The following is a 142,708-nucleotide window of genomic DNA, read 5'->3' on the forward strand; positions in this document are numbered from 1 at the left end:
TTCCTACACACCCCTTCCCTCTGCCTTCTCACCCACAGGGCACTGTGGGGTTGCATCGGGTCAGCCAAAAAACCTGGAAGATTCAGCGTCCTCCCTCCCCTTTTGCTGACAAGTTCTCCGTGACAGCTCTTGGTGGGGACAGGCCTAGAGCATCTGACCCTCCCATCCGAGGCCCATATGTGGCCAGGACCCCATCAGCCCCCACCTCTTCCCACTTGTCCCTCCAGCTGCTCTGGGGGCTCCTTGAGGTCAGAAGGTGCTTCCTGATTGCAGAAAGCCTGGCTGAGCTGGAAGGTCAGCTGGGGTGGAGGAGGGGAGAGGGTCAGGCGTGTGGTTGGGGTGGGGCTCTGGGTGGAGGGATTTCCTCTCTGCCCCAGACAGCCCAGCCAGGAGGCCACGCAGGAAGTACATGGGGGAGTGCCGTGTGCCAGCCTTGGCTGAGGGAAGTGTGTAGAACTGCAGGTGTGGATCAGACTAGAAGGCAGATTCTCCACAAGCCCTGTGAACTTGGGCAAGTTACTGGTAAAAAGCCTTGAAGCTTAAGAAATGCGTGTGTTTGCTGAGCTTGTGCCTGGCACCTAGGAATGCTCTGTCATCAGGAGAATGGATGTAGCCGTGGCAGAGGAAGTGCACTGGTGATGTACCCCGGGGTTAGTCCTCTGGCTGTTCAGCTCAGCCTGGCCCCCCCGACAGCTGCCTCCTGGAGCCACGTGATGGGGCTTTGTTGGGCTTCCGGGGGACATTTCCTTGCTGGGTAAAGCCTTCTGCATCCTGGATGGGAGTGGGGGTGGGGGAAGTGGTTAAGGAGCCCCAGACCCCGAGTCCCATGTTTTCAGCCTGGTTTACTGAGCGGCCCTGCCTTGTGCGGGTGTAGTCTAGAGATGGGCTCAGCTGGGGGACCCATGCAGGCAGGTGCTGCCCATGCTCCAGCTGCAGCTGGCTCCTCCCCCCTGGCCATGTGGTCATTCTGAGTTTGCTTAGTCCACTCAGTTTTAAGCTCCTAAAGGACAGGGTTTATTTTATGTATTTAGTTTTTAAATCTTTCTATCCTGGCTGCCTAATAGTGTGACTGGCACTGAATAAATGAATGAGATGAATGAATAAATAGCCTCTAGGTGGCACATGGTCAGAATAAGGTAAATGGACAGTGAATACTGCGTCTTGCTTGGGCACTGAGGGAGCCTAGGTGGGCATCCCCATCGGTGTTTTAGAGTCCTGCACACTGTTGCCTTGTGCCCTCCTCCTACACCAAGATAGGAGGTTGGCAGGCCCGGCCCTGGGCAGACATCTGGGCTGAGGTCAGGATTTCCTGTGCCCTGCTCCTTGGGCCCAGCACCCACTTTCTCTTCAGGGATGGGTGCCGTCCTCAGAAAGAGAGCACCTTAAAGGCAGGGACCTCATGGCACCTGGCATAGAATAGGTGCTTAATAAATGCTTGTCCATTGAGGTATCCACTTGCTGGATGGGCCTGGCAGCTCTGCCCTGGGATGCTGGCTGGGGACAATGCTCCTGACGGCCTGCCCAACAGGCTGGCCCCAGGGCTGAGGCACCTCCCAACCTCATGACCCAGTTGAGAGGGAGGGTTTGAACCCCAAGAATGCCCTGGCCTGTGGTTGGCCAGGAGCTGGGATTTCCCCTGAGGAGGTGGCCTCTTCAGCCTTGCTCTGGCCTTGCCCGGAGCAGGGTGGCTGGGAGGCCACTTTGCTCAGACCTGTTGAGAAGAGGCCAGGCCATAATTGGGGGAGCCCTCCTCCCCAGATGGGTCCCCCTGGGGAGCAGGCTTGCACAGCCACATTTCCACAGTGTGGACTCGGGCTGGGATCAACTGCCCTGCCAGGGACTGGCTGTGACCTTTGGATGCTGCTTATTTGCCCTAGTCTGTTTCCTCAGCTGTAAAATGGAGGTGCTTACATAACATGGAATGTTATTCAGCCATAGAAGGAAATGGAGTATTGGCGCATGCTATCATGTGGATGAACCTTAAAAGCATGCTGGGTTAGAGAAGCCAGACACAGAAGGTCTGGCTATATGATGTGAACAGAATAGGCAAATCCATAGAGACAGAAAGTAGACTGGTGGTTTCCAGGGGCTGGCAGGAGAAGGAAATGGGGAGCACCTGCTTAATGGATGCAGTTGCCTTTTGGGGTGGTGAAAGTGATTTGCAACTAGATAGAGGTGGGTCTTTACAACGTGTGCATGTGGCAAATGCCACTGAATTGGTCACTTTAAAATACTTTATTTTCTGTTATGTGAATCTCACCTCAATAAAAATTAGGGGGTTGCTACTGATCTCATCAGGTGGTTAGGAGGAATGAGAGACAAGGTGAACATGAGGCTGAGTGCTGGATGCTAGTCATTGAAGATGGAGCTGCTTTACCCTAGTGACTGTGTCCATACCCTCCCTCCAGCCCTAGTCCCACCCCAGACTGCTGGGGTCCAGGCAGAGGCCAAGGCAGAGAGGGGGGCTGGCAGCTTAAGCTGGCATAATCCCTTTGCCAGAGGTAAAGGGGACTTTAGTGGCCGCTTCACCAGCTGCGGGTCAAGGTTCCTGGGCTGCAGACCAGGCTCCAGCCTCTAATTTGCTGGGGAACTTTGGGATGGCCCTTCAACTCTGCCTGTTCCTTAATCTGCCCATACCTGCCTCTACGTGCCTTGAAAAGTGCATGTGACCACGGCATCTGACATGTCACCCCTGTCATATCCCTGTGCCCAACTCATCTTCACAGTGCAAGTCACTGCCACGCAATGTGTTAGGAATCTCCTGGTTCTTGTGTTTATTATCTGTCTTCCACACAGAATGCAAGTTCCACATGGGGAAATAGTTGATCTGTTTGGTATTTCCACCATCCACTGCCTGGCAAAGAGTAGGTTCTCCATGAATGTCTGTTGAACACGACTGCATGAATCCTCATTTACATGGTGGATGCCAGGTCCTGTCTGTACTGTGCTGTCACTTAACAGCTGTGACGTCAGGGTTATCATTATCCCCATTTTGCAGATGAGGAAGCTGTGGCTCTGGGACGTGGAATGGCCACCGTGGAGCTGGGATCTCAATGCAGCAGCCTGGCATCAGAGCCCTTGCTCTGACCCACCCTGTCCTAGGTTATCGCCTGGTTCTGGGAGGCAGCTCCTGGTCTGGGAGGCAGCCTGGGGCCTGGAGCAGTCTGCCCCCTTCAGCCACCGGGCTCCTCCCACTCCCAGGACCTGGGCGGCTCCACACCCACCACCCTCGAGCCTTTTTCTCAGGCTTGCAACCACTCCAGACCAGCTCCCTTCCCTGAGAACCTCTGTCATAAAGAAGGCGAGGCCCTGATCTGGCCTGTCTCTCCACCCCTGGGGCCTTCCTCACCCAAGGGAACCTTGGTTATAAATATGAGGGTCACGCCTTGCATTTTGTATTAAGCACCTTTCATCTGGGGAGCTCCTGGCTGAGAGGAGGCTAATTAGCTGCTCTCTGGGAAGAGTGAGTAAGAGCTGATGTTCCAGCTCAGGCACTGGCTGACTAGATTTTGGGCTGGCCCTCCTGGGAAGTGAGTGTGCCATCATCTCAGGCCACCCACCCCTCCACATTCCTTTTTGCTGCAGGACCTCTTCACAAGGGCCCTTTCTCTTTGACTGAAAATGAAGGCCACCATTTATTGAGTGCTTACTATGTGTCATCAAGGGATGGTTCTGACCCTTCTTGTGTGCACAGCACTAGGAGCTGTTGTGAAATGATAACCATGATGGCTCACATTATTGGACCTTACTCTTTTCTGGCTGGGGGCCAGGGCTTTGTGCATGGCCCCATTTAAGGGATGAGAAGCCCTTAGCGTAGTGCCCAGTGGAATAAGTACTTGATACTTGGTAGCTATTACTATCAATCTTCAGAATGACCCTCTGAGGTAGGTACTATGTTGTTCTCATTTCTCAGGTGAGGAAGCTGAGGCTTAGAGAGGTTAATCCACTTGCTGGAAATCACACAGCAAGTCAGGAGCAGAACCAGTATTTGAACCCAATTGGTTTTAAGTAGCAAATGGTTTTCAGGTGCTCTTCTCTCCCTCCCCACAATCTGGAGGCTATGAACCCCAAGGCTTTACTTTACATAGTTGTAGGGTCACTGAGCAGTGGGTTCTTCGCATTCATCCCTCCAATGGTATATGCTAGTGGGCTCTGCTCGGGGACCAGTTCATCCAACCCATCCCTCCCCTCCCCTTCTCCAATGAGAGAACTGGGGAGGGCAGTGACTATGCAACGTGACAGGCTGAATGGGAAGATGCCTCCTCATCAAAGCATAAGGAACAAAGAGGCAGGGGAGTGGGGCTGGAGCCCATCCCTCCTGCTCCCATCAAACATGCTGATACCAAATAGCAGGCATCCTCACGCTAGAATACCTGGCTTTCATTTGCCAGGCTGGCCCTACAATCTGGCTACTTGGTGGTGGTCACTTCTGGTCCTCAGTGTCCGGCAGGGTGCGTGATATACCTCGTGAGTGAGTGCTGAATCCCCAGGACATGATGAAGAACTGAGCCAGTGGTCAGGTTCATGCCCCAGGACCAGTGACCAGCAGCCGCCTAGGAACTTCTTAGAAATGCAAATTCTCTGTCCAGCAGTCTGGGTTGGAGCCATGGGATTCTGGTGCACACTAAAGTTTGAGAACCACCGTTCTGCCAGTGTACACATTGGCAAAGGGCAACTTGGGCCGCATAAGAGGAACCAAGGGATGCGCAAAGCCACGTCTCCAAACGCAGCAAACAGCAGCCCTTCTCTAAGGAGGGGCCCTGTCTCCCCTGACCCCGACCCCGGCCCACGCATGCTGTTTGGCGGGCTGGCCACTGGAGGGCAGTGCGACCACGTCCCCCGCGCCCCTGCAAAGGCCTCAGGCGGGAGCAGCTCTCGGAGGCCCGCCCGGGAAGCCCGCTGCGGCGGCTTCAGCCGGGAGCGGAGGAACGGAAAGGGGGCTCGTCCCGGGCAGTGGCCTCGGCCTTCGGGTCCCAGACGTTCCTAGAAGCTACAGCGGCTCGGCCGGCGGCACGACGGTCCCGGCTTCGCCGAGGAGGCCTCCCTTCCTCGCGCGGCCAGGGCCGGCCCGGCGGGGAGGGTGGCTGCCCTGGGTCTGGAAGGTTCGCGGGGCTCCACGGCCGGCCGCGCAGGGGAGGAGATCCGCCTGGGGCAGAGCTCCAAGGGGGCGGCGGGACCTTGACTGCGTCCCCGGAGACCGAAGGCGACCTCCCGCGTGACCCCGCCGAGGCGCAAACAGGGCGGCCATCTTGGCGGCGGCTTAACCCCCTGTTGGCCGGCAGCCGCCCGGGGTTGGAAGCCCAAGTGCCCTGGGATTGGGAGGAATTTCTCAGAACTTCAGGAAAACCTAGTCCCTGGCAACTTCCCCAGGGGTGCTTGGAAATCCCACCCCACCAGCAGTTACAAAAGCCCGGGTTTTTGTAAGTGAATTGGATTTGTTCCAAGTCACCTTCTTCTCGCCCCATTCAAAGAGCAGAAAGCCGGCGGCGGTGGGAGTGGCCGTCAGGTGTGCGTCAGGCGGCCGTGTCGGGACCCGAGACGCGCTAGATCCAAGGGCAGGAGCTCCGCCACAGGTCGCACCAGGCTCCCAGCCAAGGAAGGCGCAAGGGCTGGAGGTCGAGAGCTGAATCTAAGCGCCAAGTCCTTTGGTCTCTCTCCACCGTGAGGGCTTTACATGCCATTCCGAAGGCCGCTGGAGGGGCCACAGGACCTCAGCTTCTAGAATATTCTTAATATTGTCATTCTTTCAAGGTCCAGTTTAAATACCCACTCCGGCGGGAAGCCTTCCTCAGTGTCCAGCAGAAGCTGCCTCCCCACCCCCTGCCCGTCTGCAGTACCCTTAGCCTCTGCTGTAGGGCTCTCCGCCTTTCCTCCCTGCGTCCGCCCCCGCCCCCGCTGAACTGTGGGCACCCCAAGGGGAGGGGGCATGTGGTGGTGGTCTTTGTGCCTCCCGAGGGGCCTCACATATGTAGGTCGTTCAGGAAAGGGTTGTTGCAAGAGAATCATGAAACTACTGAATGAGTTTTTGGTATTGGAAACAAAGTTCCCAAACATTTTGAACCTTGGACAAAGGAACATATAATGGTGTTTTCTTAAGCCCTGTAATGGAATCCTTTTGTATGTTTAACTGTTTTGAGTTATTTTTAGTAGAAATGTCAGGGTGCCCTAGGAACAGGAACCATGGGTCCCACTTTGACCAAGAAGAGTGGCCACTGAGTCCCAGGTTCGCTGCTTCCTCTGTGTGGCTTCAGGGTCCCAGCGTGTGACCAGGGATGGCAGTCAGCAGGTTGGGCCAAGGACCAGCCAAGGAAGTTCTAAGCTGGGCTTGAGGTCGTGATTCCAGGCTGAGATCTCAAGAGGCGGCAGGAGAGAGAGTGCCTTGAGCGTCTTGGAGAGGAAGGCTGAAGCTAAAGGAAGAACCCTTTCTTTCTCCTTTGAAGAGAGTAAGCCAAAAGTGCCCCATGAAAGACTCCAGAAAACCTCTTTCATGCCTCACCCGCAGATGATTTGCTGAACGCTCATTAAGGAGAAAACAAAGAGGTGGTTTTGTTTATTTATTTAAGAGGAAAAATGAATGAGCTGTGACAAAACAATTTGAAACCAGGCCCCTCTGAGACCTGGGTTTTCACTTCCTTGATGGGAAGTAAAACAGAATCGAATCCCCCTCCAAATAAAAGTGAAGTTAATAATCAGACAGCTCGAGCCCTGGCCACATCCTGTGTCAGCTTGCTCCCTCCCTGGGCTCTCTGTTTATAGCTGCAAAGCCGCCCTCCACAGCCAGACTCTTAACTCTTTCTTCCCCATCCTAGGGAGGCCCAAACCTGCTCTGAGGAACGTGGGCTCCTCTCAGCCTCTGGTGCACGCCTGGCCTCTTCAAGGCTGGCTCTCCCCAGGCTTTCCCATGTGGGCCTATCCCCCCACAGCATGGTTCTTCAGCCTGTGGCTGAGAAATTTAAGAAGCCCGGCTTTAATCTGAGCAGTGTCTTCTGTTTGTCCTGCACAAAACTGTGCCAAAGTGGGCACAGAAGAGCTGCACACAGTATCCCCCTCTCTTTGCACACCTTCTGGGAGGCACCACATCTTTCCACTCCTACTCCAGACTCAGGGCCTCTGCTCCACGCAGCCTCTGCAGCCTGGTGGCCTTCATGAGCTGCATTCTGATGGAAGGAAGCATAAATCTTTGGGACCTCTGGTCTGTTTTGAGAGCAGTCCTCTGCATGTCTCTGAGCTGCTTTCTGTGAAAACTTCAGTATTTCTTCAAATGCCTTCCTGTGTTGCAATACAACAATATTTCTTACAGGACATGTAGGGTTATTATTGCATTGCCATTGGGCTGAGGAAAAACCTTTGCTAATATTTATTGAGGGCTCCCTATGTGCCAGCCACTGTTGTAAGCAACAGTACTGCCCTACAGAGCCATTTGTTATCCTCATTTTACAGAGGGGAAACTGAGGTACAGAGGGTCATGTACGGTGCCCATTGTTATAGGGCTGGTAAACAGCAGAGCTTGGATTTGAACCCAGACATAGTGGCTCCAGAGCCAGTGCTCTCAGCCCCTGCACTCAGGTCTCACAACAGAGAGTGCTTTCTTCTCTGGAGCCAGGGGGCTTCAGAGAGCTTAGAATAATCCTCTGAATGCATTTCAAAGGTCCCCAAACCAAAGAACCTTTTGAGAACTGTCTACACTCTTTCTTGGGCTCTCCTTTCTTACTTGGTTTTCCTTAGGGACGAAGGCACAGAGAACGTGTGGCTGGGTTCCGTGGACAGGGGGGTTACGGAGAGGCTGGGGTGTGCAGGGGATTGGGATGGGACACACCCCTTTATCTACTTGACAGTAGGCATAGAGCAAAAGCCCAATGACCTAGGGTGGCCATTCTCTCAGCATGTGGACTACCTTTTGCTTATGTCCCCTCATCCCTTCCTGTTCTGTAGCCTGTGAGTTCCTCATCTTATTTCACAAACACACTCTTCTGGCTGAAGTTTGTCTCACAGGAAGCCACTCACCAGTTGCCTGGGGGAAGTGGCAAAGACTTATGAACTGGCTGTGTCGGCCACCTGCCTCTCCTGGGATTCCTTCCTCTGCATGTCATGGCTACTTAGATTTGTTCCTGGAAGGCTGTCTGTTGTCCAAGCACCTTCTTGAGCCATTTGGCAGGTCCCTCTGGCTTCGGAGGGTGTGTTGTGCTGCCCTCTGGTGTCTGGAGGCCTTCATGACCGCTTGTCCACAGCTCGGCAGGGGAGGGCTTCGGAAGCTCTGTGTGTGGGGGTGGTTTGCATGCATGCACTGCTGGGCAGAGGGCCTGCTGTCCATCTGTGCACCCTGACCACCACCACCCCATCTTTGGGAGTGAATCAATCTGCTGAAGGTTTGCTTTCTTAGGATGCATTTTGCCATTCAAACCATGGTCCAGAGTGGGCAGTGCCCTCTTCTTTATTTTAGAACTCATTCTTCAACTGGAGAGAAGCCATAGGGTCTCCATCCAAGTGGCCAGCTCTCCCCGGAGCACGGGTAGCTCCTCTGGGGAGAGAGGAGGATAGCAGTGGCTTTGACACTGGAAGGGGCTGACACTGAGCAGGATGCCTGACCCAAGGGGTCTCAGCTTGTGTGTGCCTTGACTTTAATTTAGATGTGTAAGTGAAACCTCTACAGAGCCATGCAAGATGAGGTGGCTCCACTGTGGTCCTAGGAGGCTAAAGGTCAACATTTGCCAAAAACCTGTTAAATCAGACCTACCCTTTATCAATGCCTACTAGTGCTAGGGCACCTTCCATACATTAACCTCACTTATCTTGCACTCTAGGAATCAGAGTATGTGTGAATCTCCCCATTTTCCAGTTAAGGAAAGTGAGGTTGGAAAGGTAGCCCCCTCTTCTGTAATGGCTCTCTGCTGGCAAAGAAAACTTCACTGTGGTTTAAAATACATTGAAACCAATTTAAAAATAATTTTCACTGAATTTTTTGAAGGAGCACAAAGTGGACACCAGTCCCTCTGACTGTTTACCTGGCCTGGGAGGCTCCGAGGGGCAGGACACCACCCCTTGGTCTTCATCCTTGTGTAGGGAGGAGGGTCTGAGGCGCTTTCCTGACCTGGGGTGGTGGTCTCCCTGCCTGTTCTCCAGCCCACCCTGGCTCCTGGCATGTTTCCTACAGCCTCATCTCTTGTCCAAGAGCACATGTCCTTAGGAAGTAAACAACAGGTTGCAAGAACCAATAAGACAAGAAATTCCTCAGTAAAAATTTTTTTCAGCTTTTAGGAATTTAAAACATTTATGATGGAAAATTTCAGACATATACAGAAGGAGACAGAGGAGTATGATGAACCCCCCATGTGCCCCATCACCAACCTCACCACCACCGGGCCATACTTGTCTATTTTTACCACCATCTGCCTCCCCATCTCCCATATAATACTGAGGTAAACCCTATACATCAGCTCATATCATCTGGCAGTGTTTCGGTATGCATCTCTAAAAAAATGGACTCATTCAACTTAACCACCTTGTCCTTATTTCACCTAAAAATGAAATAATGCCCCCTAAATAGTACCAAGATTCAGTTGATGTTGACATTTCCAGAACATTTTTTTAACTCTTTGCCTTTCTACTTAAAGAAGAAAAAACCGATCCTGAAATAAGATTTTTTTCAGTATTTGGTCATATCCTTACAATCTATCTAGCTCCTGAAAAGATAGGTTTCTGAATCTGGGCAGAAATGCCTGGTTTGTTAAGTCTCTGATGCCAATGTGATCACTTCTTACGTTCACTCCTGCTACAGCACGCCACCCGCCAGAGCCATGCACATCGTGGGTGTGAGGTCAGTATGTGCTGAGTTTCACGTAAGGATGAACACATGTGAGGGTGGGGATGCAGCCGCGTTGCGCTAATGCGGGAGGACTGGAGCAGAGCCCCCTGCGTCCTCCCACCCCCGCTGTGAGTGGCTGTCCTTGGCTCTCCCTGCAGTGCTCCACCCGCCAGCTGCCTCCTCTGGGATCCTCTTCTCTCTCTTGCTCGGGATACTTGACTGTGTTCCAGTGACTCCGTGGAACCCCACTTTGTGGGGCCTCCAGCCTTCTTCTTGGTCTTGCCAATTTGCTGCTTACCATACAGCAAGTTGACTGGGGGTGCTTTTAGGGAGGGGGCGTTGCTCACATGTGCCAAGCACTTTGCTCATCTGTCCTCACAGTGGCCCCAGGAGATGGGTATTGCTGTCACTGCCATTTCACAGTGGAGGAGACTTAGGGAGGGCAGGTAAGTCCCTTGCTTGCCTAAGCAGCGACAGTGCCAGGATATGAATGTGGTCAGCCTAAACATCGGGTGCTCTCCATTGCAACATATTGGTTCCCAAATGTTAAGGCTAATTTAGCAAACTGCTAGGCAACTTGGCTTACAACCAGGCACTTACCCTTTTGAGGACAAATCTCAACAAGTTGGGATCTGTAGTCACCATGCGTTTTTCCCTTCAATGTTCACATCTTCCAGAACAGATATAGTATGATTTATTATACACACCCTTTTGAGGAGATTAGCTCAGTTGAATGGAATAAAGTTTAGGTCATTCAGCCTCTAATTTCCTGGTTTGTCTTTTTTCATGGTTAAATAATAGTTTGAGTCATAGATTATGTGACTGTGACAGGTTTGAAGGTTAAGAGGGATGGGAAGAAACTGGGTAGAATATCCAAGGCCACAACCTAGACATTATCCTTTCTGTACCTTTTGTCACGTTTCTCAGTTTTTGATAAAAGAAAAATGACTTTAGGAACATACAGAATCAGGGTCAAATACTTGAGATTTTTGGAGGGAGAATGGTGTGGGCATTGTTTTCTCTGTCTCAGTCTATTGGAGTGCAGCCTGTGTGGCTGCAGGGCTGAACTTTGGAGGAGCTGCTTTAGGTGGCCTGGTGAGGCTCAGGGCCTGGTCTACTGGGAGCCTGGCTCATCCACTAGAGACAGCCTGGGCATGCCAAAGTTGAGCTCTAAATCAAACGCATTCACATTTTAACCTCCTTTGCTGCTTGATTTTGCCTTGGTTTGCTTCAGCTTTCTCCCAACTCCTGCTGCTCTAGAGAAATGGAAGAGTGGGCAGAGGTAGGTTTGATTAGGTAAGGGAAATAGAAAAACCAAAGCAGACACAGAGAAGGGAGGCACTGGCCAGCTCACAGAAGAAAGAGGCAACAGAAGGCTGGAAAAGGCCAAGCAAAAGGAGAGGAACCAGCATCTTCTGCAAGTGGTCATGGGATTTATGGACACAAGGCTTATGAAAACAGTGAACTTCAAGAGGCTGTTTGCCAACCATGGCAATGGGAAAGCTGTGGCTATCTTTAGATCTCCTTGGGAATGCCTGGAAATTAATTTACATCACCTAAGTTGTTTCCAAAGGTTGCATCTGCTGAGACTGCCCTGGCTTTATGGAGAGTTTCCAATGCCAGTCTTCCATGAACCCCTGCTGTTCCAGGAGTGGGGTGTTTGGGGATTGGGTTAGCCCCTCCCTGGAAGATGCAAAACTAGTAACAGCTCCATCACACCTAAAGCTCCTCCTGCTCAGATTCTCCTGGAGCCTCCCAGAGGGCACCATGACGGAAGTCACCAGCCTCTGGGGTGAACTGGAATGGTTTCCGCCTTGCCCCAGGAAGAGCAGCCCTCACTCTGCAAAAGACAAGGGTGGTGGTGAATTAGGAGAATTGTGGGAAAAACAAAGGCCAAAGGAAAGCTTGCTTTTCTAGAACTGTCCTTGCTCAGTATCGGGAAAAGTCTGAAATCCACAAAAAGCAATGACTCAGTGTTACTGAGTGTGGTTGGTTGAGGGTCAAAGCAGTTGTTTTAAATACATTGCTGCCTCTGTTTCTCTCCTGGGTCTCTCTCTCTTTTTTCTTTTTTTCTGATGGTGTTTGCTTTCACATTCTTCTCACTTCTCAGAATATTTATATCTGCCCCTCTTCTTTTTCATTCTCAATTGCCCTCCCCACCGCACTCTGCCTCCTTAGCATAACTTTTCTTTTCTTGTGGCCTTCCTGGATTCCTGGATGGTTTATTTTGTCTGTTTCCTGAATTTCCCTCCTCTCCCATTTCTTACAGTTGTTGTCCCTCCCCCCTATCCTTTCCTTTAGTTTCAGTTCTTTTCCCTAACGCTTTCCTGGGGCCACACAGGCTTTTATTCTTGTTCATCTGGTTAAGCAGTGCTGGCAAAGATGAGACCACAGCCGGCAGGCAGGGCCTCGGTGGCAGAAGAGGACCTAGACATCTGAAGATTCTCTCCCAGCCTGGTGTCCCTGGAAGAGGAGCCTCCTTCTGGAGAGGGGCTGGGGACAGCACTGCTCTCCCCCTGTGAGGGTGGATGTCAGCTGCCAGGCCCGGGCTGAAGGTTGTGGGCAGATGGTGTTTCCTCCACGGTGTGTGGGCCCGGGACCCCTTGCTCAGGGAGGCAGTGGAAGCCATCCTTCTCTGGGTGGACAGGTTGGGGATCCACTAGGTTCCCTCCAGACTCAGCTCAGAGGAGGTGCACCCCCTGGGCATGGATCATTTGGAAAGCTCTGTGCGTGGATGGGAGGATTTGTAGCCTAAGGGTCTGTGTCTTGGGGCAATCTGGGTATCCTTTGATCCTTGCTCTCTGGCTGAAGCCAGCCTGGGCATCTGGAGCTGTCTGCTGGGAGACAGAGGCAGTTTTCCAGCAAAAGGTCCTTTCTTCCCAGTGCCCCCATCCCTGGCCCACGAGTGTTTTGAGGGCACAGGGAGAATGCAAGAAGTGGCTGAGCATTGGGAGGCATCTTAAAGGCTCTTGGCCACTGGGGAGCAACACAAACTCCACCTGTGGGGGGCCCTGAGGGTCAGCCCTGCTACTGATAGAAGCAGGTGGTACTTCTCAATGGGTGCGGTGACAGAGAAACCCTAGAAGTTGTAGCCGCATCCCTCCTTGCCTGGAGTGCTGGGGAGGGGGGGCGAGGAGTGTCCTGGCTCTGCTCCCCAGCTGTCTTGAGGCAAATCGACTGGAGTCCATCTGGCTGTCCCCCCCAAGCCCAGGCTTTCTTCCCACCCTGGGACATCAGTGCCAGTGAGCCCTGACTGGGTCCTTAGAAGGCCTCTGGGTCAGTGTGCACTTGGGTTGCATTGCATCCTGAGGAGGAGGAACCCAAGAGTGCCAGGTGGATGCCCATCAGGCTTCACTGTCTTTTCCTAGTCCTGTGGTGGTGGCCACATGCTTCTCTGAAAGTGCCACCAAGGGCTCCCTCACCTTCTCCACATCATGCTCTCTTGCCAGCTCCCATCCATTCCTTCTCCTCCTCGATGCACAATGTATTCTGCCATTTTAGAAAAGTGCTCCTGATTATAAAGAAGCTTGAGAGAAATCTTGGCTTATTTTATATTTTTCTTATAACTTACCCTTGTTTCCTAAATCTTCAGCCCTAGAGTCCAACTCGTGGGGTCCAGCCTCATTCAAGACCCTAGAACCAGGAGCCCCAGGAGTCTTCAGGTCCTTACTCCTGGGCCCTGTGGACTTGCTTTGTCTCTGGCTCAAGGCAGAGCCACCTTCCTGACACAGAGGCCTATCCTAGATGGGACAGGGGACGACGGATGATGAATTTTCTTCCAAGTTCTCCCCTCATCTCTGGCAGGAGGGCTGGGGGCAAAAATAGAGCCTCTCTGATGTAGGAATTCGAATGGGGATTGGGATGTGGCAGCCTTGGGCCCCTCTCACCTGAGCCCAAGGCGCAGGCTCCTTCCCTCCGCAGTCTGGGGGCTGCCTCAGTCCTGCCACCTCCCTCTGCCCTCCTCTTCCCACGCACCACGTTGTATAAATATTTACACCCCCGGGGCTGGCAGGACTCTTTCCCCAGCTGCTTCCCTCCGCTCTGGGACGGCTTGTTCGCGCACTGAACAGCTGAAGCAGATCTGGTTGCCTTTGGTCAGACAAGGGCAGGCCTTGGTTTTGGGGCCCATGGTCCCCCTGGGGTGGAAGGTGCCGTTGGTGGGGGAAACTCAGCTCTAAAGAAGTCATAGAGCTGTGGGAAAGGTCTGTCCTCTCCTCCACCAGCTGCCTCCACAGTGACCCTCCCAGAGCTGTATGAGCCCTCCTCTGGCTGGGGAAGTGGGTCCTGCCTCACTGGGGGTGCGTTTCGCTAGAGAGCGCTGGAGGATAATTCCAAAGCAAACTGGCTGGTGCTGGGACAAAAGGGGAACTTGGTTTGCTTGCAAGCACTTTACAGTTTACAAGTATGTGCTGCTGCCTTGATCCTCCCTGAAGCAGACCCCCCAGTTCGGAGGGTGAACCCCTTGGAGAATCTTCATATTGGGCCTCTCCCAACCTTCGGCCCCAGGCCATCCGCCCTCCCAGCATCAGTCTTTCTGCTTTGGGGCTGGGGAGTGGAGAGGACCAGGACTCTTTCTCCCATCTTCTTTGGTGATCCAGGAAGCAGGAGTTTATCAAGGATCAAATTGGCATTTGTTGGGTTCCCTTGGGCTGGACACTGTGCGAGGTAGTTCCCCACAGTCTCATGTAATTGTTCAAGCCTTAAGCCCAGCTGATTTTTTAGCTTCTTTGAGCACATCTCCTCATTCTGCCCTCAGACAGCAGCGTACCAGCAAGCCCCCAGCTGGGAGCCCCGTCTTTCTCTAATCCTTTTGGGTTCAGTAGGAATTGCTGAGAGCCAGCAGGTGGACATGATCTCACTTACCATCAGTGGGTGAATGTCACCTGCTGCCACCTTCCGCCTCCATGGCTTAGTTTCCTCCACACCTGTGAGAGGTAATGAACCTGTGTTCCGTGGAGCATTTCAAATTCAGCACCAGAACAGGTTTTTAAAAAGCACCATGGTTTCATTTAACACCTTTTTCTACAAATGTGCGTGTGTGTGTGTGTGTGACAGAAGAGACTGTTCAGGCACTAAGAAGATTGTGTGTTCAGTGCTCTGGGGAGGCTGATGAGAAGGAAGTCAGGGTTGAAAATGCCTGGGTTTCATATTCAACAACCCCCAGAATTCAAATAGTAGAGCCACTGGGGATGGGGGATATGGGATTGGGTAGGGGGTTCTGATGGGGTCCAGGGACAAAGGCCCCAGGTCACCCTGCACTCACCCTTGTGCCAGAAAGAAAGCAGGTTCAAAATCTCTCTCTCCCCATGCTCAGACCCCTTCTGAGGAGAGGAGAGAAGGTGATGTCAAAGGTGCCTAGGTGACTGCAGAGAAAAGCCTGGTATTCTGGAGGGAGATAGCCATCCCAAGGGGAGGAGGGGAGGAGTGGGCTGGGGTTGACCTGCCAGGGAATGTACAGGGAGAAAGCTGGGACACCACAGCTCAGAAGATGTGCAGCTGCGAGATACTCCTGATGCCTGCCTGCTTCCCCCTCACCGAAGGGTAAAACAAAACCCAAATAAAAGCTTGACCCAGCAGATATTAATACTCCAGAGCCAGGGCTGGTGTGCAAGCAGCCGCCCCTTCTTCCCCCTCTGTTTCTATAAGCAGCTGAAATAAATTTAGCAAAACCACCCCATCCATCTGAGGGCCTAAGATTTCAGAGCAGTGGGACCCTACCCTGAAAGCCCCTGTTTTTCAGAGCTGAGAGCTTTTTGTTTAAACTCCCTTTGGGATGGAATGCTCTCAATCTAAAATAATTATTTTACTGCAGCCATCCATTTCTCATAGATAAATGCTTTGACACAATATGGCTTTCTAGAAAGCTGATCTACAGATGCTTTGTGGCTTGAAATAGCCAACTCTACGGGGCTAATGCCTGGCTGGGTCCATTGGGGTATTTATTGTAATATTATTCTTTATGATGTCTGTGGATGTTCAGCCAAGTCCCTCTGTTTTCTGTCATACAGGAGATGGTTATAGCTGCTAAGTTACCAAAGTAGAGAAGTACTTATTGAGGGCCTACTGCTGTGTATTAGGTACTGTGCCAAGCACTGGCATTGCTTTGAGAGCAGAGACTGCTGCCATGGAGCATTCATCCTGGTGGGAAAGGAGATGTCAAAAAATTAAATTACTGGAAAAATGTCAACCAGTATCACACTTTATAGTGAAAGACCGAATGCTTTCCACTGAGACTGGGATTAAGGCAAGGGTGTCTACTCTCAGTACACCTATTTAACATCATACTGGAACCAGGCAGGGCAAAAAGGCAACAAAAAGAAATAGAATGTGTAAGATTTGAAAGGAAGAAACTAAACTATTCCTATTTGCAGATAACATGATTGCCTATGTTAAAAAAATACAAAAAAACTAAAGGAATCTACCAAAAAAACCCTTTTTACAACTAAAGTGACTTTTGTAAGATCACAGGGTACAAGGACATTACACAAAAATCAACTGTATTTTTATAAACTAGTAATGGAAAATTGGAAACTGAAATTAGGAAAAAAAATTACTATAGTTACCCCATAAGGGGGAAATATTAGGTATAAATCTAACAAAATATATATAGGATCTGTATGCTAAAGCTATACAAAACACTAATTAAAGAAATCAAAGAACCCTCCCCCCAAAAAAGAAATCAAAGACCCAATTGAATAAAATAGCAGTAGACTTGTAGACACTGAGAAGTGACTGGTGGTTACCATCGGGGAGGGGTTGAAAGGGGGTGTGGGAAGGGTGAGGGGAATAAAAAGGGCACAGAAATTCTCAATTATAAGTTGGTCACACACATGTAGTACAGCATGGAGAATATATAGCCAATGATTCTAGAAGATCTTCCTATGTTGACATAGTAACTACACTAGTGGCAGTGAGGATTTAATAATTTGGGTAACTATTGAACAACTCTGTTGTATACTTGAAACCAATATAAGACTGTGTATCGATACTTTAATTTAAAAAAATGTAGTGAGCAATGAAAAAAAAGACCTAATAGACATACGGTGTTCATGGATTAGAAGATTATACATAGTAAATAGGTCATTTCTTCCTGAACTGTCTGCAATTCCAATAAAAATCTCAGTAGGATATTTTTATAGATATAAATAAGCTGAGTCTGAAATTTATATAAAAATGCAAAGGAACTAGAATAGCTAAAATAATTTTGAAAAATAAGAATAAAACTGAAGGAATTACAACACCTACCATGAAGCTACAATAATCAAGACAGTGTGGTATTAGCAAAAAAATGGACACACAGATCAGTGGAAAATATAGAGACCCATACAAATATGGTGAACTGATTTTTGAATAGGCACAAAAGCAATTCAATGGAGAAATGATATTTTCTTTAATAAACAATGTTGAATTCAACATGCATAGGCAAAAAATGAACTTTAACCTAAATCTCACATCTCCTATAAAAACTAACTCCAAATGGATCATAGATCTAACTGTAAGATGTAAACTATTAAGCTTTTAGAAGAAAACAGAAAATTTTTGATGACCTAGGGTTAGGCAAAAAGTCTTTAGGTAACACCAAAAGTATGACCCACAAAAGATAAAACTGAAAAATTAGACTTCATCAAAATTAAAAACTTGTACTCTATGAAATTTATTTTTCAGAGAATGAAAAGATAAGGTACAAACTGAAGAAAATATCTGAAAATTATATATCCAACAAAGGGATTATATCTAGAAAATAAGAACAACTCTCAACAGTAAAAAAAACAAATAAGCCAATTAAATGGGCAAGACGAACAGATACTTCACGAAAGACAGAGATGGCAAATGAGCACTTAGAAAGATGTTCAAATCAGTAGCAAATTAAAACCACTGTGAGATATGAGATACCACTACACACCTAAAATAAAAAAATACTGACAATTTAATTAAAGTGCTGGTGAGGATGTGGAGTAATTGGAAACCTCATATATTCCTGTTGGAGATGCGAAATGGTACATCCACTCTGGAAAAATAGTTGGGTAGTTTTTTTTATAAGCATACACTTATCATATGACTCAGCAATCCCACTCCTAGTTTCCCTAGAGAAATAGCAACTTCTGTTCACACAAAATTCTGTACATGTTTATTGCAGCTTTATTCATGAGGGCCCCAAACTGGAAATAATCCAAATAATTCATCTTCAACAAGTGAACAGATAAACAAATGGTGGTACATCCATACAGTGAAATACCACTCTTTGATTAAAAGGAATGAACTCTATTAATACATGCAACAACATGGATAATTCTCAAAGGCATTATGTGAAATCATACATACCATATGATTCCATGTATATGGCATTCTGGATAAGATGAAATTACAGTATAGAGAACAGATCAGTGGTTGCCAGAGTAAGGGGATGGGGGTGGGTGTGACCAAAAGGGGATAGGATGAGGGAGTTTTTTAGGGGTGATGGAATTGTTCTGTTTCCTGATAATGGTGATGGTAATGAATCTATTCATATGTTAAAATTCTGTACACCAAAGATCAACTTAATTGTACATTAAATTAAAAAGTAAAAATAAAAAGTTACAGGAATGAATGTATACTCACAGATGGAACTAAGTATTTTGAAGGAAATAAGCATTTCATGAGGACACAGGAGGGAAGACAGATACCTTGCCTTGTGGGGGGAGAAGACACCAAGAATGGTTGGGGAAGTGATGCTTGAGATGGATTCTAAAGATTGATTTGGAGTTTACTTGGGCCAAAGGAAGGTCAATTCAGATGGAAGAAGTAACAGGTGTCAAGGCCCTGGGGCAGGAGGAAGAAGGATTCATTTTCACCTGAAGCTGACTAGAGCAAGGAGTGCCCTGAGGGGTGGGAGAGGTGGTGATGAGGAGAAGAGGGGATATGAAAGTCCAGGCTGGAGCAATAAGAGAGGATCAGATTATGCTGGACTAAGGGTCTGCTTTTCATTCTTAGAGGGATGGGTAGTCAAGAGTTTTAGGCCACCCATCCCTCTTAGAATGAAAAGCAGACCCTTAGTCCAGATCAAGTCTAGGTTTTGAAAAAGACCACTTGGGCTACCATTGGAGAAAGGTTCAGGGAGGGTGTGCCTGGGCCCTAGCTAAGTATACAGTAATCTTGGAGTTGGAAAGAACCTCTAGATTAGGTCTTCTCAGTCTTGGTACTACTAACATTTTGGGCCAGTTAATTCTTTTTGGAGGGCTGTCCTGTGTACTGCAGGATACTGGGCAATGTCCCTGGCTTCTGCCTTTTAGATGCCAGTAACACTGACTGATCTTTCCCCGCTAGTTGTGACAACCAAAAATGTATCTCAACATGTTGCCAAATGTTCACTGGGGGACAAAATTGTCCCTGGTTGAGAACCACTGCTCTACAATAATTGAATTCAGTTTTTCTGGCTTCATAATAGAATCATCTGGGGATCTTAGAAAATACAAATGCTGGGCCACATTCTAAACCAAATGAGGCACAATCTTTGATTTTTAATAAAATCTATTTTTAAAAGCTCTTCAGGTGATTCTGTACCAAATGATGTTTGAGCACCTCTGCTCTAGTTCAACCCTGTCTCCATCTACAGATCAGAACACCAAAACCCAGAGTTGAGAATGACCTGTTGAATTAGAGAGAGACAGAGTAACTCTAGAATCTGAGATTCCTGACTTCTAGACCAGTGCTCCATCTAGGAGAGGTCTCTTAGACTGGCCTCTTAACAGTGGAATAGAACATGCCCCTGGGCAAGCTGTGGAAGCCCAGACTCCTTGAGTTACCAGCTCTGGCCTTCTGCACCTCCAGGTGTTAAGGCTGGCGTCTCCCCTTTCTGCAGAGCCCAAGTCCTCGCTTCCTGCCACCCCTAGAACCTCTGCTATCCTTCTATTCCCACTGCTAGATTTAAGGTGACAAAGTATCCTCAAGGTTTCAATGGCAAGGGTTCAGTAAAAACTGAAAAAACTTTACTGTGCTTCTATGTAGGAACTACTCCTGACACCCAGGTATAGAGAAGCCCTTATCCTCAAGGAGTTTATAGTCCAGTGGGGAAGTAAACAGGTAATTACCACAGAATGTAGTTAGACTGGTGGAGTGCTGCCCGCTGCAGTGGTACCCCTGCAAGAAAGGCAGTTTGCCTGATGGGAGCTGCCTGAGCAGAAGGAACCTCTTCGCTAAAGCCCCAGGGAGGAGTGTGCAGCAACTACCACCAACTGCTAATAGTTTGGAGTGGCTGGAGGGCAACAGGCTGACGTGAGCTAAGTACTGGCTGAAAAGAGTGTAACCTTCTTCACCATCCCAGAGGCTAAGTAACCTGATTGAAGTTGTGCAACTGGTGACCAGCCACCAGAATTGGGCTTTTCATCAGTCTAAGTAACTCAAAACTCATGGGCTATCCTGTGTCAGGCAGGCCTAGACAAGGAAGGGGAAGGTGCAGCTGTGGGCTAGCCTGGGAACTTAGCAGAAATTTGGAACTGTGGAACATCCCTGAGGGGAAAGTATTGAAACAATTAACTTAAGAATGAGGGTTAGCTGTCCCACTGCAAGGCAATGAGATCCCACCCGCCTTTCCCAGAGCCTTGCTAGCCCTGGGGTTGGATTTTCCCCACCCTAGCAGTAGTTCTAGGAGGTGTCTGCCTCCCTGAGCTACACCCCCGAGGTTCCAGACACAGTTTAGAGGTGTATTTACAGTAGACACTCACTACTCTCTCCTGAGGGTTCTGGCTGGTTTGGGGGGCAGATATTGGCAGTTGAGAAAAGCCCATTAATCACTGTGAAGGGCTTGAGGATTTTGAGTGATAGAAGAGACTGGCGTTTACTGACTATCAACAGGGAACCAGTGGTCTTGTTTTCAGAAATGCTTGTGACAACAATTAGGTATTGTTCGGTTAGAGCAGGGTCCCATCCCCTCATTCTGACCAACCTTGTTCTTCCCCAGGCCCTGGGCCAGTGCCCTCTTCCTGTCTCCAGCTCCTCTCTCCCTAGTCCAGGGCAGGGAGTGGAGGCCAGAGAGTGATCTAGATCAAAGCTGTCAGCTGTCTGTTTACCATTTCATGGATGGCTATACTGAAGAATCCGCTTGAAAACTGAATACCCCCCAGACTTTGTTTCGTGGTGTAATAAGGCCCCAGGAACGGTTTAGTTTAGCTAGGCATATAAAAGGATTCAGCTAGGCCTGAAACTAGGCACTTTAAGGAGGAGGAAACTGAAGCTTTGGTTAGTGTCTCGAAAAGTCACACAGCTAAAAAACGGCAGAGCCAAGATTTGGATACAGAATGCCCCATCTTCAAAGTCCTGGACCACTGATTTCAAAAGTTAGTGTTTGAATTACTAGGAGGCAACTTACTAAAAATACAGATTCCTGGCCCCACCCCAGAGCTTCTGATTCACTGGGCCAGGGTCCAGGCTGAGGAATCTATATTCCACAAGCACTCCAGGTGAATCTAAAACAGGTAACTCTGGGGTCGCATTGGGCCCTACCTCCCTCGCTCTCGAATCCAAGGACCTTGCCGCTGTCCCAGGATCTCCAGTAGCGAAGGTTGGTGTAAGAGCGGGGGCCCAATCCGAAGAATTCGGGGGATTTTGCAAATGACCTTAAGCTGGGAAGGAAATGCAACATCGCAAGGCTCTGCGACGTTAGGTCGAGGGGACACTGGCGAGGGGGGGTGCCTTGCAGGGCGCTGGTGACAAGACCCGGGCGTCCAGGCTCCCCACACTCACCTGCTGCAAGTTGCGCTCAGGGTCCAGACTGGCCGACGAGTATATCCGTCGCACTTAACTAATTCCGAGGACTTTCACTTTACCCCTTTAACAAAAACTAACACCCCCAAGCCAAAAATACCTGGGTAGCCCCTCCTCGCGAAGGGACCGTCTCCCGGCATGCCAGGAGGGCCCGGAAGTCGGGCCTGGGTGGGAGGACCTGGCCCATCGCCTCCCGGTCGGAAGCTGCAGCGCAGGTGGAGGGGCGGCCTCTCCCGGCACGGCGCGGGTGAGGAACCGGAGGGCGGACTGCGGAGCGGAGGAGGCGGGCAAGGGCCGCGCATGCCTCCCGTCGGGCTTCCTGCCCGGGTGGTGGCTTGCTGCAGTCCCGCCACCATCGGGCACCTACAGAACTCCTCTGGGCTCCGGGCCTCAGACCCCCCACCCCGCCGCGGCCGGGCTGGACGCTGCTCCTCCGCCTCGTGGACGCCGGGTCAGCGAAGGGTTAAGGACACTTGCTCCCTCCCCTTGGCTCCCTCACCCTTGGAAAGTCCCCGAAATGACGTTTCAACCCGACAATTAAAAAAGAGTTTAATTATAGAGACAGACCCTGGGAGCTGGAACAAACTTGGTCGGTCGATGGGGCCCGTAAACAACTCCGGAGCAAGCGGGCCAGGCTGGCCGCCGCCCCGCGGAGCCCGCGCCCCCGGGCGCGGGGGAGGGAAGCTCCGCCGGGAGTTGGAAAAGAGGAGAAAATTCGAGGAATCGGCGTTCTCTTTGAAAAAAAAAAAAAGACGAAAACAAAAAAAAAAACAAACCTAAAACTTTTTTGCCAGCACAGAGCGCCGAGACCGCCTGCAGTGCTTCTGGCCAGCGGCCGCGGTTGGACAGTGGGTGCCGGCGGGCACAGGCCCAGGGCCGGGAAGGCGGCCCTGCCCGCTCCCGGTCCCCTTCCCCCTCTCTTCTCCACCCCTCCTCCGTCCCCCGTCCCCCCGAGGAGCTTCGCGAACCCTTAAAGACCGACAAGGCCCGTGGGGGGGAGGGGGCGGGTGGTGGTGTAGGGGGAATGTAGGAGGGTGGGGGGTTGTTGAATAAAAACTGAAATAGCTTCACATCAGGAGACAGACTAAGCTTGTGGTTTTAACGCGCACACTGCTCTGTCCTGAAATCTGGAACTCATTACCTCATCACCAAGAAACTGCACGAACACCCCCTCTTTTTTTTTTTGGAGCTGAGGAACGAGCAAATATCCCTTTAAGAAAAAGCCCTACATTTGAATGATTTAAATTAAGGTGGATGGAAGTTATTTCCCTTTCTGGCGCTTGCCAGATTTCAAGAAAAGCTGAAAAATGGGAGCAGGAGGAGTGAAGCAACAGGAGGCTGGACAGCAGCAAAAGGAAAAGCAAGGGGCAGCGGCGGGTTAAAAATGGTGCCATCAATTTAAGTCAGAGGGGACAAAATAAAAGCCGACTGGGCTGGGATCACGTAGGTTGGTGGCTGCAACAAAAGTGCGTTTCGCCAAGATGAAAAACAACAATTTCCTAAAACGGTTGTGATTTGGAAAGTTTCCTTGGGTTTGCTTGGAGGTTGACGAATAAATAAGAACTGCAGTAAAACTGTGTGGGGGTGTACGAGGGGGGTGGGGGTGGCGACAGTGCGATTCGAGCGCTCAGCCTTGCCCGCACCGTCCTTTCCAAAGAAACGTGCTCATAATGGGGTGACCTAATTACATCGCAATGGAACCCGCTCTTAGCCACTCAGCGCACAGGGTTTCATAACAGACCCGGCGGCCTTGAGTGCTGGGAAGAAACGTGCGAGGGCCAAGGAGGCGGCGGGCCACGCGGGGAAATAGGAAAGAAACGTAGCCTGGCGATTTCCGCCGAGGTCTTCACTCCAGAACCCCGGCGAAGGCGCGGGGTATGGGTGGGTGGGACGTTAACAACTTTTTATTTGGGTGGGTGGAAAGGCATCGGAACCTAACAGCAAACAAATATGAATTTTACAGTTTCTGTTGGGGGCCTTTCGGTTTCAAGGATCCCACGCCCCTTTGCGCCCATCCCTCCAAAACAGCGCAGCGTGACAAACCATATGTTCCGTTCCCGTGGGGGCGGGGGAGAAGCAACAATTAAGTTAAAATGTCGCCTCCCCCCATCCCTTTACCTTCTTTCTTGCAAAGTAACTTTTTTCATGGTTAAAGCGTCTAGAGGTGGTGTGTGTGTGTGCGAGTGTGGTGCGTGTTCGGTGTGTGGGTGCACGTGTGCGCGCGCGCTCGTGAGGGGGGAGTTTCGGCGTGGCCCATAGTTCAGAGCGCGGGTGAAGAGTTGTGCGTTGCGGGGTGGGTTTTGGGGGCGTCAGGGAGGTGAAAGACATTCACCAGGATTTAGGTTTCGTTAAAAGGCATGTTGTGTGCGTGAAATAAATACCACCCCCAGGCCTGTTATAACACACAGTCGGCCCGGGCGGCGGTCTTTTTCGCGACCCTTCCTCCCGCCCACGGTCGGGTGCCGGCTACGCAGCGAGCGCGAGCGTACACGCGTGCGGCGGGGTAGATCGCGCTGCGCCCTTGCCCAGCCGGCTGGGTCCTCCCTGGGGAGAAGTCTCCCTAGTTTCCCCCCACCCGACGTTCCCCACGTCTTAATAAGACCCATAAAACCCTAGAACAGCTTTGTGCGTCCCAAATTTATAGTCTCCTCGCCCTGCCCGGTTTGCGGACGGGAGCCGGGAGCCGAGTAGAGAACTTGGGAAAAGAGTCCGTTGTGGGGGGCACTCCGAGAAGTTTCCAGGGAGATCTGCACAAGATGGAAACCGCAGCGCGGGCGCTACGGACGGGCTTCTGCTCCTGCTTGCAAAAAGAGAAAGTCGAACGCGCCTTCCTGCCCGACAAAAAAACAACACAAGAAGCACCCCGAAGAGGGTGGAAGGAGTGATGTCACAGCCAGCGCGCTGGCCGACAAAGGGGGAGGGGGCGCACCCCTCCCCTTCTGCGCCAAGCGCGGCCCCCCGGGGGCTCCTCGAGCGCGGAGAAGCGAAGGGAGCGGACTCGAAACTTTTCCTCTTTAAGAAAAAAAAGTTGTGCGCGGCTCGCAGAGGGTTTTTTCTTTCTTTTTTTCTTCGCCTTCTTTCCTTGTCTCCCCTCCCCCTTCTTCCTTTTGAAAGTTTCTTTTTTTTTTTCCTGAGTTTGACCGCATGGCTGATTCAACTTCAGTGTCAATCAACTTTTTTTTCCTCCTCTTCCTCATTTAAATAAGTTTAAAGCTCCTCCTCCCCCGGCCCACCAAATCTGAAACTATAAATTGGGCTTCTCGCGCCTCAGCCCGAGAGTCAGAAACGCGAGGGGCGCCTGGAGCTGGCGTGTGGGACTCCAGACCGGAGAGCCGGAGGCTGAGCCTTCCCTGCACCGGGACCTTCACGACGCCAGATTCTTGTCCCTGCCCCGTGCGAGCGCCCACGATGACCACCACCCTCGTGTCTGCTACCATCTTCGACTTGAGCGAAGTTTTATGCAAGGTAAAATGGGGTGGAGCGTTTGCTTTTCAAAGTCTTTTTCTTTTTTCTCCTGTCTTCAGAAGGAGCGCCCAAAAGTTTAGGTCTTGGAAAGCAAAGTAAAGAGGACGGAGAGGGAGGATGGATCCTTTTAGCGCTCCATTCCACCACCACCACCCCCCGTTTGAAGGAATTTCGCGTTCTCTTCCCAACCCTTTTCACCAGTTCCTGGAGAGGATTACATGGGAAGTTAGAGATCGGGGCTTTGGGGGGCGAAGTTTGCGTCGTGGGGCTGCTGCGGGGACGCAGGGCATTGGCTGGAGTTGGGGTGATTTTCTGGTGATTCTTTAGTTCGGTTCTGCTTGAGCCCGGTGTCGCTCGTCGGCTCTGTTTACCTGTGCGGGCTCTGAGTCTCTCCAGCCACATTGCGGGCCTGTGGGGTTGGCAGGGGGTCCCTTGGGGAAGTGAGTATCGGGACCACCTGTTGCTCGGAGGTTCCCCTTCTGTTCTTGGAGGGGCAGAGAATTTGCGAGAAAAAGGCCCATAGTTGTGATTCAAAGGCATGTTGCAAAACGAGTTTGCAGTGGGGCTTCAGTTCGCCCCAGGTCTGCCAGGCTTCCTCCTGTGCTGTGTTTGCAGCATCCCAGCATGCTGCAAACTTTGGGGTGAAAGTGGGACTCGGGTTGACCTGCTTACCTGTTTTCTCAGGGACCGCGGCTCGCAGATATGCAGGGCTGGGGGCGGGGGGCACATGACAACATGCTGACCTGGGCTCGGGTCTCTGCAAAGAAGGATTTAATGTGGGCCTTCTTAAGCCGTGTAGCTTCCCTGCCTGTGTGGAATAGAGCAACTTTTAAACCCTGAATGTTCAAGGTGTGGCGTTTAAATGTACATACCAAAAGCCTACGGATGTTAAATGTTTTTCACCCCACCTCTCCCCAGTTTGAAAGCGGGAAGCTGCTAGTCTGTTTTTAGTTGCTGAAGTGTTTTGCTTCATTTAAACTAGTCGGGTCACGTTGCTCTCCTTTCCCAGCTTGCTTCCCCAGTCGGCACAGCTGCCAGGGCCCTAGGGGTGCAGTGTTGGTGTACAGGTCGCTGTGGACCTGAAGAGCAACATCAAAAAAGTTTGAATTTCAGCTTCCTTCTCTCTCTCTGCTTTTTCAAAGTCCGGTTGCCCTGGCGCCTGCCCGAGCTCTCCAGCACTTCTTCCATCTCTTCCCGGGTCTCCAGCTCTTTGATCTGTTTCTCTTTCCCTTGCGCTCCCCGTCCCCCCCCCCCCCGCAGGACTTTTTAAATGAACCTCATTGTTGGGAACCGACGCTTAACTTGGTTTCTGTAATCCGCTCCGTGGGGTGGTTGCTGTTACAGATTCCCGATCCCCCGCAGCTGGTCCGGAGGGACCAACTTTAGAATTTGCACAATAACACCCACATGGGCTGGGAACCAGCTCCCCTAGGTCCCTGGCCCTCACCCTTTCAAAATCTTGGGTCCAGTTGGGACAGGTGACCAGGGTCCCATTGAAAACAAATCTCCCTGTGGTGGTTCTGCCTTTCTCTCCCCAAATCCTCTTTGACTAGGAGGTAGGTGGGGGGATTTGGTGTTACCCACCTGCAGCTTTGCGTTAAAGATTAAACACTGGCGCTCTTATCCAAGCCTACTCTTGCAGCCGGAAGACTAATTGCAAAGGCATCTTCCCAGTGGAGGGGGGTGGGGTGGGCAGGGAATGGTGGGGGAGATCATTGTGGGAGAGGCACTCCTTCCCCAAGCATGGGGCAGTGAGTTTTATTTTCTTGAACCGCATTCTCCCCCCAAACAGTGATTTTTCCTTCCGCTCCTCCCCCTTCCCTTCCCCCAGCAAGATAAAGCAAAGGCAGTCTGGAAACCTGTTGCCAAGGGAAGGGAACACTTGTGAAAGAGGAAGTGGAGAATGAAGTAGAAGGCTGGGTGTTGGAGGGTGGTCATGTAAGGGGATTGATTAAAGAGGATCTAGCTCATAAGTCTCCTGTGGTTTACCTGTTTGTGGGGGGGGGGGGCGCAGAGAAATTTGAGTTTAGTGAAATATCTTGAGCTGAGCAATCTATTTGGATGGTAAAAAATTTATATGGATAAACGTGGTGGCTTTGGGGACTGGATATAGGGATACATTCTAGGGGTCTGCATGGAATATGGTGCACGTATAAAGCAATTTCTCACACAGGCCAGGATTTTGTGGTTTCTTATGCAGGAGGCCTACATAAATCCAGGTGATGGGTCTGTGGGAGGCCGGGGGATGGAGGCTTGCCAAAGCAGAGGTGGAGATGGTTCTTTTGAGAGAGATGGGGCATTTCTGGTTGTGGAAGGGGCTGCCCTTAGTAGGTACCCTTTTTGAGCCTGGTGGGTGGCCTTCATCACTAATCATCTCTCTCTTCTTTTTCTTCCTTCCAGGGTAACAAGATGCTCAACTACAGTACTCCCAGTGCAGGGGGGTGCCTGCTGGACAGGAAGGCAGTGGGCACCCCTGCCGGTGGGGGCTTCCCCCGGAGGCACTCGGTCACCTTGCCCAGTTCCAAGTTCCACCAGAACCAGCTCCTCAGCAGCCTCAAGGGTGAGCCGGCCCCAGCTCTGAGTTCTCGGGATAGCCGCTTCCGAGACCGCTCTTTCTCAGAAGGGGGTGAGCGGCTGCTGCCCACTCAGAAGCAGCCTGGGAATGGCCAGGTCAACTCCAGCCGCTACAAGACGGAGCTGTGCCGCCCCTTTGAGGAGAACGGTGCCTGTAAGTACGGGGACAAGTGCCAGTTCGCCCATGGCATCCATGAGCTCCGAAGCCTAACCCGCCACCCCAAGTACAAGACCGAGCTGTGCCGCACCTTCCACACCATTGGCTTTTGCCCCTATGGGCCCCGCTGCCACTTCATCCACAACGCTGAGGAGCGCCGTGCCCTGGCCGGGGCCCGGGACCTCTCTGCTGACCGGCCCCGCCTGCAGCATAGCTTCAGCTTCGCTGGGTTTCCCAGTGCTGCTGCCACGGCCGCTGCCACGGGGCTGCTGGACAGCCCCACGTCCATCACCCCACCCCCCATCCTGAGCGCGGATGACCTCCTGGGCTCACCCACCCTGCCAGACGGCACCAATAACCCCTTTGCCTTCTCCAGCCAGGAGCTGGCGAGCCTCTTTGCCCCTAGCATGGGGCTGCCTGGGGGTGGCTCCCCCACCACCTTCCTATTCCGGCCCATGTCCGAGTCCCCTCACATGTTTGACTCTCCCCCCAGCCCTCAGGATTCTCTTTCGGACCAGGAGGGCTACCTGAGCAGCTCCAGCAGCAGCCACAGCGGCTCAGACTCCCCTACCTTGGACAACTCAAGACGCCTGCCCATTTTCAGCAGACTTTCCATCTCAGATGACTAAACTAGAGTAGGGAGGGACCCCCTACCTACTCCATTCCCCCACCCTGCAACCACATCCCCTACCCTCATCTCCCTACAACCCCACATTAAGGTTAAGCTCAGCCCCTTTCCCCCAGAACCTTGGAATGCCCCTCCCCCCTCTCCCTTTTAACCCCCACCCCCCCAACAAGGACAAGTCAATTTGTCAGTAGCTTCCTCTGGCTTGAAACCCCCTCCCCTCAATTTTGTAGCCCACTTACCATGTGTAACAGACAAGTCCCATATTTATCAGTAGATGCCTTTTTTCTGGCTTAAGCCTTAAGTGCCAAATCACAAAAGAAAAAGCAGTTAACAGTTTACAGAAGCAACTTAGTGCCTTGTAATCTAACTTTGTCACTGTGACTACATTACCTCTTCAGCGCCAGAGGGCACCCGTGGGCCTCCCAGAGCCTGTGCCCGTGGGGAGGGGAAGGGGACCCAGAACCAGCAGCTCCCTCCACTGGCGACAACTGCACCTCCCCTTATTTTCAGTCTCCCCCACACTTTCTGCCCCCCACCCCCACCCCCCAGTGCCTTCCATGCCCCTCTTAGGAGAGTGTTGCCAGACTTGGGTTTGAGGGGGGAGACCTGTCTTGACATTCAAAACTTTTTTTTTCCCCTACCTGAACCTCTTGACTAATCTTGCCTGGGTTCGTGTAGGTCTACAGGAAGGAAGACTGAACAAGCGGATGAAGATTGTGACTAAGTGGGACTTTGTGATTTAATTTTTTTTCTTTTTAAGTGGGGAGGATGGGGAAGCTAGATGGACTATGAGAGACTTGATTTTGGTGCTAAAGTTCCCCAATTCATATGTGACATCTTAAAATAACAACAAAAAAAAGAGAGAAAAGCTGAAAAAATCATGTAAGGGGTGAGCAGTTAATGGTATTCATTCCACATAAAATATCTGTGTAAAACGATTTCCTGTAGAAGTAGCTTTAATGGTTTTTGCTCTAGAATACCGTAGGTCTATCCTTAGAGCACTCACGCCATGCTTTTTCCCTGGGTTTTAAACTTCATATAACTTTCAGAAATTGGAGAGCAAAAATTTTGCTTGTCACTGCACATCAATATAAAAAAGCTTATTTAACTTATCAAAACGTATTTATTGCCAAAACTATGCTTTTTTTTTGTTAATTTTGTTCATATTTATCGGGATGACAAATCCATAGAATATATTCTTTTATGTTAAATTATGATCTTCATATTAATCTTAAAATTTTGTGACGTGTCTTTCCTTTTTTTCCACAGTTTTAATATATTATTCTTCAACGACATTTTTTTGTAACTTTACACTTTTTTTGGTTATTTTATTTTAAAAAAATGAAAAATTAATTTAAAAAAATGCAAACAACTGTTGGATTATTTATTTTAGAAATTTCCCCCTTTTGTGTTGGACTGCAAATTGAGTTTCTTTCTCTTTAGGCCTTTCACAACTAGGACTGAGAATGTATGTAAAAGTTCTGTGACAGTACAGAAGGAAAACAACTTTTATGTATAGTTTCTAAAAGGGAAAAAAAAAAAAGAAACCCTTTTGACTTCCATGTGCCCATCTCAAGACATTCCGATCACACATTTGAGGTTCTGGATTCCTGGTTTGGAGTTTTCCAATGTAAATGCAAACAGAACTGGCACACACACACACACACACACACACACACACACACACATACACACATTAAGATGAATGTAATTATTATTCCTCTTGCTGGTCACTACCGTCGCTTTCTATTTCTCTTTCTTTGTGTGAATTTATTTAAAAGAAAACTTTTTGTAACGACTATTTGCAGTTTAAAAATCAATAAACCCCATTTTTTCAAGAAACACTGATGGTGAAGCTGATTTTCCTGGGTTGTAGTGTGACTTTGCCTGCAGGTTCGTCCCTTGTACACAATGTAGGTATTGGGGAAGAGGAGGGCTGGTTGGTTGCTTCTCCTTACAGCGAGCTCCCTTTGTTGATGCTGGAAGCCTGCAGAACTTGGGATGGGATGGAGGTTTATTGCGAAGGCGCCTGTGCTCTGTATTCCCTGCCCATTGTGGTTGTCGGCAAGGGACCAGCCTTGCCCACCTGTGCAGCCTCAGCCACTGAAATTCTTCTGGAATGCCGAGGTGTGGGGGTTTCCAGTCTTCTCTGTACAGCCTGTGGTCTTAATTCCATGTTTGGGGTGCAGAAATGGAGGGAGAACAGAGCATGTGGAATTCCAGCAAGCCTGGGTTTGAGTGAGTTATTCTTACTTGGATGTTTCCAGAAAATTCATCTAAGGCCCTAGCCTCTCACCACTTACCTGGGGTGGGTATGGTGAAACACTGCAGGCTTGAGGAGCAGCACATCAGGGTGAGGGGCCCAAACCAGCCTTGGGAATGGGGATGGTTTCACCTGGGTCTGACAGGGGCTTCTGTATTTGGAAAGCTGTTAACGGGAGGTGGGTATTGAAATGGCAAACATAACAGGAAGTCAGCAGTTCCTACCCATAGTCTGTTACATATACTCTGATGCCCTGAAGAATAGGTAGGTTGTCCTCTAGGGAAGGGTGGGGTCCCCGGAGCTAGGAATACCCAAGATGACCACTTAGAAGGGGTGTTTTGCCTGCCAGAAAAGTTGGACCGTTCTGAAAACCCAGAGTCAGATTTGTTTTTGGGGAGGCAGCAAAGGGTAATTGCTGTTTTAGGCTTGACTGCCTTTGACTCCTTGCACTAAGTTTTGGGGGGTAAGCTGAATTTCCATCTTGGCTCTACCTGGTCTCTCCTGACCAGTCTGCAGCAGACACTGGCTGGCCAGGGCTGTCCTTGGGGCAGGGGAAGACCTACTTTGGTCCCTGAGACTCTGGCCAGCAGCTGATGGCCAGGGCCTGAGAGCAAAAAAGTGGGAAGGGGAAAAGCAGCCCTTTCTGGGATTGGAGTGAACCTGGGCGTTTTGTCCCGTAAGGATGGAGTGATAGAGTGTGTGCATGTGGGGTGGTGGGTGTGTTTATGGTGGGTGGTGATGGTTGTGGCTGTGGCATGTGATCTCCCTAGGACTAAAAGCAAAAAAGACATTTAATTGTTCACCTTGAGCTCACTGCCTGCAGGCATAGATGAGCATGTGACAGACATCCTTCTAATTCCCTGACTCATGATCACGTTGGTTGGTTCAGAGGGGACTAAGCATACCTACAAGCCTGCCCCAAATTTCCTCAACTGGAGTCAGTCCCTTGAGTGATATACCAAAGGTAGAGAGAGGCACTGACTTTGGGAGACCCTGGAGGCTGGGGGTTGGCTGTGAAGGCAAGGGGCTCCCTATGGCCTGGGGAAGGAAGCTCTCTGTCCCCAAGCCTTGACCCTTAATTTCACTTACGTGTCTCCGTGGGAGGCCCACACAGGCTGGGATTTAGGCCACCCAGACCCATGCAGGCCACAAGAGCCTGATTTTCTACCATCTAGATCTTAAAAGGTAGAGGAGGTAAGTCTGAAGTTACTTTGGAAAGGAAATAGCAGAACCCTTTCAAGCCCATTCTTCTAGCAGGATATCAGAAGATGAAGAGGCCTTGGCGGCAGCAGGTGTAAGCCCGAGCTGGTACAGTTCTCCGTCTCTGAGCCCCGCAGCAGGGAGGACAGGAGCCATGCAGAGAGAGCTGGAGGTAAGGCCAACACCAAGGGGGTGCAAGGTGGGCCAGGCCTGCCTCTGTCAGCCAATTTCCTGGACACAAGGCCTACCTTCCCACCTCCTGCCCTAGACTGTGGGGCATCTCTGATTTGGGGGCCTGTACAAGGTCTGCCTGAGGCCTCCATGCCCCTTGGCCCTGCAGCCCATAGTCTGGCTTTGGCTAAAGGTCTTGTCTTGGAGCAGCTCTAAGAAATGAGCTATTTTGGCCACTGAGTAATGACCTACCTTTTCCAGTCTGGAAGCCTCATTTTCAGGAGGAAGGTTGGGGGCCTGGTGTACATCAATGGCACTCTGGATGGAGGGCCTTTGAGAGAATAGGGGCACAGACATGAGATGAGTTTGCTGCCCTTCTGGTTAAAGGGGCAACAAGGGTCACGGCAGGAGGAGGTTTCCATGGCAAGGGGGAAGAAGAGTGTAGGAGCCCCTTCAACCTGGGTTCAAATCCCAGCTCCCCTATACCAATTTACACCTTGGGCAAATGACTCAATCTTGATTCTCCATTTCTCTCTCAAGGGGTGACTATGAGGATCAAGTGAACCATTAGCAATGACAGTTCTTCACAACTACCAGGTAGTCTGAGAACTTTGTATATGTTAACTGGTTAAATGCTCATAGTGACCCACAGAGGCAGTTCTATACCCTCCCCATTTTACCTGTGGATGCAGAGAAGTTTACTGATTTGTCCCATGTGGTCATGAGAAGTCCATGCTAGAAGTGTCAGGATTTGAACCCAGGCAGGCTAGCTCCATCATTGCATTTCACTACCATGTCATAGGCTGGCACACTGAATATATTTGATACAGTCCCTTGCACATAATAATTGCAAATTGACTGGTGTTAGTTCCCATCTCCCTTGGCCTTTGGTGAAGATTTTGCAGGGGTGTGAGAGGCAACCAGATGGATTAGATGACTCTGCATATATCCCCTCTACGAGTGTCATGAGCTCATGTCCTATGAGGCCCTGGACTGGTGTTTGGAGAGCACTGCCTGGGAGGAGGGGCAGACCACCCCCTTGGACTTTCCCCTTCTCCTCCTGCCATGGGGTGGCTTCTGTTAATGATTGACAGAACAAAGGGTGCCTCGGGGCTACCTGGGGAGCTGGCCCTGTGCCCTTCTTCCCCCTGGGGACTCACCCCCACTGCATGCCAACCGTTTAATCATGTCTAGCTGGACTGACTGGATCATTACCCAAGTTCAGAGGGGTGGGGAGGGCCAGGGGAGACCATCCAGACTCTTTACCCTTCCCTGCTGCCTTGTAGATGTCCCTTCCCTTCTCAGGCTGACCTCTGGTCTGCTGGGCAGTGAGCAGGGATTCAGAGAGTTGGGAAGCAGGGCGAAATCTTTTCTTGAAGTCAGATCAACACTGGGAGTTCCTGTGGTGACCCACCACTTGGAGGGTAAAGCTTGGATTACAGAGAAACCTTCTGGCCCAAGGGCCTACCGTGCTTTTTGTAGGCATCCCAAAGGGTTACATCTGAGTCACCATTGTGGGAAAAAAAGCTAGTCTGTGAGGAGCCAGGCAGGGGCTGCCCACATGGCAGGCCAGGTTTCCTCTTCCTGCCTGGGAGAGCCAGCAGCTGGCTGGGGGACAGGGGTGCCTCCACCATGTTTAGGCTATTTGCAATTGTTTTGACATGTTGGCAAAGGCAGAGTCTCAAGGCATAGGGCTGTAAATGACATTTACGTGTGCTATCAGCTGGGGGTATGGTGAAAATAAATATTGTCAATGGCCAAAATGGGGGCCATTTTCTCACCACCTGGAACCAGTCTGGTAGCTGCCTCCTGACTCCCAATTGTACCTCAGGAAGAAGAAGCTCATGACCACATGGGACAGAGTTTATTTCTTTCTACCCCAGTACTTCAGGGGGATGGGAAGCTCTGCTGCCCAGGGTGAGGAGCTGGTTTTGGAGTTGGGGAACCTGGGTTCAAGTCCCATGTCAACCCATTCTGTGACCTCAGGTTGAAAATTAGCAAGAAGCTCAGAGCTTCAGTTTCCTTGTTTGCAAAATGGAAGGTGGTCATGAAGATAATTACACCTAGTTCAGTGGATAAGCAAACTGTGGCATAGTCACATGATGGAATACTATATAGCTGTATGAAGAACAAATGACTGATACACACAACGTGGATGAATTACAAAAGCATTAAGTTGAGTGAAAGAAGCCAGCCACAAGAGAGCATGCATGTTGTATGAGTCCATTTACATCAAGTTCATAAGGAGGCAAAACTGATCTATGATGACAGAGATTAAATTATATGATAGAGTACAGGCGTACCTCATTTTATTGTGCTTCATTTTTTTGTACTTTGTAGATACTGCATGTTCTACAAATTGAAAGTTTATGGCAACTCTTCATAGAGCAAGTCTACCTGTACCATTTTTCCAACAGCATTTCTTCACTTCATGTCTCTGTGTCACATTTTGGTAACACTTGTGATATTTCACGTTTTTCCATTATTAGTGTATTTGTTATGGTGATCTGTGCTCAGTGATCTTTGATGTTATTATTGTAATTGTTCTGGGGCACCATGAACAGTGCCCATATAAGATAGCAAATTTAAGCTATAAATATTCTGTGGGTTCTGACTGATTCACTGACAAGCCATTCCCTGTCTCTCTTCCTCTCCTCAGGTGTCCCTGTTCCCTGAGACACAGTATTAAAATTAAGCCAATAAATAATCCTACAATGGCCTCTAAGAGTTCAAGTCAAAGGAAGAGTCTTACATCTCTCACTTTAAATAAAAAGCTAGAAATGATTCAGCTTAGTGAGGAAGGCATGGCAAAAAGCCAAGACAGGTCAAAAGCTAGGCCTCTTATGCCAAATAATTAGGAAGTTGTGAATGCAAAGGAAAAGTTCTTGAATGAAATAAAAAATGCTACTCCAGCGAACACATGAATGATAAGAAAGTGAAACAGCATTATTGCTGATAGGGAGAAAGTTTATTGGCCTGGAGAGAAAATTAAGCCAGCCATATTTCTCTTAAACCAAAATCTAATCCAGAACAAGGCTCTAACTTCTTCAATTCTGTAAACTCTGAGAGGTGAAAAAGCTGCAGAAGAAAAGTTTGAAGCCAGCAGGGGTTAGTTCATGAGGTTTAAGGAAAGAAGCTGTCTCCATAAAATGAAAGTGCAAGGTGCAGAAGCAAGTGCCGATATAGAATCTGTAGCAAGTTTATCTAGAAGATCTAGCTAAGATAATTTGTGAAGGTGGCTACAGTAAACAAATGATTTTCAGTGTAGATGAAACAGTGTTCTATTGGGAGAAAATGCCATCTAACACTTTCATAGCTAGAGAGGAGAAGTCAATGCCTGGCTTCCAAGCTTCCAAGGACAGGCTGGCTCTCTTGTTAGGGGCAAATAGAGCTGGTGACTTTAAGATGAAGCCAGTGCTCATTTGTCCTTCTGAAAACCCTAAGGCCCTTAAGAATTATGCTAAATCTACTCTGCCTGTGTTCTATAAATGGAACAATAAAGCCTGGATGACAGCACATCTATTTTCAACATGGTTTACTGAATATTTTAAGCCCACTTTATTGAGATCTACTGCTCAAAAAAAGAAAGATTCCTTTCAAAATATTACTGTTCATTGACAATGCTCCTAGTCACCTCCGAGCTCTGATGAAGTATACAGTGAGATGAATGTTGTTTTCATGCCTACTAACACAACATCCATTCTGCAGCCCTTGGATCGAGGGATAATTTCTACTTTCATGTCTTATTATTTAAGAAACACATTTCATAAGGCTAGAGCTGCCATAGATAGTGATTCCTCTGATGGATCTAGGCAGGGTAAATTGAAAACCTTCTGGAAAAGAGTCACCATTCTAGATGCCATTAGGAACATTCATGAGTTATGGGAAGAGGTCAAAATATCAACATTCACAGTAATTCGGAAGAAGTTGATTCCAACCCTCATGGATGACTTCAAGGAATTGAACACTTCAATAGAGAAAATAACTGCAGATGTGGTAGAAATAACAAGAGAACTAGAATTAGAAGTGGATCCTGAAGATGTGACTGAAATGCAGCAATCTCATGACAAAACTTTAATGGATGAGGAATTGCTGCTTAGGGATGAGGAAAGAAAGTGGTTTATTGAGATCAAACCTACTCCTGGTGAATATGCTGTGAAAATTGTTGAAATGAAAACAAAGGATTTAGATTATTACATAAACTTAGTTGATAAAGCTGAGGCAAGGTTTGAGAGGACCGATACCGATTTTGAAAGAAGTTCTGCTATAGCTAAAATGCTGTCAAACAGCATCATGTGCTACAGAGAAATTGTTTGTGAAAGGAATAATCAATCGATGTGGCAAACTTCACTGCTGTCTTATTTTAAGAAGTTGCCACAGCCGCCCTAGCCCTCAGCAGCCACCACCCTGGTCAGCAGCCATCAACATTGAGGCAGGACCCTCCACCAGCAAAAAGAGTGTGATTCGCTGAAAAGCTCAGATGACGGTTAGCATTTTTTAGCAATAAAGCATTTTAAAATTAAGATTTATATATTGTTTTTTTAGACATAATGCTATTGCACACTTAATAGACTATAATATATAATAAAAACACAACTTTTGTAAGTATTTGGAAACCAAAAAATTCATTGACTTGCTTTAGTGTGATATTTGCTTTATTGTGGTGGTCTGGAACTGAACCTGTAATCTCCAAGGTGTACCTGTATATGCACATAAAAGTTCATTTTGCTGTATGCTGAAGATTTATGCACTTTAATGTATGCAGATTACACCTCAAAAATCAAAACCTATAGAGTTGTTATGAATGTTAAACAATACATATAAGGAGAAAAAAAAGAATTCAGTCCTTGGTCCATTATAGACACTTAGTACATTGTGCCTGGTTTTGTAATAGCCACAACCTGAGGATGACAGTACGGTTCCCTCCCCTTTAGAGGAGGGAGTGAACTCAGAGCAGGTGAGTAACTCGCCCAGGTGGAGTGGGATTGGAGCCCCAGCACACTCCCTCTGACGCCTATGCAGCTGCCTGCTACCCTTCATGCCCCTTGGGGTGCAGGAGTTGCTTCTTTAGAAAAGCTAAATACCCAGTGATCCAGACTCCAGCAAGCTGGCTTAATTAGTAAATGTAATTATTTGCATTAGAAAAGAGTGTCTCTTTTTGCAGATTCTAAGTGAATCTTCTGTAGCTTCTTTGTGTCTCCTACACTTTCTGTGAAGTAGGGGGCGTCCAAGTAGGGGCTTAGCTACTCTGAGGGGTTGGAGAGAGGAGGGTTTAGCTAGACAGGCCAGCATCAAGGGACCGCTGTGCCCATGTGGTCTGCTAGTCCCAACCCATCCCTCCCCAAGGCTGATGGGGGCACTGAGGCTTCTGAGGGACCTGGCAGGCTTAGGTGGGTGTTGGGATTGGCCTGCCTGGCTCAGTCTGTCCTCCCTGGCCCTGAGGCTCAAGGGTGCAGGGAAGCCTCACATGGCCACCACTTGTACCCTCTGTTCCAGTCCATTCTTCTGGGAAGTGGTTCCAGCTGCAGGGCTCCAGGAGAATGTTCTTGGATCCTGTCAGAGGGAGATGGCCCTCTCAGCCAGTAGATCTGCCCACCCCAAGGCTCTGGGGACAGGTTCTTGCCAGGCTGACCGAAGAGGGCGGTGTGTGGAGGCAGCAGCCTCAGTGCTCTGGGAAGGGCCCGAGGCTTGGGGGCAGGCAGCAGGGCATAATTGAAGGACATGCTGACCTTGGGGTCCACAAGTAAGTGCCTTAAATTTTCACCCTCAGCCCCTCACTTTCCTTCCTCTCATTCCAGTCCTAGATTTGTGACCCTGCTCAGCCACTTACAAGCCATGTGACCACGGGCAAGTCACTTAACCTCTCTGACACAGGCTTTCCTCCCCTAAGCATGGGCAGAGGAAGCATACTCACTGTCTTGCCAATGGGTTTCAGCCCCGGGCAAGTTTGCTATGGATTCAATGTGACCAAAGAAATTGACAGCAAAACGTTGTTTGGGGTGAAAGGGTTTATTACCCAGCTTGTTCTCCAGCGGTAGGTGGAGGCCTAGCGTCTCTGCCTCCGCCCAGAGCACTGGGCCGAGCTCTCTATATAGCGCAGTAATAGCTTATTGCCTAAAAGTGTGGAGGCAGTGGCCTAGCAACAGGCCATCAGGTGTTTGAAGTTCAGTGAGGATCCTGGCCATAGGAACCCCAACTTCCTGACACTCACCTTGCCCACCTTACGGGGCTGTGCAAGGCTCAGGGGGGTGGAGATGCAGGACTTGGGGAATGAAGAGACTCCGGACAAAGGTAGTACCAAGAGTGTGGGAGGATCTTGCAGCCCTCAGGGTGACAGAGCCCCTCCTCCAGGGACATTTTAGTGTCAGAAAACCTTGTGTGCTTTGCAACCTTGGCCCATCCTCTGGATTTCCTGCCCCAAACTAAAGTGTGGTGTGTATGTTGTAGGTGATTCTTTTAAATTTACATAATAAAAACATGATTCAGCATTTGTGGCTTATCATACCTGCTAGGGGCTGGTTTCATTGGGTAGTACTCATGAATAAGTACTTCATTAGACCCATTTTACAGATGGGGAAAGTCAGGCTAAGGCAGGAGTCACTATTCCCAATCACATAGTCCTACGTGAATGAGCTGGGACCCTGATCTGTCTGACCCCAGCACCCAAGCTCTGTGTCTCCCACTGACTTGGGAGGCAGATGCCAGATGGCACTTGGCCTCACTCAGCAGGTCTGGGTTCTGATATTTGCTCTCCCTGGAGACCCACGGTCATGGAGCAGAACATGTCTCCTCCCAGCCCACTGTTGGGTGTTTCCATTCCATCTAGTCACCCTCTCTGCAGCCCAGGGGCTTGGGATGGTGAGCAGAGGGTAGGCTTGTGTTATGCCTCTTTTACAAATGGGGAAACTGAGGTACACTGTGGGGTTGGGGACTGCACTGGGCTCACCTTCCGGTGCAGCAGCTGCATTGAAAACCAAGTCCCTGCCTTGGCTGTGCTGCTGCATGGTGAGCAGAGGGAATAATCTCATATCCCTCCTGGGGTGTCGTCTACCTGTTAGTCATGGAGAAACACTGGGTAACACAGGAGCCTATTGAGGGCTAAGGCAATGGCTCTCTAATTAGCTACCAGCCTTATTGTCTATGGGAAATTTGGGACCTCAGGGGCTTGCTTTGGAAGGCACTGGATGGTTGCTGGAGCTGATGTGCCTCCTTCGATGCTTCCTTTTCTGAGAGATGCAGCACATACTTATTGGATTGCATTCCAGCATTTCCCCTACACCCAAGGAGGTTGTTCATTCCTGCCAATGCAGGAGTCAGAGGGAGAAAAGTGGTAGGTTTTCAGAGCTGCAGCCAGCCGCCCAGCTAGTGAGGGCTGAGGAAGGGGGCGCTGCCAAGCAGCCACAGACACACCCAAACCCTCCGTGTCACTGCTCTGAGCCAGAAATCTCAAGGAACTGAATGTGAACAGCACCTATTGGAGCTGTGTGGCCTGGTGACCCTGTGTCATGAAGAGCTCAGACTGCAGAGACCTAGAGATGAGCAAAGAACAGGAAGAGCTCATTCAAGGTCACTGGCCATGGGTTTGAGTCAGCCCCTGGAACATTAACCTGGACAGTGATCTACACAATATTTCTAAATACTTTGAACCAACATTCAAACATCAATAGATATAAAAAATATAATCCAATTTTCTGGCTGCTTTTGAAGCCCTTGGGGTATCTGGCCACAGAAGGCTCACACTCCCCTTTGGCACCAACTGTGGCATCCTCATGTGGATCTAAGTGGTGTCAGTTTCTTGGGCAGCCTGCCCCAGCCCCCCTACTCCCTGTAAGTTCCCAGGACCTCCTAAACCTTTTTTCTGTAATGGTAGAGAAATATTTCTCTGTACTCATATGTCTATTGAGAATAAGAAAAATAAAAGCCCAAGAGGGCTCTGTGCTAAAAACAAAAAAAGTAGCAAGAAAAAGCCTATTTCTTCATCGAAGTGAAGAACAGCACACAAAGGGCAGCTCTTTTCAGGGTATTTAGCCTCACTCATGTGCATTCCTGTTGAGCCCAGCACCAGGGGAATTTGTGGGAAACACGACAGGTTATTTAACAGAGAGGAACCACCTTAAGAAAGGTCCTACGAGCTAAGGTTTAGTAATGACTTACAGGTGTCAGGTGTTACTTCACTTAACCTTCCCAACAACCCCGCTGGTAGGTAGGGGTATTGCTATTATCCCTGCCTCACAGAGGAGGAAACAGAGGTTAGCCAGTAAATATCTTCAAATGTATGTACTGGGCAGAGGGAGATGCCCCTGGCCGGGGGTGATAGATATATGGTGTGTGTGTGTGTGTGTGTGTGTGTGTGTGTGTGTGTATGTACCCAGAGCAGTCTTGTGGGGGTGTGTGCATGCCCAGAGCAGTCTTGGTGCCTAACAGGCACTCAGTAAATATCTTCAAATGTATGTACTGGGCAGAGGGTTCCTGAGCCTTCAAGGGCTGGGGCTGCATTTGCTGAACCTGTTCCTCTGAGTACTGCATCCTGCTGGGGGCCCAGGCGGGGCCTGTTGCCCGTTTCAGCAAGGTAAGAGGGACAGGAAGGGCAGCCCAGCCTGCTGCACACCTTTCTATTCCAAGTATGGCTCTTCCTCTTCTCTAAGTCTTCCCTCTTCCACCCTCCTTCACCCTCCAACCACGAGAGGAGACAGTTGGTGGACTGGAGGCTGCAGGAAAAAGCAACAACTGCCGATGAAGCCAGGTGGTGGGGGAAGTAGTCTTCCAAGCAACTGGGGCCCTGGGAGATGCAGTCCTGTGGGATTTGTGCAGGGGCAGGGGGACTGGGTTAGTGGGCAGTGGCTCTGCATCTGGCCCCCTGAATGGGCGCAGGAAGCAGTGGAACCCCAAGTGAGAGGCCGATGACAGCAGAGGCTGTGTGTGGAAGCTCCGTCACAGCCCACTGATCTTAGGTGTTTTGCTGCAAATCTCAAGATAAGGATTTGGGTGCAAATGTTTGAGAGGTGATCCCAGGAAAGCCCCAATAGGGCAGTGGGTAGGTGAGCCAGAGAAGGGAAGGTAGCGAACAGAGGGTTTGTTATCAAGTCAGTTATCTCTGGGGGGAGCTGGACCTTGATCCTGCTGGGATTATCTGGGAGCCAATAGAGGATGCATGCCTCAGAGACAGCACACCCAAGGGGCAAGGGAGCTGGAGTATTCATACACCAGTCCTTCAGTCGTGGGCTGAGGGCTGCACAGCACTTCTGGCCTACTGTCAGAGCAGGGAAGTAGGCTCTTGTGGCCAGAGAGAGTCCCCAGGCAGAGATACAGGTGCTGGCAACTGGCAGTTGGACAGGCGTGCACTGACATGGTGAGGGTGAGGAGACATGGGTGGGACACCAGTTGCCTCTACAGTCCCCATCTCCTCTTTCTGAAGCTCAGAGTGCCTTGCAGGGGTACTGTGCCTGTCCCGTATCAACTAGCTTTTGCTGCATAATAGACCTCCTCAAAACTTAGTGGCTTAAAATAACAACCATTTATGTAGCTCACAGTTTGGTCGGTGGGCAGTTTGGGCTGGGCTTAGCTGTGTATCTCATTTGTGCATCTGAAGCCAGCTGGTAGGTGTGCTGGGGGCTGGTCAGTCTAAGATGGCCTTCGCGGGGACAGCTTGCTCTCGTCCTCCAGCAGGCTAGCTGAGGCTTGTTCTCACGGCCTCAGCTGTGCTCCAAGAGAATGAGTGTAGGCATGCAAGGGCTTTGGACGCTTAGGCTTGAAACTGGCACAGCATCACTTCCACCACATTTTGTTGGCCAAAATAAGTCACCGGGCCTGCTCGGATTCAAGGGGTGGGGAAATCAATTCTTGGGGGAAGCTGCAAAGTTATATTAGGGAGGATTGTTGCAGGCAGAGGAATATGAGCAGCCATTTTTACAAATAATCTACCACACGTCTTTTGCCTTTAGGCATCTTGTGATCTGGTGGACAATCAAAACCAGTGTTTGTTGAACCCCTTTGGACATAGTAGGAGTCAGAAGCTGTCTGGGTCAAGCGTGGAAAGGTCACCGTCCTACAATATCTCTTCCACTGATGCTTTCTGTTAAACATTGTCCTTTCTTAGGTCATTTTTAAGAAAGCAATTATTTCTGAAAGACAACACATTAAGTCTCTACTTACATAGACAGTGGTTCTGTGTGTGTGGGGAGAGTAGAAAAGAGCTGAGTGGGTCTGGAGAATGTAGTGCATGTTTCTTTTCTTTTTCACCAGTGTCTGGCCCTTTTCCCATGTTTAGGGAATTCCTATCTTCCTAGTCCTGATGGTAGCAGCAGAACCTGTCACTTTAGAATATGGAAGTTCCACGTATTTCTTTTCCCACTTCCCTTTACAGCCAGGGCACGGGTGTAGGACCTGGGCTTTGCCAATCAGACACACCTGCCCCGTTACTACCCCATTCAGGAGGTAGTAACACAAATAAGTAGGGTTGTAAACTCTCCCTGGGGGTGGTCTGAGTTCCTGGGGCAGTGGTGGCTGTGGGGTTAGAGGCTGGGTCCAGTGCCCAGGGTTAGTATGTTGGTGGCACAGGCCACAGTGTCCAGTGTCCGCACCAGGTGTGTTTTCACTAGACAAGTTCTGTGATGTGTTTTAGGGGAATTGCTTCTGGCTGCAGAGTCTAAACCTGGTTCTCTGAGCTCTCCCAGAGATTATGTGCAGTATGCAGTATCCTTTTAGTGTATATCTGGTTTGCTTGAATCAGCCAGACATGATTTCTGTTGCTTGCAGCTAGCGGTTCCACATTGTATGGTGGGGATGGAGAGAGAAATGAACAGAAAGAGAGGGAGAGGTTGACAGAAAGAAGAAACTGGTTCTATGTCATTGTTTTGTCTGGAAACACTGGGTAATATTTTGAAAGCATGTGATAGTTTATTAGTGTTTTTAAAGTAAAATTTTAGAAATAAAGGGTTTGTCCCTTTAAGAAGCCAGCTGAAAACCAGATAATTCTCTGAGAGAGAGGGGCTGATGTGGAGACATAGGGGTATTGTGTGCTTCCTGTCTGGAGCCCTGGAGCAGACATAAGGGTCTGGGATGCTTCAGTGGGAGGGGAGAGGTGGCATTAGGGGAAGACATGAAGCAGTCATTGATCCCAGAGGAAAAGAGCTGGGTGCAAAATTTATTATTTTTCCCTGAAGAACATCCAGGATTGGATGGGGACACTGTAACAGTGAAGTTGAGTCAAGAACATGTAATTTGTATTTAGTGGTTTACTTTTTTAAAGCCCTTGCTTAGCTAATAAGCAGATATTTTTCCTTAATAGAAGACATTTTTATAGAAAAACATAGGTAAGCAGATTACATGGGATATTATTGCTTCCCTCAGTTTATCAACCCTTAAAAAAAGTTTACTTTTGAGCTTAAAGAAAGTTGGCAGCTACTTTGAAGGTCAGTGGCATCACCAAGAGGTATTAGTTCACTTCCCTAAACACAGAAGAAATGCACTTACAAAGAGCCTAGTCAAAAAGCTTCCAAACAGTGTAAAATATGGCCTTGCTCTTTACCTTGGGAGGAGTGACAGTTCTTGTCAAGACACGGGGGATGAGGGGCAGGTGGCCAGCTCTAGTGTGTTTCTAGTGTGTTTGGACTGCCTGGGGGTCACCCACCTCCCACCATCATCCAGCTTATGTTCAAGGGCTTCCTGCAGGTCCCCAGCCTTTTTCCTTCGCCACCCTGCTCTTCCTGAGTGACCTGTGCATTCCTTCAGCACTGTCTGGCTTGGAAGAGAGCAAATTCAGATGTCTTCCCAAGGTCTCAGGCTAACAGAGCTAGAGTAGTCAGGGAGGGACAGACCTCCAGGCCAACGCACCTTCAGAGGGACGAGATGCTCCCAGACTTGGGAGCTTGACCTCTATGTGAAGAAAGGCTGGACCTCTGTGTGAAGAAAGCCTTCTGCCCCTCCTCATTGCCTAGGGATGTGGGCTTGCAGAAAGGATGTGGGAGGCCTTTGATACTAAGACATCAAGTCTACCGTGATTGTAGTGTAAGCCCCTCCTTCCAACCTAGGAACCAGAAACATTCTTGTAGTTTATCTACATGGAACCAGCTGGGTGTGGACTAAGCATGCAGAGTTCAAGTCTTCACAGGTCAGGACTGCTGTGTGTGAGTGGCCCTCACCTGCAGTGTTCACTGTGCATCTTGGAGGACAAAGGAACCTTATTCCTAGCTCTTGGTGCCATTGACTGGGGATCTTCAAGTGGTCAACCAGCCCATAACCGTTGTGAACATTTGTGTAGAAACTCTTCACCTTGAACGACTCTCATTTCATTTGTTCCTTGCCACAGTCCCTGTTTTACAGATGGAGAAACTGAGACTCATAGAGATCAAACGATTTGTCCAAGGTTATGGAAATAGTAAGAGGTGGAAACCAAGTCTTTTAATTCCAAATCCAATGCTCTTATAACAATGCCTCACTATTAATCTGGAATTTGTTCAAATATTGCATTGAAGAGGCATGACTTAGAGTAGAGGTTTGAGAGTTGTCTTCCTTCAAAATGTTATACACTTCAGGAATTTTCCAGCCACCTTTTTCAAGGCATCAACCCTGTGATGGTTAATTTTATGTGTCAGCTTGACTGGGCTAAGAGATGCCCAGATAGTGGGTAAAACTATTATCTTGGGATGTCTCTATGAACTATACCACTGGCTTTCCCGGGCCTCATGTTTACAGATGACAGACCCTGGACTTCCATAGTTGCGTAAGACCGTCCCTCATACTAACCCTCTTTCTATGTTATCTCTGTATATCCTGTTCGTTCTGTTTCTGTGGAGAACCCTAATACAAACTCCAATTTCTCAACGAGTGAAATATTCTCACTGCTGCCAGCTCACACAGCCTCCTCCTTCACCAGACAGGATATGACCAGTAGTCCTGCACCCTCCCCTTCTCTGTCATCACCTTTGGGTGTTTGGTGCACAGTAGGGTGTCAGGGAGCTTGAGAGACCACAGGTCAACAGGCCCATCTTCCCCTGGCATCAACTTTAGTGGAAAAGTTTTTGGGGAGAATAATACTACAACATAGGTCTACCTACCATATAGAAGAAAGTATACTTTGAAGACTAGCATTTATCTTTCAAATTAATGCAAATAAATTATTGCTTACAGCAATTATTCCAGAGACAGGCCTGGATGTTCTAGAGATGGCTCAGTCCCTCCATAGGCTGTGGGGGTTATTGGCTGAAATATAATGCTCATTATTTGAAAGGCTCAGTGGGTATCTGCCACATGCCCCAGGACAGTGTACTGAGCTGTTGTTTTTCTCATGTATTGTTAGATAGGTTTTCTTGTTAACCCTGTTAGGTTAACTATCGATGAAACTCTTGTAATAACAGCAAGTACCTACTATGTTCCAGGACTAGGAATTGGATGAGGGTGAGGCAAGTCAGGCACTGGGCATACAAAATTTAAGAAAGTACCCGGTGCCAGCTTTGCACAGCACTGAGAGAAAGTGCCTTATTGAATTGTGCACTGTAGGCTCCTTGCTTGCCTCCCTCTGGTCCTGCTCTAGCTGGATTCTTTCAATACATTTTCTCATATGATCTTCACAACAGCCTCATTTTCCAGACAGGGGAAGTCTGAAGTACATGGTAGTGAAGAAACAGGCCCAAGGTCTCACAGCTGGTTCTAGCACACATGGGTGATTGACACTGACACGATCTCCTTTTGTTTTAAAAATGGCCCAGAAAGTCATTTGCCCTGTATAATATTGGTTCAGGAGCGCAGATCGCTAAATTTCCAGGAACTTTGTGAGTCGGTTGTTAAACACAGTTGTTATTAAATAGTAAATTAGACAAACTTATAATTAAATAAATAAATTGTATTAAAAGCAAATGTAATAGAACCTCCCCTACTCCCCACCCCCCAACCCATTGCTTCCTAAATTTTATTCTACAGGATTGGGATGGAATCCAGGCTTTACCACTTACCGGCAGTGGGACTTTACCATGTGGTGAGTGCCAGAAAGGAGGGAGGAATCCTGGGAAGAGTGGAGGATTCGCCATGCTCCCTGGGTTCAGGGCCCAGGTTCACTCCCACTGTCTGTCAGTTTTCTCGTTTGTTAATCAGGAGCAACTACTATTAGGGTCAGTTTTCTCATCTGCAAATTGAGTATCTATTGTATCTCTCACGTGCTTTTGAACACATGGCTTTTGAATACTTGCTGAACATTCATTATGTGCCAAGCACTGTTCTAAGCCCCTTGCTTATATTTTTTTGTTAATATTCCAGCAACCCAATGAGATAAGCATTGTTTTTTCCCCATTTTCAGATGGGGAGATAGCTTCAGAACAATTCAATACCTTTCCCAAGGTCGCCCAGCTGGAAGGTGGCATGCCAGGAGTCCATGTCAGGCAGTCCCTTGTACCTAGGAGATGCTCAATAACTGTTAATATACCAGCCCCCACAGTTCACATCTAGGATATGTCTTGGGCCTCAGTTTCATTTTCCTTAGGAGCTTCTAGGTCAGGTGTTCAAAAACATGAAGGTCCTTCAACTCTTCAGATGGTGGGTCCCAAAGCTGACCAGGCCCTAAACAGGCGGGAAGAATTCAGACCTTGCACCCAAACCCCACTGTGCTCCTTGTCCCAGAGCAAGGCAGAGATGGCGGCTGCTTTGGGGCAAAATTCCCTTCTCTGCAGGGCGGGTAGAGGCCAGCTCCTCCCTGCGCCAGAGGAAACCACTTCTTCCGGACATTCTCCAGGGCGGATACATTGTAGGAATCAGTCACAGGCCGCAAGGAAGAAAAACACCCGCTTCCCATGCTCCCAACCCAGCTTATGGAAAGCTCCAGGCTGGAGCTCCCTGAGACCTCTCCTAGGTCCTAGAAGAAACAGGCTCCCCCCTGGGGTGATGGCCTTCATAGTCCGAGGCCTAGAGGGGTTTGAGCAGAAAGGCTATTGCTTTGAGGCTGAGGAAGCAGTGGGCCTGCACGAGGGAGCCTGGCGTTGCGAACCAGATGAGCCTGGGCTTGAATCCCACCTCTGCCTCTTTCCAGCAGGATGTTCCCAGTTAACTTCTCTGAACCTCTATTTTTTCATCATTCTCATCACATAAAATGGGAGCATTCCTACCTTATGGACTCTTCAGGAGTTTAAAAATTAAAGAGATGTGTATAAAACATGTAAGATAGATGGTGGAAGGAATGGAATCAATGTTAAGTGAATGAACACCCATAGCAGTTGTGCTCCAGGCACTGTGCTAGCCAAGAAAGATTCCAGTAGGGGAGGACAAGAGTCCAGGACCCCGTGCAGAGGCAATGAGCAGGTGATGTGGATGTGGTGCTGTGGTAACGATGTGGGGCAGGGGCAGAGAGTACGTGGCAAGTTCTAACTTGCCCTGTACAAGCTCTCACTGAACAAGCAACTGCTGAGACCTACTATGTGCTTGTGGGTATAATGGAGGATGCAGCTATGAATGCAATCCAGCCCTTCCCTCTCATATTAAAGGAGGTTGTAATAGACATGAAAAGTTAAATGACAATATAAGCAATAAAAGCCTTAGAGACAAAGGTACAATAAATCATAGAACGAGGAATACAGCACTGGACCACTTGAGAGGACCAGGTGTCAGCAAGGACACTTGTTCAGACTTGCAGGAGAGACCTGCCGGTGAGGGGCTTCTTGTGTACCTTGTTTTAGCAGGAAGGGACCTGGCCCAAGTTTCCAGCTGTGCTTGCTTTGATCCCAGGCAGCTGGGCTGCATCTCTGCCTCTGTTGCATGGGCCCAGGCCTGAAGCACCACCAGGCCTTTCTCCTCGGGACCTTGAAGCCGAGCTGGGCCCTGGCTTGCCAGAGTCCCCTCTCCTGTCCATGCAGGGAGAGAGAGAACAGAAGCTCAGGAAACGAAGCTGGTACTTAAATGCTTTGTGGGGTGGGGTTTGGATAGGAACTGGCCCTTCATCATGTATCTTTCTGCTCCTGTCTTGGCTCCTCTTACAAGACTCAGTCTCACTGGAACCAGGTTGACCTTCCTGGGTTGTGGAAACAGGAAGAGTGAGGCTGGCAGGTCAGAAAATGAGGTCCTTTGCAAACCCTCTTACTCTGTGGCTCCCCTGCCTTCCCTTTGTGTGAACTGGGGGTCTCCCATGGCACATTGACTGTTGTGACAGTGTATTGGTGTTTGGGGACATAGCCTCTTGGCATGTGTGCCTTTACGCTTTACCATGAGGTATGTTTGCTTCCTACGCAGTAACAATTCACCCACAATAAGCAGTAAAAAAAAAAAAAAAAGCATGATGATATCCCAACTCAAAGATGTTCTGTGCCCACTTGACATTAAACAGAGACCTGTTTTTAAAATTGGGGGATGCAGAGGAGCAGATGAAATGAGAAGTCCACCTACCTACTAGTTTGTGGACTACCCAGCATGGCTCTGTCTCTGTGTCTGCCACATTCCCCCCTGGTCCCAGGAGCCCCGTTCTGTGAACCTGTGCTCATCTAGGTGTGTTTCCCTATGCGCTTTTCCATGCTACCGATCATGTTATTCTCTGAGAAGACAGCTCTTTTTGGAAGAAATAGGCTGAATGCCCCTCTGCTCCTTGTGTGGGTGGGACTGTGAAGGGAGGCATCAGGGGGTGGTGATTACTAGTGTGGGCTCTGAAGTTGAGTAGCCTGGGGTTCAATCCTCACTTTATCCCTTGCTCCTTGCATAACCTTGGGGAAGTCACTTGACCCATTTGAACTTCAAGAGCCTCCCTTGTGATATGCAGGTAGTTAAAGTGAGAATCCTCATGGAGAGCCTGCCCGGATTTAGCGAGATCATGTGGTATGAGGGAACCTGGAGCAGGAGACCCACCTGGGGCTTCGGGGCTGCTTCTTGCTGTGTGGCACTGGGAAAATTACCAAACCTCCTGAAGTTTGCTCATGTCTGGGGTGGGGATTCATGCCCAACCCATTTCACAGACTTGCAAAGAGGGGTGGGTCAAAGGAGCTCTCGGCATGGTGAGGAGCACGCAGTCAGTGCACAGTAAGTGTTAGCAGTTATGGTGGCTGTGGCAGGCTCAAATGAGGGGATGGGAAGGGACAGGAAGATGACATCCTTCCCCTCCTGGCTCTTTCTGTGGTTCTCTCAGGAAGCCATCTGGATGATGCACAGCCCTGAGGCCAGGCAGGGCTGCTCCCTCCGTGGCCAGCCCTCCCTGAGGCACCCTCTCTGTGCCTCTGGGGAGTTAGCCAGGCCACCAGTCACACTGGCTGGGCCCATGCCCACCAGCCACAACAGAACCACATGCATTTTGCAGCCTCCTCGGTCTGGAAGCTTAGACTTCCGGCCTCTGGGACTGTGGGGCCACCTCCTCTCACGACCTGGCCATGTTTTCATTCCTAACCATCCTCACTAACCCAGAACCCGTGGGATTCTCTTGTCTCCAGCAGAACCGCAAACACCTCCCACCCCCTTGCTGGTATGATGGTTAATTAAATGTCCGTCAATCACAGAAACCAGAGGCTGCTATCAGATGACTAGCAAGAGCTGTTCACTCAGCCCTTTCGGGAGGGCTTCCTGGGGCTGGGTTTCCCAATTCTCAGCGACATCACTGCTGCTCATCCACTCAGGGTGATTGCACTGAGGCTGGTGACCAGCTGTTCTCTGTCTCCTGGGGACAAGCAGGGAGCTTGGGCTGCAGTGGACAGTGTGTTTGAGAGAGACCAAAGGGAAACCAGCCCGCCAGATTGTTGGGCTGCTGTGAGCCTCCAGCCCTGGAGGTCTTTCACTAACGGGATAGGGTTTCATCTCTCTGGAATGTGTTAGGACAGCAAGGCCTAACCCATCCTCTCTGTCCAGATGAAATTTGTCTTCCATGAAGGACTGGGCCCCACTTCTGAGCTCCATAGAACTACATGGAACTCCTAGAATATATATAACACAGAGCTCCACTCATGCCTCAACAGTCCTGAATGATTCTCTTTCTCCAGGTATGTATGTTTATGTAACTCCCTCGAAGGCAAGGACCAGGTCCCATTTGATAGCCACACATCACTCACCATGGTGCTGGATACTTAGTAAGTATTTAATGAGGCCTTATAGAAGTTAGGTGGCTGCCAGTAAGAGAAGAGCAGAGCTTGAGAGGATGGGTCACAGAACTGGTGGGTTTGAAGAAGCCATTAAAGGCCTGGAGTTTGGGGTGCTGCCTAAGGAAGGTGGGCTGCACAGTGGAGCTCCATGATGCGATCAGCCGGAGAACATATGCAGCCTGGGGAGAGAGGGCTGGGGTGGAAAAGGAGAGGTGATGGGACAAGGGAGACAACTCACTAACTTCAGAGCTTTGTTGAAAGCCATCCAGGGAATCCCGTACATGCCCCTCTCTGTGTCAGTGTGGGGTTCAGACTGGGTAGGCCTCTGCTGGCCCCAGCTGGATGAATGTGCAGTGCAGGGGAGTAGGAGTGGGCTCTGGTTTCAGGACAGGTGGCGACTTGGGTGTGTGGAACCAAAGAATGAGCCTTCTGGCCAGGAAGGGGACAGGGAGACATGGCACTCAAAGTGCAAGCCTGGCATGTGTCCGGGCCCTGTGCCATTAGGGAGACATAGAGCCCTGGGGTTGGCAGAACCTGGGCTGACCCCTGGAGCAAGAAAGAGTGAACAAGAGGTACCTGAGTGATGATTACATTTGTGTAGTGTTTCACAGTGTATGGAGGGCTGTCACATCTATTGGTTCATGAACGGAGAGACGACTGAGGAATTTCCATTGCTTCCACCCTGTCTGCTCTGGGAGGGAGTGAGCCCCACCCTTCCATCTCCCCCCCCTGTTTCTGGGCCTGAGAACTTGTACTAGGATGGGCAGCTGTGGGGCAGGGTGGAGGTGGGATGAGGCTCTGGAAGGGTGCTCCTTTGTCTCTCCCTTAATCTTGCCTTCTCTCCTTCCCACTCCTGGCTCGTCAGGATTCCCAGGAAGACAAGGATAGACCCCTTCTTTCGGTGTCTCCTGGAAGAGAGGCAGTCTGGGCTAGGAGGGGGACCAGAGCTTCTGGTACCTTGTTGACGTTATGATAATCTGTTTATTTCCTCACCTGCCCTACCTACTAGGTCCACCCGTGGCTTTCCATCTTGCTCTGCCAATGGCCCCATAAATATGTCTGCCATGTGATGCAAAGGTCACTAACCTGTCTCCCACACCAACTCAGGTTTCAGCCTCCTTCCTGCCAAACGGCACAGATGGCAGCCTCAGACCTGGCTTGGAGAAGTGCTCTGATATTTCTCCATAAGCACACACACTAATCTTTCCAGCCTGGGGATTCCAGCTTTGGGAACTCCAGCGAACCCCTGCAGCTTGTCCTTAGCTGGCCGGGGAAGTAACAGAGTCAGAGGAAAGGTGAGCAGAAGCCCAGGAGACAGATGTTTTGACAAGGAAAAAATGGGGTCATGTATTAAAGAACAAGAAAGGTTGGCCACAGAGGAAAACTGTGTTCCTTGTAGAGATGGGACAAAATGGGCCCACATGGAACATTGGACTTAAGAGTATAGGATGAGGAAGAGAAAAGTCACAGAGCTGGGCACAGATGCACAGATGTGGTCTGGCTCCGTAATAGGCACAAGTAAATTTGATGTATATGACTTTGAACTAGTAAGATCAACAGGTGAAGGCATGGCTATATATTTTTTTATAACCAGTGCACTCACCTAGAATTCTTAGGGTAGGATATGGAAGTGTGAATTAGATGGGTCCATCTTTAAAAAAAATGTGATATTACAACCCAAATCTACAAGACGCTGTCCCTTAAGGGTCACAAAGAGAAGGAATGGGATGTTGTGAGTGTGACAGTCAAGCATAATAAAAAGTCCTTGGGGAGCCCTGGGCTGTGCAGGAAGAGAGGTGCAGGGTACATGCAATCTATGGAGAATTCAATGTGATCTACTGGAATCAGGTGATTATTTTCCCAGTGAGAGTCAGTGGGGAAATAGAATAAAGACTTAAAGTCAGTTTTACTGGGACACCTCTAGTGTATAAAAATGAAGCCAGGGTATGTGTGGTTATCTTGTGGTAACTACCACAAAATCTTGTGGCTCACAATAACAAAGGTTGTTTTTCATTTGTACCACATGCCTGTTGGGTGTTGGCTGGAGGTCTGCTCAGTGATTTTCACTCCTGGGCTGATGGAGGGACACAGGGACTCTGATCTGGGACACTGATGGTTTCACAGCAGAGGGAAGAAACTGACATAATGAATTGCTCACTGAATCTTAAAACTTCTGTCTGGAAGACACACAAGTCACTGCTGCTCATATTTCATTGGCCAAAGCAAGTCATATGGCCAAGCCTCCAGTCCCCTGGGAGAGGGAAGCGTAATTCTCCTCCAATGAAGAAGAATAAAGTCTGCCACCCAAAGGTCCTTGAAGTCAGTTCTTCTTCAGGCTATATTGGGGTCCAGCCTCACTAATTCTTGTGACATGTAGAGGCCTCATAATCCAGATGCAGACAATCTGGGGTGGAGTGATTAACCAGTCACTAGAACATAAGTGCCATGAGGGATGAGTCTTGGTCAGTTTCATTCACAGGTGTATCCCAAGGGCCTAGAATGGCCTTTCAACATATATTTGCTGCTGAATGAATTATAAATGGGCTTAGGATGCAGTTTGACCCTTCTTGCCTCAGCCAAGGAGTATCTGTGTCCCACACTCTGGTATCTTCAGGTGTGGAGGTGGACATCCTTGGAGAACCTGTAGCTCTTGGGTGGAACAAGGTAGGAGAGACTTCACCTGCTGCTGTGGGATGTTATGTTTTCATATGTTTTCCCTTTTGGTCTAGCCTGGGAGTCAGCAAAACTTTCTGTAAAGGGCAGATGTTAAATATCTTGGGCTTTGTAGGCCATACTGTGCAGTCTCTGTTACAACTCTTCATGCCTGTTGTAGGATGAAAACAGCCATAGGCAGTATGTTAACCATCAATGTGGCTGTGTTGCAGTAAAACTTTATTTGCAAAGACAGGCAGAGGGTTGGAATTGGCTGGTGGGTCATAGCTCGCCTACCCTATTCTAGCCGCAGGGCTGACTTCTTAAGCTCTTGCTTTCCCCCACGTCCTTTTCAGAAGCATCTTAGAATCATGCATTTATCACTCTCATCGCCATGAAATGAAGTGACACAGTATCGTAGTTTCAAGACCTCTGGCTGTCTGCCTTTAGTTAGGGCTTTGGTTTATTTTCATCCAGGGATCATGTCCATCTCCAAACATTCCTCTCCCGGCAGGTTTTGGGTGTCACTTTACTGTTGTAAATCCCAGGTGCTCCACACCATTGGTACCTCATCTGTCTTGCTTTTGGGGCATGAATCCACTCGCCCTGTTTGACCTTCTCTAGGGGTCCTGGACTATGGTGGGGGGAGAGAAAGGTGTGTGGTTGCCTGAGGGGCAGGAGCGTGCCATTCCTGTCACAGCTGGTTGGTCTGAGAAGTATAGAAATCTGTTTTCTTAGGGATGTGGCACAGATATTTTCATTTCACGGAACCTGATGCCTCAGACTCGCCGATTTTTTGTCAAGCTGGAATGCCTCTGGTGTAATATGACAGTCTGGAGAGTATTAGCCGGCCACCCCCTCTTTCTGGGTCAGTACAAGACTTATGTAATTAGAAGTCCAAAGAGGAGACAGGCAGACAGTGAGACTCACTCCAGCCAACAACCTTCCCACGCAGCCAGGATTTTGGAGCAGGAAGAGACCTTGCACTTAATGAATCCTCCTCCATCTGGTTCCAACTGGATATTTGAACATCAGGGCCACAATGCAACCCTCTTGTCCCTGTCCCGGTGCAAAGCCAGAACTTAGGACCCCATGGGCACCCCACACACTTCAACAGATTTCCCGACTGCGGCCCACCACCCCTCCCCATCTCCTTTAACAAGAAAAACACATCTGTGCCACCATCCTGAGGGAACTGGGAGGGAAGGAAGGAGGGAGTGGGGAGCCTCCCCAGTGCAGACAATCAGAGACTCGGCCTTGACTCAGGTTGTTAAGATAGGGCTGCCTCCCATGTCCAGCTGGCTGTGAGCGGGGACCCCGGGGAGCTCAAGCCCTTGGGGAGGAGGGGCTCGCCCGCCAGAGAAGATAAAGGAGAAAAGGGGAGGAGTCTGGCCGGCTCCCACCTCCTGGCTGCTGTTCCAGCCTAGTTGCTGAGCTGGAGAAAGAACTGATAACAGATAAGATGCTTGCTTTCCTGAGGCCTTGTTTACACAAGCCTGGGTTCATGCCGCTGGTCTGTGGGGGTGGGGCTGGAGGGCTGTGTGCGCCGAGGGAAGCATGGGGTTTCTGCACTGAGACTTGCTTTCAGTGGGCCAAGGCCCGGGTGGCGTATAGATCTCCCCCTTACTGTCTGCCTCTGCCCCTGCAAGAAGCCAGCTGGGCGATGGCCCGAGCTGAAATACAGGACTTTCCACCCTTGGAGCGGGGCCTTCCGTAGCAAAAGCAGTGGGCATGGTGGTTCTGACTCTCACCTGGTCTCCTGGGACCTGGGCACCTGGGAAAGGGTTTCCAGCCCCAGGAGAGCCTTGTGGGGACATGTTTAAGCTAATTCAAGAACTCCCTGCCCTGCTTTTTCTGCATTGTCTTCCTCAGCCTCCCTGAAGGAACTTGAGTCTGAATTGCACTATATCTGAGAGTTTAAAAATATTAAAGGACAATTGCTATATTGCCAGGTGCTGTGCTAGAGAATAGGGAGAGAGGAATGAACAAAACAGATACAGTCTGTGCCCTTGTGGACAGTCAAAATAAATAAATGAATCATGGTCCAAGGTACGATATGCTATGGAAGCATATGGCAAGGACCTAGCCTTCCTGATGGTTGGGAAAGACTTTCTGAAGTGTGAGCAGGATTGACTAGACAACTGAGAGACGTACAAGGAAAGAGCACCCTGGGCAGAGGAGATAATACGGATGAAAGCAGTGAGGAAGCAAAAGAGAGTTGGGTATTTTGGGGAAAAATAAAGTAGTGGTGTTTTGTGAGACCCAGATGGGGAAGGATGCAGTAATGAGAGATGGGGCTGCGGAGACTGGCAGGGGCTGGATTGTGGGGGCAGAGGGAAGGAAGAGGGGGGACCTGGAAGGAGGAAAAGAATGGGGTGATGGTGGGCTGGTTGGGATAACAGGTTGGAGGGGTCCAGGGGACTTTCCTCTACAGAGAAGTGGGAACCACAGTCATCTCCGAGATACTCTGAGGTGGTAACACCCAGAGCAGAAGCCTCACCAGCCTCACCTGGTTGCCTTCCAGTGTCAGTGTGCAGCAGATGCTTGTGGGTGTTCCTCTTGGCCTCAGCCTCACTGTGGCAGATGTCTGTCTGGTCCTTCAGCCCATCCTTGGTCGTTGGAGGTGACATCAGACTGTCATTGTCATTCCTGGATGGCTAGCAACTCTGAAGCAGGACGGGCGGGATCCAGGTTGAGGACTGAGCTGCAGCTCATTCAGGTAGAGCCTGATCCTTTGAAGCTGTCTGCATCTGCCGGCCACCCCCATCTTGCCCTCATAAAGTGGCAGTTAGAAGGATCTAGAACACCTTGCTTATGGCCAACTCAACCTGAGTCACCCCCAAGACCCTCCAGCAAGTCATCCATCTGCCTCCTACTCATCACTTCCTTCACTCCATTCCATTCAGTGGCTCCTGAGTGCTTACTGACACTCAAGCGCAAGCACAGTGGGTACCTGCATTGACTCAAGCTCCATCCTTGGTCCAGGAAGTCTCAGAGCTGGTAGTATTAAATTTAATGGTCAAGGTGCAGCCTCCAATATGAGACTGTTGGGATTCAAGTTTTCTAACTACCTCAGTGACCTGAAGGAAACCACTTTTGCACCTCAGTTTCCTCATCTGTGAAACAGGGAACAGTAGTACCTGTTGCATGGGCTGTTGGGAGATTAAACAAGAATGTTCCTGTAGCAGGGTATGTGCATGGTCAGTGGTCAGTGCATTAGTTGGTAGTGTTTATATACATCAGCTGCTCACTTTGGGAACAGGAAATTGTTAGGAAGGAGTCCTTTTGGTGTGTTTTACTGAGAACACAATATCACAGATATCTACCTTAACAGCAACTATTTTTACTTTTTCTATTCACTTCCAGTATTTATCATGAGATCGTAATAAAAAAATCCAGAAGTCCATGGAAATTTTTGCTTACTTTTCTTTTCATCTACTCCAGCAAACCTGCTATATATAGACTCAGGAAATGACCGTGCTGCATTTGATCCACCCCCACACCCAAGCAAAGGGGCAAGGATCCTGGATTTATATTCCTATTCGGTCCCTTCTGTCTTATGTGATTGTGACTATGTTTCCTAGCATCTTGGAACCTGTTTCTACTCATCTGTTAAGCGGAGATAATACTACCTTCCTTGGTTATGAGAAGTAGCCACTAGCATGGACGAGGACAGGTAAATGCTGGTGTCCTGCCTCCCTCTGATTTAGTGCGGGGCTCTGAAAATGCGAGGTGCCAACGGGTGGTTGCCACCAGGCTGGCCCAAGCCCACCTCCAGCCTCCCCACAAAAAGCCCCTAACCAACCGGAGAGGACTGGGGTTCTCCTCTTCCTTAAAGACCAGGGTCAGTCAGCCTCTGGTTCATTCTCTGACACCTCTGCAGGGAAAGGGGGGGCCATGCCAGCTTCCCCAAGGTTGCCCTATGAACTGGCCCATCAGAGGAGAGCTGGGCTTGGGAGAAGGCAGGGGGAAGCCCTTTCCTGAGGCCCTTGAGGGCTCCCTCCTCTGTGGTCAGGGTGGGCTGGAAAGTGCTGGGGAGAGGGACTGCGGGACATGGGGTGGGTGAGCCGCAGGGTGCAGTATTCAGGAAAAGCTGATGGAATGAGCCAGGCACAATGAGAGAGAAGCTTCAGTGACCAGGACTGGGGCTCCTTCAATCAGGCTGGTGGGAGCAACCCAGCTGAGTTACCCAAATCCCCTACCACTCCCCAACAAAGGGCCTTTCTCAAACACCAGGACAATGTTATATTAATAGGAAGCAATTGCTTATGTTTGCAGAACACCTTACAAATCACAGCATTCTTTTACACCCATTTTCTAATCTCAGTCTCACAAAGAGGCAGAAAGGGAGGTAATGTTCCCATCTGATGGATGAGAAAATCGAGGCTCAAAGAGGCCAAGAAGCTTGAAAGGGGCCACGTTCACACAGCTGGAATGTAAAGCCAGGTCTTCTGGAGCCAAGGTACCCGCCACTGACAGATGAGCTCGAGTTCTACAAGCAACTGGTGGTTTGGCCACCCCAATAATTGAGAACTTTCTTCATTAAAAATTGTTTAAAATGAAAGTACTATCTGGCCTTTATTCCTTTTCAGATTCATTGGCTTTTTTTCTGAGTTGGGAACTGAGTCCACAGGAGGAGCAATTCTCCAAGGAACAGAGATAGAGTACCTGCGGTCAGCAGGATTTGTGGAAGCCCTGGAGAAGGATCTTCAGTGCCGCTTGTTAATAGGTGACTAATTGAGGCCCCAGCCTCACCAATAGGATTAAGGGCCTCTCCTGTATTCAGTGTGTATCTAAGAGATCACACTAACAGACGGTGTGAACGTGGGGCCTTGGGAAGCCCCTTGTCCTCCTGGGCCTCAGTTTCCTCATTCTGTAAGCGGGTGAACTTGTTCTCCACCCAGCCCCACCTACCATCCCAATTACCTCAATTTGACTTTCTGTGGCAGGTTGGTGGAGTGAATATTTCTTAGAATTCCTGGAAACTAGTCTGGCTCTGCTATTACCAAAAGGTGGCCCTGGATCTGCCACTTAGCCTCTCTGGGTTGCAGTTTCCTTACATGTGAATTGCTGGGGGTCCTTCCAGCCCTGATGTTCTCTGCAGAAGCTATTCACCAGGGGCAGGCCCAGAAGACTGTAGGAAAGTGAACCCTAGGGGCTTGTCTGGGCAGGTCTGAATGGAGGTTCCTTGCAGAGAGCAGGGGCTCATAGAAGCCAATGGAGGGGAAGGGCTCAGGGCAGAGTGCCTGGAAGGGCAAAGTTAGGAGATGGGGCTGTGAGGAGGGAATTGGAGTCCCTGTCTATCTTCCCAGGACTTACCCATCTTGCTGGGCTATCTCAAAGGAAATTCTAAGGCCCTGATCTAGCCTGGGGAGGCCCTTTGAGAAGGCTGGAGTCAGCTACGTGACCCCTGCTCAGTGAGACATGCCTGTTTACCTTGAAGGCTTGCCTGGTCAGCTCTCTGCTGAGTGGATCTGTGTGAGGCAGGCAAGGAAGAGAGAAATCCCTTGCTGGGGCTTGCTGTGGAGGCCAGCACAGCCAGGCTAGCATGGGGTTAACACTAAGCCCTCTAGGCAAACAGTATCTTTGCTATCTGGTGTTTGGATCCCAGCATGGAGGAAAGGCGGAGACCATAGGCAGCCAGTGTGTCCAGAGCAGCCGCTGTGTTATCTCAGGAGAGGGCAGAGAAGGAGGAGGGGCCGGCGGATGGCAAGGCTGGCAGGCCTGCAGATAACGGCCAAGCCGTTCACTCCAACTGTCTCGCTCTTTCCCACCAGGCCCATTGCTTTCCCTGGCCCAGGAGCCACCTCTAGTCCAGCTGCCTTGAGAGGCTTAGAAACTCATTCATTCTTCCTTGGACCAGGTGAGCAGTAGAGGGGTCTTGTGAAAATGGCCTCCTGGCAGATAATACGACCTGAGTTCCAGTTCTTGCTCTCACTTCTGGTAAACCCAGTCTCCCCTCTGTGAATCAGAATCCACCATTTGAAGAAGGCGAAGGGTCCCTGTGGCCACTCCTCTCCCTCTGGCTCATGAGGGTATCTTCCGGATACATGAGGCCATGTTTGTCACAGAGCTGTGGGTCCATAAGTAGGCCCTAGGAAAACATGGAGACTTTACATACAAGAAGAACCCAGTAGTGTTATTACTAATCAGGCCCTGGCCACCATGCTGAGCCCAGGCGGGATGTGGGGATGTGGTTAGCCAGGCCCAGACTGAGCAGGAAGCCAGATACACTTCCTTTTTTCCTTAGAAAACCTCAGAAACCTGGGGCTCTCAGCTGTTGGAGTCAGCTGAATGCCATTGCCCAGGAGCCAAGGTAGAGGTAATGTGTTGGTTTTTGCATCTGAGCTCCTCAGTCTTGGGAAATGACACATGGCTGTAATCAGCTTCACAGGCCATCACCAGCTGAAAAATGTGACTTTGAGGCCATTAGCCCTGAGGGTTCAGTACCCTCTGCAATGGGAGGGTAAGATTGGGGGCAGCTTGTGAAAGGTACCTCCAATCAGCTGGAGACCAGTGTCCAAAACGTAGAGTCCAAAGGCAGATCCCAGTTCTGCTGCATGCCAGCCACGTGACCTTTGTTGTGCACAAAACTCTCTGTGCTTCAGTTTCCACATCTGTAAAGCCAGCACCACAATAACAACACATGCCGTGTAGGGTTGTTGCAAGAACTAAACATGATCTAGAATGTTACTGGTTTTGGTGAAACACTTGGCTCATTGAAAATTCTCAAAAAAAGGTACACAAGGGAGAGAAGATAGTCTGAAATTAAGGCAAGCAGATGGAGAGCATGCCAGATGCCCTTTCCCAGTCTTGGGATGCCATGAACTGAGAACTGCTGGGGTAGAAGTCCAGCATAGACCTAATGACATGGCTGAAGACATCAGTCCAGGAGTGTCTGGCTCAGGCAACAACATTCTTTGGATGCACTTATTTGGATTAAGGGAACAGGGGTTGCACAGTAGGAGCTCGTTTCCACTGGGATCCATCTTCCTTTCTCCAGAGCATGCAAACGGTTTAGCTCTTGAATGCCCAGAGCCCAAAGGCCTTTGGAGGCAGGTGTGGGGAGAGAGGGCAGGTTCTGAGGTCAGAACCCAAGGCCAGGTACAGAGACTTTTATTCTCCTGGAAGCTGCTTGTTCCATCACCTGGAACAAATTTCTTAACAAATAATCCCCAGGCAAATGGTGAGGCTGCAGACAATAGGTCTTGCTGCTTCCGAGGCTGGGCCTTGAGCATGTCCTTTGACCTCTCAGAGTCCATCATAAGCAAGCCTCCTTAGGGGTGGTCGTGAGGATGGAATGAGGTTACCACATGCATTGACACTGCCAGGTTGTGGGGCAGTGACTCCCATGTCAAGGGGCAGAGTTGCTCATGACCTGGAGTGAGCAGGAGGGGATTCTAGGATTTTCTCTATCACAAACATGGCCTTTGAGGCACTTAGGTAAAGAATAGGTACAGCCACCAGCTCAGTAGGCAAGGCTGAACAGGGAGAAAGGTTCTCAGCTAAGCTCGCCAATAATTTTTTGGTGCCACCTTAAGAGAAATCGGTTTGGAGCCTCAGTTCATCTGTAAATTGGGCAGGGCTTACCCCTCTTCCTAACAGAAGGAACAAATGAGAATTAATTAGTAAATGTGGCTGTCAAATGTGGTTGGTGTTATTATTAACTTAATGTGTTTGTTTAAACGGGTAGGCAGGCTTGCTCCAGCCAGGCATGTGAGCTGCCAGCCAGCCAGGTTTGATGGGAAATCCATTTGATTGTTTCCACATGGGAGTTTACAGCACAAATAATTAGTTGCAGTGATGGAAGGCCTTGGAGGCAAGGATGAGGGGCTCTGGTGATGGATTTTGCAGTCCTGTGCATAAAATGCCGATGTGGTCCCTAAGGAGAGGAGTTACTATACTAGCAAGGGGGGGCCCCAGGGGCTTAGGCGCCACAGTCTGAAGCCAGCAGGCTGGGTGACCAAGGGGTGAAGGGTGGTAGGGGGAGGAGGAGGCTAGTGCTGAAAGGCTGGTTTGTAATGAACAACCTGAGTTTTCTAAAATGCGCTGGGGTTTGAGGGTCAGCAGGTAGCATCTCTGCTCCGAATGCCACTCTAGATGACCCTGGCTTCAGCTGTGTTTTTTACTTTACTTCCACTTTGCTCTTTATGTTTATTTTTCTTTCCTTCTGTATTCTGGGATCCCATGCTCTTAGTCTTTTTCTCCAGGGCAGAGTAGAAAAGTGGCCCAAAGCATGGACTCTGGAGCCAGACTGCTTGTATTTAAATATCAGCAATTCTACTTATTAGCTGTGTGACCCTGGGAAAGTCACTTAACCTCTCTGTGTCTAAGTTTCCTCATATACGGAATGGGGATGATGTTATCGGCTTGATTGTGGGGACCGAGTTACCTTTTGTTAAGCTTTTAGTCCAAAGTCTAGCACATGGTAAATGCTGTATGAAGGATAGTTAAACAAATGAACGAATGCTCATTACCTTGAGGGCTGCCTTAGGTTGCCCACACCTTTGTATCGTTGTTCTCCCCTGAGCCATTTTAACACACAGTCTATGCATTTGACATCCCATTTGGTGGCTCTCCCCGACCCCTTGGCAGCTTGTAAACTGCCCTGCTCTGAGCATACTATGACTTTGTGAACCAGTTTTCCTCATTGGCATCTCCAAATCCTGCCAGCTGCTGTGTTTTTTGTTCTTTGAAAGTTGATTCCTCCTCATCAGGAAGAGTGAGCCCGGCCCTTACCTATACCCATCCTCACTGCGCATCTGCCTTCCGAGAGAGTCGGTCATCGCAGTGCATCCAGCAGAGAGCTGTTGCTGTGGCGTGTGGAACAGGGGTGCATGGGGGTGCTGCTGTCTTGAGTCCTGGTTAGTGTCTGGAATCCTCAGAGTGCCTGTGGTTATCTGCTGCCCTGGTTTTCCATTGGGTTAGGCCAGAGTCTTTTATGCATCAATAAAGGACATTTTATTGGCCATCTGCTCATTCCTTGCCTACTTTATTGTGACCCAACTCAATATTTTCAGGAATAAAGATAGAATACTGTTGAAAAGAGAGCCGAAAAATAAAAGCTAGTATAAACCAGGGATACAGATAAGTAATTGGCAACTGACTTCTCCCTGAAACCTGAGCAGACTGTGTGCTTGAATGTGTGTACAGGTGTGGTGTGTGTTTATGAAGTCTTTAAAGGGTTCATATCTTTCAAAACTTTAAAGGTTTCATATCACTTCTGGGAAGCCATCCTGAGGAAATGCTATAAAATTGCAAGATGCCTTATGCACAAAGATGTTCTTTACACAGTTATTTATAAAAGGAAAAATTGCAAACAACTGAGATGTCCAGCATTTGGGGTGGGAGATATAAAACTATAGTTACATGGATTTTGGTGGTTTGCAAATTTTTGTAACTTTGTGAGTTGCTTGAGATACTTAATAGGAAGAGGATTCCCAGCATCCACCCTTAGAGATTGATTTAATGGGTCTGGGATGAAATCCAGAAGTCTGCATTTTTAACATGCCCCATATAATTCTGCTACAGATGTTCTGCAGTTCACATTTGAGAAAACTGATCAACTTGATGGGATATTTTGCAGTCATTTAAAATGATGTTTACAGAAAGATTATAATAACTTGGAGGAATGATGTATAAGTAAAAAAAAAGTACGTAAAATTGTATATATAACTGTATCCAATTATGAAATACAACTATGTAAAACAAAGCAAAAATATACAAAAATGTAAACAGAGGAGATGTCAGGGTAGTCGGGTTATGGCAGTTTTCTTATTTTTTCTACATTTCTTCAAGTTCCTAAAAGTATTTCTTTTTAATCATAAAAACCTATAAACTCATATTTTTAAAACAGAAATCGTTCTTCTTGGAACAAATTAAAGGGCTTCCTACTTCCTGGGATTGATACGCTGAGGCATTTCGTTTTATCTGTAGACAGACTGAAGGCCCCAAAGCAAAGCAATGCTGGGTTCTTCCTCTTCAGATGGGCCTGGACGCCTCTTGGCTGTGCTGTTCCCACCCAGATTCACTGTAGACATGTGATACACTTGTAGAGTTATCCAAGGCACATTTGTCCTTCTCAGTCTTTGTTAAGAGGTTTCACCTGAAGAATCTTTAGCTTGGGATGGTAAGGCTGATTATCTTGTAGGGCTGGGCCTTCTTAATGCAGGCCTCTTGAGAATTTTTTTATGATACTTAGATTTGTAGGGGCTAGCAAGGTCCTCTTTCAAGAAGTTGGAGATAAGGAAAACAAAGTTGTTTTCTGAGAGATGCGCGTTTTCGTTTGCTAGGGCTGCTGTTAAGTACGGAGGGGCTTGAACGATAGAAATTCTATTGCCTCAGTTCTGGAGGCTAGAAGTCCGAGATCAAGGTGTCAGCAGGGTTCATTTCTTCTGAGGACCTTGAGGGAAGAATTTGCTCCAGGCCTCTCCTTGGCTTGTGGAAAGCTGTCTTCTCCTGGTGTTTCTACATGTCTTCTTTTTAAGCATTTTCATCCAAATCCTTTCTTCTTATAAGGTCACCAATTGTATCAGATTAGGTCCCACCCTAATGACCTCATTTTAACTTAATCACCTCTTGAAAGACCCCATCTCCAAATATCACATTTTGAGGTACTGGGGGTCAGGACTTCAACATGAATTTTGTGGGGACACAGTTCATCCCATATGAATGCATTACAAAACAACAGATCGTTGAAGACAAAGCTATAGGCAAGGACACCTAACTTAAAGAGCCAGAATGGGTCCCTGACATGTCAGATTTAACTGCTGGAATGTGTCAGCTTGAAGATGAAAAGTTAGAGGTAATGTGGGCTATTTCCACTGAGCCCTGGCCAGGGAAAGGCTGCTTCGGCCCAGGGCTACCACCTCTTTGGTCCTGGTAATAGGTCTTTATCTCCACAGAGGAGCCAGCACAGCAGCTTAACCTGCTTCTAACTGGATCCAGCTGTGGCCCTCTGACTTTCTAATCACGTGATATGTGACCTGGGGCTGGTTCAGTAACCTCTCCAAGCCTCCCCTGTAGAAATGGAAATAAAAATTCCTGTCCTGTCTATCTCACAGGCTATTGTGAGATAAGGTCCTGTGTAAATCAAAAAGTTCTGTCCCCCGTAAACAGACAGAGCAGGAGACAGCTTCCCTTACCTAGCGACAGGTAAGCATGAATCCCTGTATGAAAGCTTTGGGCTCAGTCATACTCAGAGGAATATGGGACTTGAAGCAGTGTTCAAGGTGACGTGGCCCTGACTCTGGTTGGCATATACATATAACACCAACATAAGGCCTATCACCAAAGACCTCCATACATTCTTAAAAAAAAAAACAAAACTCGTGAAAGTTATGTATGTTCTTTATATGAAACTATAAATTTTGTATAGAAAAACAATAAATAAAATCCCCCATTCATCACCACCTTCCTACCACCTGGAGCCCCTCCTCCAAGTGACATATTTTCCTGATGTTTTCTATTCTTATGTAAATGTTTATGTATATACTTAAACACACACACACACACAATTTGGTTTGAAAGGCTTGAGAACTTGTGTTTCTAACTTACTAATTGTGGGCTTCCTTCCATGTCATTTTATGTAGGTGGATTTTAACCTTATTTTTTTAACTGCTGCATAGTCTACCGTAAAACAGATACACCGTACATAATTTAACTATTCCTTTACTAATGGACACTTAGATTATTTCCAGGTTTTAAAAATATGACAAAAATGACTGCAATGAATATCTTTACTCATCTATTTTTGAGCACTTGTATGAATGGATCTCTGGAATAAAATTATAGACATAACTGAGTCAAAGGGGATATTTATGACTTAAAAGTTTGATAGGTTTTGTAAACTGTTCTCCAAAAAAATGATTGTATCAATTTACACTCCCTCCAAGAGTTTATGAGAATTCCTATTTCCCCACATCCTTGTCAACAATGGGTATTATGCCACTTTTTGTCACACATCCTTTAGGATGTCAAGGCTGAATATTATTTTGAGACTGTGTTCTTTCAATGTCTTCCCAAGAGATATGTAAAATAATGATTACAAGGCCTTTTGGAGAGCAGCATCTGGGTCCAAGACCATAGGATATTGTTTACAGATTTCCCAAGGAACCCTCTGAGCACTGGGAGTTTATTCAAGGGGGACAAAGATTTTCTACCTGAACCCAGATTTTGTGATGACCCATGGAGAAATTACACATCTTTTTTTCATGCAACAGGGGAAAAAAAGAAAGATGAATTTAAGCATCCAAGCAAACCCACTGACCTCAAAACACTTCTCTAGCTCTCTCTATCTAATTATCTCATGGGCCTCATTAGTTTTTCTGCTTCTTTGAATAGGTACCCCTATGAAATGCTTAGCGTCAATCAACTCCTTATCAGTGGGGAAGACTTTGGACATAGCTGGCCGCGCCTAAGCTCATCCACCCTGATCTCATGAGGACCCAGCAGACACTGGCTGCTGCCAAACCCAGTAGGCAGACCAAGGGCCTCGTTAGGGCACCAGTAAGTCAGGGGACCCAGGGCAACCGGAAAAAAAAAATGCAGCTTATCCAGAATATTGTGTTTGGAAACGTCTAGAAAGAAGACATTTTAACTCCCACATACATATAAGTTTTGCATTTTACAAGTTCATGGTGTTCTTATTTTGAATCACATTGCAGATGGAGCCATCTGTTTAGGGCTTAGAACTCCTGAAGGTTTGAATTGGCTCTCTGATTCTTGCCCCCAATCCCAAATTATGGCAGATTAAGTGTGCTCCGATGCTCCGGAATTTTCCAGTCTTTCATGGAGGCCCAGATTCCAGAGATGCAGCTTCATTTCAGTGATGTGTTCAGAATACCTATATCATAGGGTGGTGGTGGGAATTTTATCAGAAAGCATGGGCAGACACCTGGCAGTCTTGGTACTCAAGTAATATTAATTTCCTCTGCTCATCTGTGTCATGGGATTAACAGAGCAGGACTTGAAGAAGTCCTTTATTACTTTATGCCCAAAGTTCTAGGGAAACAAATGGAGGAGATTAGGATTTTGCAATCTTCTCCTTAGGCTGTAGCACATACCCATGCTCACAATGGAGTCCTCAGAAACTTTGTTTTTCATTGAGTTGAGTTGAGTTGAATTGAATCAAATTATGCTTGCATTCACCTTACCTAAAGTCAGATATGTGTAATTCATGATGGGGCAAAAGATTTACCCCTTCTCAGAGCTTCATAATTTCTACCATATTCATGACCTATGGGAAACTTCTATTCCATGTTGTAGGGAGGAAGGAAAAACATGCATTTCCTCAATGTGTTAACCATTGTGCCTCATTTTACGTCCCCAACAGCACTAGGAGTATTAGTATTTTACATGAAGAGTCAGTTTCAGCCATTTCTTCCCAGGGTCACAAAGGTGACCAGGTGCAAAGCCAGGATTTAACCCCAGCTTTGCCTGACTTCAGCCTCACTTTTGACTCACTTGTGCTGCCTCTGTGGTGTCAGGTTGGCCAGAGTAAGTCCATTTTGGGAATGCCAGCTCATCATTGAGTGTTGGGTCCAAGTATACACAGAATCCCTGGCTCCTGCATCTTGCAGGTTAGCTTGGGCTTTGTGCAGCCACAGAGCACCACCTGGCTCAGCTGCACCAACCACTGCTAAGGGATCAAGCTGTGTCATCCAGTGCATAGGAGCCAGGCCTAGAGGGACAAAGAGGCCTCTGTAGGGGTCATGGTGAGTGAGTTCACAGCCCCCTCCCTCCAAGACCCAAGCTTTTCAGTGTATCCTGATCAAGATCCTCAGTAGTCTCTTTCTTTGGAGACACCCATTTCCTTAATTTGGTCCCATGGGGCCACAGCAGCTCCTTGGAGTCCATCCATTCATGTGTTTGCTCATTCATTCATTCATTCATTCATCCAGTGACTCTTCACTGAGGCACCCTCACTCTGCTCCCCATCACTTTGGGTGCTGGGGATAGAGCAGCAATGAAGGAAGGCACTCTTTCCTCTCTGGGGGCTACCCAGGTAGCAGGGAGATAGCTGAAGTCAATGGTCATGGGATAATGCATTGATCACAATTTTATGAGTGATGAGAAGAAGGTACCCAGAAATCTAGAAGTAACATTTTACATTGAGATCTAATGGAGGAGCTGAAATTGGCCAAGTAAAGGGGTGGGAAGAGCATTTACTTAGTAAGCCTACCAGGCTTGTTTTATGCTTTTCAAATACTAGCTCACTTAATCCCCATAACAACCCTATGAATGGGGTGATATTATTATCCTCATTTTACAGACGAGGAGACTCAGGATCAGAGAAGTTAAATGGCTTGTCCAAAGTCACTCAGCTAGGAAAGGTCAGAGCCAGGATGTACATTCACTGGCATATAGATAGTTCTCAGAGCAGGGATGGGATGGGGTGGCCCTAGGAATGAGCACAGCCTGAGAAAAGGAGGGGCCACAGGAAGAAGCCCAGAGCTAAGGATGACCTAGTCAAGAGGATTGAAAACAGTAGGCAGGGAGGTAGAATCAGAGACAGGTGCGTTGGGGGGCAGGGAAGAAGTGTTCCCTGAAGGAGAGAGCAACTGACAGGTGGGGGAGGATGAGGACTGAGGACTGACATAGGTACTGCCATAACCCTTGGGATAGGTGAGCAAAACCCAGCTGTACAGGGTTCAAGGAAAAATGGGAGGAGAGGAGGTAGTGACCGGAAAATCAACAGTTCTTTTGAGGAATTTTACTCTAAAAGGGAGAAGAAAAAATAGGATGGTACCTGAAGTGTGACCTAGTTCCAGGAATTATTTTTTTCTTTTTTTAAGATTTAAGATGGGAGGTAGAAAAGCATGTATGCATGGAGGGGAATGTTTCAATGGAGCAGGAGAACCTGATCAGACAGAGAGCCACCTGGAAGAGTGATGCCCGTGGGCCGCACAAGGGAATGGCGTCCAGGTGGAGTGGAGGGCTGGTCTTAGATGGGCCACCACAGGTAGGCTGACAGCCACTGCCCTGGGCAGCATCCCAGAGGGTCAAAGGCAGGCCCCTGGCGGGCTTATCTTCCAGGACAGCAGGGTCTGATTTCCACCTCACTCACTGTCATCTTAGAAGAGTTGCTAAGACAGGAAAGCAACATTCTTCTTCAGACACTGCGAGGCCTGAAGGGCATCTCTGGGCATTCTGTCCCCCGTGTCATCAGCCTTTGTTGACTGTGCAGCCAAGTGGAGAGGTACTGACAGTGGGGGTGAGGGTCAGCGGGGTTGTGTTCCTTGTGGAGCCATGAGCTGAGTGAACAAGGGAGGGTTAGCTGCATCAGCTAACAAGAATGTTTTCAAAAGCTTGTGTGGCTTTTGCTCTTCAGGGACCCGGGGGATCCCTGCTGTCATGTAATAGACTTGGGGGCCACAGAGCATCAGCTCATTGGACAAACAAGATGTCTGTGAACCAAATTCCAGCAAATTTACTTAAACTTACTTTAGGTTTTTTTTCTTTTTTAATTGAAATTTAGCTGATACGCAATATTGGTTTTATGTGTACAACAAAGTGGTTGGACAATTATATACATTACTAAATGCTCAGAATAAAGGTAGTTACCATCTGTCAACATTCAAAGATCTTACAATATTATTGACTCTATTTCCTATGTTGTACTTTCATTCTCATGACTAATTTATTTGATAATTGGATCTTTGTGCCTCTTTATGCCCTTTACCTATTGCATCCATCGGAAGTTTCTAATGAATAAAACTGGCTAATCAGGGCGCTGGGGTGATTTGCTCTTTCTCAAGGTTTGAACTTAAGAAATGCATAGCCCACAGTAGGCACTGTCTATTCCATCCCCACACTCCAAAGTGTATCTTCTCAACCCGCTGTGTTTGACAGATAAATACACATACAAGAAGAGGGGAGGAACTAAATTTGGAGAGCTTTGAATGTAAAATCAGGGGATTCCCATTAGGGAAAAATCCCTCTGGTTAGAAAAAAAAAGAATTGGGTAAATGAGGCAGAAACACCAGCAGTATGACATCGGCATACCACAGGCCTGGTTACTCCACCAGCCACTTTCTCATTTGAATAAAAAGGGCTTAAAACATAATGCAGAGGTAGATATCACCCACCCTCCACTCAGGAGGACTTGTGCCAATTTCTCCTTTCCCGATTTATTGTAGGCTGTATTGTTAAGCCTTCTTCCTACAAAGTTATAAAATGTAAATGTGGGTTTTAGGTATGCTAATGTTTCCGGCTGCTGAGCCTGAATTCCCAGCCAGTTAGGGGCCTAGGGGCCTGCAAGGAAGCTGTGAGAGCAGAGTGGGAGGTGGAGAGAAAAAGGGAAAACAAAAGTTCGCCATTGTTTCGGTTTGAGAAAACTGGGATTTAGTAAACTGATTTGATGTGAGCTGGGACCTCAGGGGACAGGAGAAGGGAAATGTATACAGGAACCATCCAGAAGCAAGCTGCCTTAAAAAGGGCTGAAAGCCGTGGGCAGCCCCCACCGGAGTGGCAGAGGAGGAAGACTCACCTCAAAGGCAGGGGCTGGGTTCTCCACCTCTGGGAGGCGAAACTTGACTCCTACTGAAGACCCCCTGCAGAAACCGAGCCCGAGAAGGTGGAAATGCGAGGCCGTGGCTCCCCAGGGAATGTTGTGGGACAAGACCCTTCAACTACAGCTGCCCCAGCACAACGCTGAGGACTTACGAGCTCACTTTCTTTCAAAACCGTTTTCCAATTTATAACAGTACAGAAAATTATGAAAACCAAATCGATTTGGTAAAAAATGGAGCCCCTGTAGCTCCAGGGTGGGATTCATCCGGGAAGTCTTCACAGAGGAAGGTGCCCAGGTTTCACATTTCTGGATGGAAAATCCAACTTTCGCTACACTTGGAAGGCAGGCTGGGCTGGGCAGGGACCCCAGGGCAGCTGTGGCGACTCCAGGAGGGAGGCATGAAGGGCCAGCGGGGCCGGCGAGGACGCTTGGGGAGTTGCTTCGGGGGCCAAACAGCAACGCACACCTCGCGTGGGGGAGGGCAGCAGTCCGTGGCTGCAGGTCAGAGTTTAATAACACCCCGGAGCTGCCGCAAGCTTCAGGGAGGGTGAACTGATTCAAAGAAATCTTGATGGGGGTAGACAGGCGCGAGTCAGGGGAGTCTGAGAAGGGGCTTCTCTCCGTTTTAGAACTGCAGTGGGAGAAGGGGTTGCGAAATGGGAACGAGGCTGAGAAAGAATCTTCAAATTGGCGAAGAGCCGCGGAGGTCAGGAGGAGCGCTTAGGCGAGGTGCACTGAACGGGGAGATAGATGGGGCAGCAAAGCAGTGGAGGAACCGGAAGTGTGCATTTGACACTGTTGCCAGTCCCTGAGGGCCTACTGTGTGCGGAGACTGTGCCATCCCTGCGAACCCCCCCCCCGCCCCACCCTCACGTGGTGCCTGCATACAGATGACATCATTAATTATTTGTCCGATGAGTAACTGGATGATGAAATAACAACTAAAACATACTGAAGCCACCATGGAAAACAGTGTGGTAATTTCTCAAAATAAATTAAACACAGTATTACCATATGATGCAACAATTGCACGTCGGGGTAGGTACTCAAAAGAATTGAAACAGGAACTTGAATAGGTATATGCACACCATGTTCATAGCAGCATTATTAACAATAGCCAAAAGGTGGCAACAGCACAAGCATCCACCCCAGGATGAATAAACAAAATGTGCTCTATGCTTACAAAGGAATGAGGCCATAAACAGGACTGATGTATTGATCCATGCTACAGCATGGATGAGCCTTGAAAACATTATGCTAAGTGAAATAACCAGAGTTAGTGTTAATGGATACAGAATTTCAGTTGGGGAACATGAAAACGTTCTGACAATAGATAGAGGCAATGGTTGCAGAAGTGTGAATACTTAATGCCACTGAATTGTACTAAATGCCACTGAAATGGATAAAATGTTGTATTTTATGTCATGTATATTTTATCACAATAAAAAAGGGGAAAAAGTTATAATTCACAAATAGGCAAAAAACTCCAAAATGTACCGGGCATGTGCAACATGCTAAAACCTTCCCTAAGACCCCACTTTCATTCACCTAATTCTCACAATGATGCTATTGAGAATACCACTTCCTCAGTGAGCTCTAGGCTCAGTAGGTGGGTCACTGGTCTCATTGTATAGATTCAAGACAGTCTTAGAGACAAAAAGAAACATGTAACCAGTGATGTGCCTGGGCAGACGGCAAATTCAGGTCTGAGTGAACCCAGAAGCCACATGGTTTCCTTGCACCAGGTCATTGCTTCTAGCACCAAGCAAGTCAAGATTAGGAGAATCATAGAGTGGTCAGCAGAGTTCATGAAGGAGGAGGCATTTAAGCACCCATGGTATACTCAGCTCTGTACTTGTTACTAAGAAGAACAGCGAAGTAGAAAACACTATTCCTGCCCTCAAAGACGTAGGTATATGGGGCTACTCAGCAGATATCAGTATAAAATGATCTCAGATTTTACAGAACCAACCCCCATGGGCTGTAGGGTACAAAGGGAGCAAGTTAGGGTAGAGGTGAGATAGGAGAGACTTCTGGAGGTAGGGCTTCCTGGGAAGGAGCCATGGAGTACATTCCAGGTGACAGAAAAATCCAAATGTGTGAATATGAATAATATTAATACAAAATCACAACCCTTTATCTGCAAGGCTGAAATCCACAGATCTCAAAAAAATTTTGTTTTTGTTTTTGTTGTCAGTTTGGTGCCTAATCTTATCTGGCAGCAAAACTTGGAGTGAGCTGGAGAGGTTCTTTACTGCTTTATTTCAAGCCCTCTGATTAACTGCTGACACATTCGCTGTGCAATCATGAGTGTTTCTGACTGTGGGGCACTGCCTGAGTGCCCCCTGAGGGAGGTATATGAGACATGGTTATGTATGTACCCTATTACCTCCTAAAATAAAAAGTAAGAGAAATAAGACAAAGAAAGAGAAATGCTGTATGATCTTACTATATGTGGAATCTAAAAAACAAACAAAAAAGAACACGGAGATACAGAGAACAAATTGGTGGTTGCCAAGAGGTGGGGAGTGGGGGTGAGCAAAATGGGTGAAGGTGATCAAAGGTACAAGCTTCCCATTACAAGATGAATAAATCCTGGGACTGTAATGTACAGCGAGTGTGATAACTATAGTTAACAATACTGTATTTTATCTTTAAAAGTTGCTAGAGTAGATCTTAAAAGCTCTCACCACAAGAAAAAAAATTGCAGCTCTGTGTGGAAATGGATGTTAAATAATTGTGGTAATTATTTTACAATATATACATATATCAAATCATTAAGTTGTACAACTAAAACTAATATGATGTCAATTATATTTTCATTTAAAAAGAAAAGAAAAAACTATGATCTATGGCCCTAAGCGTTTTGGATGAAGGATAGATAAGCTGTATTCATCACAAGACAGATGGTGTGAACCAGGCATTTTGTGGAGTTCTTTATCCACATTACCTCAGCAACCCTATGAGCCAGGTCCTATTATCGCCATTTTGCAGATGAGGAAACTGAGACTGCAGAAAATAAATTACTTGCTCAAGGTCAAGGGTTTTTTTCCCCAAGCATTTATTGATTTATTTTGTCTCTACAAAACACATTAGTCATTCATCATTTAAATATCTGACTTCATTAGAAGCTATTCAACCCTTTTTTCCCTTCTTGCCATAAAATACAAGTAATTTGCTTAAAAAAAAGAATCCCAACTATGAACAAGTGTTCTGGTTTCAACTCATATACCTAATAAATACCTCAGCAACAGCAGTTTGCCAGTGAGTAAGGCAGTAGGGATGGGGCCTGGTTTGAAGCTAAGTTCTTTCTGTTTGGACAGTAGCATCTCATGACAGCTGTGGAGGGAACAGTTCTAGAATCAAGGAAAAGATGGGAGTCACACTATGAGGCCCAAGGGGGAAGAAGCTGGAGGGAAAATGGGACCTCAGGACTGGGTTATCCATCTGGAGGGGAGCCCAGGTGCGAGTCTGAAGTGACATCCAGATCAGGTAGGCCCAGGCGGGTAGCCAGGGGTGGGGCCTCCCAGGGAAGTCTGGGTGTCCTGTGGCTCAAGCTGCAGTTCGGAGAGCACAGGGCCCCTGAGTGCCTAGGTCCCCAACCTTGGCCTTTAACTTGTCAGCTATTTCCAGGCCTCCCTTGGGCCTGCAGCCATTCCACTTTCTGTTGAAAGAGGAAGCAGTTCCAGAAGATCCCCTTCACCCACTCTCTGTGGTGTGAAGAAGAGGAACCTGGATCGGATTTGGATTTTTTGAAGAACTCTTGCTTTGATGTGGTCTAGTCCAACTTCTTCATTTGCTAGTCTGACAGGAACCCCTGGGGCTATGCCTCCTCAGCGGCCAGCCAAGGGGATTCTCTCAGCTAGGAACCCTGACGTGGAGTTTCCCAGCCCTGGCTCCGTGATTCCTCCGGGTGCCTTCAGTTATCTCCTGGGCTACCGAAACCTTTTCAAGGCAAAATTTAAATATTGAAATAAACTTATACAAAAATAGACCTATGGGGAAAAATTAGCGTGTATCAACCAGTATTATTTTGGAGAGGGGAAGGGAAAAGAGTTATAATCTTTTAAAAAGATGCCAGTATTCTAAAAGCACATCCATTCTAAAAAATGACTCTGTTATTTCCTCACTGTAACTTCGGACATGTCTCTGTATGTTCTAATAAAATAGGGCTAAAGGGGGTCCTGCCAAGGTTGCTGGGAGGATTAAGCAAATAGGGTCCGTGAATGTACTTTGTGACATGTAAAACACTACACAAAGGAGAGAGGCTCAAGTTTGTCTGATCATCACCCAAGAGCAGAAAATACTACCATCTCACCAGCATTGCTTCTGCTTTCCTGATGGAGGGGAGATCTGATAGGCACCATTCAGGGTTACTCGGTATCCATATTTCCTGTCTCTAGGCCTCAGTTTCCCTATTAGTTAGACCACGCTGAGCCAAGGCATGCTGCAGTGGCAAACAGACTCCCAAGTTTCCGTGGTGATCCACTACTCTGATGGGATGCATAGGATCTCTGCTATCCTGTGGCCATGCTGTCAGAGCATGTGGGCTGTAAGCTCACAAAGGCAGGGGAAGAGAGGGATGGAGGAGGCACATTATCTCTTAACTGTTTGGACCCAGAGTGACACATGTACTTATAATCTGTTGGCAGAATTAATCACACGATCCGTGTCTAACTCAGGAAGACTGGGAAATTCGGGGAGCATATAGATATTCAGTAAGCACAAATGGATTGTGCCATGGTTTCCCCATCTCTCAAATGGGACTGTGGACTAGATGACCTCAGAGCAGGCACCACCCAGCTCTGGCCTTCTAGGATTATGTGGGCCAGGGAGCCGGAAGCTGATGATCCGTGGCTGGTGCTAGTGCACTGTGCTGCTGCATACACCTTCCACAGGATGAAATGTACACCACTCCCCCAAAAAATCAATTTCACTTTCCAGACCCATCTCTGAGCTATTTCCTTTCTGCTGCTCTTCTATGAACTCTTGTAGCCTGTGAGGTAAAACAGCCTTCCAGGGATCCCCCCATCAGTATAAATGTTTTGCTTTCTGAAAGAAATGGGGCTGGCCTTGATGCAGGGCATTGATGAAGAAAGGAAAGCCAGGCTCCTGGCAGGAACCACTGGGCTCTGGGATCCCACCTTCCCTCTAGCATTTCTAGAGAAATCTAGGAGTAATTCTAAAGACCTCCTCCATTTGCTCTTTCCTATTTCCCTCTTGATCTGTGCACTTCCTACCCTCTTTCCCAGTCTGGTGAGATCTGTGTCACTCTCAGCCGAGATGATTAAATGTGGTCCATGTGTGTTTAAAAGGAATGGTGAGCACTAGAAGCTGACATGCGTTTGCCAGGGACAAACCTTGATCTCCTTCCTTTTTCGCTACAGTGTTAAGATTGACAGATCAGGAATATGCCACAGGTGTTTTGTAAATCTTCAGCACGGGCATTGGATAAACTCATGCATTTTCAGGAGGAGGGTTGAAGGGGATCAGCTAAAGCTTCGTGACAGCATCATATCACAGGCTGCTGCTCTGACCCCGTGCATACCTGTGTTGTGATAACTGGTCTTCTGCCTTTTGCAGGAGACCCAGTGTCCACTTTGAATCTTTGTCCTTACCATGGTAACCTGGACTATATTCCTCTCTGCAGGAATGTCAGAGCCTTTGGCATATTGCTTCTTCTCCATTATTTATCACATCAGTGGCCTGCTGGCTAGAACATATGTGCTTACTTGGTGAGGGACTTGCAACTCTAAGTGCTTCTGCACCTGGGTGTAGGCTTCCAGTGTGTGGCCCTCTGAAAATTCTTTGAGAGGTGGGATCAATGTTCCTCCCCTTGGGTCTGATAGTCTTGCACCTGCTTTGATCAATAGAGTATGGAGAAAGTGATGTTCAGTGACTTCTGAGGCTTGGTCATAGGTTCTGCCTGGTCCTCTTGGAGTCCAGCTGCCATGCTCTGGGACATCCAAGCCACATGGAGAAGCTACCAGTAAGTCTGCGTGGGGCAGTCCCAGCTGAACCTAGCCTTTCAGTCATCCCAAAGCTAGTATCAGACATGTGAACGAAAGAACCTCTAGATAGCTCCAGCCCCCAACTGTTCAGTTCATCCACCCCCCACCCCCCAAATTGTCTACTTTTTGCAGCTGGAGCCCTAGACATGGTAGAGCAATGAAAGCCATCTCTGCTTTGCCACTCTATTCAAACTCCTGACTCAGAATCTGTGAGCATAATAAAATGACTGGTGTTTTACATTGCCAAATTTGAGTTGGTTTGTTCCATAGCAATCGATAACCAGAAACCACTGTGTCGTTCTGCCATTAGCGTGAAGGTGGTTGGATCAATGTCAGTTTCTAGGAAGAAAGTCTCTAGCAGTGGGCTATAGATGCATTCCTATAAAACTTCTTTAATGATGGTTTACAGGGAGCCACAACCACAGTAGCAATAAAATAATAGAAGGATTATTTGGAAACTATGGGTGTCACACACTGAGGTAGATAGATAGGGCACTGGGCCGTGGGGTCAGCATCCTGAAAGATTTCACTGGCTAAGATGAACCTAAATCCTGCACTTAGGTTTTAAAATTCAAATGTAGATGTACAGGGTGAAGTAGAGGTGAGCCAGGTAAAGAGAAGGGTTGCCTATCCAAGGTAAGAGGGAACACCTGGGTGAGACAGGGGAGCCTTGGCGTCTCTGGAGGGGTAGCATGGAGGGAGGGGGAGTGAGTCAGATGAGGCTGGTCAGTGAGCAGGATTGGGTCAGACAGGGTCTCAAGGCCTTGGCTGTGAAGCTGTAAAAGGTCCTGGGCCCTGGGGTGGGATTTACCTTGCATCCTTGCCATGGGACCTAAGGAGTCTTGGGGATCTTGTTATTTGGCATCTTGCAGATCCTAAAATGGGACAAGACTAGTTAAGCCAAGACAGCATTTAAACATACAACCCAGGGATCCAGGGAGAAAAATAGCTGGGTTTCCCAGAAATTCTGTTCTGATTCTGTTGGGGGCCTCCCCACCACCCAGTTCACCTACAGCACTGGACATGCAGCATGCTGGCAGGACCCCAAGGAAAGGCCACTGGGCCAAGTATCCTCTCGACTCCTTCCCTTGGTGAACGGTTCCCTGGCGGTATATTTCTGTGGGTCTCCATCTCACTTCAAGAAGTCCCTGAAAAAGCCGAAGGAGGGAAGACCCCCACCCTATGGGGGTAAATTCTTGGGGCTGTAATGTCCGAGCCTGGTGGGATATGAGGACCATGGACACTTCTCTTCTGGGTGCAGGACTGGGATGGGTAAAGACCTTTCCAATGCTCCAGCTCGTGGAGTGGGGGAGGCCATGTATGGAAAGACAGGCCCCCTCTCAGATGCCTCCTGAGCCTCGTGGGTTTGCAGGGCCCACCCATCACTAGTGCTCAGGAGCTGGGCTCTGCAGGTGGAAGAGAGACAGTTATGGCCACTTTTGAGCACTTCATTATGTCAGACTGAGGCTTTTCATAGCATCACTTTAATTTAATCCTCACAGAAATCCCCTGAAATAGGTATTATTCCCACTTTGTAGACAGGAAAATTGAGACTCTAGGAGATTAAGGGGCTTACCTGGGTCATACAGCTTGTGACCTGCAAAGCCAGGACATGGACCCACGTCTGCTTGACCCTAATCCAGTGCTTAGAATCACCATGCAGGCTGCCTTTCAACATGTATTTCAAGGGGAGTCAAAGAGCAGCAGGTGGAGACCCACCTGGGAACATGAAGTGGTTGGGGGGTGGTCCTGAGGAGTGTCGGTCAGGGAATAACCTCATGGGAGGCCTGAAACGCGGAGTGGTGCCCTGGCAGAGGGGCCCACTCTGCCTTCCCTGCTTCCCATCCCTGGCCTGCAGAGGACCACTGCACTGTGGACACCGTGTCACAGCTCTCAGGCCTCACCTGACTGTGACTTGGTGGAGAGGTACAAGCGCCACCAAACCCCCAACCATATTCTCCTGGCTCAGCTTCCAAGCCGGTCGGGGCCGGGGAAGGGCAGGCACTGACTCTCAGTCCTGAGGGCTCTGGCAAGGCAGGAGACAGTGGGTCTGAGGGCCGGCCAAGAAGGGTTGGTTCGCTGAGGGAACACAGGGTGGGGGAGGACTTTCCCTGCGTTGACTTATTCCTGGGCCGCGGCCTGGCTGTGGAGCCCTGCGGTGAGGGGCAGTCTGTAGCTTGGGTTCTGGCCACTGGGTGCCCCGTCCTGGCGGCGAAGGCCCAGGCGCTGTCTGGGAATGAAGCAGTGTCTCTTGCTCTGAACACTGAAGCCTGTCAGTTCTCTCTCTTTGCAGTGTTACTTTCTTCTTAGTCAAACTGTGCCAGCCTGTAAGTTCCTCAGGGTCCTTGTTGGATATGGTGCCTGAGTACATATTTCCTGGGGTGGCCAGAGGGTTTAAGGAGACTTGAGGAGGGGTGGGGGATTTGAAAATAACTGGATTTGGTTGACATTTTTAGGTATGGGGTTAGGTAAGAGAGAGACATGAAAAGTGGCTGAAGAGACTTTTAGGTATTTAGTCAGGAATCTCAGGGTTCTCTCTCTCTGTGCCAAAGGTATTAGAAGCTCCCTACCTACTGAGAGGGTAAGAATTCCAAATACTTTGTGGGTGAAAAAGTCCAGGACACAGTACTATATTATATATGGTATTATGCTACCTTTGTGGAAAAAGAAATGGAAAAAGCAAATATTTATAATCACATGTGCTAGTAAACCTATAAAATTCTCAAAGGATATGTAAGAAATGAATAAAGAAAGATGTATGAGCATAAGAACTGGGGAATGAGGTACGAGTGAGACATTATCACTCATGAGACCATGTGATTGTATTACCTATACAAAAAGTAAAATAAAATGTCATTTTTTCACCATTGACAGAAAACCCCCCAAAACCAAAAACAACCCTCCCTAAGGTGCCCTCTGGGTCATTGGCTGTCATCCTCTACCCTGGTTCCCATTCCATTTCTCCTAACATTATTGTGCTTCCTTTGCCTGATTCTTTACGTCAGCCCAATCCCCGGCCTCCTTGTTGAAAACAAAGCTACAATCTCTGTGGGCTGTTCCTGGTGTAGGTGTGCACCGGGAGGGCAGCGGGTGCACTTTACCTCACCAGGACTTAGGCTCCGAAACCTGATTGTCCGACTCTCCTGGTGAAGCTGAGGCCATCCCTGGCCTTGGCAGCTGGCCCCACTCCTCGGCAGGTTCTTGAACATTCCATGTCCCTGCTCCCATTTGGGTCTGCCGTTCTGCGGTCAGCAGCTCCAGCCATGCACCTCTGCTGTCCTCCATCAAATAGCCAGTCCTCACCAATGTTACAGTTCTTCGGTTACATCCTGGTGGTTTAGTTAGGTCTCTTCCTCGCCAGGCCAAATGACCCCAATTCCCATAAGTAATTTTACAGTCCAGTCATCATTACCTCTTTAGAAATCACCGCAAGCATCTCAATTTTTAGAGCCTCTGTTTTATAACGAGGGTCAAGCCCCAAGTCCACGGAGACAGGGAAAAGATGACTGCGTGGTGTCTTTCTGCCTCTCTGCTTGGATCCCTGTAGTGCAAGCATTCAAATCTCTAACATGTCACTGCTTTTTGCAGTTTACGGAGCACCACCATCCCCTTTACCTCAGCCCATCAGACCTTCTCAGTGGCTTATTATTTCCACTGATTCAGGTGCAGTGTGGCCCACCATCATCTTCATTTAGATCATGGGTGTTATACCTGTGGGTAGAGCCTGTAAGCTGGCCTCGGCACAGGTTCACTTGTGGGTTTCCTTTGAAAAGGTCAGTGTGAAACAGGAAATGTGACTAAGAAAGTCATCTTCTTCCATGAAGCCTCACTTCATTAACTGGAAGAGGCGCCTGCCTCTCTCCTCCCATACTTACGGCCCAAACACATGTTTCAAAAGAACCCAGAGTTCCCCAAACACTGAAAGTGCACACTAAGGCTCACGTGCTCAGGGGGTGGGTGTTTGTCAGCTTTGCTCTGTCTGGGGCCATCCACGCTGCCTGTCACTGCGGTTCACAGCATCTGTGGATGGGCAGGGACTTGGGAGTTCTGGGGACCTTGTGGCTGAGCAGGCAGGAGAGTGCAGCTTTGTGGCAGGAGGCTTATATGTAGAAAGGCTGAGCCAGAATGGGAATCTGGTGTCCTGACTCTCAAGCTGCATTTGCCCAGTTAAAACACATACCCACCTCTTGCAGCCTTTGGCAGGAACCCTGTATCTTTCTTTTTGTAGTACATAAGCCAGGTAATGCTGCAGCATGGATATGTGTTTGCTGGGAAAGGATGCTGGGCACATAGTCTCGGCTTCCTGATTGGGTGTCCTTGGGCAGGCAGCAGTTGCTGCGTTTGGGATCTCCTGGCTGCAAAGCTTGCTTCGGTTTCCTCATCCATACAAGAGGAAAATAATAGTCCTTACCCTGTATAAGGAATATCATGAGGTGAAAGTAAATTAATACACAGGAAACATTTAGAACAGCCTTGGTGTGAGATCACTCTGTACATGTTAGCTATTATTATTCTGAAGGGTTGGTTAGCTTTCCTCCATTCTACTCAATTCAACAAGAATTTGGCACCCGTGGGTTTTGCTGAGGCTGTGAAAATGGCCACACTGAGGCTTCATCTTAACCCTGGCTAGTCTCCTAAGAGCTAGGAGGTTGTCTTAAGAAAAGCTGAGAGAAACAATATAGGTAGTCCAATGCACAGTCAGCTGATGGGGGCTAGCAGGGCCTTCTCAGATAGGCCACGTGGCAAGGAGTCTGCCTCTGGGATGGCCTGGTTCAGAGTACCAGCAGTGCCCACTCCTCCAAGACATTGAGTGAGTGTCGCAGTGGGCCGCGTGTTGATTCTAGCTGGGCCACTGATCCTGTTGTGGAGGCCTTGGGGCTCCACGTACTTGGGCCAGACGCAAATTGGGAGTGTGGGATGTCAGGAGGGAGCCAGGGCCAGGCTAAAGGGTGCTGGTTCCCAGCATGACTCATCCTTCCATCTGTTGCTCTCACTCTCAAGGCCTTTGTGTGCTGGGAAATTCCTGAGGGGAGGCTGAACCCCAACTCTCAGAAGCACATAGAAACTTCTGAGCTTTGCATTGCCTCATCTGCCCAGCAGCTTCCTGAATATGTAGTCTTGCCACATTGGAGGAAGGACGGGCAATTCGCAGCATGGGACTCCATGTCAGCAGCATTTAATGGTGCAGGAGCCAGAGCCACAGCTGTGTGTGTGATGTTAACAGGGCTGAAGTTTTAATAAAACTGCTATTTTTATTGCACAAGTCCATGCATTAGGCACTGATCTGCATTCTTCCAATGTCAGCAGGAACCTTTTGGCCCAGGAACACTTCCCCAACTGCTTGTATGCCAGGGCCCAGGGTGCTTTTTCAGGGAATGAAGCACAAATGTCCAGGTACAGAGACAACCTTTGACTGCATCCTGGCAACACTTAGGCCTGGCTCTTGTGTTCATTTGTGTTATTTTTGTCCACTGAGCAACAAGTGTGCTTTCTTTTCTCAATGATTCTCAGTGGATAGACCAGCAGTCCTTATGCACCTGGGTAGCATTCACCATAATTGGTTGGCTTGCTTTAAGTGAAGGGGGTTGATGATTTCTTAGAAATTTGCTCTGATGTCAATTATATCTTAATAAAACTAGAAAAGAAAACCATGCATAGCATATAGTAGGCTTCAATAAATATAAATAATAACTACTACCTTAATAAAAAGAAAAACAAAAAACAATTCGTTATTTCTAAGTGGGATCAAAATAATCCTTAAATTATTTTATGGATCCCTAAGTGGGATCCATTCAATCTTGAAGCAAAATGGCTGTGGGCCAAACTTTTCATTGATCTTTAGCTGATTTGCAATGACATTAAATTACTGAGTAAAAAGAATTTTGAGGTGAACTTGAAAGTGGTAGCTGGTATTTAATATGTATTAACCTAGTATTTAAAAGCACAATGTTTTGATTTTCCCTTTTTCTTTTTTTACTTTGTCCAAGTTACCTCACTTCCCTTCAAGAGTTCCTTACGCAGGTCTGGGAAGAAACAGCAGGGGGAGAAAAGCAGGAGCTGGCTTGGGGATTTGAAATGGGAAAGAGTAGACATTTCTAATTCCCAACAACCCTATTTCCCGAATGTCTTCTGAGCCTGAGAAAATGGCTGTTGGCTCCTTTGGAGCCTTGAAGCTGCGCTTGCTCTCCCCCAGGCCCTGGGCTCGGGTGCAGCCCAGGAGCACCCCCAGCCCCAGCCCGGGTGAGGGGTCGGGGCTCGCGCAGGGCTGGGAGCCTCACGCCCTAATGGGGCGGAGCAGGCCCCGCTGCCTGTCTCTCCCAGTCACTTTCCCAAAGAGAACAAAGCCTTACCTCTCTCCCTTCTCGGTTCCCAGGGACCGGTTGGGGAGAAACAATCCTTGGCAGCTCAGGGGTTAAAAGCAAAACCCGGTGACAGGAAAAGCAAGCCAGGCAGCTGCAGCGGCCCCTCGGAGCCCACTCCAGGCTCAACAGAGGCCCCAGCAGCTCCTTGGAGACTTGAACCCTGGGCGATGGAATTTTCCCTGCATGGAGGCTATTGTTCCCTGCAAAGAGCCAGGGCCACAGGGGGGGCCTGGGGAGCACTGATCTCCCTGAGCCTGCAGTCAGGGAGCTCCCGAGAGCCCAGGGGCTCCATCCCACCCAGCTGGGGTTGGGTGAAAAGGCAAGGGGGTGCCTCCCACACCTACCCCTTTGGAAAATAGTGGGGTCTGATGGGGAGCTTCCAAAAGCCTGGGCACCAGTTGTTGCCCCACTCCTCAGCCCCAACTAGCCAGTCACTGGGATGGAATAAAAGGCTGGGTTCCCTTGGCAACCGCAGGGTCTACAGTCTTTCACAGAGTACAAGATGGGCTTGGGGGTGGGGGTTGGGGGGCAGGGTAAGGAATGGTGGGGGAGGAGGGGGATGGGCAGCCTGTTTACCAGGGCTGTTTGAGGGGAGCTTTTGTGGATTCTGGCCTGGGAAATACTGGAGACCCTAAGTGGGGGGTGGGCTTGCTCTTAACTGCCTCCCAGTTTTGAGCCACGGTTGGTAGTACGCGGTGGGAATGGTGTGGCCTCCTGTTAATTTCATGGATGGATCAGGAGAGTTGAGCCTTTATAGGTACCAAGGCCTGGCTCTGTTTTATAACTGGAGACCCCTGGAAGTGTTGATAGATGCTCGAGCCCATAGAGAGTTATTTGTGAAGCAGAGATTGGAATAGCAGGCGCCTGTCTCCTGGGTCTGATCTCGATGGACTAGACAAAGCTATTTTTAATATCAAGTAAGAGAGTTGCTGAAATATGGACAAAGTGCAGAACCTGGGCTGACTTTGTCTCAAGCACTAGACTTTGTGAAAGGAGTTAAAAATCTATTCACATACCAAACAGCTGTGTTTAGCCTTAGTGAAAACAAGTGATAAGGGACAGAAGACCTTGACCCAGGACATCGGGATGAGAGGTCCCAGCATGCCCTCACTAGCACGAGGTATACAGGTCTCTTGGTGTAACCCTCCTGGGGTTTTAGATAGGGAGGGCTCAAAATCTGGCATTGACAGTACATTTTATGATGTCCTTAGAAGTGGCATCTACCAAATAGAACAAGGAAAGGCAATAAATTGATACAGTGGCTTAAGAAGACAGATGAATAGTATAAGTCAGCACACTGTTCAAGTGTCTTAAAATGATTCTTTAAAAACCAAAACCAAAACCACCATCTGGTGCTGTCAGGCAGTTCTTGGACACGATGAGAAATGGGTTCATGGCTGCTTCTGATGGAAGGCTCGCTTGATTCTTCTACTTTTGCTTCATCTGGGGGTGGGGAGGGATTAGGGGAGAGGTCACTCTGTTTTATTGAGACAGTGGCTAGGGCCATCACCGATGAAGTACTTCCTCACTCGCACCAGGATCAAGGCCCTCAAAGCACAGCTCCGGTGGGTGGGTCTCATCTGAAAGACACAATCTAAGGAAACCTGGAGGGTGGGTCCTAAGATGAGGAAACACCTGGGTGGCAGGGCCTCGATAAGGAAACAATCCTGAGATACCACTGCAGCTGCTTTGCATGCATGACCTGTGACCGGTCAGATGGCCACCTGCTTTAAAAATCATCTTCAAAATAATAATAATAATAATAATAATAAAAAGATCAAAGAATCACTCACTTATCACCTAATTAATTTACTTACCAACTGGTGGATTGGCAGAGAACAAGTCTGGAATAACAGCCCATTTAGAAAATGCACAGAGAACGGGAACCCAGAGAAGAGAAACTAGCATGAGCTCACTTTGTGAGCTCTCTTTTATATGTTTAATCATTCATGTATATAAGATCTCATGTAAGTTTATGACAGTCCACTGAAGTTGGTGTGATGATTATTCTCATCTGACAGATGAGAAAACTGAGGTCTGATTGCATTCATTAGCTTGGGCAAGATCTTGTATCTGAAGGTAGAGAGAACTGGGTTTTGAATCCTATCTGATTATCCTAGATCTGTAGAACAGCCACTTTCCAACATGAAATCTCAGTTGATTCTCAAAAGCACTTATTAAGGCAGGAGATCATTCCCATTTACAGACTCAGAAGCTGAAGGTCATGGAGTTTAAGTGACTTGTACCAATCACAAGACTAGCGTGTGGTAAAGCTATGACTGCTCAGGGGCTTTTCCCACAGTGGCATGTAGCCCAGGCTCAAGTTTCATTTTCATGTATCTAAGATTTTAACGTCTGCCATTCACTTAGTCATTTATTTATTCAGTCATTCGACCAATATTTGCTAAATACCTATCCTGAACAAGGCATCAAGGGGAATAGAAAACAAATGAGAGATTTTAAGAGCTCCTATGAATAAAAGGATTTTATAACCTCCCAGTCCTGTGACTGCTGTCATGGCTGTCAGTGGAAATTTTCCAAAATCAGTGTGCTGACTGATATGCCTCATTCAATAATTAGATACATTTACAACAGAAAACTTAGAACATTAAGAACTATTGAATCACAAACACCCCTGGGACACGTCACTCCTTGATGGCAGAGTAGTTCAGCAAGCTTTGGCTGGACTCACAGCAATGACTGAGTGGAGGTAGAGGGGAATGAGTTCCAGCCGTGGCACCCTTGGGTGGACCACTCAGCCTAGCTAGCATTTACGTTAGCTCCCCTGGCCCTAGGGCATTCCATTGTGAGGGGGCCCCTCCCATGCACAAACTTCCTCCCCATATCTGATGTCATGGTCCATCTACTTCCTGGACAGGACCAAACACTTATCAGATGCCTAAACTTGTATTGACCCAAGTCAGGGTGTATGCTGGTCATATTCCTTACTTAGCCATCTGTACAGGATTACTTATTAGAGATGATTTCTCACACAGAACCACCCCAGGGAAAGCCTCACTCCCCAAGTGAAAGAAGTCACCGTAATATGTACAGAAAGGTCAGAAGCACTTAAAGACAAGTGGAACGCAGTCATTGCTTGTGAAGAGCATGCATCCCTGTCCATATGGCTTGACATTCATTAATTCCTGTGGGTCAAGGTGCAGGTATTTTTAGAGTACCAGGTGGAGGGAAGTTCAGTACCAGGTGAGGAAAATAGAGCCAATAAAGGAATGCCGAGGACAGGCTGTTGAAGAGAACAGGTTGATTCATGTATTCATTCAACAAACACATATATGGAGCACTTTCCCTGGGACCTGCTACCGCTCTTGTTGATGTGGTGCCTGGTGTTAAGTTGACCCTGATCCACAAGGCTCGGGTTTTGTTGCCTAAAGGTGCCCAGGAGATACTTGATAGGGAAACACAGTTCCATATAGGATAGGGAACATTCTCTATTTTAGACGTTCAACTGGGAAACCTTTCACGTTCCTCTTTGTAAACATGGGTGACTCAAGTTTTTTTCTATCTTTCCCATTTTGCTATCACTTTACTTCATTTCATCTCTCAGAATCTCTCTCTTTTTCTTTCTATCTCACTTCCCCTGCTCCTGTAGGATTGCTGCATTTAGCAAATCAAAATATGGGACTCTCAGTTAAGTTTAATTTCAGATAAATAGCAAATACATTTTTAGTGTAAGTATGTTCCAAAGAATGCATGGGACAAATAACTAATTGGTTGTTCTTCTGAAATTAAATGTAACTGGATGTCCTGTATTTTTATCTGGTGACCCTGACCCCCAGCCTTCCACACCCAAATCTCTTTGAATTTATTTTTCTTTGCTGTCAAGTAAGCAGTATGTCTCAGGGCAAAGAGTTTCAAGGTTTATTATCTTCTGTGTGAAGCAGTGCCTTGAGGTGTCTTCACCTCTCTTCACTAAGTACCGCCTTCCCAGATATTTCAGAACATGGTATATTTCTGCTGAGTTAGTCTATGGGGTTCCATGCTCATATTTGAGTTTCCTGGATTAAGCATCTCAGACAGCTTCTTCATGACTGATTTATATATATCCCTCCCATCGTTTTGGTTGCCTGTCCTCAGGTCCTTGGTAGTGTCTTCGGAATGCATAATATCCAATAGTACCACTAATCTGGATGTGAAGACCCAAGGGGATTAACCATTGGCCAGGTAAGATTCTCTGAGGGTTTCCCAGTTCCCTTCCTGATAATGTCCACATTAGTCAAAAACCAAATGTTTATTGAGCACATACATAATGGCCATAAGGTAGCACAGGCCCATTTAATAGAATCCTTGCAGTTTATACATATTTTGCCTTTTTTTTGTTGTGTGTGTATGTTGCACATGTATGCGTGTGTGTGTGTGTGAGCCTGATAACATGCCAGTAAAACAAATGATAGAAGGGAGAAGAGAAAGCAGGTGAGAAAGATCATATTGTGGCATTGAAGGTGCTTTTGTTGCAAGAGACTATGCAGTGGAGCAGGTGGTTGTGTTAGGAGGGTAGAATTATGATCATTCTTCTCTTTCCTGCTTTCCAAAGTTTATCTAATGTAGTTCTCTAGTTAAAAAATAAAACAAGAAACTTGAAAGAGTGCTTAAATTTTCATCTTTTAAAAATGCAAGTTCTTGCTATTAAAATACCACTGACAATAAAAGGAAATATGGCATTATAAAATCATCAAAACAAAAGATGCTTTATAAACTTTTAAAATGCTATTTTCTGAGTAACTTTTCTAAGATTCTATAGCTAAATGGTAGTGTTGCTAGAACTGGAACTTATGTCTGCCTGGCTTAAAACCAAGGCTCTTCCTTATATCACAGCAGAAATCTACTAGTTGGGCCTTGTAGGAATGTATCTGTTCAGAACCTCAGAGGCGAGAGTCACATAGATTTCTGTACTTTATTACTAAATTATTTCTCTATACCCTGAAATCTCACATTGCCTATCTACACAATAATTGATTTTCATCACTGATTCTTCTGCACCAAATTTCTAGAGCTTGAATGATAAATGACAAGTGAATTATAACAACAGTTGCTGTTTCCTGGATGCCTTGTGCCAGGTGCTGGGATGAACTTTTAATTCATTTCACTAATTTAATCCTTGCAACAATTCTGACATTGGTTCTAGCCTCGTTTTATAGGTGAGGAAATGGAGATTTGGAGATATTAAGATCATACAGCAATAGGTCTGGAGGCTGAGATTTAGCATCAAAAGCCTAGTTAAGGTGCAAGTGTTTCACTGCATGCTAATCCTTTAAAAAGTCAGTCATCCCTGTAGAAGGCAGTAACTCTGCAGCAGAAAAGGAGTATGCTTTTCTCCCATCCTCCTTCTCTAAGCAGTGGGTAAATAGCTCCTATCTTTCTAAGATCCTTAATAGGAGAGGAGAGGAGAGGGATGCTCAGATTGAATTATAGTCCAGAGTTGACGTAACCCTTTAGATGCCTACAATTAAATGGAGAAGCAACTTTCTGAAGAAGCCACAAATTCCAGATCTTTCCTATGCACCTTGTTAAACTGCTCCTTTTCTTGGTGTTTGTATTGTGAAGGTTGCAGAGGAAATCTGTGCTTTCATTTCTTTCCAGGCCTTGGGAGGATCATTTTCCATATTAAACAGAGCACCGTACATTCCTGAGAATGCCTCTCCCACAGACTTGTTTTGACAACCAGGAAGGAAGATGGGAGGCCTGTAGAATGGGCTGCATGATAACCCAAGAGGATCTAGAAGAGCCCTTTCCAAAACATGGGTTGATTATTTCCAGCTCCCTCTCAAGCTGGGCTTCTTGAGAGCAGCATTTATCAAGGGCAGACCCCCAGCTTGCTAATTACCTCCTGCCTTGTCAGAGGTGTGTTCAGAGCCTTTATCACTCTGATGGTGACCTGCTAATGTCCATGCTTCTGGTCAAAGGTTTGTTTATGTATTGCATTAAATAGGTTGAGCATTTATCGAGCATTATTGGTATTTCATAATCATTCATTTTGGTGTAGTAATTAGAATGTTTTTGCACTCTTGAATATTATTTTTTTATAGCATACTTTGTTTTCAAAATCATGTGATTTTTCCCTTTGTGTTTGCATGGGCATTTAAAAAGGAATTGGTAAGAGAGGGCTCACCTAGGACTTTTATTCACAATGGCTTCTTTCCAGAAAGCCCCATTTAGCAATATATTTTGGCAATTGGTTTTATCTTAAGTTATAGATTTTCCTTCCTTTATAATCTCTGGGGCAGACATTACTTCCTATTTTGTAGGCAAGGAAAGACTATTGCCTAAAATCTCAGTGATTTTCTTTCCCTACCAGAGTAGTACTGTGATTATTATGTAGCAAGAATATCTACAAAGACTTATTTGGTAAAGATTCTATTCAAAGGTCCAGGTACTGATTAACACTGCTTGGCCCATTGAACAATGGGCGTAACCTGGGCTTGATAAAACAAATAAGACCTTTGTCTTGTTTTGCTGGCTGCTCAAAATTGCCTGTACCATAAAATCATTCAGCCTTCAAGGAAAGGCCAGGATTCTTTTTGTAAAGACCTGGTTCGTATTTCCTTCCCCCATGTATAGTTGAATACAAGTGGGGGTGTTGATAGGGAAGGCCTTGAGGACGTGTGTGTGTGTGTGTGTGTGTGTGTGTATGTGAGTATGTGTCTATACACCCTTACGAACATGCTCACGAGCGTACTGCCTTCTGGGATCTGGGGCGTGGGGGATGGGATAGTGAAGCCGCTTGTTTACCAGCGTATCAGATAAGGTGAGAAGGGGAATTGTTTGCGCCCAGCTCTGGCTCTGAAGTACCTATATCCTCTCCCTTACCTGCACTGGTCTTCCAATTTGCCTAGGTTGGTCAAATAAAGGACTAAGGAAACTCCAGCTCTAGTAGTTTCTGGAAAGAGCTACTCTGCTCTCCTCAAACGTGCCTGGAAAACAGTTAAAGTAAGCTTGAGAATGTGACTAGACTAGTTTGCCAAATCCACCCTTCTCCTGGGAAAGCCTCTTGGGCTTGTTCCAGACTGGGGTCAACAGTGTCACACTTATTTCCTGAAAATATCCCAAATTGCTAAAAACTTCTTTCTTAAAGTAAAATTAAAATGCTTCTATGCCATAGTGGATAGCTTACCTCTCAGAAGGGCTCTCTGTACCTTTGCGCAAATCCCAAGAGTGGGTTCCCTGCCTCGGTCCCTGACATGGATCTGGGTTTCAAGATGAGGGAAACAGGCACTAGGAAGACAGTAACCGAGTGAATCTGATGACTGTCCGTGGCTGTGTTGTATAATGCATTATTTGGAGGAATGGGAATGCTTAGCCCGGGAAAACAAACTCTAAGAGGGAATTGGGCTGAAAGCCCCAAAATACCCAAAGGGGATCTCATGGAGAAGAGGAAACAGACTTACTCAAACTATGACTGAGAAGTGGAAGTTTCTGGAAGGAGTGTTTTGATTCATTGTAAGAATGACTGTCTAACAATCATCCAACAGTGAATGGGGAGCTTCCTCAGAGGTGCTGAGAAAGGGCCCACTGTCAGGACTGTGCAAGCAGAGGGCAGCAAGGACGTTGTAATGTGAATTCCAGAAGTAGGCGTGAGGTTCAACTGATGACCTCCAAGGTTCCTTCCAGCTCTAGAATAATATGATTCTATATCCGTAATTTTCCATTTCCCTATTAAGAAGAATTTTCCACATTCAAAATTGTTTTAGTATTTGATAAAGGTTGTGGGATGATTTCTTGCTCTGTTTACTTTAACATGGACTCACTCTTTCGCCCCATGTCTTCACAAAACATAAACACATCAGTGCTCTTTGTCGGGCAGAGGATATGGGAGTCTACTTCTGGTGGGAAGGTCCTGTTTTCATGAAGTCTAGCGTGGAGGGGAAAGGAACTCTATCTTGCCTCATATCCAGTCTCTCAATTTTTCAACCCAAAGGACCTGGGCATTTACCCCCATTCAGCCTGGTGGGTGCAGCAGGCAGAAGCAGTCTAGAGCCTGACTTCTTTCACCAACTCTCTCGGTGATTCTCCTGGCATCCTCCCAACCTCCTACAATTCCATATCCTTCTCACAGAGCTTGTGTGATATGAATACCCTAAGGAATCTTCTGAAAATCTTACCTAACCTGAGAACAGAGTAAACTTTCTTTGAAAAATAACTGACTCTCTTTCAAGTGCTCCTTCCTTTAAGCTATCATAAAGAATAAAAACCTTTTACTTAAAAAAAAACGAAGAGAAACACTAACCTAAACATCCGTTAGATACTAGATTATAAGTCCATCTGACTTTAAAGTGGCAGGTTGTTTTGTTTAAATAGTTAAAATATTTGCCTTGAAGGTTGACCAGTTGATTTTTTTCCCTCTTACAGATACTTTAAGAATATTCTGTCTTCCTCTCTCTTGGGTTAAGGATGTGTTGCAAGGAGAGTCCTGGGAGTTGGAAGTAGAATAACGATAATTCAAAAATGAAGAAACTGATGCCAAGGAATTTTATGTCAGTGTTCACTTCAATTCAGTGAGTGTGATCAAGGATCTGGGATATAAAGGCCTCATCCTTGATGGGGCCTCCTAGGGGACCCAATCCTTAGCTCTCTCAGCAATCACCAAGAAGAGGTAAGTGTTAGTTATCAGATCCCTTTAATTATATTTCAGACTAAAGGCAATGAACAAAGGTGCTCAATATGATTAATCAACAGAGAAATGCAGATTAAAACCACCACCAGATACCATTACATGTCCTTCAGAAGAACTAAAACTTAAAAAGCCTGGTACATTCAAATGCTGGTGAGGATCTAGAGCAACTGGAATTCCCATGCACTGCTGGTAGAAGTGGAGATTGGTGTAACTGCTTTGGAAAACTGTTCTGCTAAACCTAGAACTACTACTCCATGATCCAGCAGTCTCACTCTTAGGAATATAGCTAAGAGAAATGAGTTCATATGTCTCCCCAAAGAAGTGTGCAAGATTGATTTTTTTCAGTTTTATTCATAATAGCCCCAAACTGGAACCAATAAAAATGCCCACCAATAGGAGAATGGACAAGTAGATGGCTGCATATTCATGCACTTGTATACTAGACAGAAAGGAAAAAAGAACAAACAGCCAAAACAACGGATGTCACAACATTTTTTGAATGAAAGAAGCTAGACCCAAAAGAATATATATTCTATGGTTCCATTGATAGCAAGTTCAAGAATAGGAAAATGAATCTATGATGATGCAGAACTGTGATTACTTTGGGTAGGGTAGTAGTGACTGGAAGGCAGGACAGGGAAATATTCTAATCTCAATCTGGGTGGTAATTTTGTAGGTGTATACATTTGCAAAAATCCATCAACCTGTTAAAATTAGTGCACTTCAAAATACAAGTCACCACGTCATTCACTGCCACTTGGAAGGCTAAAACAAAAAAGAAAATAACAAGTGGTAATGAAGATGAGGGGAGACTGGAGCCCTCATACATGGCTGGTGGGATTGTAAAGTGATTTTTTGGAAGACAGGTTAGCATATCCTCACAAAGTTAAACCAGAAATACCATATTGCCAGCAATTCCACTCTTAGGTAAATACACAAGAGAATTGAAAACGTATGTCCACACAAAACTCTGTACATGAATGTTCATAGCAGCATTATTCATAATATCCCCCAAATGGTAACAACCCAGTATCCATCCACTGATGAAGGGATAAACAAAATGTGGTATACATACATTAAAATAATAAAACAATAATAAAAAAGAATGCAGGATTGATACATGCTACGACATGGATGAACTCTGAAAATATGCTAAGTGAAAGAAGCTGGTCACAAGAGGCCACATATTAAATGATTCCATTTATATAGAATGTCCAGAATTGGAGATAGAATGTAGACTAATGGTTGCCAAGGGCTAGAGGGAGGATGCAATAAGGGGTGACCATTAATGAGTACAGTTTTTCTTTTTGGGGGAATGAAAATGTTCCTAAATAGTAGTCAGTTCTGTGAATAGAAACCACTGAATATTGAACTGTACAGTTTAAAAGGGTGAATCTTTTCTTTTTAATTTTGGTATCATTAATCTACAATTACATGAAGAACATTATGATTACTAGACTCCCCCCTTCACTAAAAGGGTGAATCTTATAGTATGTGAATTACATCTCAACAAAGTTGTTATTAAAAAAGATTAATGCATTTTACTGTATGTATTTTCACCTCAAAAAAATATATACAGAGGAAGAGTGGATAGGAAGGTGAATTCTCTAACTGAAAAAAAAAAGGAAACAGAAAAGACTATGGACCAAGAAGAGAAAGAAAAAAAATGATTTGCTAGAACATCTTCTCAAAGTGTCAAGTACTTTATGCAGAACATAATTGTCAAAGAACTCCTATTACATATTTGTTCCCAAATTAAAAGTGAAGAAACCGTCTTCTTCAACAATTTGCTGAAGTTCCCAAAGCCAGGACTCAAGGTACAAGGCTGTTTTTCCTCCATTACACTGCTCTGCGCCTCAGGTGCTTTCCTGCTGGGGGTCAGAGTTACCTTGGCGCTGACTCTGTCTGATTTAGGCATTTGGTGAAGAGGACCTGGAGATCTGGATGTGAGATGTGACTTACATAAGATCCCATGGCCAGGCCCTGGCAGAGCTGGGTTAAACTCTCATGTCCCAGTGCAGAATTCTTTTGTTAACAGCTGATAAAATTAGTAGCACTATACCAGTCACGCTATTAAATAGATCTGTTCTGTCAGCCATACCAAAGAGCAATCTGCAAGGGCTCAGTGCAGAGAAGCTGTGTCCACCTGAGGCACAGAAACCCTTCTGCAATTCTCACCCAGAGCAGTTTTGCCCAGGCCATCGGGGGGCTTGCTTCAGCCTACCTGGTGCAGCAGCTTGTTGCCCAACACCAAGTGAAGGGATACATTACCTGTGGTGGGTACGTGCTATGGAATCCTCACAGCTTTTAGAAGCAGGGAACTATATGCACATATATAACATAATAAGTATCTTCAAGCTGGAAAAAAAAAGCAGGCACCCAAATGCTATTTAGGGCATACTATTTGTAAATAAAAACATGACTATCCACAAAATAATGCCATTTATTTTACAAGGATATCTACATATCAAAGGCTGTCTAGAATCGCATTTCTGCAGTGACCATTGGGGTGAGGTTAGCAGCACCATGAACAGATTAGTATGGTTACAATTCTTTACCCCTAAGGCATAGAGAAAAAATACTTAAAAAAATAGCAGCCTCAGATGTTTCACAGAGACAGACGTTTGTCTTCTTTATTTAACTGACAGAATTCACTGTTCGCTGGTAGCATCTTAATCAAAATCTACAAACAACGCCTTTGTAAGTAAGGAGAGAGAATCCCCAAAACAGCACAGTCTCTCGTTGGGCGGTGTTCTTTTGCCAATGCAGCTGGTTTTTCCAGGGCAGCAAACAGGGGCTCTTTCTTGCTTCCTCCTTTGCCCTTGACATTCACCACACCGGTCTTCCTGACGGGGTGTAACCATACTGTCTTCCTTGGAAAGCCTGTGCCCTGGAAATGGGTTCCAAGAGAGGAAGACACAGAATGGGCCACAGAATTGGGGACATGATTTGGCCAAGGCAGGTATTATGGCCTGAATTGTGTCTAAAATTTGTATGTTGAAATCCTATCCCCCAGTACCTCAGAATGTGACTAGATTTGGAGACAGGGCCTTTAAAGAGGTGATTCAACTAAAATGAGCCCATTGGGGGGCCACTGATCCAATCTGACTAGTGTCCTTTTGGAAAAGGCTGTTCGGACACACACAGCAACATGGTGTGGGACTGTCCCCAGGACTCTGAGGAAATAAATTTTTGTTGTTCAAACCACCCAGATTATTATCAACTGCTAATAATTCCTTTACAAGTGCCTCGGGCCTGGGTAAACATGTAAATATGTTAAAATCTGTGGGATTTTGTTATGGCAGCTGTAGCATATGGGTACTGTAGGAATTGGCTGAGATGTAGCCTGACAAGTTTAAGAACAGGTCTTGTTCTGGGTTCTCTGATTTGTGAAGTTACCCTGTAGCACTTGTCTCAGTGAGCAAACTGCCTGTCAAATTTTCCCCATCTCATGGGGTCTGGAAGAGCTGAGTAAGGTGGATCTCTGGAAGGAACAAGAGGAATTCTGTAAGCTTACCACCACCCCACACCGGGCAGCAGGTAGGGAAGCCTTGAGCAGTTGGCCCACTGACAGGGCATCTGGCACTTATGGGGCCCTGGGTGAGGGGAGTCACCACACCTTGAGACATTCAGCTGGTAACGCCTCTTGATTGCTAATAATTCCATTACAAGTGCTCCAGGCCTGAGTAAGTATGCACTTTTCATGGACTTTTTCTAAAGACTACTCACTCAAATAAACCTGTTGTAGGTGTTTAAAAGCACAAGTTCCTTTTGATATCAGACCAGAGATTATTGCTCCTCTGTCAAAGGACTAATGAAGGTCAATAAGCTCAGAAATAGAGGGGCAGAGTCTGGATTGGTCCACAGGACTGGGGAGCCATGCCAGTGCTGTACACACTAGGAAAATGTCCCAGCAGGGGGTGGAGAATAAAGGCTACTTTTCGTACAGTTGAGTTTCAGCGATGTGGAGGCAAAGAAGCTCTCTGTGTTCTTGATGTAATTCATATTGCCTACATTCTTGCTTGTCAGATTCACCAGTCTCCCTGGAACCAAGGAGTTTCTCTGATAAAGGAGAGTAGACATGGTGTGTCTGTGGATTAGGTGGGAGACATTGCAGCAGGGATTTGGGGTGTATGTATGTGATGGGTGGGTGAGGATGAAAACAGCAAGAAAGGAAGGGGGAAGGGACAGCTCAAGCTTCATGAGCTCCCCCTAAAGGTTTGAGAACCTCCTGAAACTTGGGCTTTTTCTCAACTAGGGTGTGCTGCCTGACAACCTGTATGGGAAGGCCCTTCTGCTGCTCACAGGTAACACCTTTCCCAGGCTGCCGCCCTGTTAGCCCATTGCAAACCAAGCCAAGTTCTGTAGGAAGAGGGCAGTCTGGGCCTGTCTGGGCCATATGTACTTGTTTGCTTGGCCGGTCCAGCTGAAACACGTGTAGAAGAAGGTGCCTCGGGTAATCTTGGTTCAAGGGGACTGCCTACTGCCCATACCCATATTCAAGGCACTGTGTTTGGAACCCAGCCAGACAGTCCTGAGAGTTCAAATTCTACATCTAACCACTTATATAACGAGACCTTGGTGAAGCCCTAATGCTTGAGCCTCAGTTTATTCCACCAGAATTGGGAGAATAATTTTGATTCCATAGGGATGCTGAGAGGAATAAATGAAATAAGAATAGAAAATGCTCTTGGCCCAGGATGGGCATTTAAAAATATTAGTTTCCTTCCTTTCACCTAAATATTAGCAAGGAAGTTTGTGCCATTCATTCATTCATTTATTCAAAAAATGTCTATTGAGTGCCAACTAAATGCTAGTGAATGCTGCCCTTGCACTTAGGCAAGAGAGTGGCCCAGATGTCCCTGCCCATATGAAATGAACAGTCTAGTGGGTAAAAAGCAAAGTGGAATCAGGTGTTAGGGAAGTTGTGTTATGTTTTCTCAGCCTTGTTCTGTGATGTCTTGTCATTTGGCCATGAGGCTAGACATGAACATAGTACTCAAGGAGAATTCTCTGAACTGATCCTGAGAATAAGACAGTGGTGAATCACAACAGGTTATGCAGCAGAAACAAATGAAGGGTTGGGAAAAAGTTAAGGGAATCTAGCAGCTGTCACAACAATCATCGTCATTTTCTATTTATGTGGAACTCTTCTCCCCTTGCAAGCTAAGTGCTTTATGGACATTAGTCAGTGAATTCTCATAGCTTTTTCACGGGACAAGGAGGAGGCAGAGATTATTAGAGATGAGGAAACAGGCACAGCTAACAAAAAACTGCTTTGCCTGAAGTCACACAGCCAACAGAAGAACTAGACCAAGAATATTGGGTTGTCCAACGTGGAGTTCATTGGCTTATACTCTGACCATCAGGGCAGTGAACTCAGGATGCTATGTGTGACCCTGGGAAGCAGAGCTTTTTGGTGGTAGGACAGCCTTATGGCTTTTTCTGATACTCGCCAAGCATGAGTTCTGATTCTACACTCTATTCCGTTCAGGTGGTGCTGAGCATTTTGTTTAGGGATATTCCCGTGGAGGTTGTTTCCCTGTCCTTTGATACTGTCCATAGGATGTTAATGTGATGGGGCCCGAGAGGGAATCTAGTCCAATCTCTCTGTGTTACAGTCAAGGAAACTGAGGCCCAGAGAGGTGAAATGACCCACCCGAGGTCACACAGATGGTGCGTGGCTGAGCTAGGTCCAGAACTCAGCTCTCTCAGCCACCACCAGCCCTGGATGCTTTCTCTTCCCTGGGAAGGTTCCCAATAATGGCCTTGCTTTCCCATCCCAACCCTCTCAGTTCCTTCCTGCAGCAGCCCCTGACACCCCTTGCTGGAGTTCTAGGCCTCTGGTCTCCCATCAGCTTGCCTCTTTGGGATTTCTCCTGGAGCACTGTCCGCCTCAAAAGCTGTTTTGAATACTAGCCACAGGATGGGTGGCTGAAATCTGCAGTGAATCCTGGCAATTCAAGGATGGGAGCCACGAGCGGCTCCCATCCTTGCTCTTGTCTGTAACATCAGTGTCTGAATCACCTCTCTTGCTTGAGTGCCAAAAGCATTTAGCACATGTGGGAATATTTTCCGATGACAGTGACTTCTCCACTGAAGATAACATCTGTGTAAGTAAACTCTTTTACCTACCAAGCTTGCCACTTTGTTCCACCACACTGCCACAGTACATCGTCAGCCTCCCCACACTCAGTCAGGTGCCAGAATTTCGGACAAACCTCAGCTTGGGGCCTCTGTCCACTGACTCTCCTGTCTCCTTTCACTTGCCTCTGGGGCCTCATGGACCAGTCAGATAATCTTACTCTGCTTCGTCCTACGTGACTCCCACACTTAGGTCTTCTGGTTCAAATGTGGGTAGATGGCCATAGGTGGGAATGGTCCACATTTTATGTTTATAGTTTGATGTTGACTTTGTGTTTTTCAACCTTGTTTCTCTCTTCAGGTCCCGGGAGCAGGGAGTCGTGAACTTGGTAGATCCTCAGACCTGCTTACTTGGCGCATTCATGCAGACCTCACAGACTCCACTGCTGTGGGACTGGTACTGCAGAGGACTTCGCAAATGGACCCCATTTCTTCTGGGGTACCCCCATCCCTTAGCAGCTTGCCTTGGGGGCAGCACAGCTCTGGTTCATAGGAAGACAGGAAAGGCCAAATGCCGTGATGGCTAGAAACTGCCAGTTCTGTTGATGAAATGAGTTCCCTGTGGCCAGAGGGTGAAGGTGTCTAGTGACACAGCACTGATGGGAGGCCACTCTGTGGAGATGAGACAGAGCCGGCCGGCTGGTGTGAAGGTGCCCCCACTGGGGGCCTGGGTACTGGAGGGTGAACACATGCTGCCCACCCTTCTCGGTGGTGAGAAATCCGCTGAGGGTGCCCGCTGACGTTTCATGCACCACCTGCCCCGCTGCGGTCATCTAGCGCCTCTCCCCCTTGATGCTCCAAGCCTTTTACAATTATCTCACTCATCTGCATGCTCTGAGAAGTGGGGAAGAGAGGAGTATTATTCCTGCCATTTTACAGGTAGAGAAACTGGGGTGCAGGGCAGGTGCAGCATGTGGGTGGAGCCGAGGCTGAGAACACAGATCACGCTCCAGTTGAACCCATCTCTTGGTCCCATAAGCCTCCTCTGTCCTCTCCCAACGCACAGATTAGGGGAGCAGTGCCATTCACTCAGGGGGAATGAGGTGAGGGTGCAAACCAAGCTGGTATGAGCAGCACCACCGAGACTCAGAAGCCTAAACCCAACCAGTCTGGGTGCTGGCTCCGCCCTGGGTGTACCCAGGGCCTGTGCATTATACTCTAATGAGAGGTTGGCCAACGGTGGTATGTTTCTTTCTCTTTTTTAAATGAGGTGCTGTTTTGCATAGATAAATACTATGATTGTGATGTGGGAACCAAATGGCAGATCATTATGCAAAAAGCACTGGCAGAGGTGAGATTATGAAACCAGTTCTGCTCCAGGCCTGCTGCCTGAGCGTGGGAACTAGGAGGTGTCTGTCTGGGCCTCAACCTGGGCCAACTGAATTGAGGCCGCCCTCTCCACCTCATCTCCTGACCCTGGCCTGAGACAGGAAGTCCTCCTCTCCACTTGGTACTCCAGATCCCGAATCCCAGGAAAGGGAAGTAGGAAGGGGGTGCAGGAGGCTCCTGCATGTTGCCCCCACCTGAACGTGTGGGCTGCAGTCAGTGGGACCTTCCACATCTATTGAACTGATTCCTGCTTGTGGGAAAATAAGAGTGGGGGCTTGAGGTGGCCCATGTGAGGCTGAGAGAGCCTGTGGAGGAGGCAGAGAACGGGGAAAGGAGGACTGCCCTCGGTTCTGAGTTTATAAGATGACTTCCTGCCCTGAGTGGCCGGGTCTCACCAGAGCGGTGAGGATCTGCAGAGGGCTGCTGCTGGTACAACCGGGGAGCAAAACTCACGCAGGCTGGGGAGAGTTGGGGAAGACAGCCGAGGAGGGAGAACCTTCCAGACAGCGTGCTCCTCGGCTACCTCATGAACGGGGATCGCAGTAGCTGCTAGAGTGGCCAGCCAGCTAATACACAGTGCACGTAGTTTGTGCTTTGATGCTCCCATCCGTCTGCCTTCTGTTAGGTTCAGAAAACCTGTTGACAGTGAGCGCTGCTGACAACTTGCAAGAGGTCAGATCCAAGAGATAAGTAACGTGAAGGTCAGCACTGCCCAGGACGAAGAAGACACAGCTGCCCGCATCCTAGGTGTTGGCTGCCGCAGAGGCGCTGTTGTGAGAGCGCCCCCTACAGAGCACATCAGGGAGAGGCAGTCTGGGGAACGGAGTTAAAAGAGTTTTGTGAGACTAGGCAAAGACACCATTCATTTCCTCTGTCTACAACTATTTGTTGAGCACCTACAATGGTGTCCACAAGACGAAGACCTTGTCTTTGAGGAAGTGAAAGCAGAATAACCTCCTTATGTTAGACATCTGGAGAGCAACCAGATTGTTCCTCCTGGTTTTCCCTGGTTTCTCAGCACGCTGTCACAACATCATCTTTAAACAGGAAAGGAGACTTGGGTAATGGTCCTCATTGCATCCAGATCTCCACTTCCATCTTCTACTGGCGGAGCAGCTGGGAAGAGGGCAGGATGGGGACTGGGGGAGGTGGCTCCACCCTTCCCAAGGTCTTGGGCCTCAATGGGATGCCTCTGCATATTCCCTAGACGCATTGGGTGGTGTAGCAAGGAGTGTTAATGATGCAGTTCAGTTATGCCAGGCTGTTAATGAGCTAAGTGCTGTATCTTTATTACGCATCAAATGCTGGAGCACATAAAGTACTGCAGTGTCTTGGGCCTTCCTGATATATGTTACACTAAGATGATGATTCTGTAGGAAGCTCAGAATCCCTACGAGTTCAATTTGTAACTGTGGCCCTTATTCCTAGGGTTCAAGGAGAGTGACTTAAAGGAGGATTACAATATCCATGTTTCATGGCATCCCAGGAATGGTCTTTGTACCTAATCCTACTCTGTTCTCACTGTAGGGAGCCACTGTAGATTCCTACCACGCCACTAATTCCAGTCCTGGAAGTGAGTACTAAGGAAATTATTCAATAGAACTAAAAACTGCATGTTTGGAGTTGCTCACTGCTGCTAAAAATTGGAATCAATTTAGTACATAGTACATAGTAAAATATTAGAGGACTATTTGAACAAATTATGACAAATCTGTGTGTGGTATATCATACAACCATTTGAAGTGACAATGATAATGCCTTTACAGAATGGTGGAAAAGGTTTCTTATATGGTAGTAAATGGAAAAGGTAGACTATAAATAAGTATGTTCAGTTTGGCAATTTATAAAGTATGAATTCATGTTGAAGGCTGTGAAAAAGATAATTGTGTTAGAATGGTGGGATACAGGTGATTTTGTTATTTTACAAAATTATTGCTAATGTTAGATGTAATTATAAAACACTCCAAAGGAAAAAAAAAATCCTTCCTTAGAATATCATAGTAACTCTTCGTGATTAGCTATTTTCCCTGTCATCCCTAAAATGGATTCTTACAGTGAGGTGTGGGGTCTCAGGCTCTGGGTGACCTTGGGCTACTCAGCTTGCCGATTCCTAAACCTTGTCCCACTTAGAACCGTAATCCCCTGGGACTGTAATCCAAGAAACAGCAGCTCAGCCACGTCCGGGAGTGGTTCTAATACACATTCATGTTTGGGAACTGCTGTTCTAGAAGTTCTCAGAAGCAAACTGCAAACAAATAACAAGAGGGAGGAACTGATTGTCTCTCATGAGAAGCAGGCCATGCTGTGAAAGCCAATGTACTCAGGAATTCATTCAATGCTCTGAACTCACCAAATTTGTCAATTGAGTAAACTTGCTTTAAACAATAATCTTCTGAAATATAGTCAATGAGTATATTCCCCAGGAACATCAGATTGCATTCTTCCTGAATATGTTAGTAACTATATATTGTAAATATAATCTTATTTGATTTGGTATATTCCTCATGAATGTTTCTTGAAAATGTATTCACAAGAAAAATAAAATATTTTCAGTGAGTAGTGTATTTAAAAGAAAAATATATTTAGAAGAAGAATAAGTCATTCTAGGTCTCTGAGCTTTTGACAAATTGAATAATCCCTACATTTCTCTTAAGAAAAAACATATTCATTGAGGATATTTCAGGAGTTATTATGAAATGAGTGAGTTTAGCACATCCAGAGTTGTCATTCAGCAGATCAGTCCTCTGGGGATTCAACTTTTGTTGAATTAACCTAGAGTCCCCTCAGAGATCCCCAGCCGTGCTGAGGTTCAGGAGTAGTCAGGGGTCTAGGACGCTGAGGATGGGTTGGGAAGCCACGTAAGGATCCGGGCGTGGGATGTATCTCCCAAGTCCTAAGGAGGCCAAGGGGAGCCCTTTCTCTGTCCATGTCCAGTGGGGTCTGAAGCCTGCCAGCCATTTCATCCCAGGGAGAGAGCAGCAATTACCACTCTTATAAAGATGTGAGACCCGTTCTGTTGGGAGCTTCAAAAAGGAGGGTAACAGTTTGCAATTGAATTGGGAGAAGTGGAGACAGACCTGAGCTCTCAGAGGAAACCACTGTATGTCTAGCTCCCCCTCGCCTAAGATGGGACTTCCCCACTGAAAACCTCCTTTCTCCTGGGTGACCTCCTCTGTGACTGCCACAGCTCTGTTGCTTATGCAGACTCATATGTGACCACCATTTTGGGCTTTACCCCAACAGCTTAGCAGGTCATGACAGCTCTCAAAAGGAGGCTGTGCTGGTGCTCCCAGCCACGGACAGCCTTAGATGATCACAGCCGATGTCAGCTCACACTTTCTGAGTGCTTGCCAAGGAAAAGTCAGTGTCCTCATCAATCTCTGGGCACTATCTCCTTTAATTCTCATGACAACCCTATCAGATAGGTATTATTATTATTACCCCCAATTTACAGATGGGGAAATTGAGACCAAGAGATACTAAATCATTGCTTGAAGGTTCACAGACTCTGTAGGGTTGACCTGAGCTTTGAAACCAGGCAGGTGGACTCCACACCTTCTGTCTCCTTTGGTTAGCAAGAAGCACTTGGTTTTATTACCTGGAACGTATCTGCTGCCAGTGCAATCTTGAGGTCAAATGTTAAAGAGAAAATGAGGAAGTAAAGGAAGCGGTATTCTTATCTGTGGCCTGTTCTGCGCTTGTTACAGATGTTCAGACTGGACCAAAGGTATTTAAATGGGCTCTGGGTCTTGCGGGCAATGTCACATGAAAACCTGTGGTTCTCTGCTGAATCAAAAAGGAATCAATCAACACTGCAGGTTCTGAGGAACTCCTCTGAGTGTCAAACCCCAAGGGAAACACCAGACAAGGGCTTATGCTTTCTTTGTTGGGTTGCCAGACAAAATTCAGGCTCTCCCATTATATTTGAATTTCAGATAAACAATAAATATATTTTTAGTATAAGTATATTCCAAGAATTACATGGGATATACTTTTATTGAAAAATTTTGTTGCTGTTTATTTGATATTCAAATTTAACCAGGAGTCTTGGGCTTGTTTTTTGCTAAATCTGGCAACCTGATTTCTTTTGGGAGACAGCTCACAACCCAACAGTGTGTTAATAAGGACAGAGTGAGAAGTACAGATAATGAAACCTTTGGAGAAAGGAGAGTTCTGGATTTATGTCCAAGGAGGTAACATGATCTCTTGAGTAACAGATTCAGTCGAGGGTGATTTGGGAAGAGAAAGCTTCTTGGAAGAGATGGTTCCAAAGGAAAGGTGGGAAGGATCTGGAAGAGCAGAGGGAGGAAGGCTTAAGGCACACGTGGGGTCGGCGAGCAGACAGTGAAATGTCTAGAAGAGACTTCATGCAGGGGGCAGCCATAGGTGGAGGATCAGTCTGTGGAGGATCTTCAATGTCCTGCTAGGGATTTGGGATAATGTCCTTTAGACAAGGGTGAGTGACCAATTGAAATGGTGTTTTAGGAAGGTCAATCTGGTGATGGCGTGTAAAGTTGGTGGGAATGGTAATTGGGTGGGGAGCTGAGCATGGGGTAGTGGGGGTCTGTGGGAAGGTAAGGGTGACTGGAGGGACACTCCAAAGCAATGGCCTCATCTTTCAGGTAGGATAGCCAGGTGCCCATCAAGATGATAGGTGGCCAAAAGTGGCTGTCTCTTATCAAGTGGGAGACTGGGGCCTTGCTGGGAGCTGGGGAGGATAAGGCAGCCATGGTGCAGAATCTCAGCGGGAAGGTTTTCATGCTGGCGCATTCGCAGAAGTCTGTCACCATAGGAAAGGAGAGTGAGGGTCACATCAAATTTTATTCCACCCCTTTCTCTGCAACATAAATGCACATGCACACTCACACACACACACTGTGTGCTCATTAGGTATCTGTCGATTTCCATGGAAAGTAAACTCCTGTTTTAACTCTTCAAATAATATTTATTAGGGATGCGATTTCAGTCTTTGGATTCTGTTGTTTTGCTTCCCTTGCAGCCAATCTTTTAAAACATCCTTTCCACCACCAAGGCTGCCACCAGCTCGGCGTGTGACCCGTTTTCTGGGACAACCACTATTTGTGGAAGGCTTTGAGGTCCTCTAGAGAAAAGCACTGCAGCAGCCAGGACAGATTGCTGTGCCGCCGGCTCCTCCCCAGCTCTGGCCCTAGGGTCAGGCTGAGCCTGAAAAGCCCACTCAGCTGTTCTACGTTTTCCCAGAGGAGCTCCCTGGGCGAGAAAGGAGAGGCCCAGACTTGTTGGAAATAGAAACGGGTCCAGCCCTTTCCTGGGACTGGGTGGTTCAGGACAGACCCACAGGGGCAGGGCAGGAGGGAGGAGGCTCTTCCTCCAGGCGCTGGGCCCTGGGTACCCTGGCTCTGATCTTCTCCCTGCCCTGGGGTGACTGAGGGCTGGGCTGACAACAAGGGTGACTTTCCAGAATGGCCTGGAGGAAAGGTGTGCCCTGTGGGTCCTGCAGAGTGAGGAAGGAAAACATTGACACCCCAGCAGGTGATCAGTACTCAGGGAAAGCAGGGTGGTCAGATCCTGTGCCAAACACCATGTCCTGCCTCCTGACTGCAGGTCTTGGGCCAGGTGATGCTGCCTCTCCCTGTCACTGGGCCTGGCAGAGGCTCTCAGTGTCTCCCCCGGGGGACTGACCAAGGCTGGGGTCTCTGGCAGCAACAATGATTAGCTTGCTCACATCAGGACAGCTTGACCTCAGCATCAAGGTGACCTTAGCTTCAGTGGTGAGAATGAGGGTGGGGGAAGGACAAGTGCAGACTGTCCCTTCATCCTCATGTTCGCCAGCCACTCGCCCATGGGAAAGACTCAGATTCACCCCAGCCTACATCTCATTGCCCAGGGGCTACACCGTGTGGCCTCCCAGGGGCCCTACACCAGCCCCACAGACCTGTCGCCTTTCCTTCTTTGGGCAGCCCTGGCCTATGCACGGACTGCGAACCTTTTCCCTGAATACCCTTCCTCCCCTGGCTTCTCGGCCTAATGACCTCCCCCTCATTGGGCGAAACTTGCTCTAAGTCACCTCCCCTGTGAAGCCTGCCAGTTCCTTCCTCTGACACCTTCTTAGTGCTCTCGTCTGTCCCTTTGCTGCACAGAGCGCTCGTAAAACCCATTGTGCTGGAAGCTTTGTGCCACTAGCCCCCAGCGCTGTATGATGCTCCAAAATTGGTCCCTGTCACTTCTCTGACTGGGCCTGGGCCCCCTGAATGCTTGGGGTCTAGCCTGGCTGGACTTCCAGGGTTTCTGGGAGGCAGCGTCCAGCAGCTGGGGCTCTGAGCTCCCTTTGGGTCCCGGCAGCCTCTTCAGGGGGAGGCTGCTGGCCAAGCACAAAGTGCCCAGCCTAGTGCCCCCGCGACCACCTGTGGCCTTTCTCAGCCCCACGTCCTCCTTCCCTGGTCCGCCTCTGTGGCACTGGGCACCTCCATTATCCCCCAGCCTCCTTCACTGGCCGCTCCCTGGTGCAGTGCTGGCCTTTCTTGCCGAGTCAGCCTTCGGCTAATTGCCACCAGCTGGGCAAGATTGCCTTCCTGCGGTGAGCTTGGGGGCCAGCTTTGGGAGGCCCTATCGGCGGGCTTTGGCAGTGCTTCCTGCAGTGAATGTCACCGGAGACATCCCAGCCAGGCCTTCTAGGGGGTGAGGTGGGGAGGAAGGCCCAGCAGACTGCAGGGAGATGGGGAATGTACCTGCAGGGGACACCTACTGCCCATAGCCTTTCTTTAGAGCAGTTGTTCTCAGTGGAGGCAGGGTACAACCGGCCCCCCATCCCCCTGCCCCAGGCATTGGGAAATGTCTGGAGATGTTTCTGGTTCTCACAGCTGCCTGGGGAAGGGAGTGCTCCTGGCATTTGGAGATTGGAAACCCTGCTGAACAGCCCTGCAGGGCCCAGGACAAGCCCCACAACGAGGACTCTCTGGCCCAAAGGTGAGAAACCTTCCTCTAGAGAGAAGGGGCTGCGGCTGGCTGGAAGAGGAGGCTGCCCGTTTGAGAGGTGGGCTCAAGTGGGCTTCCATGAGTCCGGGGGATGGCGTGCCTCGGGCACATGTGCAGCCTCCTCTGTGCCCTCCAGGGGTGCACGTGGCCACAATGCTCTCTGCGCTGGCCCTGCTCCTCACTGTCCACCCCCACTTCTTCCCCCACAACTGGGACTGGGGGCTACTTCTACAGCCAGTGGCTATTAGATGCAGAGAAAAGCTCTGAACTCCTTTCTTTTGTTCCATATCAGCCCCTAGTTCAGAGGGGCAAGGAAGCAAGGGCTTTCTTACCATTTTTCCAAAAACGCTATCCATAAAGGAACTTCTTCCTTTTATTCCTATATGATGATAGCAAATGATAATGATAAATAAAAAACCTAGGATGCATAGCCAACACGACCATGCATAAGAAAACAGCTGAGGTCTGGACTGGTTACATAACTTGCCCAAGTCACATCCATAGAAGAGGTGGTGCTGGGATTGGGATCAAGACTTTGGCCCCAAATCTGTAATAAGAACACCTCTGAAGATTTCTCTTACAGGAAGTCAGCCTCACAGAGGAACCTTTTAAATGAAAAGGACTGCAGGGGCTCTTGTGTCTCCCTCACCTGTGCGGTACAGGTAGGGGGACCAGGTATGGGTAGGGGGACCAGGGAGAAGCTTTGGGCAGCACTGTCCTGAGGGGATGAGGAACCTGAGCTCGGGGAAGTTAAGTGACCCACACACAGTGAAGGGAGCAGCTGGGCTTGAACCCCCCTTCAGGTAACCAGGGGGCAGGGAAAGAAGAGGCTAGTAGAGGACAGAGCTGATTCTTGGGAGGAGGTGACTAATAATGAGTCAGCCTAGGTGGGGGAAGGGTCCTCTTCCCCCTCCTAGGCCTGTGTCCTAACTCTGGGGAGGCCTGGCCACCATAGCCTGGGGTTAATTAAGCGGCCTGCAAGGAAGGCCCAGGGTGCCCCTCCCAGGGAGCAATGGGCTGGCTCTTGCTGTCCAGGCGGCCATCCGGGGAGCTCTTGCTGGGCTGCTGGCTGCTACCCGAGCTTGGAGGCTGCAGGAGGCAGGCAGTAAACAGGAAATGGTTAAGTAAGAGCAGGTGGAGCATGCTGGGTGCTGGAGCAGAGCAGGAAATAGCTGAGCAGCTGAATGGACTCAGAAGAATGCTCTGTCCTCCTCCCCAAGGCTTTGGCAAAAGCGCTGCCTGCCCACTCCTCCCAGCCCTGCACAGTGAGGCGCCAGAGCCAGGCAGCAGACTCACCCCCAACCCCTCCTCAGCTCTGCTGGGGCTGGGGGAGGTGCTGGAGGAGAGGGCCCCAGGGCCCCAGGAAGTCCAGCCAGCACTGATGGAGCAAGAAGGAGGGAGTTCCCTCTCTCACAGGGCTCAGGCCCCTCTCCAGTGGCCCCAGTGTGAGGGGCTGGGGGTGGGGAGGTAGGCAGGCTGTCCAGGCCCTGAGATTGTTTTCCTCTTCCTAGTCCTTTGCTCCCTAGAGGGCCCTTTGTGTCCATTGGGGCTCCCAGGAATGTAGCATCCTGGTGGAGCTCACGGCCAGGACTACAGCAGGAAGGCTGGGTGCACAGGTGGTCTCTCCTCTGTTCCCTTTGCTCCTTATAGCAGCAGGTGCCCCTGAATGGGATTGCACTGTTCCCTGAGGAGATGAGGTTCCTGAGCTCGGGGAAGTTAAGTGACTCACACAGTGAAGGCTGCTGGGCTTGAACCCCCTTCTACCTCCAAGCCCTTCCCAGATCTTCCCTCTGCATCTCGGTGCCGCTCCTGTTCAGAGACTTGTTTGCTTGTCTCAGAGTAGAATCAGTGGTGCTCTGGGCACGCTCTTGTCCCCTTTGCAGGGGACCTAATCTCATGGGCAAACAGAGCTCTGCTTCCTAGGGTCTCCTTGCAAGGGAGCTTCCTCTCTGCAGAGCAGATGGTCGTGTTTCTCTGTTCTTGAAGTGTCACTGACACATTGCTGTCTGAGGATGCTGAGGCTTCCCAGTGTGAACGCCCCTGCCAAGGCCTCAGGAGGCAGGGTTCCCACGTCGCAGGGCACCTGAGTGGTGCAAGGACACTGAGGCAGGCAGGGCCTGTTACCAGTCTGGCTGTTGCTTGTTCCCCAGCACATGGCTTCTGGGAGCAGCAGTGCTGCAATGGGGAGCTAATGGCCTTGACCCCTGCCTGAGTGGGGTGACTAGTGAGGAAGAAGCTGTGTGCACAGGTTTTCTCAGCCGCAGTGGACAGCAAGGGTAACTCAAGGCCCAAATAATGTTAACAACCCAAATTTATTGGGTATTTATTATATTCTATTTATTTATAGTCAGTATATATTCAAGTATGTATACGTATTTATTTAGAAATGTATTGACTCATATAATCCCTACAGCAACCCAAAGAAGAGGTACTTTGATGATTCCCATTTTACAGATGAGGAGACCAAGGCACATAGAAGGGAAGTAATTTGCCCTAGAAGTAGGGCAGCGGTGGGTTCAGGTACTCTGAATTCAGACCTGGACAGCTGGCCCCAGGCCACACTCTGGCTCCTACAGTGTATTGCTTGTGCAGGGAACCTTTTGAGGAAGCTACATTGGTTCCCTTTGATGTCCCTCATGAGATTCCTATTCTTTGGGAGAAATTCCTTTTCTCTTAGGAGCCAGAATTTTGTGAGCATCCTAACTTAGTGTCTGGCCAGAAATCTCAGCACCTCTCCAGGCTGGGCTGTGAGCATGGCATTCCCAGTGCTACTGTCATGGGCCCTGAGGAAAATATGCTGTCAGTTCTGTTCATTCAAGAGCCATGTGTTGGCACCAATTTGGGGCTAGGCCCTGGGCTGGGTACCAGGAGGAGTTGGCTAAAGTAGATATATTATATACCCTGGGGTGTTGGCAGTAGGGCAAGAGACAGTCACTTTGTCTGTTGATTAACTGTGGTGATGCTCAGAGGGAAGCATGGTGGCAGGGAGTAGAGTCACTCAGCCAGCCTGGGAAGTCAGGGAAAATGTCCTGCGGTGAGCAGGCTTAGCTGAGCCTTGAAGGATGATCCAAGTTACCCAGGAGAAGGAAAAGGGCTGGGGCTGGGGGCAGAGGCAAGGCTTTCCAGGCAGAGGGGACAGTGCAGTTGGGGCAAGGAGGCCTGACATTGCAAAATGACAAAGCAGAGACCAGAAGCATGTCAGCATGCCTAGAGGCAGTGTGATAGTAGAGGACCCAGCGAGCTTTGCATCACAGGGGCCTACAAGGCTGTCAGTGCCCTGCAGCTTTGTCCAGCCTCAGCCTGAATGACCACGAGAAAGAGGAGGGCCTTGCAGGAAAACAGTGTAACTAGGGGGACTCACACTCCCTGATTTCAAGAATTACTGTGAAGCTGCAATAATCAAGACAGTAGAATTGATAAAGGATGGACATTTATAATAATGGAGCAAAACAGAGAATGGAGGCATATACCCACACATGTACAGTGCAAAGGTAATTCAGTGAGGAAAGAGTAGTCTTTTTTTTTTTTTTAAAAGGTGTTGGAAAATCTAGACATCCATATGCAAAAAAAAAAGACTTTGCCTAGAGCTCAAAAAGTACAAAAGACAAAAACATAAGAGAAAGTATGAAAGAAAAGCCTGAAAATATAAAAGAAGGAAACAAACGCAGGAGAAAATCTTTCTGCCTTGGGTTAGGCAAAGATTTCTTAGGTATGACACCAGAAGCATAATCCATAAAATAAAAAGTTCACAAATTGGACTTAAAATTAAAAACCTATGCTTTTCAAAAGACACTGTTAAGGAAATGAAAAGACAAGCCACAGACTAGGAGAAACGTTTGTAAACCTCTATTTGACAGAGGACTTGTATCTGGATTATATTAAAAAACTCTCAAAACTCAAAAATAAGAAAACAAACAACTCAATTTTTTAAATGGGTGAGCATATTTGAACATACACTTCACCACAGAACAAATGTGGATGGCAAATAAACACACGAAAAGATGTTTAACATCATTAATCATTAAATTAAAATCATAATGAGAAGCACTCCTTACCTTTTAGAATGGCTAAGCTTGAAAAAAAAATTTAAAAAGGAAAAACTGGCAATACCAAGTTCTGGGGAGCACATGGAACAGCCAGAACTCTCATTCATCGCTGGTGGACACGCAAACTGGACCTTTGGAAGAGTTCAGCAGTTTAGCACAAAGTTAAGCATGCACTTATCATATGATCCACAATCCTACTCTAGGTATTTACCATGAAAAATGAACACTTGTGTCCACACAAAAACCTGTATTGCAAATATTTATGGAGGCATTGTTCAAATGGTCCCAAACTGGGTACAACCCAAATGTCCTTCAATTGCTACACAGATGGAAAGGCTGTTATGTGCCCATAGAGTGGAACCCATTCGCAGATGAAAACCCACTGCTGAGACGTGTAGCAGCAAGGATGAATCTCAAGTGCACTAGGCTACAAGAAATCAGCCAGACTGGTGACTACATAGGGTATGATTCCATTTATGTGACATTTTGGAATAGCCAAAATGACAGGAGCAAAAGAGCTAATGAGGGTCTTCAGGGGATGGGGCGGGGGCCAGGAGTTGACTGTAAAATATACCGGAGGATTTTTGGGGGTGGTAGCATTGCTTCGTGTCTTAGTTTTGGTGGTGGTTTCATGACTGTGTGCATTTGTTGAAGTTCATAGGACTGTATTTACTGTATGTAAATTATATAGTAATAAATCTTAACTTAAAAAACACACACACGCACAGTGCAGTTAACAGAAGCTAGTCTTAGAACTATGCTAGCCTTGTAACTATGGTGAGCCATCCTAGGACTGAGAGCTGGGCTTACCTACCTGGGGCCTGGCTCCTGATCTCAGACCCTGTCCTGCCCCCAGAACCCTGCTCCTTGTGCTTTTGGAGAGCAAGAAAGGGAACCATTAGTGAGCCCCTCCTCTGGGGTGTTGTGGTCCTTTTCATCAACACAGTGCCCCTGGGAGGACGAATAGTTTAAATTGAGGGTGGCTCTACCAGAATGAGAGAAAGAGAAGGAGGGGATGGGACAACAGGAGGGGAGATGGTTACTGAACCACACCCAGAAAACTTTCCCTCTTTCCCAGGTGGAAGAAAGCCACCTGCCAATTCCAATTCCGACTGTAACCTGGGAGGTCTTCAGTTGGATCTGCCAAAGGAGGGGTAAGGGGTGAAAAACAAAGATAATGCAGTCCACCACGTAGGATGCTGGCTGCGATGGAGGTGCCAGCTGAGACTGTGGGCAAGGGAGGCTGTGCAGGGGTGCTAGCAAACCAGCCAGCTGGGCCCCACGTCTCCTCCAGCTTTCTTCATTTATTCACAGGGGACAGTTCTCCAAGGTATGAAGCACAGGACTGACTGCTCAGGGATGACTCGAGGCCCTGGGAAGATGCTCTGGGGACCAGCCTTCCTGGCCCGGCACTCCTGCACTCCATATTTCAGACAGAGGTAGGGCATGGAACTCGGAGACCACAGCAGATCAGTACGTCACGGCCGGGCTCTCCGAGTGCTGGTTGGGCTCTGCTGTCTGCTAAACCCAAGCCGATCATTCATGAATATGTGGGTGTGACATGGTGTAGCAGCTCTGGTTGATGGGCTGCGGGTGACTCACTTCTCAAGGCCTTGAATCAGATCAGTGGTATTTCCTTTGGTTTCCAGTGAACCTAACCCAGACTACCCTGAACACCTGCCTCAGTCGCTGACTCAGAGATGTGGGCTCTGGTGAGCTGTGGGGGGCTGTGACCTACTGCGGCCTGAGACCAGTGAGATAAAGCCACTGTTGAGGACATGACGTTTCAGGCTTTATGGAAGGGCTGGCAAGAAGGGAGGCCTGGTCCAGGTGAGAGGGTGTAGACGGCGAGACCACAGAGAGAGCGGAGTGCCGTGTGTTGGTGGATGCAAAGAAACCTCAGAGGGAGAAGATATAAAATATGATCCTCAAGCAAGATTAGGTATCTCTTTTCTCTCTCTCTCTCTCTCCCTCCTCACATGAGATGATGGAGGAGAAGCAAAGCTAGGAAGAGCCTCTGGATAAAGGCAGCCTATGGAAAGGCCAAGCCTTGGGGCCTGCATTGCAGCTGGCTTAAAAAATGACCCCAAATGAGTCCTGACCAGGTGGAGCTCAGTGCCAGTGAACTGAGGGCCCGCTGTGCAGGGCTGTCAGGCAACCAGCTAGCAGGGGCTTCCCACAGCCCCAAGGCATGTGGGCCCCCCAGAAGAGCAAAGCAGGGGGACTCTGCTCCTGGGGAAGGTCCCTGAGGGCAGGGTGGAGTCTTGCATTCTCTGTGCCCATCCTGCCTACATGCCTACCTTCCTACCCTTGGTGCATCCTGAGCTTTCTACAGTCTAAGCAAATGCTCATGATGCAGAAAAAGCCTAAGGGGAGACTAAGACTTAAGAGGAACGTCTCATGAACCACAGGTCCAAGTGGTAGGTGCCGCGCCACACATAGTATCCTTGTTATGGTTAGGGATGGTGCCTGGCTTTAAGCAAACCCAAGATACAGGACAATTATTCACTGTATGAAAACAGTTTACAAAGACTGACCCCTCCTGAGACATCTCAAGTATTTAAATTGCATAATTTAACTCCGCCACCCTTCTCAGACAGTTTTTGGGAAACATCTATTGCATGAAATCTATTGTTTTCATGTGAAATGTGCAAATGGCAGTTATTCAACTCCTGGCTCTTGAGGAACATCATGAAGATGAAGGCTTGGGACCTGTTCTGCTCTTTGTCGTGTTCCCCATCTCCTTCTGTGACTTTGGAAGTCTTGTGCCCTGGACAGTGCACTCCTTCTAGATGACATGGGCTGCAGAAAAGGGTGCTGTGCTGCATCTGCTTCACTCAGCCGGGGCTGGAAGTTTCCTGCCTCTGCAGTAGAAAGCTAAAACGCCGACTGGGTAGGCTTCCTGCTTTGTGGCACCAGCCCTGGTACCACAAAATGTGGGCATTTGAAGGGACTTAGAGACCCTTGTCTACCCACTTCCTTCTGTAAAAGTCCAAAGGCTGCTCTGTGGCTGTGTGGGGCCTGGGCCACACTGTCATTCATGCTGCTCCCATTTGCTCCCTCCCAGCACACATTGCCAGGCACGGTGTAGCTCGCCTGAGACTTTCCCCATCTCCCTCACTGCTTTCCTGGGAGAAGCTTCCACTCTCTATGTTGGACTCCTAGCTGATCCAAGGGATTGAGGTGATGAGGGCTTTCTGTGCAAGGCCTCTGGGAAGAGTGCCTTTGGCTCAGTGTGTCCCTGGTGGATGGAGTGTGGTAAACAAAGGCAGTGCTGAGCTTGTGTAGCCTTACAAAGAAGCTCGGGGTGAGGGTTAACAGGAGGCTGTGGGCTAGGACACAGCACTCCACCTGCTTTTCGGCCCTACACCCTTCCCTCTCTTTCTCAGTCCCCTCTCTGCATGCGCCCCTGAAGCTCAGCCACAGCATACAGATTCCATGGCCTGTGTTCACAACCTTGCCCCCCGCCCTCATCTCCCAACACCTCCCTCTGCATTCTCATGTGCTGGCCCCGCCCATCTGCCTAACACACAGCAGCTGTGCTGGGCTTGGGCGCCTCCGTGCCTTTGCACCTGCTGTTCCCTCAGCCTACAGCCTAGGATGCTTGTTTCTCTGGCAAGCTACTCAGCTTTCAAACTCAAATCAGATCAAATCCGCCTGTCTGGAGTCTCGCATGGATCCTTGAGCTGTCAGCCTCAAGGAGAGAGGGTTGATCTCATTGCACTGTAATCAATTGTTGGCCCTACTGGCGAGCCCCCCCGCCAGAGTGACCCCCCTCAGGGGTTCCCACTGCATATGGCAGGTGGTAGGCACTCATAAACAGTCATAGGAGAAAATGAGTGAACGAATGAGCTAGCGCCAGGGCAGGAAAAGGAAACAGAGCCGTGTCCTTTAGGGGAAAACTGCCTTTGAGAACCTGACTCACGATGTCCTCTCCAGGGCTTGGCTCTGTGTGCTGCTTCGCTGTCCATGCCCCCAGGCAAAGTAACAAGTTCTTCCTGATGCTGTGCCACTTGCCCGGCCTCTCCAGGATTTCTTTGTTGCTGCCTGCTTGTGGCTTTTCTGGTCAGTCCAACGCAGGGCTTGCACATTTGGTGGGGATTTAATGCCCAAGAAAGCCTGGGAATCGGGTCTGGGTTAAGTCAGAGCAAGGACCTTTTACTCTCTGCAGTGAGACTGGAAAAACCCACTTAGGGGCTGCAGCAAGAATCGACGGGAAGGAGGGGTTCTAGGGTTTTGGGGGGTGATCCCTTGTGTAGTAAGGACAAATTATTGAGTTGAGGTTGGGTGAGAGGGGGCACAGGGCCAGCAGTACAGATGGCGGGGTGAGTGAGTGAATGTTCAGGGTTGGATGCGGGAAGGAAGGGTGTGGGTGAGGTTTCACCGTCAGGGTAGGAGGGAGCAGGGTGCGGGTCACTCAGTGGCCCAGCTCTGCAGCAGCTGAATACTGAGTGCCTGCAAAGATCTGGTCAAAGGAAATGCGTCAGGGGAGCTCAGGCACCAGGACCATGACGGAGGGGCGGAGCAGCATAGAAGTGTTAACCCAGGCCCAGAGGCTGCTCAGGGCACAGGTGAGGACCCCCAAGAGAGGCCCAGGGAGCAAGTGAGAGACAGTATGACTTGGCCAGTGCCAGGAATGGGTCCATGAATTTTCCGCTTTCCTCACAACAGAGCTGCAGGGAACCTGAGGGATTTGGGGCCTCCGCTGGGTCCCCACAGCACCCCAGTCCCATGCTGAGGAGCACCAGCCCCCTCACCTGCCCCAGCAGTTTATATACTAATAGCCCACAGCTCCCCAGGAGGGGTGAACAGGATCCATTTGTTTTTCCAAAGTTTGACCTCTGGGTAAAACTCTTCCCCTAAAATGTGCGGGTTTAAGTGAAAGCGATAAATCAGCTCCTTTGAAATGCAGAAGCAGCTTGGGGAAGCCCCCTTTGAAATGCAGCTTGGAAACGGGCACTTAAAACCTGGGTTAATTCTCCGCTTTATTGGAGGCAGAGAAAGGGAAGAGGAGGAAACGCAGGGCCAGTCCTTAAGTCTGGGGCACTTGAAAAGCCTGGGGCGGGGGCCCCGCGGCCGCAAAGGGGTCACGGAGGCCCAGCGGCCCTGGGAAACATCCCGGGCCCTGCCGAACTCTAATCCCCATTCCCACCCAGACAGATGAGAAGGGGAGACGGTGGAGAGGAGGGGCGGGTGGGCCGCGAGAGGCTCCCCAAGGTGGGAGGCGGTTGTTATGGAAACGGAGCTGGCGCAGGGAAAGAGAAAGCCAAGGGCCAACTTGGCAGTGTCCCGAAAGGAGCTGCGAATTCAAGTGAGTGTGTGTCCCATCCACTGGGCAGCCCCGGGGCGCTGCAGCTCCTCCCGGGGAGCCGGGGCAGCATGGCCTGCCTGTTACTTTTTTGGGGCCCTGGTCTGGGCCCTTTACTGTAAAGGTCTGCTCCTAGTTGCACCCTTCAGGGCGGGTGGGGCAGTGATGCCCGGGGGCTCCATGCGGTACTCAGATGGGTGGGTCTCTGAGGACACACGGCTTCCCCATCCCACTCCTGGAAGGGAGGAGAGGCAGGGTGTGGAGATACAAGAGCCCCAAAGGCCACTTGGCACCAGTGGGGGGGCCTGCACCCTAGATTTCAGGATGTCCCTGTTATCCCTATGGGTGGAATGCTCCAGTGCAGAGCCTGGACAAGCAGCCCCAGTCAGCCCAAAGCTGGATTTCCCAGAGTTTCTGAGTGTAGCACACAGAGCTGATGGCCATTCCCGCCTCTTCTGAGCAGCTGCCGTGGACCAGCCCAGCCCGTGGGTATGGTAGGGGTGAGGGCGGGAGAATTTGATTGCTGCTTTCCCGCCCCTGCTAGATCCAGTCTGATTTTTTTTTTTTTGCTTTGTTTTTGAGGGAATGGAGGTGAGGCAGGTGGGTGGGGTGGAGGAAGCGAGCTGAGAAAGTGCAAACCTGACCCTTTAGAACTTGGGCCTTCCATCTCAGACAGGCCGGCCTGGAGACAGCTGATGAGCTCTTGCCACCCCCTGCTGCCCTCTGACCTTGAGGCGCTGAATTCTGGGAATGCATTTATTGTGCATCTGGGCTGGCCTTTGCCTCTCACAGTTCTGCTCAGTGGGCTCAGGGTTCACGTACACAACCAGAGTAAGCATAGCAGCCAGTCCTTTTCTGAGCCCCGACACATTTCTCCCATCCCTCCCTCATCACGGGAATCTGGAACCCGCGCCCACGGAGGAGCTTCACCTCCACGTGTGCTCCCACTCAGACGCCAGGCCACCTTGGGCGGCGCAGGGCCTCAGGGGTCTGCCTGGATCTCCCAAAACCTTTTCCTGTGTCGGAATAATATGCTATGATTGTAGGTCTCAGACAAGGAGCCAACTACATAAATTGCAGAAATGACTTGCTCTAAGCTCTTTTAACTCAGGGTAAGCAGAGAGCCACTACAAGACAGGAGCAAAGCAGTGTATTTTCCGTCTGCCATCCCCCGCCCTGCTGGGGGGTGGGTGAGAGAAGAGGGGCAAAGGACCCTCAGCAGGTCCAGCTCCCCACAGGCCTGCTGCCTACCTCGCAGGCCCTTTCCTGCCCTGGGGTGGTGGGAGGAGGGAGGCTACCCTGTGCCTGTTTTATCAGACCTCTCTCGCCTTTAGTCTCTGGATTATACAACTCTGGAGCGTTTCACAAGAGCTAAGGCAGCAGGAGCTGGGTGACACCAGTCCAGCTCCAGGGCCTTCTAGAAGCCCAAGGCAGACGTGCTGTTTTGTTCTCTCTCCCTCCCTCTCTGACTGTAGGGAAGGTGGGGCTTGGAAAAGGCGGGTGGGGAGTCAGGCTCACAGAATGCCTGCTTGAAAGTGGAGCCAGGGGGATTAAAAAAGGGTGGGAGGGGGGCAGGCCAAGTGGAAATATAGTCCACCAAAGGCCCCAGAGAGAAAGGGAAAGATGACAGAAAAAGAAGATGTCCATGGGTCCTGAGAGAGGAAGGCCGGAGAGAAAAGGCAGACCACAGTGGCCAGGGGAATGTCAGAACCAATCCCTCGTCAAAGGCCAAATTTGTGTTGTTTGAGTTGCTGCTGAGAAAAGATCCATGGCGGTGTGTGAGCCTGCCTTTGTGTGTGCATGAGGACAGGAGCCTGTGTGACACACACACACACACACACACACACACACACACACACACAGCTGTAGGGTTAGCTTACACACACACACACACACACACACACACACACACACACACACACACACACACACACACACACACACACACACACAGCTGTAGGGTTAGCCTATGCCAGAAACTGCTGCATTCCTCTTAACCCCAAAACCAGCCCTCTTTCCAAAATGCTTTCTCATTATTTGCAGGCACATTTTTCCCCACCACACTCAGCTCTTGTTTCTCAATTTCTATATGCTTGCTGCAGTTGAGATTCTTTCTTCCTTGCTCTGTAATGCAACTGTAAAAACACCTGCATTTTATTAAGGCTGCCTGGAGTCAGGCTCAGCTGGGCTCCCAGCTTTCCTTCTCGGCCATGCTCAGTGAAGCAGAGCACCAGGGTTAACCCTGTGTGGCTGGGTCTCTTTCCCGCAGACCTGGGCACCCATGACCGGTGCAGACGAGGGGAGCCCCCAGGTCCCCTGGATGGCTTGGCAGGCAAATGAGAGCTCCCTGGGCCCCACACTGCCCTAGACTTTTGCTCTGTTTCTCTTATCACCGCCCCTCTGCCGAGATTATGAGGACATTATTCTGTCTTGGATTATTTGCAAATTTCTAAGAGAAACTCCTAAGAAGGCTGGCCCTTTAAGCATCTTCTCCATCCTTTTTGCCTGTAGAAGTCTTTGAGAGTCAATCATTCTTGAAAAATAGCCACTTTCCTCTTTAAAGTATTTTAAACAAGGAAAGCATAAAGAATATAAAAATGGTCCATAATCCTATCATCCTGAGAGTCCTGTTAACATTTCTTTTAATGCAATACATGCACATGGCTAAAAAAATGTATAGGAAGGTATAACGTGAAACTTGTTTTTCTCCTCTCAAACCACAGTTATTCCTCCCAAAGGTAATAATTATTAATAGTTCCTTGTGTATCCTTATAGGGGAAGAATATGGGTGTATATACACATTTTCTTTTTAAATTAAGAATATATGTGGAATTTTGGCCATATCAGCACATCCCTTCATCCTCTTCCCTGGTTGCATATTAACTCATAGTATGACTGTCTCATAGTTTATTTAACCAGTGTCCTAGTGATGGGCATGGGGGCTGCTTCCAGTTTATGACCTAACAAACATGGCTGCAGTGAGCATCTCTGGGTGTGCACCTCGGGTATTCATCTGTAAGTACATCTGCAGGGAAATTCCTACCAGTGCAGTTGCAGGGTCAAGGGATATGTTCAGTCAACATTTTGTTATTCTTTTTAAAGAAAGGTTGTTTCTTTTCCTGCCCTTCTCCATTTTTTCTACCAAGTAAATTCCTAATCATCTGTCAGAGTCCAGTTCAAATTCCATCTCCTTTCCTGATTGCTTCAAAGAGCCTACTGGCTCCCCCTTCCATGCTTCCTTAGCCCTCTGACCTAAGCCTTACCACAGCTCAATTTTTTAGTGTCTGTTGTTCATACAACATTATGAACAACAATAGAAGCACATTGACATCTTTTCTCCTTTCTTTGCTTTTGTCTCTTTAAAATTTTTCTGTGTGCAATTCCACTCCTGGGTATGTGCCCAAAATAATTGAAAGCAGGGACTTGAACAGATATGTGTACACCCATGTTCATAGCCACATTCTTCACAATAGTCAAAAGGTGTAAATAACCTAAATGTCCATTGAACAGATAAAATGTGGTATAGTAGTCCCCCCCATCTGAAGTTTCGCCTTCCAAGGTTTCAGCGGTGAACCTTGGTTTGGAAACAGATGATCCTCCTGACGTATCGTCAGAAGGTTAATAGTAGCCTAATGCTATGTTACAATGCTTGTGTCATTCACCTCACTTCATCTCATCACATAGGCGTTTTATCATCTCACATCCTCACGAGAAGGGTGAGTAAAATTTTTAGAAAGAGAGAGAGAGACCATATTCATGTAACTTTTATTACAGTATATTGTTCTAATTGTTCTACTTCATGGTTAGTTTTTCTTGTTAGTCTCTTACTGTGCCTAACTTATAAATTAAACTTTATTGTAGGTATGTATTTTGGGGAAAAATGTAGCATATAGAGGGTTCAGTACTATCTGTAGCTTCAGGCATCCACTGGAGGTCTTGGAATGTATTCCCTGTGGATAAGTGGGGAGACTACTGTATATCCATACAATGGAATATTATTCAGCCTGAAAAAGGAAGGAAATTCTGACACATGCGACAACATGGATGAACCTTGATGATATTATGCTAAGTGAAATAAGCCAGACACACACAAGGTAATTATTGTATGATTCCATTAATATGAGGTACCTAGCATAGTCAAATTCATAAAGACAGAAAGTAAAATGGTGGCTGCCAGGGTTTGGGGAGAGAGGGAACGGGAAATTAGCATTTAATGGGTACAGAGCTTCAGTTTGAGAAGATGAAAAAGTTCTGGGGATGGTTGCACAATATTGTGAATATTCAAAGTGGTTAAAATGCTAAATTTAATGTTATGCATATTTTACCACAATAAAATTTTTTTTCCTTCACATGAAAATGTACCATCTCACAGATTCAAAGTTCCTGGCAAGCTCTCTCCATGGCTCAATAGTAACCGTCCCTTTACCTCAAGGTAATGCTGACCAAATAAGATTGGAGAGTACTTATCCTATTTTCAGATATTTCCAGGGAAGGGAGCCCATGACATTATTAGGCAATCTTTTCCAGTGTCTCAAAACCCCAGACATTCTTGGTACCAGACCTTTCCTGCTGCACCTGAAGTTAATTTTTCCCTGGTCAGTAAGTGCTTTGTCAGGCCACGGACTCGTCACACACTCAGAAGCTCTTGTTACACCATCCTCCAGCACGAGAGCTGAGGGCACCCAGTAATAGGCCAGTGAGCAGGTTCAGAGACCTTGTGAGATTTCCTCCCACACTTGCTTCTCAGCAGCATGATGGTTCATGCTCTTAGGCTTTGATTTCTAAGCAGAGCCTGGAGCAAGGATCCCAGGCCCCTGGCAGGGGAAGGAGCCCACCTGCCTCTCCCCTGCTTTGGGCACTAGAGCCTTTCTCTCTTGGCTCTGCACCTGTGGTGTTCTCTGCAGGCCTTTTGCTGACAGGGTAGAGTCCCCCAAAGGGTGGGACAGAGCTCACGACTCATTTCAGCAGCCCCCTTAGACTCCTCTGACCAGATACCACCTGGCATCTAAAGCAGCTACTTAGAAGGTGTACCTGGCAGGTGTGTTCCCCACGAACTGGAACCTGCTGACCTTGTCATCTTGGGAACATCAAAGGGCTAATGAGAGACCTCATCACCTGGGTGCCTGTCGACCGCAGGCTTGCAAGGCCTGAACAAGGCTGACAAATATTGTCAGGGCCTGAGAGGAAGTGGAGCCCTCTCTGCTGGGGGGACCTGGCCCCCAGCCTCCTTCTGTGGCACAGGAAGGGGAGGGGGCGAAGCTGAATGGTGGCCACATGCTCAGTGACTCAGATGCCATTGCTACCACAAGGGAAATCTGTGGGGCTGGGCACCTCCAGAGACCTCACTCACCTGTGATCTGGGAGATAATAACAGGTCTCCTGTGTTCGCGTGCCAGGCCTGTCAGCTCTGAAACAGTAGGCAACAGGCTCCTTTTGACATTTCTGATTTCAGCTCATGGTTTATGTGCAGGCCATGGCCTCGAGGAGGGGCTGAGCCCTGAGGAAGATGGCCGCCCTCATACTGGCTGCAGCTGATGCTGAGATGAGTGGGGGGAGTCCCCGCAGGCAGTCCAGTGACAGGTTTGGTGTGAATGAGGTGATGGGCATTAACGCTAACAGAGTTTGTGTATCATAAAGTGGCCTTGGTCCTTTTCGTTTCCCAATAAGCTAAAATGTCCAACAGAGTGGATTCCAGATGCACTGGCAGAATTTTCATTACAGCAGTGTTGCTAAGGGACTGTCCTCTTGTATGCATTTTGGAAATGCTAGTGCTAATATTTGGTTGTTTTGTGTCTTTTTAAAAAATTGCTGTGTGTGTTTATTTTTATTTTTTTGGTTGTATTTGTTCTTACTTCATCCCTCAACCCCCAAACTCACCCACCCAAGGAGCTGATTTCAGGGAACTGAAGAAATTAAGTGTCGCAGAAGCGATGGGCAAGCTTGTCCCAGTTTCATATGAAGAAAAGAGCTATATCTGTGTTCCGCACCACTGAATTCCCAGTATCTTGCATGTTTCTGGCATTGAGAGGCTCTGATAAATAGTTGATAAATCTTAACAGGAGAAAAACTAGTCACAGAGAGTTCACCTGAGTTGCCCGAAATTCCACAGCAAATCAACAACACGACCAGCAGAATCTGTCTTTCCAGCCCACGGGCTGGGCTCTGCAGGAAGGCACATTGCCACAGCTCTTTCTAAGCACAGCTTTAGGTGGCCAGTAGCTCTCCCAAGGGAAGCAGTGGCCAGGACTGGGTCTTGAAGCTCAGGACTGGCTTCAAACCTGTGTCTCAGACAGGGTAGGCAGGGCCCAAAGGCTTCAAAGAGCTGGGTTGTGCCCTGATTTGGGTAAATCGGGCCTTACTGCTGTAATCCTTGGCGCTGGAGTTCCCTTGGCCAAGAATTTGCAAGAAGCTGAATTCTCGAAGGTGCCTGTGGAAAGGGTCATCCCTTCTGGCTCTGTGGGCTGGTCACCCTCCTCTAGGACAGCCTCCAGAGAGCCCAGAGCAAAAGGGACAGTGCACCTGCCTTCTTCCTTGCTTGTAGAGCTCTGTTCTCCTTCATAAGGAGAAACCTTCCCAAGTTTTTTTTTTTGTTAGCTGGGTTCAGAAAGCCCCTGTGCCCCTAGACAACGCTGACTGGCTCAGAATGTGAGCAGGAAGGAAACCGACTTTCCAAGAGGGCTCTGTGCTTGGACTGACCATCCTTTGCATCTTGGTCCTGAGAGCTGTGGGACTGAGAGCATGGGACAGAGATAGCAACTGAACCGGGTTTTTGAACACCTTTGTTTGCTGTACCTCTGTTTCCCCACCAAGAGCCTGTTGTCAGAGAGTTTTGAAAAGCCAATCCAGGGAAACCCCTGAGACAGCAGGCAGCTCTAGGCCTTCCCCAGCCCCTGCTCTTCAGACTTCCCCAGAGCTGATGTCCTTCTGCATAACATTCCTGTTCCATCTATGGCCCACACAGCCTGGGGCATGGTGGAGGCCTGAGGCAACGATGGTTTTGCTGAGGCCATCAGAGAAGCTTATGAAGCATGCTTGGCCACTGGCTGGGCTTATGCGATACTCGTGGAACTGGTGTGGACTACCACGGGTTCCCTATGGGACAACTGCACCCAGTTGCAGTACATCAAAAGACTTGCTTGATATTCTTGTCCTCTTTCTGTTCCTGTTTCCTCTCCCCTTGGGGTACCTCTCCTCCCCTTTTCTTACCATTCCTCCTTTTTCTGAGGTCTCAGCACCATGAAACTGTAAGGACTCTGATACTGGGACCATCTCACGGAACCAGCTTTTTCCAAGCCCACTTCATTGCTGTGAAGAGTCTGAAAGCATTTTCTTTTAAAGATAAGTTGGGTGAGGGTCAGGAGAGTGCTGAGAAGCTCCGTCTGTTTCTTCTTTCTTTCCCTTTCCCCCTCTGGTGCTGAGAGACCAGATTTTTTTCCTTTTTACAGTACATTTTGGCAGGCCCCCTTTTTTCTGACAGAAAAAAAAATAACCGGCATATTTTGGGCGATTACTCAACTGGGGTCCTTTGTGACAGGATATGCAGCTGCGTGACTAATGGAGCTGGCTTTCTCCTGGCTTCCTTCCCCTTTCAGAACTCTTGTTTACTGCCCTATACCAAAAAAAAAAAAAAAGAAAAAGCCATAAGCTACAGATTTTTATTAAAAAAATGCCTTGTGAGATGCTCAAAGGCAATAAATCCCTTGGATATGCCATTTCCAGGCTGAAAATTCCCCGCCCTCTCTCCTTTTCTTTTCAAATGCTCCAGTTCTTGACTTATGACATGCGAATCTTCTTCTCCCACCCCCATGTCCCTGCTTTCTTGTGAACATATGTCCAGCAGATCGTGTGAGTGAGTGTGTGTGTGTATGTGTGTGGGGTGGGGTGGGGGGTGGGGGAAGGGAACAAGATGGGAACCATATTTTTGGTGCTTAACTCAGCAATTGCTAAAGGAAGGAAAAATGACTTCCAGGGGCCTTGGGACCTTTTTTCCCAAGGCCTGTTTCCACAGTCTATGACAATTTTGTGGTGTTAGCAAAAGCTATTACAAAATGTGGAACAAGCTTAATGAGGAAGGGTACATTCTGAACAGGGAGGAATTGTCTCTTTACAGAGGAAATCCAAGTCTGGCTGGCTTTGGAGTTCAGAATCCTTGGGCTTCCCATAGAACTTTTGGAAGATACTCACTCTAGCTTATAGGGTTTGACAACTGGAACTTTTAGTTTTTCTAGAGATCAAATGCCTTTTTATTGCAAACGGTATCTGACCAGCTAGTAAGGTTTGCTAGAGATAGATTGGTGAAGGGGAGGTACAAGATTTGTGGCCAAGTGATGGGTTTGATCTGGAGCAAGTCATTGAATCTCTGTGGGTCTCAGTTGCTCCAATGTTAAAATTAAGATAGTGTCCCTGACCCACTAGGTTGCTGGCAAGACCAGTGAGAAAACAGAAGTCCAAGGCAGGGGAAGGAACTGTAGAGAAGGATGTAGTGACTGTTTCTAATGCTTCTTCAGCCAAAGGGCCGGCTCAGGCTTTCAGCAGAGGAGAGAGACTTGTTACACGAGGACCACGATGCCAACTGATGAATAGGAGAGAGTTTATTTAGACAGTGGCCCAAGACATGACACTCCAGAGACATTTCTGAGGCTGGGATTGCCCCAAGTTTGCTCACTCCCTAGCCACCCTCCATGAAGGTCTCAGAATCATAACTTTGAACACATTCCTTACCTACTCAGGAAACCTGTCTCATCAAACCCAAACAAAAAGGTGTCACTAACCCCATCTTACCTGCCTTTTCTTCTGTAAGTCATCCTTTGCAAGCGTTATGTCCTAGAGAAGTGAACACTAGGCAAAGTTTACTCTGACCCCTGGCTGAACATTTTCACTGGACGTTGCTTGGAGGCCCTCCTTCTCCTTTACTTTCCTTCTATTCCTCTTCCTGCTCCTTTGTGTTAAACTTTGCCCATATATCATTTTCTTATAAGATTTCACCCAAAACTTACCTCCTGCTAGAGTCTCCACTGATTAAGAACACCTCAAGTGGACACTCCAAACCCTCCCACTAGCCCTGGCAATTATCTTTACTGCTCCCCATAGCTTAAGTCTAAAGTGCTCGACAAAGGCCATTGACTTGATTTCGCCAGAGCTCAAACTGAGGCACCAGCTGGGTAACTAACTGGCGAGGGATTACATAGCAAGTCCTTGACACAGACAGGAATAGAAGCCCGACATCCTGATTCCGTTTTGCCTGGAGTTTAAAGAGGCATCTCAGCTTGGATATCCCAGAATAGCTTCTCCTAGGCTGACCAACTGTGAAGTGATGTGTTGCAAGGGTTATTTTTTGCCTTGGCTTAACTCTTAAAAAAACACCTCAAACTTCCTTAAATCGGCCTAAGAAAATCCATTTCTCACAATGTCATCTGCCTGCCAAGTTTAAACCTAGTATATGGCATCACAAATGCCTTTGGGCCTCACTCTCAGCTTACAACGACGCTCAGGTATCTGAACCAAGTTCAGAAATCACAGTTTATTGAAGGAAACAGATCATTAAGTCACTCCACTAGACTGAAGCTGTTGACATTGCTTATTTGGAGAAGCTGAGCCTTGAATAATGTTCTCTTGAGTCATGTGGACCTGGCCTAGCTGGAGCTATTTAACAAAGGGTGTGGTGATGAGATGGCATGAGGCTCATGGGGGCTAATAGGAAGAAGGGAAGAAACAGTGGTGGGCTGGAGCTGGCCTGCATTGGCTGATTGTCAAATTTTCAGGAACTTTGTGAGCCAGTTATGAAACACAGCCATATGGAAAACTAAATTATATAAACTTAAAAGTAAATAAATTATATTAAAACAAAGTTAATAAGTACTGAAAACAGATCACATTCTAATTATTTTGCTATAATTCACTATTACCTAGGCTGTTGAGTTTTGCATCTCATATCAATTTGGTGGGAATAGTACATCAGGCATGTTACTGTGCATCTCTTCCAATTCCACATTCAGCAACACTACCTTGGGTAGTTTGAAATCAGCCATGGTCAGAATATTTACACTACAGAAATTGGCAAACTACAAATCAGCACTTGGTATATTGTTTCATTGATTGTCTAGACTTAAGAAAGTGATAGAGAAAATGTTAACAAGTTATATTCAGCATAAAAGTGTGTTGTGTATGTGGCCATGTGAATATTGTAACACGAAGAATCGAGGTAATATTCTTCCAGTATTAAAACATGTATCCAAATCAGCAAAGTTGCTCCTGTCATAGAACAAATAAGTGAGGTTCTGAAATAAATCTTTGTTGTGTCACTTTTGTCTTACTTATTAGCGTCAATGAAATTATCAACAACATTCATGCCAGTTCTACATTTGGAAAGCCAGTTGTTTAACATTTACCATCTCACTGCTTGAAAGGAGTGCATGTGGGGTGCCAGAAGAAAGACCATTACAGAATACCCACAACTGGGGGAACTGGGGGGAAGGAACCCCCCCAGTTGTGGGTATGTCTCAAGGATGTCTCAAAGATAGCTGTGGAAGAGGAGATACCTACTGCTGGAAAGGGAACAACATAGATGACAGTTCAGAACCAGCAGCCAGAGACTAGCCCATCAGAACAGGAATGTGGAAAACAAACTAGCTAGGCTAAATTGAAATGTACCACTGGATATCAACAAGGCTAGATAGTAGAAAAGCAATAAAGACTTCTAAATTCAAGGTGAGGATTAATAATGTACATTCACAGTGCCTTAAAGTTCTAAAGGCTTTTCTTATGTATGCACTCATGTGACCACCAGAACCGAACTGGGAGTAGACAGGTAAGTTAGCTGTCAGCATAATACCCATTTTACAGATGGGAAACGAGGCAATGAATGGTTAAGTAGTTTGCTCAAGGTTAGTCTAGGTAAGTGGCCAAGCTGGAACTTGATGGAGAAACAGAAATAGGACAGACTTTGGAGTCAGACACATGGGTTAAAAACCCAACCTTGTGATTTATGTAACTTGGTTAAAATTACTTTACCTTTTTAAGTCTTGTGTTTGTCTTTCTTTCTTTTTTAACTTACAAACTGGGGATGGCAATGCCTTGGTCAGAAATTTGCAGTGAGGGTTGGTTTAAATAAGCTAAAAAGTATAAAGGACCTGGTACTTAGGAGGCCATCAATAAATGTTTGTTTCCTACTTCCTCCCACCATGATGTTTTAAAATTATTCAGATTTGGCTTTGGAATGTAGTATACATTTCTAATGATATTTTTTAGGTTTAGGTAAAATTATTGTGCATGGTTTTAGGCCAAACGAATTTGAGGAAGTAGGGGCAAGGGTAGGGAGCCGAGGGCAGGTGGTCCAGAAGAGAACTAGCCTAGGACTCACATTTAGGGCTTCTGCATTCACTGATAATGGGAGAAAATCCACACACGCTCTCACTTTTAGCAAGGCTATTCTGTACAACAGGAACTAGCACTCCAGATAGACTGTCCTTTCTTTTTTTTTTAATTTCATAAATTTTTTATTAAGGTATCATTGATATACACTCTTGTGAAAGTTTCACAAGAAAAACAATACGGCTATTACATTCACCCTTATTATCAAGTCCCCCCACCCATACCCCATTGCAGTCACTGTCCATCAGTGTAGTAAGATGCCACAGAGTCCCTGTTTGTCTTCTCTGAGCTACACTGTCTTCCCCGTGACCCCACACATACCAAGTGCACTAATTATGATACCCCTCAATCCCCTTCTCCCTCCCCACCCACCCTCCCCCACCCCTCCCTTTGGTAACCACTAGTCCCTTCTTGGAGTCTGTGAGTCTGCTGCAATTTTTTTCCTTCAGTTTTGCTTCATTGTTATACTCCACAAATGAGGGAAATCATTTGGTATTTGTCTTTGTCTGCCTGACTTATTTCACTGAGTATAATACCCTCTAGCTCCATCCATGTTGTTGCAAATGGTAGGATCTGTTTTCTTCCTATGGCTGAATAGTATTCCATTGTGTATATGTACCACATCTTCTTTATCCATTCATCTACTGATGGACACTTAGGTTGCTTCCATATCTTGGCTATTGTAAATAGTGCTGTAAACATAGGGGTGCATATGTCTAGACTGTCCTTTCTAGACCTAGGCCTCTATGTCACAATGAGGAGGCCCCTCTTACCTCTTATCCCCTAAAACCGTCACAGCTTAGCCCTCATGCTCTGCCTTAGGCAGGATCCACCCAGGAAGCGGAGGCCTCAGGCCATCCTTCATCTCCCATAGAGAGGCAGCTGCCCACACCCCCAAGACTCCGGCCCTCTTTCCCAGATTTATCTTTCTTCTTAGTCCTCATTACCCTATGCCTGCTGTGTAATTTACAAAACTGTGAACTCCACAAGGGCAGAGTTTCTTGCTTATTTCATTGAGACCTAGAAGAGTGATGGGGAACACAGAAGTCTCACAGCAGTTGTGCAAAGAAGAGAGTAAAAGGGATCATCAACCCAGTCCCCAGTTTTCTCTATTTCAAATAACAATCCATTCTTCAATCAGGTTCGAGGGACTCAGATTTGGCTCAGACCTCAAAAGATGGTGGAGTGGGTTATCAAGGGCCCGAGGCAGAGCTCTGTGAAGAACCAGGCTTCCGTGAGGACGGTCCTTGACTGGTCCACAGGGACTGAATGAGGCCATGGAGCTCCGTGGTTAAGAACATTGTGGTGGTTCAATTCCAGCCCCATACTACTTATTATCTATGTAATTTTGGGCAAGTTAATTTCTCTCTGAGTCTCAGTTTTCTTATCTGTAAAGTGTGGATAAAAATATCCATAAGATGGTGGTGTGGATTGATGAGATAAAGCATAGTAAGTGCTCAGCACAGAGCCTGGCACAGGGCAAGGGGGCCAGTGTTCACCCCGCTGTGTAGGTGGTGGAGGCGGGGGAGGGTTTGGGCCGGGCTGCGGAGCACAGCCAGGGGTGCTGGGAAAGGCAAGCGGGCTGAAGCCATCGGCTCCCGCTGACAGCAGCGCCATGGGGCCAGCCAGCGTGCAGCAAGACAAAGGGGCTTTGGGGCCATGACACTGACCTGGGGGGACCTGGCTGAGGCTTGGGGCTGTTCCCATGACAGCCTAGCTGGGTCCAGGGGCTGTTGGAATGACTCTAGTGACTTCGTGTATGGGTGTCTCAGTTTTCACAACTGGAGCAAAGTAATGATGAGTGCGCCTCAGCACATAGGACAGTGTGTGAGGGGGAGGACACAGAAGCTGAAGGCCAGGGACAGAGGATACAAGGCTTCACGAGAGGCGTGCAGTGGAGGACTACAGGGTTTAGAACAGGAGGGAGGACTGCAGGGAGGAGCAAGAGGGCAAGTGGGGGGAGTGGCCCTCCTTTTCCTCCCATGAGACCGCTGTGGTTTTGTTATGGAGGCAGGTATTCAGGGGGCATTGAAGGGAGGAGGCGTGGTGAAGGGGCAGGAGAAGAGAATCAAGGGCAGGAAGTGGCATGTATGAGAACTGAGTCCAATGTGAAGAGGATGGGGCAGGGGAAGCAGGGCAGTTGCGGGCGGTGCACAAGGGCACTACCAGTCTCTGCAGCAACTAGGCAGCCCGAGTCCATCAATCACTAGGTGAGCAGTCTGCCCCCTGGCTCTGCAGAGCCAGTCTGATTTAGGGGCAAAGGCCTTGGTTTTGCATGGTGTTTTGAGTGCTGCAGGTGCGCAAGACAGTATGGTCTATAGGAAGGCAGACCCTGAGCAGGGTCAGTGGATTTAGTTTGAGGTTCCTGAGATGTCATTTGATAGCTTTGACTTTGAGCCTCAGTTTCCTCATCTGTGACACAGGGAGGAGCGTACCTGCCTCCTCCACAAGGGTCACTGCCAAGGCTGAATGAGATGAAGCATTGAAAGTACACGGTCATATCATAGGCTTGTCTGTTATTAACCCCTGGGGCCTTGGCCCTGGGTACTCCGTGGACCGCTCACTTCAGCCCCCCATGGGGGCTAGTAGGCCAGGCCAGAAGAACAGCATCCCCTGGTTGACTCTGACCTCCTGCTGGCCTGCCTGCAACTGGAGACACAGTCCCTGGTTGCAGGGTGGAGAGGCTTGTCAGCCGGGCAGTGCAGCTCTGGTGTTAAGAGCATGAATGGATGTCTGCAAAGCACTCTGGGGTCTCTGCTGGAAAGCCACCGGAGTGAGACAAAGAGTGCCTTCCCTCTCTGCATTCCTCAGCAAGGGGCTCGCTGCGCCTGACTCACCCCAGAAGTACCTGTGCAGGTGTAGACATATATACCTTCCTGGACGCTGGCTCTGCCCCTAGTAGTGTGCAGTACAGGTGCAAATTCCACTCTCCTACAGCTACCTCTGCAACAGTGGGTGTGACACATGGCCCTGATCTCCTGGAGTCTCAGTTTCCAGAGCTGCAAAGTAGAAGCCAAAGATGCTCACAACCCCCTGCCTGCTGGAAAATCTTCCAGAAGCTACTATGGATAATTTTAGATTCTCTGGGACCTCTATGGGTCAGCCTGCATTCCCAAGCCAAATGTAGCCACTTCTCTTGGTCTAGCCCAGAGTCTTTGGTGGCCCCAACTGTCACCTACTGTGAGGGTCTGGAGCCAGTCTGCCAGGTTGGGTTCTAGCTTCCACATACTAGCTTCGTGACCCTGGCTAAGGCATGCTAACCTCTCTCTGCCTATGTTTTCTCATCTCTAAGAGGAGGAATCGTGGTTGCACTTACCACAGTTGTTACATGCATAGCATGGGCTTATAGATTTGAATTATGAGTTAATGTATGAGTTAACACAAATGTATGAGTTCATACTGTGTAAGTAAAGGGCTTACTCCAGTGCCCAGCACATAGTAAGATTCATTATAAGTGATAAATAAAACTAATAATCATTATTACCAATCCCCCCCAGTTATTATCCTGGTCCCATTTTCCTGGCTGGCTCACCGTAGCCTCGGGACCTGACCCCACCTATCCTACTACCATGAACACCCCAGGACTCATGGAAGCAGACTTGGGAGAGAGGCTGTATAAAGTAGGTTAGGATGGAGGATGGAGAAGATGTGGGCTGGGCTCAAAGAGGGGCAGGGGAGAAAAGAAGGGCCACAGAAAGCAGGATGAGGGGACAAGGCCTTAGCCTCTCAGAGGCCAAAGCAGTAGCAGAGTGCCTATGGAATTGTTCTCAGACCCCACTCCCCCAACACCTACTTTAATCTGATTTTTTTTTTTAAAGATTGTTTTTTTAAAAAATTAAAGAATCATTGATACACAATCTTATGTTGGTTTCCTTAATCTGATTTTTAGTAATGTGTGTACCACAGTGGTATAGAACAAATTAAACTCTCTAGATATTGTGCTCATTGAGGGCGAGGCCTCATCTTTGCATTCCTGGTGTGGGGTGGGACTCAAACGGCTCTTGAGTTGCACTGCTTTGGAAAGTTAGTGTGTTAACCATACACCTCCTCTCGACTTAGGAAGGAGGTTGAGAATAACAGTGGCCTCTTGGTTCCAACCTGAGGCTTAGTAATTCAGGTACCGTGTTGGGCCCATGAGGGAATCAGGAGCCCCTAGATACCCGGCAAGCTGTGAGAATAGGGGTGCCACCTCCCGCCCATTTGCCTAGACACTGCGCCTCTGCCCTTTGTCATTTCTGACCATGCCATGGCGCTGTGTTGGATCTGTGCCAGATAAACCCAAGTGACTGGATGAAATCTCCCCAGACTATATCCCAGGAAAGCAGGGCTCCAGCTCAGATATTTTTGGATCTTTCAAACTCCCTCTAGATGTTATCAACACCCTAGTCCTCAAGATACAATCTCAAAGAAGGAGGGCAGGAAAGGCCTGGCTTGTCTAACTGCTGCCTCTCTTTCTGTCTCTCCTCTGGCCTGGAAGAACTTTCTACTGTCCCTTCCCACCCAGAGGAACTTTCCTACTGTCTCTTCTGCACTATGATGTTCAGTGAAGTCCTGTTATTAGACTTCCGGGCTTTACTCTTGTTACGTGAAAGGAAAATTGGAAAATTTAGGAATCCTCTTTCAAAGCCTCTAGCAACTCTGGAGTCAGTGTTGACCTTCAAGGCTGAGCAGTGGCCCGTTGTCCCAGGTGGCGGGTCCTCCACGGGGAGAAGCCACAGTGCGAGATGACTCCCAGAGGAAAGGAAGATACGAAGGCTTAGTGTTCAGTGGTATTGTCCCAACACACTTATGAAATAAAACACGTATCATGATGCCATTTCTGTATAATCTGACATATCGTTTTGTAGCTATGTGTGTATATTCAGAATAAAAGGGAAGAGCATACCATATAGTAGTTGAAAGTAATTTTTCCTGAATGGTAAGAACAGACATGATTTTAACCTCTTTCTTTTGGCTCAAGCATATTTTCTGATTTTCTCCAATTAATATGTTATCTTAGAGTAAAAACAATTTGACAGAATTGATTTACATTTCATGTGACATTCTTAATGAAATATGCAAGTATATATTTCATAAATAAATATATAAGAATATATATGAATGAATGTTTTATATGTAGAGTTCTTTATACCACTTCATTTTTATAATTATGTATTATGTAATATATAACATAATATATATAATTAATATACAATGTAATATATACTATGCATTAGTATTAGGTGACTATTCATAGAGAAATACTGGAAGGCAGCACAACAAAACACCATCAGTAGTTTTCCAGTATGTTTTTCTATATTTTCCAAGTTTTTGCACTGAGCATTTATTATTTTTGTAATTTGGAGTAAAAAACTGTGGGTGTGTGTTTCACTCTGGGGAAAATCATAAACATTTTCAGATCATTATTTTTGTTTGTTTTCCTGGTGAAGGTTGTCTGCTTTTCTTAGCAAGAAAACAAGTACAACATTTTTCCTGCTTGACAGCTTGTAAAAGTTGGGCTTAGACCCTGAAGTTACTATAGGATTTGATGTGTCAGTCTGGCAAGATCCGGCTTGTCCATAGAACTGGTCAGCATGATGTGGTGGATTATGGATGAGCACTTAGAGTTGTTTACAAATAGCAAAACAAACAAAAAAACAAACAAAAAACCCACCTGGTAGAGAATGTTCTGGACTTAATATCCATGCATGAGGACCTCTGTTTTGTAGGTGCTGCTGATCTGTGGGGGAATGTATGGGAGATTAATCAGGAACACTACACTATTCACAGTCCAAAGCACGAAGAAGGTGAAACACCCTCAGAAGGAGGATTGTGAAGCCGTGGCCTGGCTGTCCAGGCCCCTGGGGAGATGAACGTGATGATCTCATGGTTATTTTCCATCCCTTATGATCTGTGGGACTTCCCCGGTGCTTGTGTAGCTGTTTGTAATTTGTTCTTTGGCTAGTACTTTCTAGATTGCTCTGAGGGAAAACACTGATTTCCCCATTTGTATCCTGGGCTGCATAAATAGCAAGGTTTTAGGTTCCCACCCTCTGTTTCTGGAATTGCCTCAGGAAATGAATCCAATATAAAAATGGTCTCAAGAGAAAAAAAGGTCTTAAATAGGTGGATTGAGACTCTCGGGAACCTCTGGGCCCAGATGGGTCCATCCACCTGCAAACAAGGACTTACTGTCCCTACTTCCAGCCCCACTGCCCTTGGAGTTCTCTGTGGGCAGACAGGCTTTCCTCTCTGCCTAGAATGTTGAAATTCCCTGGTGAAAGTTTTGGTGTAATGGCAAATGTCATTTTTAGGCCTCAGAATGTTTTCCACTTATTACCCATCATCCTTTCACAACCCAGCTTTAAATCCTTCCCTAGAACTCATAAGGACTGAGAAACAAGAGAGGTTTCATGCATGGAAACCTTTTGTCCAAACTGCATGGAAAGTTCCAGTGAAGGATGGAGAAGAGAATGAAAGCAGACATTCATGTTCTCAGGATGTCCAGCTTAAAATATTAGCCTCTGGGGCTCGCCACCTCAAAGATGTCACTGAGTCTGTAAATTTCATTCTCTTCACCTGGACTTGTAGAACTACCATTCTTGAGCTCTCTGGCTTTGCATGTATGGCCTTGTTTGTTTGTAGGACACTCTTAACAAACACCACCTTCCATGGGCCTCTGTGGGATTCTAGGACTGTCAAGGGACAGCCTAACAAGGAAGACCTACTACACCGCTGCCTCCAAGAAGGCACCAGCTGGGCCCACACTCAAGAGTTTCACTGCCAATGTTACAGTCCTTCCGGCTTATGCGTATTTCTGATTACTTAAATTCCATTTTGAATAACCAGTCAAATCCATAGGTATTGCCTAAGGCCGTACAGTGTTGAGAGCACTGGGGAAGCATCCTTAGAGCACAAATTCTGGGACAAGGCTGGGGGATACACAGACTCAGGGAGACAAAGGCCAACACCCCTGAAACAGAGAACAGATGATGAAACAGAGATGGTCTTCAGTGAACGGGCAAACAGTGTGGAGTAGACCAAAGAGTCATGAGTGAAGGAGAGGGGACCGAAGCTCCAGGCTTCCCAGAAGTCTGGCCATGGGAAGGGGCTTGAGGTTGGGCAGGGTTGAAGTTAGACAAAATCTAGATAGATGTTGTGGGCGAAGGAAACGGGAGCCAGGACAAACAGCAGGGGTGCCGCAGGAAAAAGGGTGGGTGTGTAGGTCTGGCCAAGGCAGAATTCACATGGTGGAAGGCATGACAGAACCCGCTGGAGCTGCAGGAGGATAGGGCTACATCATGGAGGGCTTTAAAGGCTTCTTTTTCATGGTAAGTTCCTATGTGCTTTTTTCCATATAGACACGTTACAAGCAATGGCTTGCCCAAAAATCTAACATTTGCCCCTGACCTCTCCTCATGCCTCCGTCCTCATACTGCCTCTCTAGCAAGCCCCCCAGGATGGTGGTTTACCCAGTTATCTGGGCACCTCACGGACAGTCCAGGCTGGCCTTTGGCAGGGTTTTATTTGCTAACAGAGCTGGACTAGGAAGAGGCTAGATCAAGGCTGTGTCTCCACAAGCTACCATCTTGGGAGGGCCGATGGCAGATGCCAGGAGCTGGCTGGCATCAGTATGCAGTCTGGTAGCCATTGAAGAGATCTTCATCCTTGGAGCATCTGTGAGCCAGCCCACAGACACCGGCTTGACTCAGTTCACCTTGGCTGGGAGCATTTCCAGCCGAGGTGAGTGGGAAATGGATGGGTAGTTGACAGCTGCCAGTGAGAGGGAAGAGCGTTCTGTGCCGAAATGAGGTGTTTGTGAGCCCCATCTACAAACAAACAAGTGTGGGTCTCGGGCACTGCTGCTGGCAAACTGCAATCCAGTTTCGCTGTTGCCTGGAGCACTGTGGTGGGAGCCGAAGGTGGGATGCACCTGCATGTGCTGATGTTCATGCGGAAGGGAGAACTGAAAGGAACAGAAGGCCAGGAGGATGAAGCGGACCATGTAATGAGGCAGAGGATGGGAGGGGTCAGGATGTGAGACTTGGAAAGCCATTGCTGGGGACTGTGGGGGCCCGGGGACTCCCAGGCATGGGAACTGTGGTAGCAGTTCTTGGACCCTTTCCATGTCTGTGCTCCTGGCCTACTGCCCTCTCCGTGGATTCATGAGACCCAAAGTGAAAGTAAGGGAAGAGGGCCTCTCAGCAGAAATATCCCCTAAACAAAGACTCACTCCCACGGGCAGCGCTGCAGCAGAGAGAGCACTTGCCACCCCTGCCTGCCTCGGAGCCATGACTTTCTCACCCAAAGACTGTCCATCTGTCCAGCCATTCGCCAAGCCCCTGAACCCCATGCTGATTTCTTTTGGAAGAGCCCCAGCTCCCGGGGTGACCTCCACAACAGCAGGGCCCACGAATGGCTCCAATCCCAAACTTCCCATCATAGGGAAGGGGCGGCCTGGTCCATGGAAGTTAAAATATCACACTGGCTGTTTATGAGCAAAAGCCCTCAATAAAGTCATCGGTTGGCTCTCTTGGCAGCATGTCTAATCTCAGGCTGCCTTTTTGGGCCTGTGGCTCCCAATCTGTTTTGGTCTCTCTCTTCTTTGACTCATTCTGGAACTTCCGTGCCCTAAATCGGAGCCCCTCCAGTGCCTGGTCCCACCAGCAGGCAGACAATTCAGAATTAGCTGCAGTCATGGTTGTCCAAACTGATAGGCAGGGAAACTGAGGCACAGCAGGCTATATGGCCTTGTCTTGCCTCCCGCAGTGACCCAGCAGCACAGCTGCCAGCAAGGCCCAGGGTTCTGGCTGGGATTTTAACACTGCAGCTTATAGGGATGGCTGGGGGCTATGTGAACTGTTATAAAACTCTTATTGGGCCACACTTGGCCACAAATCCCAGTGCGTGGCAAATGGGATTGCAATGGGGGTGATGTGTGTGTGTATGTGTGTTGCAGACTTCGTGGTGGTGTTTGAAATCTTACCCATGCCTGGAATTTGACAAGCATAGAATAGAGGCAGACCAGAAATGGGGATGAGAGAACAAAGAGCCTTCCCAAAGTCATGGTTCAAACTGTGGGCAAAATGTCTTCCTGTTTCTCATGCAAAGCCCCTGCCTCAGGCCCAAGGGGGTGGCTGGACTGGTTTGGCCAGTCCAAGGCCATGGCTGAACTGATTCCAATCCCTCCTGTTGCCCTAGGCCTCCCTGGGTGCAGACCAGCATGCTCTGGAGAGGGGAATAGGGCGTGGGGGAGGTGGGGAGGTTGTTAGGGTTTCAGACACTTTCTAGGTGCCTCGGGGGACCTGCATATTTCCTATGTAAAGTTCTGTCTGTTTGCAATTAGGCTTCTCTTCTTTGCTTATTTCCGGAGAGATTAAAAATAGTGAAATCAGCTTAATCTGGGACTCTCTGAGATCAACAAGGCCACTGTTTCCAACAGTATGAAAATACCAAGCAGTCCCACCCACATTCATGGGTCACACCACGTGACAGTCCTGGTAGACTTTCTGTAACGAAGGAACTTTAAGTTGCACAAATTCTCAACAGATAAGATTCTGTTTTTGGACCCCAGCAAGGATATTTTCAACCAAAATGGAAGGGATTCTGTACTGTGTAGAGCCTGAAATCCTCTCTGTCCTTCTAAATGAGCTCAATGTGAAAGTCTTTTCAGGAAAACCTAACTCGGTTCAATTACTTTACCAGTTTCAGCTTTTCCTTAGAGAATTAGGAACAGAGTGGCTCCTGGGCAGCTTTCGATACAAGGATGCTGCTCCTGACCATGACAGCTGCTTGAGGTTATATCATCAGAGGTTGGGAGAGACGTCCCTGCTCATCAGCAGGTCTGGGGAGGAACAGCCCCCATCTGGGAGATGGCTCATAGGGCTGAGGAGGGCCTTCCTTGATCAGAGGAATACTCCCTTTTATGCTCCCTGTCAGAATGGGAAAGGCTATGCTGCAGTAACAAATAACCCCCACATCTCTGCAGTTCACCAGCTGAAACTTGTGATGTCAAGATTTCTGTGGTCGGGGAAGACAGAAATGGGTGGTTGCTGAGGTGCTTTTAAAGGCCAGCCCTGCAAATGACTGATATCACTTTTGTCCACATCCCTCTGGGCAGAATCCAGTCACATGCAAGGGAGGCTGGGAAGTGGAGGATCTTGGGTGGGCATACACCATCCTGCCTTGACCTGGCATCATCAGCTGTAAGCATCAAAGCCTAAAGAACACCCTCAGGAAAGCCTCTGTTGAGGCTGCAGGCAGATGAGGGCTGACAGGGCCTGCTGATTGCCCACCTGCCATTCCTTCCTGCATAGATGCCCCTCCCACAGGGCACTCCCTCATAACTCCAAGGCCAGTCTGCCTTCCACTAGGACAAAGTGGCTGTATCCTCAGCCACTGTGGGGGTCATGGGGCAGGGCTCAAGTGCTTTTCTGTGATGGCATCAGGAGGGGAATTCTGCAGGTAGCACAAAGTGAGCCAAGGAAGATTTAATAAGTAAGAACTGATAAACATAATTTAACATCAACTAAAATAACAAAGCATTCCATCGAGGCTGAATTGAATGATCATGGATTTTCTTCCATCCTGAGGACTAACAGAGCCTTGTTCTAGGCAGTGTCCACGTTGCTATTAGCTTGAGAATCCAAAGCTGAACCCTTTCTGATATGTGGGAGCAGGTGGGACTATTGGCTCAAACTGTGTGTGATGGTTACTTTCATATGTCAACATGCCTAGGCTATGGTGTCTGGTATGGTCAAACACTAGTTGTTGCTGTGAAGATGTTTTTTAGATATGCCTAATGGATATAATCAGTTGATTTTCAGTAAAGCTTATGATTTTCCATAATGTCAGTGGGCCTTGTTTAATCAGTTGAAGGACCTAAGAGCAAAGGCTGAGGTTTCAGAAGAAGGAATTCTGCCTCCAGACTGCCACCTAGAAATTCTGACTGAGTTGCCAGCCTTTGGAGTCGGGTTTGCAGCATCAGCCTTTCCATGAATGAAGCCTGCCTGTTGTCCTGCAGAATTCAGACTTGCCAGTCCCACTGTCCCATGAGCCAGTTCCTCTAAATCTCTCTCTTTCTCTCAAACTCTCTTTTGTAATCCTACTGGTTTTGTTTCACTGGAGAACTCTGACTCTGATACAACTAGGAGAAAAGCAGATGAAATTAGAAGTCATTTTGTGATTAGTAGACATTTCCTAGGGAAAGGGACTAAATTATAGAGAACTACAAATTGTGACGGTATAAATAAGGGGGTTTCACTATAGCAACAATTTTTACTATTCCATTAAATACACCAAATGGCAGGTAAAAGAGATTAAACTCAATAGAAATGGGTTGGTCTTTTAGTAATTTCAGTTCTAAAGAGGTGATGTTTGCTGGGGGAACTTCCTGTCTGGGGCTCTCCCTCTTCCTGTCTGGGTACATCCTGGTGCTGCTCTCCTCCCATTAAAGTATGTGAAAAGCCTCTGTTGTGCACCTGAGCCAGGCTGTGCTTGCAAATTGCAGGCCTGGTGCTGGCTCTGCCTCCTTTCCCTTAGTTTCATTTAAACTATATATACACTTTAAAAAAACCAATGCCAACTAAGGTTCTTTGGTTGCCAGGGACTGAAAATCTGTCTCAAACTGCTTTAGTGCAAGGGAAATTTAATGGTCCATGCAAATGAAAGATCCAGAATTAGGGCTAGCATCAGACACAGCTGGATTCAGGGTTAAAATAATATGTTAATAGGACTTGATTATTTTCCATCTTGTAGCTTGGTTCTCTGCTATGTTGGTATCAGACTCAGTTTTCATGCAACAGAAAAATGATAGCAGTTTCAGGCCCTATACCTCTCAGATGTGCGGTTGAAGGGAAAAGAATGAATCTCTTTCCCAGAAGTCCTGGGGAGACCTTGACTTACCTTATCAGCTCTGATTGATCACATGCCCACTCCCAAACCAACTGCTAAGCCCAAGAGAATGAGATGCATTCATTGACTTAGGCCTGGTCACATGCTTCATCCTGAGTTGGGAAAAGGTATTGGATGCACTGGAATCTCATGGATTGGGAACAGAGACAGTGTAGGATTCCCCAAGGAGAAAATGGGGCATGGGTACCAGAAGAGAGTGGATAAATGGTGAATAGTTAAAACGACAAATAAGAAAGCTTGGGCATTCATAACCTGTTTAATTATGGAAAAGCACCTCTGGGGCCAGTGCCAGTGTGAAGCTGTTTCGCCCTGTTTTTGGCTGCCCCTGGATCCCTTTCCTCCATACGTGCTTGGTACAATTGCCACTGCCAGGGTGATGCCAGCTCTATTAGTGAAGTGTTCTTCCCTTAAGCCCCTTTCCCAACACCAGCTCTGTTTCCAGGGCCTGATTATAGACACAGTTGGGGAGGATGTGGGGGGACTACATTTCTGACAAAGCTCTGTTTCCATTTCACACATATGACTAATAAAGAACTTGGCCAGGAATAGCTCTTTATACAGTTTTGGAAACCCTTGCCTAGACCATAAATCACTGAATCAAGCTCTATCTACATCCTTGAACTTACAACTCAGTTTCCATTTTCCCAGTATCCTGCCTGAGGATTGGAGCAACAGAAGAGCTGACAAGGAGGAGTACCCAATGGTGTCATCCCATTGGGACAGCCCCTGGGCCTTTGGGGAGGTCACCTTCCCATGGCATTGACCTCAACTGCAATCTGGGGTCAGGCAGAGACTCAGAGCTTGCTCCCTCACTCCTTCTCCTTGCTGTCTTGCCAATACAAGCCTTAAAAGTCATGGAAACATCTCTGGTTTTCTAACTCAAGGGATTCTAGCAGCAGAGGTCAGAGAGTGGAAGGTCACGTAGGAATATGTGGAAGGGCAGATATCTATGGGCAGGAAGATGCTTGTACTTGGTGCATCCATGTAAGTAGAGGGAGAAAGGGGCTGAAAGGACAGAAGGGCATGGCAGACCTTGGGGCTCTCAGGAGAGAGAAACCAGGAGTGAGGGTCACTGACGGGGAAACGAAGTGTGCCTGGGTTGAGAACCCAGGACACTTGGTCATCCGTTTCTTTTAGGATAGACATCCAGAAAACTGCCAAGCTTCTCACAAAGGAGATAGAGGTTACTACAACACAAGATGGCCCACTGGATGAGTTGGCATATTGACAATTCAGTAAGGAAGGCTCAGTCGTAAAGGTTGGGCTTGGAACAGCAAATAAGCAGACCAACCCAATGTGAGCAAATGCAAGCAAGACAGAGCAGGTGGAAGACTCACTGGCAGCAAACAGATCTCCTGGGGTGATGAAGGAGGGAATTGTTCTCTGTCTTCCAATGGAGAGAACTGTATTCCTCCATCTTGGCAGAATTTCCTACTTTCACAGGGCCCAGATCTTTGGGGAATCTTGTTTCATCCTACACCAGCTAAAATTAGTTGGGTGAAATGGGACTGACCAGAGAACCCTGACCTCTTTTGGGCTTAGCTTTTGGACAGAGTTAAGAGACTCTCTTTTGAGCCTTAATTTGGTAAGAGTATCATTTTGGGGGAGGATGGGGTGGGAAGAAGCTCTTGGAAGGCAGGCTACCAGGCTAAAGGGCACCACATTTCTTTAGTTTAAACATGTAAGAATCATATTTTGTGGTTGGGAGATTATACCAAAAAGGGACAGAAAAGGAAGGTCAGACAGAATGTAAAAAACCACCTCTTAGAGCATTCTTTGCTAAAAATTTCTCTTGAAAATAAGTAATAGAATTGACAGCCTCTCTAGCTACTAAAATAACAACAATAATGCTTATGTTTTCTTTCTCCTGTAGTGTGTGGGCAGATTACTCAAGGTCCAAATTCCCTAGTAGCCATGAATAGTAAAACCTGGCGGCGTACTGCTAGCTTATCCTAGTACCAAAGCAACACCCTCAATGATTAGATTTTCTCTTATAGTATGTGATAACTCTCACTTATTCAATGCTTATGATTTGTCTGATCCTAAGCTTAGTGTTTTACACATGTAATCTCATCAAATCCTTGCAGTGAATTTGAGAGAAGGGATTACTGCTCCCATTTTACAGAAGAGAGGGCAGAGGCTCATGATATTAAATAGCCACAAAAATAGAAAATGGTAGAGACAGAATTCAACCTTGGTCAGTTAGACCACAGCTTCTGTGCACTTAACTACTGTGCCATTCTCACCAACACCTACATCCCCATCTCCACTCGCTACACCTGAGCACTGTTGTCCTAAGTCTTTAGGCAACATTATTCAAACTATGAGTATATCAGTCAGTGTCCTGGCCAGAGAGAGATGGCACACTCCAATGCGGTAATTGAGGAGAATTTAGAAATGGGACCACTTATAGGTTATGAGGAAGGTTAAGGGAAATAACTAGGTATGGTGAAGCCATTCAGGGCTAGCAAGGGTGGCACCCTGAAGGGCAAAGGGAGAGATGCATGAGAGAAAGTGCTCAGGAAAGAGCTGCTCAGCAGGAGCTAGAGTTTCAGGTAGAAGGACAGTAGAGAGACACAGCCAAGAAGGGGACAGGAGAGAGGAACCGGGGGAATGAATACCCACCCACTCTGACCTCACCCCACTGTCCTCTTTGTTGCTGATGCTGCCCATTGACTGAACCCAACTAAAGCCAGAGGGCAAGGGCACCCAGTGATGCAGTCCTCCAGATCAGCCTCCTGGGGCACAGAACAGGAGAGAAGGAAGAAGAGGGGATCTGGAGGAGCAAACGGACATGCCCAGCATGAATGAACACATCTGGCTATTGGCAGGCAGCTTCTGCTTTGGGGTCCAGGGATGATCTCTTTCATCTACAGGGAAAGGGATGGCTTCTGAAGAGTTAAGAAAGAAAATGTTGACCCTTAGGAATTAGCATGGATTCACCAGGAAAAGAAAAGGTCTTACCAGTTGCACTTTTTTACAGGGACATGTGGGATTCCTAAGTTGGGAGTTCATGGTGTTGCAGTAGCAGCAGAACAGGTACCTTATGGTGCTTGTGAAGACAATGAGGGCTGAAAGACAGCATACATGGAGTGGCTGGGATGTATGAGTAGCCCCAAAGCACTGATGAACAGATGAATGTCAGCTTGTACACATGGTTGCATCTATCTGTATGCTAGAGCTCTCTCATGGCCCTGACATTTCATCAGAGACTAGGAAGAACTCTCAGAGGCCAGGCTTACCCACTTGGAGCTAGAAGGGGCATATGACACCTTAGAAAACAGAATTAGAATCCCCAAAGATCTCAACAGTTTGGATTAATTCTAGCTGAATATAACATGATGAAATACAAAAGGGCTAAACTCTCATCTGAAAAATCGGGGCCAAAACAGATGGAACTCTGCATGTCTGGGATAGGGGAGATGTGAAAGACTTGGGGATTTGTGGTGATGGGGAACCTGATGTAAGTCAACATGCATAATTACTAAGAAAATTGGTATGATCTCAGGTGACACTAACCGAAGAAGAGCATTGAGGACTAAGGAGGTATTTCTCTTGCTGGACTCTTTCTCGGTCCATCCCGTGAAATGCCATGGTGGGCACTGCATTCAAAGGAGAAGCACAAAGAAATTGTACTGCATTTGGCAGAGGCATGGAGATGGGTGAGGGGGCCTTGAAATGTGTCACATGGAGTACATGTGAAGGACAAGCAGAAGAGACAAATCAGAGAACAGGCCAACAAGAGAGAGGTCTTCGAGGTGGTCGTGTGGGAGGGCCTGGTCTGTGTAGTGCAGAAAGCAAGCACCATGCCTGGGGAGTGAAGGCTAGTGGGAGGCAGCTGGCTCAGCTTGCTGCTGATCAGAGTGGGGTGACTTAGTGAGTCTGATCTACCTGGAGGAGAGGAGGTGGAGGCATTGAATGAGAAAGAGGGCCGTATTGCTTCACAGGACCTCCTTTGAATCTGAATGCTGGCTATGTGGGCAGTGTTGGCACACTGTACTTCCTTCATGCTGACACTCATCAGCTGTGGTGACTAATGGTGGAGCACACCCAGTAGTTTGGGGACCTCTGGGGATGCAGTTTTTCCCCATGTAGTGGAAAGAGCCTGGGCTATGGGGCCAGCACACTTGAGTTTGAGTCCCCTCTGGGCCAGTCCTGGCTATGAGACCTTGGACAAGTCAGCTCGCATCCAGCACTCAGCTCCTGGGTGCAGGTCCTGTGCAGGCAGCAGGGCTTCAACAGTGAGCAGCTAACAGGTGTAGTTCCTGTCCAACGTACTGCCCTGTGTCCATCCTAGTAAAATGGGAATAATTACTACTGCCCTGCTGTGTATTGTGAGGATATGGGGACTAATATGCAAGGACCTGGAGTCAACCCAGAATTGGTCCCATTTCCATCCTCTTCTTTGAAAGGAGCTTATAGCTGTGGACATTGGCAGGAAACTATGGGCACCCAGGAACCCTTGTGGGCCCTTGTGTGAATCTGGCCCCCTCTTTCCTTCCAAAAGGTTGCTAAGCATCAGGCTTGCCTATCACTCCTTCCTAAAAGGCAGCCTTTCCTCCATGGCCTGCACTTGTCCCCCAATAACTTTTCCTTGGACACCCTCCCCACAGGTTGGTGGCCTTGGGAGCTGACAGGTGGGCAGGGAGGATGGTGGCAGTTGTATAGCGGCCATGCTGTCTTAGCAGTCAGGGCCCTGCATTTCTGTGATCCTAGGTGCCAGTTCTGTAGAGTCCTCAATATCCTGGGTGGGGTGAGAAGCCTTCTAGTTTGAGAATTTGCAATTAGGTGAGTAAGTGGGTATTCCACCCATTTTTCAAAGTTCAGCACAGACACTGCCCTCTCTGGACATCTTACCTGGTTTCTCCCCATTCCCTGAACCTTCTGCCACATAATCACACACTGCCAAGACTTGGTATCCTTTCCTGCATTACTGTCTCCCTGACCGCCGTGTAAACTCCAAGGGCTGGCACGAGGTCTTCGGATTTTCTGAATCCATCATCATGTTCAGCTACATTTTGAGGAGACAGATGCCCAACAAAAGCTTGCTGTTTGGTTCTTTCTCGGCCTTCCTCTCACAAATCCCTTGGTTAAGCCAAGAGCAGGAGGACTAAACAGCAAGTTAGCATTCATTTGTCTACCGGCAGTTTGCAAGGGTCTCAAACCTGTGATTCACAAACTAAAACCTGCCCCGGGCTCGCCTCAGATGGCTGACAGTGGACTTTTCTTGGTGTTTTCCTTTGTTTGTTTTGTTTTGAATGATTGCAAATATTAAAATACATATTTTATACAAAACTGAATTTCTGGGCTTTCTTAAATATTCAGCTGAACCTGAGTTGTGGCTCTTCCCTTTAGATGTCTCTCCTCCAAGTCACGGCAGTCCCCTGCCCCTTCACTCTTTGGGTTACTGCCAGTCACCAGCAGCATTTGAGTTTGGTTTCAGAGCTACTGACATTAGTCGGAATCC

General features: G+C 48.0%; 1 protein-coding gene and 5 long non-coding RNA genes across 7 annotated transcripts; 5 read left to right on the forward strand and 1 right to left on the reverse strand.

Annotated features, from left to right (window-relative positions):
• Positions 1 to 3,689: 3,689 nt before the first annotated feature.
• On the forward strand, positions 3,690 to 5,980 carry LOC130679488 (uncharacterized). The gene is made up of 2 exons (XR_008992456.1): positions 3,690 to 5,102; positions 5,472 to 5,980. It is a non-coding gene; the product is annotated as an uncharacterized LOC130679488 (long non-coding RNA).
• A 3,205-nt stretch (positions 5,981 to 9,185) lies between these two features.
• Positions 9,186 to 21,903, reverse strand: LOC118926468 (uncharacterized). The gene is made up of 3 exons (XR_005030475.2): positions 21,521 to 21,903; positions 14,666 to 14,727; positions 9,186 to 11,642 (listed from the first exon to the last, which is right to left on the reverse strand). It is a non-coding gene; the product is annotated as an uncharacterized LOC118926468 (long non-coding RNA).
• LOC130679487 (uncharacterized) lies at positions 18,645 to 19,069 on the forward strand. The gene is made up of 3 exons (XR_008992455.1): positions 18,645 to 18,780; positions 18,836 to 18,889; positions 18,930 to 19,069. It is a non-coding gene; the product is annotated as an uncharacterized LOC130679487 (long non-coding RNA).
• A 2,627-nt stretch (positions 21,904 to 24,530) lies between the features above and the next one.
• ZFP36L1 (ZFP36 ring finger protein like 1) lies at positions 24,531 to 30,207 on the forward strand. Its single transcript, XM_036913394.2, has 2 exons — positions 24,531 to 25,006; positions 27,407 to 30,207. The coding sequence occupies exons 1-2, from the start codon at positions 24,950 to 24,952 to the stop codon at positions 28,364 to 28,366; spliced, it is 1,017 nt and encodes a 338-aa protein (XP_036769289.1). The 5' UTR covers positions 24,531 to 24,949; the 3' UTR covers positions 28,367 to 30,207.
• Positions 30,208 to 30,855: 648 nt separating this feature from the next.
• Positions 30,856 to 36,705, forward strand: LOC118926344 (uncharacterized). The gene is made up of 3 exons (XR_005030428.2): positions 30,856 to 32,000; positions 32,540 to 32,596; positions 34,659 to 36,705. It is a non-coding gene; the product is annotated as an uncharacterized LOC118926344 (long non-coding RNA).
• A 12,972-nt stretch (positions 36,706 to 49,677) lies between these two features.
• Positions 49,678 to 57,339, forward strand: LOC130679679 (uncharacterized). Of its 2 annotated transcripts, none has more exons than XR_008992702.1 (3): positions 49,678 to 49,932; positions 56,268 to 56,359; positions 57,011 to 57,339. It is a non-coding gene; the product is annotated as an uncharacterized LOC130679679 (long non-coding RNA). The 2 variants fall into 2 exon arrangements; XR_008992701.1 differs by lacking the exon at positions 49,678 to 49,932 and adding an exon at positions 55,203 to 55,402.
• Positions 57,340 to 142,708: the final 85,369 nt, after the last annotated feature.

The sequence above is a fragment of the Manis pentadactyla genome, chromosome 11, assembly GCF_030020395.1.
Source record: "Manis pentadactyla isolate mManPen7 chromosome 11, mManPen7.hap1, whole genome shotgun sequence".
Classification (NCBI taxonomy): Eukaryota; Metazoa; Chordata; class Mammalia; order Pholidota; family Manidae; genus Manis; species Manis pentadactyla.

Excerpts from the sequence above, each read along its gene's own strand:
- ZFP36L1 (XM_036913394.2), top strand. The coding sequence starts at position 24,950 with ATGACCACCACCCTCGTGTCTGCTACCATCTTCGACTTGAGCGAAGTT. Across the intron at positions 25,007-27,406 it reads TGAGCGAAGTTTTATGCAAG|GGTAACAAGATGCTCAACTA; the intron begins GTAAAATGGGGT and ends TCTTCCTTCCAG.